The 144,179-nt window shown below is 42.1% G+C and overlaps 4 protein-coding genes across 4 annotated transcripts in view; 3 read left to right on the top strand and 1 right to left on the bottom strand.

Moving 5' to 3' along the window:
* The window catches only part of csrp1b (cysteine and glycine-rich protein 1b), a 3,814-nt gene extending 1,343 nt beyond the window's left edge, over positions 1-2,471 (bottom strand). Inside the window, exons 1-4 of the mRNA XM_083772314.1 lie at positions 2,369-2,471; positions 1,059-1,168; positions 350-518; positions 102-231 (exon numbers count right to left, since the gene is read on the bottom strand). Coding sequence (XP_083628440.1) covers positions 102-231; positions 350-518; positions 1,059-1,167 — 408 coding nt within the window. The 5' untranslated portion in view covers position 1,168; positions 2,369-2,471. The remainder of the gene's footprint in view (positions 1-101; positions 232-349; positions 519-1,058; positions 1,169-2,368) is intronic.
* Positions 2,472-33,074: 30,603 nt separating this feature from the next.
* nav1b (neuron navigator 1b) lies at positions 33,075-111,165 on the top strand (the record flags this gene model as incomplete). Its single annotated transcript, XM_083770838.1, has 31 exons — positions 33,075-33,823; positions 34,678-34,763; positions 43,118-43,861; positions 50,679-50,781; positions 54,909-55,253; positions 73,215-73,362; positions 74,664-74,970; positions 76,715-77,480; positions 77,831-78,250; positions 79,389-79,430; positions 79,531-79,700; positions 80,383-80,556; positions 81,072-81,124; positions 82,314-82,337; positions 82,789-82,866; positions 89,209-89,292; positions 90,276-90,393; positions 90,894-91,024; positions 96,685-96,863; positions 97,306-97,462; positions 98,327-98,519; positions 99,379-99,473; positions 100,076-100,171; positions 100,696-100,864; positions 105,434-105,669; positions 105,772-105,926; positions 106,030-106,101; positions 106,282-106,478; positions 106,606-106,724; positions 106,914-107,111; positions 107,490-111,165. The coding sequence occupies 31 exons, from the start codon at positions 33,075-33,077 to the stop codon at positions 107,571-107,573; spliced, it is 6,492 nt and encodes a 2,163-aa protein (XP_083626964.1). The 3' UTR covers positions 107,574-111,165.
* Positions 111,166-111,441: 276 nt separating this feature from the next.
* Positions 111,442-124,983, top strand: mybphb (myosin binding protein Hb). Its single transcript, XM_083770831.1, has 12 exons — positions 111,442-111,761; positions 116,817-116,951; positions 117,784-117,951; positions 119,709-119,797; positions 119,952-120,144; positions 120,598-120,737; positions 120,889-121,048; positions 121,388-121,524; positions 122,594-122,780; positions 123,511-123,573; positions 124,274-124,311; positions 124,451-124,983. Exons 1-10 carry the CDS (start codon positions 111,518-111,520, stop codon positions 123,549-123,551), a joined length of 1,494 nt encoding a protein of 497 aa, XP_083626957.1. The 5' UTR covers positions 111,442-111,517; the 3' UTR covers positions 123,552-123,573; positions 124,274-124,311; positions 124,451-124,983.
* Positions 111,794-116,807, top strand: LOC310862773 (uncharacterized protein). Its single transcript, XM_083770836.1, has 4 exons — positions 111,794-115,323; positions 115,578-115,646; positions 116,106-116,171; positions 116,545-116,807. The coding sequence occupies exons 1-4, from the start codon at positions 115,321-115,323 to the stop codon at positions 116,725-116,727; spliced, it is 321 nt and encodes a 106-aa protein (XP_083626962.1). The 5' UTR covers positions 111,794-115,320; the 3' UTR covers positions 116,728-116,807.
* Positions 124,984-144,179: the final 19,196 nt, after the last annotated feature.

Raw genomic sequence — 144,179 nt, 5'->3', positions numbered from 1 at the left:
ACTTATAACTAGATTGCCATAAACATTGCAGTTTATTTGGTGACTTTCGCTGCACGATGTATAACCCTGAATCATAGAAAAGGACAGAATTTATTGCCTACATTTCCACCACCGATGACCTTCTCTGCAGCGTACACTGTTTTACCACAACGCGGGCACACATCTGATCCCCCCGCTTTTTGAGCAAACTTGGAAGCATTGGGGTTACTGGTAGGACGGTGGGCCTCTTGTCTGTTAATGAAAATCACGTTTGAGGAAACAGTGTCAGTGGTTAAAAATAACATTCTCACACTGTATGTGGTATGTATCAGTATGTATTAATTAATATGGAAATATCAATCTCTCTCACACTTCGGGCTTGATTCCTAATCCTGCTCCTGTGTCCATACTCAGGCACCCCGCTCCACCACCAAATCCATAGCCCTTTGGTCCATATTTCTTGCCATAACATGATTTGCAGTAGATCTCATCCACATGCACGGCAACCGTTGTGCTGTCCAGGTTCTTTTTGCACACCACTTTCAACAAGCAGGGAGAGATAAAAGTAAGTCGTCCATTTCACTACACCGAATGCATGGTGGTACATCAACCTTTCTTTCCAAGAAATGGGACATTCTTATCAATGCCGACATTTTCAGATGTTTTACAGATTGCTACATTATTACAGACTACCAGTTTATTTTATTAGTACTCAAGACATGGACATTCCGACGGCGTGCCCGTCATTATAAGCACAGACAGACAGACAGACAGACAGATTCCTGAAATGTATACATGATGATTGGTGTACCACTGTGTGTGTGCTTATAGCTTGTTCAAATACTTTCTTTGAGTAGAGCTGGAGTCTGTGTACCTTCTTCTTCCATATAAGGAGGATGAAGCTCACGTCACATGTTTTAGTTGTCTCCAAATAAGGGAAGAGATGTCCAGAGGGAAAACCTTGGATGGTTTGTTTCTTTTGCTGGTGCCAAATACTCTAGATTCCAGAGTCATTTGTGTGCTCTCAGTGTCAATGGGATCACATACAGTAATGATGACTTCAGAGCCCACATACTTACTGCACAGGAAACAGGACTTGTGCCAACTCTTTCCCTCACACTGCACTTCCTCAGCAAAGTAGACAGTCTTCTGGCAGCAGCCACACTTGCTTCCCCCTCCTAAAGGCATTCTGTGGAGATACAGGACAGGAGAGTTGGTTGTATACAGCCACACATAAACACTGACTGTATGCATGACACATTCCATTTCAGCACTTAAGGTAGCTATGTGGATTATATTAGGATGTGCACTCCACAGATGAGGTACACTGCTCTCATTGTTTCTTTTATAGTTTAGTCCATATTAGAAGAAGAGGATATCTGGAGGACCATTTATTACCAGCTGTAAAATTCTAGTACCTGCTTGAGTTCCCCTGATAGTAACAAAGCATTATGTACTGTTCATAGATAGATTTATTTGAGTACACTCAAATAAATTACCGGTTTATGTATTTATTATTACTATTATTATCATTATCATTATTATTTTAATTTAGTCACCATTTGTTTGGGTATTACTATACATAATTATGATTTGAGTATTTATTTAGGCTATGCATTTTGTTTTCAGAGAGACTGCTTTGGTGAATTTCAGACAGCCTGCAATATCATTCAGCATCATGCCAGTTGACAGAGGGTAAACAGGAAATTCGCAGGATTTTATTCTGTAATTAAGCTACAATACTTCCCCACTCCAGAATATCACTCACATAGTGCTACGGAGGACCATGGTAATTGTCCAAAGCCATATGTTTTACAAAGTGCCTGACTGCCTGCAATAAAACATTTGACTATGAAATGGATATTTAATACTGTAGGCTGCTCTTCACCTTTAGTAGGTGCTGGTCATTTCCTGCCCAAGCACAGCTAAAGAGACTTTCTGCACACTGCACACCCATCTATTCCAAGTCCATAATAGGACATTTTCCACCTTCCTCGTCTACATCAAGTAAACCATGGGCTAAGTGCATACTACGTAGGGCTACTCACACTGACTCACATTAAATATCCAGCAACCAGAGCAAAGGTCAATTTTATCTTTAAGGGCTTTCAGTTTGTTTGTTCATACTTTGTTGTCACACTGCAGCAACGGCACTTTGACTAATAATTTAGTATAGTCTTAAAGCCATATAAACTTGTCACTGTTTCGATTTTAACTGTAAGGCCTCCAGCTTGTACTGTATGAGTCTACATTGAATTAACATTCATTCCATAATGATAAAAGCTCATGAACACTCCTCCCTCCACTCCTTGGTGAAACTGCACATTCCATAGAGATTCAGAAAAAGTACTATAGCTGTTTTTTGTTAGTTTGTTTGTTTGTTTCCTACCTGTCTCTCGATATCAGGCTGTTCCTCTCCGCCAAGTGATGTTCAGATACAACAGAGTTAAGATGATCTCACCAGAGGCTCCAGTTTGATATAGAAGAGCACCAGAGGGAAGCTGCAAGGACTGAAGGGAGGAGTCAAAGTACAGAGAGAGGGAGAGGAATTTATTGGGAGGGAATAAGCAATAGAATAGAGCAATGGCATTGGAGTTATTGATGGAGTAGTAGGAGGTGGAGGGAGGGAGGGACAGGAACCGTGCTGCATTGTGAAAACACAGAGCAGAATGTCCACAATTAAATTACATCATGTTGCAACCAATTTAAGATATAGAGTTGTAATGTGCTTGTTGTTTATGTACCTGTCACAGTCTAAATACTTCCTTAATGTCAACGAAGTGCACACCCACAACACCAGAGGGAGTTCAACAAACCATGTGCAACCCAGATTCGGCACAAACAGGGGACTAAATTAATTTCGCTCCTATCATGCCACCAAAATGCGGAACGCCCTACCAACAGTCATTAAGCCCCATTGCCTGGCGGGGCAGCGGCTCAGAACCTCTGAACAGTGCTCAGCGGGTCAATGGAGACGCAATTGGTCTCCGGTTCCAACTCTGATATTGTGGATCTTCCCCCTGGACCCCCCTGGGGTTTAAGAGGTTAAGACGTGCAAATCCCTTGACTCCTTCAAAACCGCTCTCAAAGGACACCTACAGACGAAACTGGCCCCCGTAAAATCTGAATCCCCCACCCACCCCTTTTCCCCCTCACTGAATATGTATTTTCCCCTTTTTACCTCCTCTATGATGATTTCCTGTTTTTGGCTATATAGAATCAATCAATCAATCAATCAGTCGGGTAGGACACCTACTGGTTGGCAAATGGCAAGTAGTAGCCTACTGCCTGTAGCTCATAAATAATTGCAGTATCTCAGTGAAATAGCTGCTCATGTGTGCCACCCTGTGGCTGTCCAGTAACGGTCGAGCTGAAATGGCATTTCACATGCCATCTATTTAAACTGGTAAATGGTGCATTTATCCAAATCACTTTACATAGATTGTGCATGACATTCACCTACAGGTCCTACACCGATGGCGGATGACACCATGCAATTAAGGCACCAACCTGCACATCGGGAGCAATTAGGGGTTCAGTGTCTTGTTCAAGGACACTTCAACACTAAGGTCACATTCCCACCTAATACTTCGGTAGACTCGATGCGTATGGGCGGAGAAATTGGGATTCTTGCATATTTAATTTGCTGCGGTTTGCCTTCACACTCATCCGCAGCAATTGGAAACGCAGCAGGGGGGACCATTGCCTACACAGTGAAATCTATGGTGATAAAATTATACTCATAACGTGCATGTGTCGTGCCGTCTGGGACTGGAATTGCTCGGAGTAGAATGCGGTTCTTTGATATGCATTAGGATTCGAATGAGCCTTCACACCTGCCAAACGAAGTGCACTTTCTGAAAATGCGCAGCAGAATTCGTTTTAATCGCATAGACTGATTAATCATAGACTGTAAAAAAAAAAAAAGCTGTTGATGGAAAAAAGGGCGCTGCATGTTTTCCCCACAGACTATGGGTTTCCCTCTGTTTTGCAGATGGGTTCCCAGATTGCACAAATCCATACAGCCAGGACTCGAGTCCACTATAGTTGACGTCATCACACCATATTGAGATATAGAAAACATCCAAGTTTGAATTGCCAGCAATTAATTAATTGACTGTCACAAGATTTAGCTTTTTAATTATTGTATTTTATTTATCTATTCACCTGCAGCATGTGTTGTTGTTGATTAATTGTGTTTTAATTGATATAGCCAATTGGTATTATAAATAGATTTGACTGCCATAATACTATATTTATTATTTTTAATTATTGTTTTTATTTTCCTTATTTCTTGCATGATTTATTTCTTTGTTTTGTTTGCACCATGTGGGAAGGGAACAGTCAGGTACCCAGGTGGGAAGGGTATTTACGTTTGCGTCCAGGAACTGTTTAGGTAGACGTGCAGGAGGAGGAGACATTTAGTGGTTACACCTATCTTTGAAGAGGACCAGCGGGAGCAAAGTTTGTTGTAAAGTATGCTACGTTTATAGAGTCTAAAAGTGAAAATTCCATTGCTTATTTAATTTAATTAACATTTGTTAACGGTCAGCGGACCACTTCCCTTGCCGAGTTGCACTTGCCCGGTTGTGTGCGCCGCGGCTGTCTGGTGTGGACTAACCTTGCGTCACCAGACTTTTCCACGCTTGGTTCGACTTAGCCCTGAAACACCATGATGATTATCATGACAGTCATGCAGAAACTTAGCCCTGTTTTTGGCGCTCGCTGCATTTACAAGATTTCCGTATATATAAACATTCAGATTTCAAATATAAAGTACTCACAAAGTGTCCCACGGGTGTTAGTTAGTAGCAGCGCCAGCGATTAGAATGGCTGCATCCCGCGTTGTTTAATAAAAAGCTTTTTTAACCGAGCGCCCCGGCTACTTTTTTCAAACGGGGTTCGTTTGGGAAAATACAGTTGCACACCGGGAGCGCACTCGCCTATTAGTCTGTATTGGCAGGGCGGTCAGCGTACCTATATCGAACACACCGAGTGCCACCCTCCTCCCGACCGATAGGGGCGCGTAGTTGAAAGCCAATGGCAAAATAACACCTCGGATAAAAATGCTTTTTATTAAACAACGCGGGATGCAGAAATTCTAATCGCTGGAGCTGCTACTAACTAACACCCGTGGGACAAATTGTGAGTACTTTATATTTTAAATCTGAATGTTTATATATACGGAAATCTTGTAAATTCAGCGTTCGCCAAAAACAGGGTGAAGTTTCTTCATGACTCGTATGAATACGAGAGTCATGAACCATGGCTAGGTTCGACTCATTCCGTTTAGAAACAACGAGGTATGTGTATTGAATGATTGATTGAAGTATTAACAGTTTGCAGAATTACAGTACATTTCAAGCACAACTCAATACAAAAGACTGTTAACTGTGAGTGGACGACCCAATAAAGCATTACACTTGTTTACAAGAGGGTCCACCTTGTTCAATTCATTGTTGTAACCTCCCGGTTGTAACTGTATAATCGTCATGTGTGTTGTTTGTACTTGCACGTTGTAGTATTCTGATATAAGATATGTGTAAGAGTTCTATGGACCAGAGCTAGTGTAAGAGAAGCTAAATAAACGTGTGTGAGTAAAGGAAGAATATGCATGCATTCATTGTGTTTTGCCTGGAGGGAGCTGTGCTAGCTATGGTTGATGTGGAAGGTTTTAAGGGTCAATAAGACCAGTTTGATATTAGACCAACACTCCATCTCAGCTTGATCCATTTCCCCCTAAATAATTATTTGATCACCAGGTTACTGCTGATGCAGTCAGGTTAAATGAGTCACACACACGCACAATAAAAATCTAATCATTAGATATAATAGATAATATATTAGATTCTATTCTATCGATTTGATTTGATTATATACTGTATAAAGCAGCAATATGTCGACCTCATAGTAGTAACACACACACACACACACACACACACACACACACACACACACACAGAGCATTATTGTAAATATCTCTGTTGTATTTAGTGAGAAACGGCGTCTCCTTGTGGATCCTCCGTAACTCAAGCAAGTGCTCCAATTTTGGCTCATCTCCCATTGTCTTCATAATGTGTGAAGTGGAGCCCTGGAGCACGGTGATAGCGTTAATGGCCTTAACGGCGAGCGTCAGGGACCAGTAGGCCCATGAGGGACATTTCCTGTTGGGAGGGTAAAAGAGGGCTCCTTGTGCTACGGTGCCTCGGGTAGGCGTAGGAGGTGCGCTGCCAACTGCTTGTCCATCCCGGGCATGCCCTCCAGGCCTGTGTCCTTCATGTCAGCGCAGTCAAGGATCTTGTGGGATGGGGTGAAGGTGTTGGGATTTTCCCACAACGCACTTAGTGCTGGAACAAGGCCCTTAGCCATTGGGAGGAGCTGCCACTGTCCAAGTCGTCCCAGGTCGAGTCGAGCCCTCAGCAGCCACTGCTGGAGTCTCTTCAGTAGGCCACTTTAGGCTGCAGCGAAAAGTAGCTTTCTTGAAGACGTCTATCAGCTCCGAGCAGTCCATTTGTAGGACGGGCTGGGGAGTTGGCTGAGCTGGGGGGGCAGAGGCTTCAGGTGTAGCTTCGGCCCGAGGGTCCTTGCTTCCACTGCTTTCTGGGCCTGTGGCCTGAGCTGGGCCTCGAAATGAGGTATCCATAATGGCCGCTGAGTGTCTCGGGCTTGTCTTCAGAGGAGTCCGAATCAGTCAGGAACGAGATGAAGTCGAGTTCTGCAAGCATCACTGAAGTGGCAATAATCACATTAAACCACACCCTCAAGTGTAATATTGCAATTCTACAACAGTTACCCTTAAAACTAAGAAAATCGCTGAAAGAATATTTTTTTTTAATGACAGATGTAGTCACTACGACCACAAATGTCCCAAGAAACTAGCTAGCCTAGCCACGGAGTTTGCTAGCGCTCTGGGAGAACAGAGCAGCTGAATTCTTTGTTTTGATTAGGTGGTGAATGGTGCTGGTTTAACCCACGGCTAGAAGGATTGCTTCCTCGAAATCAGATTGCTGCCTAGTCGAAACGACCTGTGGTATAATCTAAATTAACATGTAACCATAATGTTGTGTCTTCTCTCTGCAGACACAACCCACTCCACACACCTCACCTCAGGCATGGCTGACAACATCCTGGATGATGACAGCCAGAGAGAATCACCACAGGCTGCTAAGAAAATGAGACCTGACTCTTACCATGTGAGTGTGTGTACTGCGTACGTGTGTTCAGACAGCTGTTGGTGTCCTGCATTGTTGGTGTGCAAGGCACTGCAAGCTGCAGTGTGTTGACAGTTGACATACAAGCACAGCAACATTATTCACAGATGAATAGTTGTTTATTTGTCTGATTTTAAATCTTCCTCTGGATGTTGTTGCACTTCAGGAGGACAGCACCAGTGTACCTCTATCCTCACTGACGACAGAGATGTTTGAGGAACCCAGCCATCCCATCAAGGTGTTAGAAGGCCTAAACAGGCTGCGGCTCAACAGTGCCTTATGTGATGTAATTCTGTGCTGTGATGGACAGGAGTTCCCCTGCCATCGTTATGTACTGGCCTCCTTTAGCTCATACTTTGAGGTACATTTATTGGCCTGCTGTGGTAAACATTTTCAATTCTGCCTTGGCTTTCAGGTCAACCAATCATTATGCTATATCCAATTAATGAATGTATTACTTATAAATAAGAAAGGTCTACTCTACATAGACACACCAAGCCAACCATAATTGTTTTCAATCTGCACAGGCAATGTTTACATCTGACATGAGGGAGTCCACACAGGAAAGGGTGACCATTAGTGGAGTGGAACCTCAGAGTATGGGTTTGTTGGTGAACTATGCCTACACTGCAAAGGTGTCCATCTCCAACGCAAATGTACAGGTAATGTATTATCATCATAAACATCATTCTTATTGTCTCCATTTCTGTCCTACAAGGGTGCTTAAAGCCATTTTGTTCATTTGGTCTAGGCCCTGCTAGCCGCATCAGACCTGTTGGATATCACAGCTGTTAGAGAGGCCTGCTGTGACTACATGATGCGTCACATAGATATAGATAACTGTGTAGACATTTACTGCTGTGCTGACGACCACTCCTGTGACATGTTGGAAGATCACAGCATGGATTACATTCTGGAACACTTCATTGAGATCTACCATCAGGTCAGTGATTGAGGGATCATACACTAATCACATTTTTTGTCTGTTGACTTTTTTTCTCCTATTGTATTACTATTGTCACCACCACAACTGACCCAGGCCTGGATAGAAACATTCAAACAGTGAATGGATAAACATTTACAAGCTACAGTCAAGTTACTTCAGTGTAAGGCATGGGACTAGGGTCTTAAAAATATAATATATATATAATCTAAAATCTAGTCTATATTTTCCCCTACCAATAGGAAGAGTTCCTCTCTCTCTCTGTGGAAAGAGTGACAGATATTCTTGGCAGTGACCATCTCAATGTGCCCAAGGAGGACATGGTGTTTGAGGCTGCCATGTTGTGGTTGGACAGGTGTCCTACCCACAGGCAGAGCTTTGAAAAAGTCAGTCGTTTTCTTGTTTCTCTCGTCTCTTCCTATCGATATGTCTTCTATACATGCTTGGCATCTAAATATGGTGCTTGCTGGTGATATGCATGATCATTATTATGTTTTTCACTGACCGATATGCAGTTAGATTAGTAAATAATTAGTGTTCTATGCATTCTTTAAGGTGCTAGAGCAAATCCGTCTGCCTCTCATCAGCCCCTCCTACCTACACACTGTGGTTGAGTCTCTCCATGTGGTGAAAGAACAGCAGGGCTGCCAGAGGTTCATCTCTGAGGCCAAGGAACGGCCCTACTGTAACACAGCACACCCACGCAGGACCACAGGTACCCTGCTGAACTCATGGATACTGTAACACAGCACACACCCACGCAGGACCACAGGTACCCTGCTGATGCTGAACTCATGCATACTGTAACACAGCACACCCACGCAGGACCACAGGTACCCTGCTGAACTCATGCATACTGTAACACAGCACACCCACGCAGGACCACAGGTACCCTGCTGAACTCATGGATACTGTAACACAGCACACCCACGCAGGACCACAGGTACCCTGCTGAACTCATGCATACTGTAACACAGCACACCCACGCAGGACCACAGGTACCCTGCTGAACTCATGCATACTGTAACACAGCACACCCACGCAGGACCACAGGTACCCTGCTGAACTCATGCATACTTGGAATTCCTCCATATCTGCCAATACAAATATGACTTAAGTTTACTATTCAGTGTTAGTTATTGCATCATGATTTCATCATTTCAATTTCAGAATTCAACCATTTTTGTACATTTATAGATGTCATGTCTGTCACAATGCATACCAAGTTCTCCTGAACTAAGTGGCTGGTTATTTGGCAATGATAACAACAATAATATAACATAGCTACAATACCAACAGTATATTGAAGCAGAGAAATAATCAACCAAAGTTAAAGGGATATTTCACTTTAAAAAAAATGTTGGGTCGTTTTATCGTCCACTTTGGCTTACCGCAGACAGTTTTTAAATTGCTGGATTCAGTAATTAGATTATTATTATTATTATTATTATTATTATTAGTAGTAGTAATTAATTAGTCATTAACGTGATCCTTCCTATACAAATCCATTGTAACTTTTAACCAGTTTTTGGTTTTAGTGACTGATATTGTCATGCTAATAATTTTATGTGAGGAGACCACAGTGTGCGAATACTTTCTTTTCACTACTTACTACTCACCGCTCAGCACCTGCCCAAGTTTGGGTTGGATGTGCATTTCTTTGTACTTTTTTGTGTTTTTTTCACATACTTTTTTCATTTATCTTAGTTAATTATGAGCTTTATGTTACAATAAAGCTTGTTTTGATCAAAAACGCAATCTGGGAAACATTGAAGTGGACGGAGGGGAACGTTTTCACTGATGGATCATTACCTGTTTATCGATCCATTTGAAGTGGACGGAGGGGAACTTTTTCACTGATGGATCATTACCTGTTTATCGATCGGCTAGCAACCAAGAGCTATTCAGACAATGGTGATCTAACTTAATCAATAAAACCCTCAAAAAGTTGTAAAAGTTGCCCTTGGCAGTCTGCAATGGCTTTTGTATAGGATCTGATCAAATGAATATCAAATTAGCTGCTTTTGCTATTTGGGTGGTTAATGGGTGACACTCAACAAAGGTCAGAAGCATGCCTGTTTGATGATCCCTTTTCATTAAATAAATGTGATTTGGCCTTGAACTCTTCAATCTCCTTAAATCTACTGTCTCACCTGATCCTTCTCCCCTGCTTGTTGAAGTGATTGTGACGGTGGGAAGACAGGCTAAGCAAGAGTTGAAAAGAAAGACAAGGCGGCAAGATTGGTGGCAAGAAAGAAAGAGGCAGGGTCACAAAGTTGAGAGCTTTGATCCCCTGACCAGTCAGTGGAGGACTCTGGGACGTCTGCCCGTGACAATAACCAGCTATGCTGTGGTTATGTCAGGTGAGGAGGATTACCATCACTGTCAATCAACTTGTAATGTGTCCTGTGAGACAATTGGGTACAATTTTCAATTGAAGCATTTACAGTAGCAGATGCTTTTATCCAGAAAACAACTTGGATAGGTTGACGGCTATCTAAATCATGTTTTTTTTTAATTCCGGGAAGAAAAAGCAACAATGTCAAAATAATCTGCATACTGCGTAGTATAGCTATATCATACATTTCAAAATGACAAGGAGAGAGCAGTGCTTGGGGGTATTATTATTGTGATGGTTCTTTTATCAAGCCATTATAACTAGAATCACTTTTTAAAGGTGCGGTACAGTAGGTCAATTCTGAATAATTGGCAACTGTGATCATAGGTTAGCTAGCATTGCTATATTTATCTATAGTATAGTATAGTATAGTATAGTATTATTCAGTACGATCTGAAGTTTATTTGGGCTCCATACTTTTGGTGGAAGCTGGCCAAGATGGTATTAATGGACAATCCCAAACCACTAGCAAGTGATGAGCATGCACATACTGTTTGACATTAGACACACTGGAACTGTTTTGGTGATTTCTTTTTTATGAAGAAGATGGAAGATATAATGATGACATTTCAAGTTCATCGTTTGAATTCTGCTCTTCCACCATAGGTTCTTATCTGTATTTGGCCGGTGGAAGTGATGATTCAGCCCATAGAGACAGCAGTGCGATGTGGCGCTATGATGTTCAAGATGACTCCTGGTTGGAGATGGCTCCCATGAATGTGGAACGCAGTAACTTCAGTAAGATTGTCAAACTGTGAATTGAACTGTGATTTGAATTTAACCACGTTAACCCTTTTGAGCAGATCATGTGCTCAAAATGTGGAATTATAATGGAAATAAAAAGCTTTTTGAAATCTTCTTGAAAAAAGAATTGTGGGTAAAGGTATGACTATATATATATATATATATATATATATATACACATATACAATATTATACTTTACAAAATTTGCTGTATTCACAATGCTCCGAAAGGCTTCCTTTCTAGTTTCTACTGTTAAAGGAGAAATCCACACCACCCTGAATCAGCCTAAAATCCTGTCCCAACATACATGTTGGCCTTGAACTGTTCTCCATCTACCCCACCCCTCCCAGTGGCTCCTACAGTAAAATGCAGCTAGAATGGTAGAAAGCTAGTTGTCTTCATGCTAATGCAGGTATTTTATATATAAGGAGTTCCTCCATGTCTCCAGTTAACCCCTGCGGTAAAAAAAACCCTTAGGTTTCGTTTTTGGCTAGGTGGCCCAGCCTTCATCCAATCACGATCGAGCAGGGGCGGATATGAGAATATTTAATTATTGCACATATTAGTTGAACTGCAATTTCAAATTCAACCTGAATGAGAGTCTGCATATAATGCATCAAGGCAATCACTTCTAAACATCAGGTTTATTCATATTTCTTCCCTGCACAACGCAACATAGGCATGGTGATGATGGGGCGATATATGTTTGCAGTCAGTGGCCGGGGCGATAAGAAGAGTGAAGACTCAATCGATCGCTATGACTCCTACACCAACACCTGGCAGCTTATGGAGTCTGTTGGTGTGGCAGCCTATTTTGATTCTATTCGCAGAGTGGAAGTAGTGGCGCTGGATGGACTGCTCTATTTCATTGGTATGTAAATAGAACAGTTTTATGCAACCTGCTGGGTTTCATGAAGTTGTGTTTTTGTATCTAATGTAGGTCAAGCATAATTAGCAAAGACTTGGTGTGTGTGTGTGTATGTCACATGTCAGCACTCAGGTCAAACGCTGGTCAATGCCAATGTTGTTTTTATAACGTCTTAACATCCATACCCGTTGTAACCACCACCGTTAATGAAGTAGGTGCAGATTTGAGATGCATTTGCAACTTCAGTGTGTATTTTTGTTCCTAGGAGCTCCTATAAATCCAAACCTAGCCCAGGTGGCCAAGTTCAACCCTGAAACATCCGTATGGACAGAAGTCCCTCCTATGCAGATTCTACGTGAACTACCAGCTGTCTGCACTCTGAATGGAAAGATATATGCTATAGGTATCACACCTGTTTTTACTTTAGTACATGTACTGTGCAAATGTAGCAATACTGAATGTAGCAGTTTTAACAGATACTCTGTTAAAAGCAAAAGTCCTGCAATCAAAATTTTACTTGAGGAAAATAGTACAATGGTCAATGCACCATTTACCAACAGTTCTGGCATAAAAATATGCTTGCCCTACCAAACATACTCATTATGCAGAATGGCCCATTTCACTATTGAATTATTGGATTGTAATGACTAATTAGTAGTGTGTTAATGTATTCATCGCTTTAATGTTGCATCTGGTAAATAGCGACTGCCAGATGTATGTCTTGCTGCGTTTAGCCACTGCCAAGCTTTTTTTTCAAGTAGTCACCAGGGCTTACGGTATGGGCCATTTATGAAATCAATGCGGGGGGTGCATGGTGGGTGTCTGAAAATCATTTTCCGCCCCGTTTTGTTTTGTTGCTTTTTTTGTTCTTTACTACGATCGCATCCCGATCGTTGATAATCCAAGAGAGGTTCGCTTATGTCCAATAGTTAGTGACCATTGAAAATGCAATGGTGGTCGGCGCTAAAGTGGAACGATACAGGAAGGAAATATGGGCGTTCTAGAAATTTCTCTAAGAAGGAAGTGGATGGGAGGCGAGTTTTGGGACCATGTGGTTTCGTTGTTCTCGCTTCACTGGGAATCGAGTGAGGGCCTTTGGAAAAATCTTGTCCAAATTTGTCCTTGGCAGTTAATAATAATAATAACAGTATAATAATACATAATTTGTAAGTTAAACAATGCTTTGAATTAATCTATTTTTATCAGCCACTTTATCAGGGACACAGCAGTTTGCAAAAAGTACAGCGGAACGATTTAACATAAAAATCCCTGAGGGCTTGTTTCCATTGTGATCAACACAAGACATACAAGAAATCCTCAACACTAGTAGCAATACAAATATGCACAAATCATTTCAGGGAGCCATATCTGGTATCAAGCTTAGACACCAAATAGCTTGTAGATCTGTTATTTTAGAAAAAAAAATGTGGCAAAAAACGTTGAATATTCTTTCAGAGTGTTTTTAACTCAAATCTTTGCTTCTGGGGGGTCCCTGGAACAACATATTTTCAGATGTCGGTCGGCGGCCAATTACATATAATTTTTGGGGTTCTTGAAATGAATAGTCTAAATGGGTTAATAAGACCTATCCCTAGTGGGATAGATAACGCGTTCGGATGATCTTACCGGAACAAGTCGCACTGGCTTGCTAAGGCTTCTGGGAAATTGTGGCCCAATGCATTCCTAATACCTATTGCAATGGCGGCGCGCAATGGGAGCGTTCCTCCTTCGCTCTTTGTTGTTGATCGGCAATTTGGATTATTTTTCAACACGACGACAAACTATCCCACATTATAAGGCGTTTTTTCATTAAATGGAACGATGATGTCGGCGGGGTGGTTCTTCAAAGGTTAGTGAAAAACTAGGCAGTCGGATGGGGAATACGATTACGGTATTTTGTCAAACTGTTAAGAGGCTCGGATGATCGACGTGTAGCAGGACTGCCTTCAGTGCAAGCTTTGGTGAGAGAAAAGTAAGCCAGGTTCTTCACCAACATACAGCAGCCAAATGGCATGCTTAATGACCCCTTGTGGTGTGTTCTTCAATTGCTGGAGAAGGAGAACCATGTCATGTATTCTCATTTATCTGAGATAATGGAAAAACAAGATCATATTGAGAGTGACCGAAGGGTCATTTACAATTACAATCCAAAGAGGGAACAAGATATAAGACGTACCAAGCCATCAACCCAGATCTATATGTTCACCCACTATACCAGCACCAGCCTTACATTGAGGACTATTTGACGATAACCTTTACACGGTTTCGGTTGTCCGCTCATAGACTGCGTGTGGAAATGGGAAGATACCACCTGAACAGCGGTTTTGTCAATGTGAGACTGATATACAAAACGAACAGCACATACTGGTGTGTCCCCTCACACAAGATATCGGAGTGAAATATGGACACAAGGGTATTAATTTGAGCTCACTCTTTGTGGGCACTAACAGAGATACTTTGCTTATGTTACATGCCTGCCTGTCACTTGTGGAGCAATAGAAAGCTCCTGTTGTTGTAAAGGGATTTTGTATTGTATATTTTACTGTATTGTACCTTTTTTAAAGTTTTTCATTCATGGGTTTTTTATTATTGTTTGGATCCAATGTTTTATACATTTGTGTCAATAAAGTAACTAACTAACTAGCTCGTAATCGACTGGTTAGATACCCCTGTTTTAGACTAACTAACATTCACTATCTTGTTAATTCTTTATCTATAGGTGGTCGTAATTATTATAATTTAAGGCACAACATCCTTACCCATCCCTTTGTGGTCATTGAAAACACGGTGGAGTGTTTCAACCCCAAGACCAACCTGTGGACCATGTGTGCCCCCATGCAAATGCAACGCTTCGGGCATGGTGTGGGAGTGTTGGATGGAAATATCTTTGTTGTAGGAGGGCTGGATGACCACTTAAGGTAAGACACTACTACTCCATGAATGCAGTGGGAAAGGTGTGTTCTTTACCACACCAGAAATGTCTCTCATGGCTATTGGTCTCTCTTTATGTAGTCGTCAGATGACAATCGAGCGCTACTGTGAAGAGATGGACACATGGGAAACTGTGGGACAGGAGCCTGATGGTTGCCGCAATGAGAGAGGTAGGTGGTACCTACCTCTCAAGCTGAGGAATGATCATTACTACGATGATTATGTTGATGACGACAGTGATGACGATGATGATGATGAATAGGTAGGATAGATGATTATGATTTGGTTCAAACAAAACGCATTGTGTTAATGTAACGTTTGATCTCCGTTGTGTTATAATGAAGTTCCAGACGACTTCTCTCTTTGTTGACAGTTTAATCTGGTCAAATACAATACACAGACGTATCTGGTCAGCTTCTGTCTGTGTAACACACCCAATCCTCATCACGTCTATAACAGAATTAGCAACGTGACCAAGAGCATGTTTTTTTATAAACAGTTTACAGTTTTGTATGGCAAGAGAACTAATTGAAAACATGCACAAAAATCACCACTTCATGTTGGTACATTTAGCATGTTTAGAATAACCAGTATTCATCACAGTAAACATACAGACTCTTGTTGAAAATATAGTGTGCTGAGGAACACATCTTACCATGGGCATGTCTCACGTTAGACTGACACCACTCTAAACGTGGACACCAGTATTATTCAATGAGGTGCCGCCCACTAACCAATAAGAAATGTCATTACTGATTGAGCAAGTGGAACCCACTAAACTCTCTTACATTACCGTTAACACAATATTCTGCTAGTAACCATTGCTATAGTGTTTGTTTACTGTATCTCCAGCTCTTTAATAATACATTTACAGGTCGGGTTGCCATTCTTGCCAATCCTGTGTGAGTTCTCTCTCCTGATTGGATAAAATCGATACCCCGACCTGGAAATGCATTTTCTGTAAAGAGCTGGAGAGACAGGGAGACTACTGTTCTGAACAAACACTATCCATGTGATTCCAGTGTCCCATGAGCCTTTGCGTGAAATGTGGGCATCACTTCCTCTTACTCTTGGCTGTAGCCAAATATTGTTAATTTAGGAAGATAGTCCATCCTCATTGGAGCCACTAGAGGCGACATAGTACATATCCTACAAATGGTCCCCTAAGTGGGCGCTGACATCAGGCAGCAAATCTTGCGGACGACCTATGTATGGTGCTAGATACCGCGAGAGAGTGTTGCTGGGACAGAGAAATGTCGATAATGAAGTAGAATTTGTCCTGATTTGTCCTTCTGAAAAAAGCCATTTTATTATGAAAATCTTGGGAAAATTGTGTGGCTTGTACGGCATTAGTACATTAGGAAAAACTACATTAGGAAGCAAGCCCAAATAAGCAATTACACTTTAGAAACAAGCTAAAACTCACACACACACAAGCCATAAGTCACTTATAATAAGCAGACATGGATGTGTGGAGGAAGTGAAACCCACATTCACCCCAGTAAGCTCCTTGGGAAACGGGTGGATAGCAATGATTACTATAAGCTATTTAACAATTATTTTAACAAAAAAATGTCACTTACTGTACCTGAATAATTATCTACGGGCTCTATTGTGGTACGAGATTCTACTAGAATCCCTTTACAACCATCATCTTTAGTGGGTATTTGTGTCCTTGATGGAGAAATGGAATTTATATTATTGCATTAATGAGCCGTGTCTTCCCTGGCACAAGATGTGTTCTTAACTTCTTGTACAGCACTAATGTATCCTGACAGCTGCCTACTTGGGTTAACTGCTCTCAGGCTTTCACAATCAATAGATTGAATATTGTTCATTATATTCACTGTTGATTGACTGTACATAATATATGATCCATTATACCTACTGTGTAGGCTGGCTGACATAATTATATAGTCGTCCTTATACTGTAACTGTATACAGTCACACACATATTGGCCAGAAGACCTAATTAGATTATTCAGTATATCACAGCAAAGACAAATGTCTTCAAGAAATCTACAGTATATATTGACTTTATGAGAACCACACATCCACCAGTAAGTTATCACATACTCTATTCAACAGCACTCAGTATCTTTGTTTCTTTGATGTATAGATATCCAGGTTGTTCATATTCTGGTGATAGATTGTTTCTTATACTTATGCCTAAATGTTTTTATTTTTAAATTGTTTGTACACTAAGCTGTCCGAGTCAGTCCTGAGGGGTAGGTAGTCGACTCTTAAGTCTACTACGTTTGGACATTTACTTTTATATTCGAATCTCTTGGTTGTAATGTCTGCTGTGCTGCTAAACCTGAATTCCCCATTTAACTGGGATCAATAAAGACTTATCAAGGTAGTAAATGTTCTTTTCCTTTTTTTTCTTTTATGTATTCCTTTACTATAATATTTCTGCCTGCACAATGACCAGACCTTAACATCCCCAGGTTATGCTGCTGGGTAATCATTTGACATGACGATATATCTTTTGTCATGTTGTATCTCGATCTACAGTATTTCCACTAAGGGAAGGGATGCTACAGTATCATCAGGTACCACCCGGGCAGAAATGCGTTAGAGCCAGAGTCCCACCACACTACAGCAGGTAAAAGTTCATGGTAAATGAAGATAGCATAGTAGTAATATAATAGCTTTGGTGCATGGAGCAATGCATCCAGCCCCCTGCAGGACAGAGATAGGAAATGCAGGTGGCGCCACAGAAGAGTTCTTACCTTTATAGTTATAGTATTTAGCATTAGCAATACAATACATAACAATTCTGTTATTAAACTAAACGTACATTCTGTTCAGTAGGCTTTTGGCCTTGCGGCCCCCAGTCTTACCAGTTGGTTGGTACTGTACATTACTGTATGTGTGTTCTGTATTGGTATGATTATGCATTTTGATACTCTCACTAATACAGTATAAATCTGTTCCTGCATGAATAGAATGTAGGACAATGTGTAAAGAAAAAAGAAATCGCTCAGCACTGCAGAATTCAGTGCCATTTTCTCTTCCTCTTGAGTGGTTCATGCATTACCACACCACGTAGTGGAGAGACTTTATTTGCAGTCAATCAATTTCAGTGGACAGTTGAGGACATTAATCCACTTAAGCACATTGGCGCCATGTTGGTCCATACGGTAAGCCATTATCCAGTATGGATCAAATTAACCATTTTGGCATACCAGTGTTTTACTGGGATGTTTAATACGAACTTCCCATTGCAATTAGAACTGCAGACTCACTCCCAATCTTCCACTGTAAATTTGAAGACTCACAACTTCAGACTCCACCTTAGCCCGTAGCACTTCTGTTGCACTTGCCTCAACGACCTTGCAGGTTTATGCAGTAATAGTTTATTCTAACTATAAGTCCATACTTTTATTTTAAACCTAAACTTATTTTCTTATCCGGGTCAGAATCATTTGAAATGGGTTCCATCACCTATTGAAGGTCAATTTGGCGGTCCGTGTTATGAAAACATTTGAAAACCCTTTATATAGAGCACTCTACAGCCGGAATGTGATGTCTTTATCATATAAAATATGCAAGATTTGACATCCTGGTCTCCTTCGCTGCCTTATTTTGCTTAGTCATCCAGAAATGTACATAGATATGAGCGCTGCCAGCCAGGCTCGGATGACTCCTTTCGATCGAAGAGTAGCCTATAGGAGAGGTGAAACTGATAAGGAGGTTGAAGAGAAGCTAACAGCATTGGAGCAGAGTATTGCTGCTTGATCTTTATTCCTCTCTTTCTCTGCACCCTCGAGGCTCCTCACCACCATAGGAAGAGACGGGGATGAACTCAAGTAGCCTATTAATAGCCTGCCATTGGCCAACACTAGCCCTCTGTTTCTCCTCGGTGGACATCCGCCCCGGCTAGTTGTGATGTACATGTGATCGCGTTTATGAGTGAGTGAGGACAGAAGCAAGAGAGGGTGGGTGATATGGAGAGAGAGAGAGAGAGTGGGGAGAGAGAGTGGTGGATTAAATCAGGGGAAGACGAGAGGCAAGGACGAGGCTGGGCTGTAGTCCCTCCATCAGTGTACAACCGAGACGCAGCATGGTGATATATCCAGTGCAATGTTGTTGCACTTCAGTTGACTTGTAGCCTGCAGGACACCTTTGCCACTGGTAAGTGTTTCTCTTTTGCAATATGTTGTACTGTACATAGCTTTATAATTAATATTATAATAATGATATAGATTGACAAGGTCCAGCCTGTCAGGTGATGGAGATCAAGGTGGATGAGATGGCCTCATGTTTGTGTTGGCAGTGCACTTGACATGACTGTGTCTGTGTGGTAGTGCCTGTAAACAGCTTTTTATCCACTTTAACGCTGGCGCCCCTAGTTTATGCAAAATTACAATATTTACAAGGTCACAATGGATCACACCACGGCATTTTATGAGCTTATAGATAAGCTATTTTTGCTACAGTATTTGTCATTCAACAAAGTCTTATAGGGCTTAAGTAGTTAAAGGTTTCACTAGACTCCGTCACTCCCCCCATGTTTATTGTAACTAAGTCTAGTTTAGCTTGAGCTTGTCTTACTGGACCAAATTTGGAAAATAATAATTGTGTTTTATTTATGTTTAAGTTCTAATTTATATTTATGTATGTTTGCTTTGTGTGGCCCTCATATTGCCGTTTTCTCTGTTTGTTTTTGTGTGTGCCATGTGATTGTTAGCATGTCCATGCATGTGTACAGTTACTGTGTGTTTGTTTCTATGATTTGTCGAATAATCTTTAATAATTACATTTTTGCTATTAGGTTAATGAAGAGAATGGATTTGTTGCCATTATGGTATATATGTATTTTTTTCTCCAAAACTGAGTTGATTCCTCACTAGAAATAACTTCCCCAATCAATAAACAATCAATGCTTTGGATAACCTCAAAAAATAAATATAACTGTCCATCAGTGGAAACAGTTATGATTCTCTATCTTGTTGTATACTGTACCAATTCATGGTACAGTATACAACAAATGAGTTAATGGAATTTACAGCAGAGGGCTTTTGGCAGGATGTCTGTCCTGGAGCACCCCATTCTCTCATTTAAGTGCTCTGCAGGCACCGATGTCTTTATTAATGGGACTCCACCATGTGATGAATGGAGCATGACGGCTGTTCTGCAGCAAGAAGTGAGGCTGTTGTGAGCAGTGTGGAAATGCAGCTCCACAAATAAGTCAGCAGAGGTCACAAGTGGAGAAAGATTAAGTTTGTAGTGCGTTGGTGGTGGTGGTGACACACCCTGGGCTCGCTCTTTCTCTCTCCGTCTTCCCGTGTGTGTGTGAGATTCGTCTATTCTGTTGCAAAATGCAACAGTATTGTTATTAATAATAGCCAAACCAGTGTGTATCTGAGGGTAAAGTGCAAAAAGCAATAAGTTGACGGTAGTAGGGGGGTGTGGGACTCAACTCCGAGCTCTTCGTTTGAACTGCTTATACCTTCTGAGCACGCAGCATTTGTTATCTTGGCAACTTTAATTAGAATGCAAATACGTTTAGCCACATGGGAGAGTTTGTATCTCTCAGTGTCAGGCTGTGTGTCTCTTTAAAGTATCTGTACACGTGCCACATGAACTTGCTATATAAATATACATTTTTGTGCCCATCTATTCCACAACTTTGACTCTAATCCTCTCTCATCATCGCCTCAGTCATGACTCAACATTGGATTGCATTGCAGAGCTCTAATTCTCAGCGCATCCAAGTCTGTAAATCTCTCTTATGTGAACGTAGTCATCCCGCAATGTGGTTTATTCTCACAAAGAGGCAATTTGCTCAAATGAGTTAGGGGAAATGTTATATGCACATTTTGTCCCCCATGGTCTTCACACAAGCATGCCTGTTGTTTTACCGCTGTTGGCACCTGCTAGAAAAGATTGCAGTATAATTGGCTGTTTCATCACTCGCCCTTGGTTTGGACATCATTTTGGCATGAGTCAGTCTGAAATATTTCGCCCCTAGACATACGTAATGTGGGAGTTGGGGTAATCTTACACACATTTTTGGATCCCACATCAAAGATTACATAACAGTGGGGTCAGTGTACCCATGTTACTTATTGCCTGTGACATCTTCCCTAAAATGGCACCTCAGAGTTTGCTTCCTCCGGCCTAGATTCATATGAGGGAGGGAGCCTGTGCCCTTTAGGTTGGCAACCGCAAGCATGCTGTGACAAAGCAAATCAGTCCAGTTGACAGGAGCTGGCTGTCACTCAGCTCCGAGGACATATAGCTGAAACAAACCACGATGGACCAAATGACAAACAATCATGTCATGTGTCAAATTTGACATAAAAAAATCACACCCGTGTGAAGTAAGTGCTGCAAATTCGTGTGGGGGTCCCCGGGGACGCACGCGTCCAGGGTGCCGGCCCGGTTCCAGCGAGCCGTCCCGTGTCCGAAACGGTCGAGAAATGACAGTTACCGCGTGGGGGTCGCCGGAATATCCAGACCCCCAAGAACGTGCCCAGGGTGCCGGCCCGGTTCCGGCGAGTCGCCCCGTGTCCGAAACGGTCGAGAAATTACAGTTACCGTGTGGGGGTCTACTGTACTGTACTGTACTGTCACACCCGAAACCATCAAATATAGAGTTAAAGTGTGTGTGTGTGTGTGTGTGTGTGTGTGTGTGTGTGTGTGTGTGTTCAGCTAGCCAGCCAGCCAGGGACGGACCCAGAGACACACAAAGCTCTGTAATGAAGTGGTTGCACCACTTAAAAATGAAGTTCATGAGGGAACATATGCCTGAGGGAACATATTGTAGGGACTAATTTGAATGAAAAATAATTATAATAATAATAATCACACAGGTGCTGAGGGAACATAGGTAACCACGGTAAATCGAAGCACTTAACTCCAAGTGCTACAGCCGTGCAGTTGGATTGATGCCAGAGGATCCATTTGCAAGTCGGCAACAGAAAGAGAGCATAAGAAACAACCCACAAAGTAGTCACAGGCACACATCTGCAGCTGTGGAAACTGGCTAGAGCATCCCTACAGCCTACACAAGCAGAAGTGGACCAGTCGCACTTGACCAGTTGTCGGATAGCATCTGGTTGGTATGCACTGGACCACGCCAGAGCTGCAATGCAACTGGACTTTGGCTGTTTGCCAGCATTAAGGCCCCCATTGGGGATTTTGCAGCTGTCTTTTGACTCTCATAAGAAATCCCTACACACACACACACACACACTGTTTGCAGTTGTGCAAGTGCGTTGGAAGATGTTTGTTGATGGTGTAGAATAGATGGTGTACTGATGACTGCATAGCAGCCCTAACTCTAGATGTGAGGGCCAAACCTCTAGTAACGACAACTTACAAATGATTAATTTCAGTAGTCTGAGCAGAAGTGCTGCTCCAATGTGTATGCTGTGAGTGTAGGGCCCTTGCACTGAAGATATTTTGGGAATGCAATGAATAAAACCGACACTGTTCTCAGTAATGTAATGGTCAATAGTAAATTGTGATAGAGAAAAAATCCCAAAATATCCCAGAATACAATTAATTTATGTACAGTATCTACCATGAATGCTGTGTTACATACCTTTTAATATTGGTGTCATCAAACGTGCTTAAATAAGCTTTTACGATGTATATTTCACAAATAAAACCTTCCATCCACACAATGTGTTGTGCACATGTTGTTCGCAGTCATATGGCAGTCATGTGTTGTATGACTCCAAACAGAGAGAGAGGGAAAGGGGGACACACACAACGAGGCTGCAGCCTGAACTAATTCCTGGTGAAGAGTATACCATGGTCTGGTGCTGGGTGGGTGTCTGTCTGTCTGTTGCTCTGACTGGGACAGGGAGTCATGAGACCAGCATTGTCTGGGACCTTTTGACTCATACAATTGTGTGATCCTGTACCATCGCATCACTGTAGCAGTCGTCTAAAATACCGTAGCTTACACTACGGTCAACCACAACATCTAATACTGTATATCATTTTCTTTGAGATATCTATCTCTTTGTGTGATATTGTTTGGAACTTCTATGTGGAACACTTCCACATAGACATAGACACATGCTGGCATGTGACACCACACACGCAGACAGACCGTAAAGTAATTCAATATACACATGGAGTCCTATAGAATATATAGCCTGGGGAGTACCACTCGTGCTGGATGATGTCATTGGCACACTGACAGACACACACACACGCACACACACACATACACGCATGCACGTACATGCACAACTTGATGCACTTTTGAACTTTCCAAATAATTTCAAAGCCATATATGATTATGGGATAAGAAGTCAGAATAGCAACCCGTGGTAAGACAACATCTATTACAGTGGCAAAAACGAGCCTTCTGGAGGTCTGTGCTGTGCTGTTCATAATGTCCAAGGCCCTTTTAGAACAGCTAAGTAAAACCGATGCTTTCCAACTTTTCGTCACAGTTTCTCAGTGAAATGACACAGCAATTGCTCGGGTAATGACATTGTGTTGCAGTGAAATTGCACAGTAGTGCAACAGCAGAATGAAAATTACACACAACATCAGAAGTGATGCTCTTATTATTATGATAATTACAACAGTAGTGCAGCATACGGTTTAAATTATGGCAGATGTGTTCAGCTTGTACAGCATCTGTCTTTCTTTCTGTGAATGCCACGTTTCACTCTTGCTCCGAGTATTCCTAAAGTGTGTGTGTGTGTGTGTGTGTGTGTGTGTGTGTGTGTGTGTGTGTTCGTGTTCGTGTTCGTGTTCTTGCCAGTGTGGGCGTTTGGTTGGAATGTCTAGTCCACACACAGACAGATGCCTCGGCAGTAGTAGTCATGTTCTACCTTGACTAACGTAGAATGGCACACACATGTTGGTCTTGGAAAGACTGCGCCACATTGTATCCCTTAGAAGGTCATCATACACTACTGACTGACCAGAGAAAATCCGGGGTCACAGAAAAAACGTAGTTTCAGAGGTGAGCGTGAGTATGTTTTCATATATGACTTTTTGACTGTATGTGGGGTTTTATTTAAATAGTGTACTCTCTTTATGGGATGTAAAACTACTCTGTTGCTGTGAGGTGAGCATGATTTTCCACACATAATCCTTCATGGTTTCTATCATGTGATGTGGAGAGACAGCTCTGGGTTTGTTTTTTATTTTGTTGTTGTTGTTTTTAGGCCCTTATTGGTTACAACATCACTTTTAGTTTTAGCTATTACACATTATATATATATATATATATTATATATATATATATATATATATAACAGATTTCAATGGGACCTATTTATCCTGACAACACCATTGGGTGGTAAATGTATTCATACTGTAGATTGAATCTTTGCCTCCACTCTTGCAGAACCATCTCTAGCTACTCATTGACAGCCTAGTATAGAGGGTGGCTTCAGTTTGCTACTGTGTATAATAGACAAAGACATATATATTTTTGTAATCTAGTTACAGTAACCGGTTCAAGGGTAGATCTTAAAATGTAAACTTGTCCAGATGCTGGAGAACTTATATACTGTTGGCCCAGATGGGCAACCAAAGTGTTTTGGGAGAGAGTGATATTGTGCTGCAAAGCCCAATCACACCAGCATCCTGCACAATGTTTCCCAAAATGTCTGTTATCTACTGAACTACAGGTGTTGAACAGCTTATAATTGACGTAAGTGCAACAGGTCTAGATGGAGGTGCATCATTTTGTTTTTCTGGGACATTTTCACTGGTGAACATTTGCAATGTAAGATAAGGATGCTATAGGATATTGGTGTTGTGTGGTGTTATAAAGTCCTTCAAGAACAGAATTCCACATAAAGATATGACACTATTCAGTCCATGTTATTGGCATCCTGAGAGATTCTCTATAATGGAAGCATTCCACAAGCACAGCAACCGTGGTTTATTCACAGCACAGCATCATAACATGGTGAAAGTCTCGGGTTTGGTTGAAGGTTGTGATTATGGCTGTCATCACTCACTTTATACAGATACCATTCGTATTCATGAATCCATTTTTATGTCTGGGTACATAGTCAGGGATAGCTAGACTTGCTCTGACATTTTACCCACTGACTTTTATGCACCAACAAATTAAGTGAAAAGCCATGTTTTTATTGGATATGCAATACATGAGCCGACAGCTTCTGCTATTTTGGGCAGCCTTGCTGTCATTTTACTGATGCTCTGGGTGTTTTTCTCTGAGGAACTCCATGCATGTTTCCACTTTTCTTTGCCCTAATGTCACACTTAATTACTGTATTGATGGCAAACTATGGACAATCATCCACACTTTGAAGCCTCACTGTGCAGTGAACTCAGGATTCCTACAGTGCTCCTGCATAAGCTACTGAGTTCATTTTAGATAACTATGTCATTTGCAAAACAGCAGCTTGATTTCAGGGGTCCTGGGTGTTTTGTACGATCATGCCAAGATATCTCACAGCAGAATATTCCTTCTATGGTATGATTCTGCCAGCTCTGCAGTGAGATATTAGAGAGTATATATGAGGCTAGAAGATATAAACTATAATGGCACTAATTTAGACTAATTAATACGGCTACTAACATGACTTGTCACCACTGAAACATAGGCATATGGTATAAATATTTTTATAGTATACCTTATAACCAATATAAAGCCTATACTGTATACTTAGTTGACCACAGTCAGCCAGGGCTCTGTAGTAGAGCTGTTTTCAAACAGGTCACTAAAAACAGTGACGGTGAAATATTTGTGAAAGATGACTTATTTCTTGGCCATTATGAGACAGAAAAAAGTGTTTACTTACTTGCATGGCGCCATGCACTGGCACTGCACACGTGCTAACATTTGCAGACAAAGAAAAACACACACAGGCACACACAAATTCCTGAAGGGGAGTGCTATAATGTTATTATAATCTATGGCGGATGTATAGAAAGAGCTTAGGCATCATCATTTTATTTTGATGTGATTAGCAGAAATATGTTCTGGGAAATAGAAGGGCTCTATCCATGGTGTCTGTCCAGGCACCCAATAGAAACAGTATTGCGGGATCTACTGGACACGACACTGACACACTTTAGCATGACCACATCACACTGACCTTTAAGGCATGACACTTTCTATTGTACTTTGACCTACTGCTGAGGTTACCTGGCAACAGATTATAAGGACCAGATTTACAGTAATCACATCGAATGGTAACTGAGTTCCCAGTAATCAAATTACAGACACCTTTGAAAAATAAATAGATGGATCATTAAGAAGCACGTTTTATTGGGAAGGGATACTTAGAATGTGACATTAAAGACACATAAAATTTATCTGTCAGAGATAATATTAACACTAGAAACTGCAGATGTTAAATTAGATTGGAATGAATTGTTTAATTGTACTAGAGCAGTGCCCATTGGGCACTGGCCTACTTGGAACGATGCAAGTTGGAAATCCATGCCCCACCCAGTTATTATGTCTGTGTCCCTTTTATGCCCATATATGGAGTTCTTTGTCAGGCATGCCCACATATGGAGTCGATGCAGATGTCAGAACAATCATTGAGATGTCGGAACAGGCCAGCTCCATATCATCCGGATCCCGGGCAGAGGCTTTTGTGCTGGTCCTGGACAACCAGCCTATCCCACGGACTCGACACTCCCTGTGGGGGTGTGGAACGCGTGTGTGTCGAATTTGAATTTGGTTCGCGAGTTACATGGATTACAGACCTACGTACACACGGAGACTTGGTGCATTTATATATAGATAGACTAGAACAGTGCCCGTTGGGGGATGATCAGGTGTGATCAATTGGCTAATAAAGGGCGAGGTTGCGCGCCATTGTGATGTATGAACTGCATTGTGATGTCAGAACAGGCCAGCTCCATATATGGAGATCTAGGGGTGATCTGGATTTGGGCCCTGTCCGGAGCCTGGGGAGAGGCTTTTGTGCTGTTTCTGGACAACTGGCGATCCGACATACTCCCGTACAGCCCATACCTTTCCGGCCAAAAGTCATATCTTGTTGACTTAGTTGTACTGTAAATAGAGGGTATGCGTGTGACATCATCATCAAACCAGGAAGTTATGCGGGAACGCCTACTGAGTGCCAAAATAATTCTTTCTAGCCTTGACAGCTCATACATCCAAACAGAAAAGTCCAATATGATTGCATTAAACGACGTTAAACAACATTAAACTCACTTTGCCCCTCACTTTGCCTCTCGATTTGCCATTCACTTTATGCATGCACATACCCTCTATTGAACTTATGTTTATTGTTTCAAACTATATATACTGTACTGTATATCATGATCGAAACAAATAAATAGGTCTGGGACGTGCCACTGAATTTTGTTACTGATTATGAAAGTAAAGTGAAGTAAAGTAATATGTAATATGTATGCACCCTGAACATTTTGCCTGTGGACTAAAATAGCCCTTTTGTACGTCACAGTAAATCAACTCAAATAACAAAAGGTCTAGTTACAGCTTGTGGCAAATGTACAGACATTTTGACAAAGGTTTTCTCTTGTACCGTAATTGTCATGTGTTTCTCTGTGTATTGATAGCCAGATTAGGCAATGTTGTTGCTATTGGGCTATTTTAATGAGAGGAAATATTGCAATATTATTCTTCTAATACTGTTGCAGATCAATTTTCATTGAAGCTTATTCTTCACAGTCTTCTCAATAGCTAAATCAACTGAAAGAGCTGAATGTTAAAACTGCAGATAGATAAGACAGAAACCAATTTAGATGAGCATTTTTTGTTCTTTACTAGGGGATTTTCCCCTAGTAGTTAGGAATTTGCAGTATGTAATCACTAATCAGTGATGTCTCTCTCTCTCTCTCTCTGCTAGAGGCAATGAAACAACAAAGTACAGCTTTTTGAGCTGTCACAGTAAATGGATATAATGCCTGAACGGGTGTCTCCTAACATTCTGCCTTGAGCTAAGTTTAAGAAGAGTCATTGTTTATGTAGCCTACATGTGTGTGGGTGTGTGTGTGTATGTGTGTGTGTGTCGGCGCAAGACTGACCGAACGCTAGGGGGGGATATAGAGCGGCGCCGCCGAAAAATCCGCCCCCCCCCCCCACCACCCTAGGGGAGGGGGGGTCTAACCACAAAAACGTGGGGTTATGGTTAGGGTTTGGGGTCGGACTACAGAGAGGTTGTTCCAGTGACTCAATGTACATACAAAACTGCGTTTTGGCACAGTTATTATTATTATTATGAATTACCTGGCTGTGATTGGCTGTGAAATGGGAGGAGGCTCCCATTTGTCTCAAAACGTAAATTAAAAGTTTAACCACATTATCAGCAGCGCCTCGAACAGGTCAAAACTCACTGACCATCTGATCTGTAAGTTAGCCTATCCTATATAAAAGGAAAGAAAACCTGCAGCGCCTTACCTGGTGTTGACAGTTGTGCTTTCATTAGCGGCGTCGATCTCCTCCTTTCCCATAAATCCCAAAATGGTGTAATAATATAATTCCCAAAGTGGGGTCCGGGGACCCCCAGAGGTCATTGAGCGAGTTCCAGTGGGTAGCCTACAACTACATGATAGTTTGTGGCATGTCATGTGGAGTAGCACGCTCTCAGTTTTTTTAATTAACATTGATTATCAATTGGAGTCCCACAGCTAGAAATGGCATTAAAATAGGGTCCGTCCGAGCTGTATAAATCTTCTCTTATGGGGGTCCTTCTCTTCTCTTCAAATGGGGGGGTCCGCGGGCTAATACGTGTCCATTTGGGGGTCCTTGACATGAAAAGGATAAAGTAAATCCATTCTTCTACTGATATAGTCAATACACGTCTTACCAAAAGTGGTGCGTGACACCAAAAGTGGTGACCTATTGAATCCTGTCCCTGTATTATTAGAATCATTACAGTGCAAAGCACATTGGGTCACTGATGGCGGTGTAACAACTCCCAAACTTCGGAAAACAGCGGGCCAAACCATTTTGGGAATTACACAGGGGTGGATCAAATATATGCTTCAAAATATATCGCGTTTATGAACGCAGGATTTCAAAAGTATTACTCCTAAGATAACTTTGGAGCCAGGGGGGATACAGGGACCCCCCAGCCAGGGGGGACCCCCTAACTCATCTGGGGGGGACCAATGTGACGCTGGCAGGGGATTCGTCCCCTGCGTCCCCTAGGTTATTGCGCCCCTGTGTGTTTGTGTGTGTGTGTGTGTGTGTGTGTGTGTGTGTGTGTGTGTGGGAGAGGGGGGGGGGGGGGTTAGGGTATTTGTCTGTGCAATGCTTTGTCTTACTGTTGATCTTCAGTGTGTTTTGCCAATGTACATGCATTATTGTGGCTAGCCAAACCCTATACCTATTTGCAATTTGGCACCCCAGACGCCTTGATAAAAATCCTCTCTAGCTAGGGCACAGTAAATGACAGATAAGATCAGGAATCTAGGACTTGTTGCTAAATATAAAGAAATGGATCAAGGCTGTATTAAATCCAGACAATATAATAGTAATTGAGAAAACCAACATAGCCTACATGTATCTCACTGTGTTGTTAGACAAGGCGTAAATGGAGCATGGGATGAGACTGAGATTATATCAGTGCTACAAAGGAATTGAATCAAATAGTTCAGTGGTTCATGAGTGAGGGGAGGACAGAGGAGATCAGCCGGAGAATCTGAGCAGGGGCGATATTGCAGTCGCTGTACCGCCCTGTTGTGATGAAAAGAGAGCTGAGCCAGATGGGGAAACTCTCTGTCTACCGAGCAATCTTCGTTCCTACTCTCACTTATGGTCATGAAGTGTGGGTCATGACCGAAAGAACCTCCAGCAACAAGCAGCCGAAATGAGTTTTCTTCGACAGGTGGCTGGCATCTCCCTTAGAGATATGGTGAGAAGTTCAGTCACACGAGAGTCTCAGAGTAGAGTTGCTGCTTCTTCGCTTGGAAAGGAGCCAACTTAGGTGGTTCGGGCATCTGGTTAGGATGCCTCTCGGGCGTCTCCCTAGGGAGGTCCTTGACGCATGTCCCACTGGGAGGAGACCCCGGGGCAGACCAAGGCGCAGTTGGAGGAATCACTTTGACTCACTGTCCTTGGAACGCCTCAGGATCCCCCGTAAGGAAGTTACTAATGCTGCTCTGGAGAGGGAAATCTGTTACAGACCTGTAAGGGTCCATTTGGAACATCAAATGCAAGGCAAAAATTCACTCAGAGTTGTAGGATATTCACTCATGTTGTAGGATATATTCAGGTAACCATCACCACCCAAAAAGGACTTAATTACTACTGTATCCTGTAGCATTTTGGACATGAATTCATCAAAGACAAACGAATATATTTGCAACGCATGGTACAGTATTGCTGCTCAGTTGTAGACGTTATATGAGTTTGGAGATTACAAGGAGTACGTTTGAGTAAACTGATCCAGGGCAGACATGTTGTCCGTCACAAGTACATAAGTGATAAGTAACTTTGGTTTAGCTCTCTGGCTGATTATAGGCGAGTGAGGATAGTTAGTCTTGCTAGCAGGTTTGATGATGGAACAGTTGAAAAGATGGCATGTTGAAAGGGATTGAAAGTCACACTCACTGGCCCCAGGGGACAACTTGGCATGATGTCATCATCTGAGAAAGATCAAAATCACTAATGTCTGCATTCCTGACAAGAGAATGTCCCTGGGAATGTGAGTGTGCTCTTGAGCTTTTGTACTCACTTTTTGCACTTATCTTTAAGCATAAGTGTGTGTGTGTGTGTGTGTGTGTGTGTGTGTGTGTGTGTGTGTGTGTGTGTGTGTGTGTGTGTGTGTGTGTGTGTGTGTGTGTGTGTGTGTGTGTGTGTGTGTGTGTGTGTGTGTGTGCGTGTGTGTGTCCAGTATGCTGAGTGTGCATGTGTATTATTATTTGAGAATGATTATGAAAACGGTCATGAAAGAAAGGGATAGCGAAAGGGTGTGTGTGTGAGAGAGAGAGAGAGAGAGAGAGAAAGAAAGAGAGAGAGAGACACACAGAGAGAGAGAGAGAGAGAGAGAGAGAGAGAGAGACAGCAAGAGTAAGGGGAACGGAACAGATTTATTTGGAATCTGTCTTTATTCAGCTCTCTCTTTGGCATGTTTCCATCCAGCATCTGCTGACTCTCACGCTCTTACAGACAGCATGTAGGACTTAAATTGTATTACTGTAAGCTGCATTGTACAGTCTCATATAGCTGGTTTGGGCTGGTCTGTACTGTTAGCATACATTACAGACCAAATACAGTTGTCTGACTCTTTAGTCCCGTCCGTGTTTTTTCTCATCCTGAAGATGCAGTCATTCAGGTAGGATAATTTGTTCCTGTTGAGTGTGTGTGTGTGTGTGTGTGTGTGTGTGTGTGTGTGTGTGTGTGTACTACGGATTGTGATGATTTGATTGGCTGATGTATGATGATAAGAGCACCCCTCACTTCATAAAAGTGTGATTTTTGATCTATAGTATTAGTACGATATTTTACTTATTTCGTACATTGCATATCCTATATAATTCATCTCCTTGGCATTCTATTTGGGGAGGCAATAAACTATTTTATGCTAAACTGTGCCTCAGTTTATGCTTTTTTCGGATAGTTGAGATTATACTAATTATGCAATTATGCATTTGTGTGCTTGCGTGCCAGCACACGTGCACGTAGCTGGATTAATGCGTCTGTGGTAGAGAGATTGACAGAGGGAAGAAAACATTTCAACGCAGATGAAAGCAGTCAGAGTGACAAGGAGAGAGAAAATAGCCAATCGTACCACGGAAATGATTCATTGTGAGCTTGTAAATCAGCAATTTTCAGAGCACAAATCTGACAATAGGCACTAGGCAGCGGGGTATAAAGACAGAGATGTTGTCAGAGATAGAAATGTAAGGCAGACAGAGAGGTGCTTGTGTGCTCTGCAGCAGCTGCTCATTGCAAACCTCACTCACTGCATGTACTTACATGTCAGGTGGTCCTGGCATGTTCAACTTACAGTATGTGGGCAGACTGGGCACAGGACATCTGGGGCAGATGTTTTTCAGGGGGTCACTGGGTTTGTGGGTTAACGGTAATAAAGAAAGAACACAAGGTTTGTTACTTTGTACAATATACATTTCAGAGGCAAAACATGGTGTTCAGAGACATATACAAAATTATGAAGATGTCATAATGATTGTGGTATTTATTCTTGGCATTAGACATAGTGGCAAACAAAACAAACAATAAAACGTGTCCACAAAGAAAAAGCTACAGTAGCTCAGAACGTGACTGCAGTTAACTGGGGGGTTGTATTAGGTGAAAACAGACAATCCCCTCCACTACACTGGAGGAGGAGTGGCTTCTGTGTGGACAGCCACGGGGCCAGCCGGTGCTGGCACGGCCTGAAAGGACCCGTGGTCCTGCTGCGTGTGGCAAACGGTGTCAGTCTGCCACCGGCTTCCACAGCATGCTTCACACCCAATGCTGAGGACACAGAACCAGGAATACATTAGGCAGAACGGTTGGATCATATGGTGTGTTTTAAGACGCTGTGTGATGATGGGTTCTCGTTGCAGACGGGCTTAAACCATTAGATGCAGTTGGTGGAGAAGAAAAATGATAGCTTGACCTCTTTATTATTCATGGTGACAGTCGATTTGTCCATGAATGTTTAATTAAAATATGGAAGACATTTGTGCGGTCCCTTAATTCCTTTTGCGAAATTGGTCATTGCTCCAGTTCTGAGCATTGACATGGTTCCAAATACAATATCTCAAAAACTACTGGTATGGCTGGATTTGCATGGAATTTACTGATTGTGTTCATGTTCCCTCGAGGATTAACCCTGAACATTTGAGTGACCCCATGACCATTTCTGTAGTGCCACCCTTGGGCCATAATTTAAAAGTTGCATGCTATATCTCGTAACCTAAAAATCTTCAGATTTTATGACTTTAGTGCAGTGCTACTCAACCCGCGTCTTGTGGCAAGTGACAACTTTAGGATGAGTGTGATTTTTTTCTTTCACTGTCTGCACACCATGTGATTTTCCTCTCCAATTTCCAATTCCAGACACTATTCTCATCGCTGAACCATGAGTGGAGGCGTGAACATCAAGACAATGTCTCAGACCCAGACCAGCACAGGGGTCAGTTCAAGTCTACCACTGCCCCGAAGCATGATGCACCTCGCCAAGATGGACCCCAAGCAGAAACACAGCGGCCTCCCCAATCCCACGGCACAGCTTCAACACGGATCCAGATTGAGGCCTGCTTTTTCTTCATCATCTGTGTCGTCAGTTCCCAGCGAGCTCCTGAGAGGCGCGGCACTGAAGAACCACCTGTTGCAGCAGAGGACAGGGCTCTGCACTTCCAGAACCCCTGCAACACTGGAGAGGGCTAATGGGACGTGTTCGGCGTACAGCAGCCCTCAGGTGACCAAGAGAGAAGTCCCGCGTTCCAAGGACACACTGGACCTCCGCAGTGGCACGCTGGCCCAACCGGCCTTCCAAGACGTACAGGTGCGGAGAAACGGTAACAAGAACTGGACCTTTGGGAAATATCGTCAAAGGAGCGTGGACAACGCTGATGAGGAGGATGACAGGCTGTCATCAGTTGATCCTCTGTTAAGCCATAACAGGGGCAAAGTCCCACATAGTAAAAGCGGAAATGGCAACGTGATACCTGGGCTTCCTTCAACTGGACTCGGAACTGTCCATAAACAGACTGTAAATGTCTTCGACCAGGGAATGGGGACTTGTAATCCTCCGTATCTGAATGCACCGCGCAGAGGGAGTGAGCCAGGCAGAGTGAACATGGCCACTGTTGCTCCATTCAGGTTCAGGTGAGGGCAGTGTTTCTCATTTTGAAGATAGACTAAGATAATGTGCTTTGGGCATATTACATTTAGAATTTAAAACTTATTCAAGGACATCTTTTGGTTTTCAAATATCACATCTTTGCACATTCACACATCCACATACAGTATAAAAACAATACATACATTTGAAAAACAAAACAAAGAAAAAAGGAAAAGTAGGCTACATTAAACTTTATAGTCCATATACCTAATAATTTTATGAACAAATATAAGACCAATTAAAATGCATTAAAAACAATCTACTTAGTACATCCTACAACAAATATTTCCCCAGGTGTTTCTTTATTAGCTTTTTGAATGGTGATTTCTGTGTCAGGTTGGTCATTTGCAGTGGGAAAGAATTCCACCTTTTAATTTCTCTGTATATTGTGTGCATGCAAGCAGCACTACTGTGTGCATGCAGCCTTGTGTCAGTGGCAGGTCCACAGAGGTGAGAACAAAGAACAGTAACGTTTAACTGGCTAACTCTAAACACTGAGGAGGTCTGGCTGTCTAACTTTACCAACCGTATACTGGAGACGAACTGGCACCGAGCTGCAGACAGGGCTTGTAGCCTCATCAGCTGATTGCAGACGACGCTCAGGTGGGGAGGTTGTAACTGGGAGACAGGTGTGTTGAGAGGTGCTGCTTTGCGTCCCTCTGAAGGGCACAGAGCACCCACAGCACACAGATGTGAAGTCGATGGGGGGGAGAGACGTAACACATTTGGTTCCATTTGGCTGGGGACCCCCTGGAACTCCCTCAAGGACCCCTAGGGGTCCCCGGACCCCACTTTGGGAACCACTGCTGTAAAGGATGGGGTTTTGTGTTTTCCATAGCAGGCTCCAGGTTCAGGAGGACACCGCCCCCGATGATCTGAGTGACTGTTCCTCCGACTCCATGGAAGTGTGCTGCGATGACCTGGGTGAGTGAGAAGAGAACAATTAACACCTACTGTGTGATGTTGGAGAAACTCAATAATGAAACAATGTTAATTTTAAAAATGACTATTATGCATTACAAATTTCAATTACTTTGGGTTTTGCTATTTAATATGTCTAAATTATGCACTTCGTTCCGCCACTGCTGCGCTGTGAGCTTGTATATCTGCTATTTTTGAGCATTTTTGAAAAATCTTGAAAGTGAAGAGATTTATTTAGCATTTGTAGAATCGGCCTCAGGTCTTAATGGGTTACTGTAAGTCAGTGATTGAAAAGTTGAAAAGTATACTGTGCTGTGAATATCTTATGTTAGAGGACTTTTTTTAATCATATTTTTGAATGAAAATCCTAAACAAAGTTTGGTGTTATTTCACACCCTCTGTGTAACGGGAGCTTTAACACTGGACTCCCTCTGGGCTCCATGTAGAGGGGCAGTAGTTCACACGGGTGCTGCTGCCAACTCACAACAAGAGTGTCATTTCACAACACCTGTTTAGTACATCAGGACTTTCACCAGCAATTTTTCAATGGTACAGTATATATATATATATATATATTCCACGGCTGCTGTAATATTCATTCATGCACATGTGCAAGGTCACGTCTTTTTGGCAGACAAACACTACTCCCAAGCCTTAAGACTCTGTCAAGAGCACTGTCAACACCACCCGGTTTGTTATACCGAACAATACAGATGACAAATTAAAAGAAAAAACTTTGTAAATGAATGAATATAATATACATAACAAATGAAAATGCTTCCATACATTCCATGCATTCCATACATACAGAGCCTGTTTAAGTAAATTTTGGATCAAGATGGCAAACGAAAAATAGCTAAGTGTCTGCGAAAGAGTAGTCGTTATTTTCAATAGGAACAGTCAGAGACATTTGCATTTCAGTCTATGGGAAGATGGAAATTCTCTTATAAACCATACAGCCCACATTATTCTGAGTGAACACCTTCATCCTGTGATAAGACATCTATCCTGATAAGAGTGGTCTTACAAGTGCATTGATGCAGTGCCTTTATCCAAAGCGCTTTACATTGTCTAGAGAGGATGAAGATGATGTTAAAGATCCCTAGGCACTTTAGATCTTTAACATCATGCCCTGTGTTTTGCTAAATCACATTGACCCATTCACACATCGTCGGTGGAGGCATCCATTCAAGGCACCAACCTGTTAAGTGTCTTACTCAATATCACTAAAGTCAGGAGGTGCCGGGGATCAAATTGGGAACCTTACTCCAACCTTACTCCACTTACTATACTAGTTGTATTTGTGTTCATGAAGCAACACCATCACTTCGTGCATGTCTGTGATTGGTTTGTTCTTCTGGCCCAAACCTGGCAGGATGTGTATTCCACCAATTTCTCTGCAATTATAAATAAACTAATTACATACAGTAGTTGTCAAATAAAATGGCGTTCTAACTTCTAACATTATTAATTACATTTTATATTCTCCTCATTTTTATACTTTTTTGAGTGCTTGGATCACCGTCTTTTCTCCATCTTTCCTAAACCATTTAGGTTCTTGGTCTGCTGTCAGCATGCACTAGAAATATGATGCTGTTTCATTTGGCCTAGTTTGTGATATCAGCTGCGGCTGGACATACAGACACACACAAAGGGTGAATGCAAAATCTACGCCTTCCGGAGATTAAAAGAAATCATGTGAATCATGCTAAGGCCTTCTCAGTACCAGATTTCCGATACTAAACACCTATGGTAGAGTTGTATACAATATACTGTAAACACAGTAGGCCTACACATATATTTGTATCTTCAGTATGCGTTTGTGATGACATTTCTGTCAACTGTTTCTTAGAACACAAATTATTTATTATGTCAACATTTTCTGCAGGGTAGTTTCCATAGTTTGCATACACACACATGCAGAACTCGTTTGAAATTTCGATGAACTTGAATCTCAAGCATCTTGCTAATGGGTGGACTTACCACATCGGAGTGATGCCTTTGTTCTATTCACAATGTTTACATTATAGAAGTCAATGTCAAATGCATTAAGTAAAAGACTTCCAGCTTACCATGGCACCCTAGTAGTCGGGCATGTCAATATTTAATTTAGGCTATCTTTAAATGGGCGAGTACATTCAATACGACTTCTGTATCTCAGCCAATTAACCCAATAGACATAATTATCCAGTTACAATAAATCCTATATTTTGTTGACCGAAATACCCAGGGGTCTGTACTTCGCCCGCTCCTTTGTGATGCCTTGCCTATTATGGCATGCCCAGAATAGGGATGCTGGTTGAATTGGGTCATTCAATGCTTTTACAGTGCCTCTAATCAGTGTAGGCCTATAGCTTTTTGTATTCATGAACCAAGTTAATCAGAATCAATCCTTGCTGTAACTTCTATATAAAAAGTATTGTTAATTTCATTAACTGTATCTATCATTATTGTGTGTGGAGAGTACCAAAATAAAATCATGTTAACGCACCCCTCACCAACCTTAATCTGGTCGTCTCCTCACCAATCTTATGTCTAACCAATGACTAGTCTAAACTAAGTATGCACCCCGTTTTTCACATTCCACAACTCAAACACTTTTCTTTACAGTTACAAATGCGTGAAATTTGCTAATTCATACCAATTTTCTTCATGAGCAAACAACTGGAACTGAATTAAAATTCTACTTTATTTACCAGGGGCAGGTAAAGGTAAACAAAAAATATATATATCTAGGCTAATGATACAAATAAAATCATTAATATAAGATACTCTTACGTTACGTTAAAGGGACACTTTAGCAGCATTTTAGCAGTGACACTGGGCTCACTTCCTTCCTGGACTACAATTCCCATAATGCTTTGGTGCACTGGGGGAGGGCTGTCTTACTGAGACAACATGTAGTCCAGGAGGTAAGTGCATAGATATAAAAAAAAATAGATGCCTCATTGTCCGCTGCTGTTCGTTGGAGCCATGTGTGTTGAGGTGCGGAACAATTTACACTGGTGGAGGAAGTACACCGGAAGTGTGAAAGGCACGTTACGTCACGCTGTCACGCAAGTGATTACTGGCCAATCACAGCATATCTTTTCCGGGACTTCAGACCCGAACATGCGCTCTGTGATGCACACTCATGCTTCCGCGGTGCTTCGCATGGAATCTCGGGAATGTTTTGCCCTCCCTTGAGCACATACTGTACGCTCCAGAGCCGGAAAGGGCGTCTATGAGTAGTGAGCCCAGTGTCCATGACATCATGGACACTGCTAAAATCTAAAATATCTAAAACCACATGATATTACACACCAGGAAAGTGTTCTAAATCTTCTAAACGTCATTAACATATATTATTATATATTGTGAAGTGTCCCTTTAACATTCTGAAAGTTTGAGGTTATTTGTATTTACTGGGTGCCTGGCTGCCTGAGAAACACATGTCTGTGCTGAGATCATTTAAACAAATAAATGAAGGAAAGAATGATCTAATGATACAAATGATTATAAGAAAGACCTGAAGAATAGACAAGTAATATATGTATACATTATAAGATATTCCTTCATATCAAAGGGACATGACTTGATATTCTGAACTGAGTTAGTTAATTGTATGGGTGTCATCCAGTGGCGTGCACAGACGTTTTGAGGGGCAGGTGCTCAAGTGAAAAAAGGGCACCTTGTGTGCCACATGGAACCACTGGCTGCCTTTAATAGTGTGTGAAGCCCACCACACACCGGCTGCGTCCCGCGCGGCGGACTTAGCCGCCTCCATTATTTTCAATGAACCTATCGCACACCGGCTCCGTCCGCCGCGTCGCGCCGCGTCGCCTGGCGCGCCGATAGAACCCAGTTCTATTTTCCAGGCGGCACCGCGTGGCAACGCGTCGCACCGCAGACGGTCGCAGACGGTGTGTGTCGGGCTTTAGATTTATAGACTTTGGGACATTTATAGACTTTGAGGGCACGCCCTCTGGACAGTTGTAAATTTTCTATAATATAGAAAATGTACAACTATTCATTTAGCCAACTATGTATATTATACATAGTTAACCTGTAAGTGGTTTCTTAATTATCTTCATGACTGCGAGGGGCTTGAGCCGGCCTCAGGGAGAGGTGTGCGTGGCGACTGAGTGGTCATCAGATCAGGGTGGACAGATGCAGGACAGAGAGATTGATTGGTTTCATTTGAGGATCAGCTTTCAACTTGGCCTCAAAGGACAGACATGAGAGAAAAGAAAACGTTATTTTGAGGCCATAAAACATTTGAGATGTGTCTGGCTTCAACTACAACTGACTCGTATGGTGAAATATCTGCCATTTAGAAATGAAATTATGGCCAGTTCCATGACATCATCTGCAGCTTCAAAAGGTCTGGGGAAAAGTCACTAATAATCTGTGTTGTGTAATATCTTACTTTGGAAAGACTTTAAACAACCATACCGAAATCAATATTTTCGTACATACTGTAAGCATAGACCATTTTTTTGACCACTTTATTTTTTAGATTTCATATACTAAATTTAATTGTAGGCCTACTACTACTTGAGCAAGACACTGAGCCCTGACTCCTTCCAATGAGGTGGTTGCCTCCACCTTTGCTGTGTGATTTTTAAAAAGGTATTACTGTAATTGCGGACCTTTACCAGTTGAGTCTCGTACAGGTCCAGATATGCCTTCACTGTATGATGAGCGATGACCAAGTGCCAAAGAAAATGAAGAAGAAAATGGTATGCAGTAATTATATCGTAAATCATAGTTTAAGGTCTAAATAGGCCAGCCACTCGTATGGTCCTTCAATTTAAAGCACCGTTCCAACATTAGCACAAGACAATGACTTAATCACCTTGGCTCTAAACAAGAACAAGATGCACTTTCCTACAGTTCTCTGGAACATTTAATTCAATGGGAATAGACAAAAATAAAAAAGACAAAACACAGTACCATTCCGTCTTTGATAATATCCTGGATCCTCTGGCTATTTGCGTAGCCACGTTCCATCCAGGACCATGATTTCATTATAGATGTGAAGACTTTTTAGAAGCTTGATACACTATTAATGTCTTCTTTACACATATTTGACACCAGCTATGAACACATACACGTGTCCTTGTCCTTATGCTGTGACCAACTATATCAGGGGTTCTCCCCCCGTGGGTCGCCAAATTATAACTGAATGGCTGGAAAATGGAAAGTAAGAGTTTACATAGTACACATAGTACATGCATAAACTTTCCTTAATGATTCCTTGATGATCTGGTTTCAGTATTCATTTATGATATATTTTTTCTATTATTAAGTTTATTTTTGCAGCCAGTTTGTAATGGTGGTGGGTGAGGGGGACGATGTGGGGGTCACGAGACATGGCCAAAGCATTTCCGGGGTTCCCCAGCCAAAAACCCCTGAACTATATAGCCGTGTGTACACACACACACACACATACACACACACACACACACACACACACACACACACACACACACACACACACACACACACACACACACACACACACACACACTTTTATATTGCTTTGTTATTCTCAGTTTAAGGGGAGAGAACATTTTGGAAGTGTTTGTGGTGGTCTTTTATTCATTGCATCATCATTATCATCATCATGATCACAGTTCCAGCGTTGCAGTTGAGCAGCCCCATAATGATTACACACATTGTCCAGGGGAATTTACAAGACACAGCTGTGTGTAACTGGCTGTCCCTTCATGCAGCTGTGTGTGAGCGCGTGCACATATACAGTACACACAGAATAAACATAGCCAGTTGGATGGCCAGTTGGAGAGTGAGAATCAGACCCAGATGTGAATGAAACCAAAGGCAGGATAGTCCTCCACCCTTCTTCTCTCCTGAGGAAGGGTGGCCCACACCTCATTCACTAGCACAGGGTTTGGATGCGTTGCAGCGTTCAGTGCAGTAAGGACACGGATCTGCCTCATGGGCACAATGACTGATGAAGCCAGGCACTTCTGATAGGAACCAGATTTCTGAGGCTGAAAAACAAGAACTCCTGGAGATGTTCCTTTCCCCTCTGACTCAGCCTGTTTGCATGATTACAGAGATGTTTGCATAAAATCATGTTGCTTTTTTCCCCCTTGTTCGATCCTCTGGTTTCCTACATTTATATCTTATATACTTTTTATAGGTGACTCGCAACATACAAAGAACTACAGAAAAGCTTGATTGTTGTTGTTGTTGATTGTTTCAATACTCCCAGCACTAGTACATAAAACAAAGTTAAGAGCTATGAAGATGGGTTGAAGGATGTTTTTCGTTAACAACACTACTACAGAAAGTAATTTAGTCAAATGATTATGGGAGTCGATCAGGACACCATCAATGGTGTCAGCAGGGAGGCATGAGTCCTTGTGATAAGGGGGGATAAGCTGCAGCTTTGTTTCTGGCTTTTCATACTACATCAAACACTTTCAATGCCAGGTGCCTTGAGACCCAAATGAGACTGAGTTTCATATCGGCTAAGTGGACCATCTAGCATTATCAGTGACAGTGTTGTGTACAAATGTAACCACATGGACATTTGTATACACTCTCAGAGTTACGGATAAATTAATTCATGGTCTTGTTCACTCACACTATGTCCTGGATAAGGGCAATTTACAGTCTACTTAGTTGGTGAAAAACATTGCAGAGCATTATTGATTGACGGAAGCAAAACATCCCCAATGTGTTTTGTGAGCTGGATGTGGTGTAACAGATGTCATGCAGGTGATGAGAGAGATTGGTTTCCAAGGCTGCCTGCATGTTGCTCCAAACTCCAAAGCATCACAGAATACTCCTGAGAGATGTGTATGTGTGTGCGCCGTGTAAGCATGGGTGCGCGCCGTGTGTTTGTGTGTGTAGACTATCACAAAAGATATAATAATGCTCTCAGGGCGTGTCTAAAAAGGACATACTTTTCATTGTCAGAAATAACATTTCAGTATGATATTGTTTTTATGCCTGTGTGTCTGTGTGTGCCTCTTCAGCCTCTCTCTGTCTGAGCTGTAGATATAATTATTCTGAAGCATGGTTTTGGGTGTGTCGCCTTTAACATAGTCTCTTGTCTGCCCTACTGAAGTCACCCATTTGGCTGACACACTTTTATTGCTGAGGTTTTTGTCTCCATGACTCGTTTGGCGACAGCTATTTAATGGTGTACATTTTTTCCCCAGGTGAAGTTAGTGTAATAAAACCATACGATCCTCTCCCTTTCATCAGTGCAACAGGATAAAATAGATTATCAACACTGTTGCGATATTATGAAAAGGAGGCGGATAAAGCAGGCTACTATACACTGCTGATTGTGATTCTAGTCAGAGATACATCTGGATCACCCGTATGTGGCATGCAGTTGTTGCTTTGTGTAAGATTAACCACTTTCACCCTGGCATCCCAATTACACATTTGTTTGAAAAGATACCACATCTACAAGCACACAACGTGTTGCATTGCATGTTTGTGCTTGTAGATTGCCTTTTTTTTCAAGTATAATGTCGTGATCAGAAGGCAGAACCCTCATACAGTCATGTGCATGGAGCATAATTACATTACAATAATCCAAATGTGCATTACTGCTCACAACATTTCAGTACCACTAACATCAAACCATGCATCATTTGGACTGTAATGAGCATGCATGCATTGCAAGGAGAGAGGGTGGGGTTGAGGGGTTGTGGGGAGACGGAGAACAAAGGAATCAGGGGCGACCGTGTGGAAATGTGATGTGCGAGAAAGGTGATCGCTTCCCAGGTTGAAGTGGTGCACATATATTGTCATCGCGGGATTCGCACCGGTGCAATTCACACGGTCTGCAGAGACACCGTGAAGCATCTTTAAATGCAAGGAGGAGGGAGGGCGGGTTGGTGGGAGGAGGGATGGAGCGCAGGAGGGAGGCAGGAGATGGAGGGAGAAGCAGCAGAAAGCTAGCAGGGAGGGAGGGAGGGAGGAAGGAGAAGGAGGGACCATTGTTGCGTGTGCCGCTGCTGTCATTTCTGCTGCTGCGCGGTTCAGCGGCAGGCAGGCAGCAGGAGGAGGAGGAGGAGAGGGTGTGCTGCTCTAAGGGAGGAGTGTGGAAAAAACGGAGGAAGGGAGAAACGACAGGACAGGGGAAGGGAAGGAGAGAAAGGGAGCGCCGGGGCAGCACCGCAACAGCTGCAGCTGCAGCAGCCTGTCAGGAGGGAGCAGGGGGATCGCAGGAAAGGAAAGGAATCTGTCCTCAGGATTGCCATTGTTGCATTTTCTATTTTTCTATTTTATTTTTCATTCTATTGATAAGAAACAAAAGGGGGGGTCTGTGTGAGGAAGCCTCACCCCCCACCCTCCTGTTGATGCTTTTTCTAAATGGTCTCATGCAGGAGGCATGCTTCATGGGAGTAGCGTGAAAGGCAGAAAGAGAGATCTGAAGATGGAGCGGACCGATAGCACGAAGACGTACAGCCAGGCCGACGGAAAAGCAGTTGGTGTGGCGGCCAAGAGGGCCAAGCCCCTGGCACCCCAGGGTGCACAGCGCGCTGGAGAGCTGAAGGTCTACCGGGCAGGTAGCTCCGAGGGGCGACTGCCGGTGCCCTCCAACCTCCGCAAGCAGAGGTCTATGACTAACCTGGCCGTTCTCACCGACACCGAGAAGAAGATGCACCTGTACGAACCCAAGTGGTGCGACGATATGTCCAAGCCTGGAGTGGGTCAGCCAAAGGTGGGCAAGCCCAAGATGGCAGGAGGAGGGGGCGCGGGAGGAGGCGGCGCCCCGCTCTCTCGCAACCTCTCCAAGTCGGAACATTCCCTGTTCCAGGGCAAATCCAAGCCCTTCACCCCGCTGGCCGCCCCCTCTGCCCTGAGGGGGCAGAGCCGCATCCCTCGGGGGCCCTACGCTGAGGTGAAGCCGCTGAGCAAGGCACCTGAGGACGGGAAGTCTGACGACGAGATCCTCTCCAGCAAGGCCAAGGCCGGCGCTAAGAAGCAGACTGCCGGAGCTGGAGGGGAGTCGGGGTCCAAGAGCCAGGGGGAGGACGGGGGAGATAAGGGCTTCCTGAAGGTGGACCCAGAGCTGGTGGTCACCGTGCTGGGAGACCTGGAACAGCTGCTCTTCAGCCAGATGCTGGGTGAGTACAGCAGGGCAGAGCCTATATGCAGAACCTCTACCAGCCTCTAACCCTTGCGCCTGGCCGTCATGTGCCAAAGTTGAACGCAAGCTTTCTACGCTTTTCAAAGTCAGCGTAAACCCCCCCCCCCATACTCCCTATACCGCCATCCGCTAACTATTCCCACCACTAACACCTGCCTGCTGCTGCAGCCCCTCAGGTTTCCCTGAATGGAGATCAGGTGGTTTGCCTGTATGTATGAATTCCCCACCACTCCTCATCTGCCTGCAAAGCATGTTCTTAAAAGCTGCTTTTTTGATTCCTTCAATGCTGAATCAGTACAGCATTTCCATATGGTTCCGCAGTATGGTTTGTTGAATTCCAGAGATATTGTATTGGTTATATTAACAAGGATGATCGTTACTCATAGCTTTCTTTTGCTAAGGTGTGTGTGGCATGATGGCATCAATTGTGTGCAGTACGCTTGCTTCCTATACAATAACGCTGCTGTTCGATTGCATGAAGGGAAACAAAAGGAAACCCTGGGGGTTCATACTTGCACACTGATCGTCTTTCTGATCAATGTCATTTCTGCCATTTGCTGTAGCGAGTGGCCGTGACCTCGATGGTACATGCAGGGATATCCATGCGTCGTTCCAAAATACTGGAGGGCGGAAATTAACCGAAGCATATTGAATTTATTTTAGGCACATGTCAGACACATATTTAGCCTCCTCCCAGCCCCATTCATCCATAGCCATTGACAGATGGTATCCACACGATCAGCAATAAGAGAGACAGAAAGCCAAGAAAACAGTTTTCTGTCCAAAAGTGTATTTAACCAGATGAACCCTAGTCTAGTGTCCCTATTTCCAGCCAGATCTACAAGCTCACAGAGCATTGTGTTGAAATGCATTGTGAGCTTGTACTGTAGATCAGCTATTTTCAGTGAAGTGATTTGTTGTGGAGGGAAAAATACAATGAAAAATATAGGGTTTAAGTGTGTTCATTTAACTCGGAAGGTGTACAAAGATATATTCTGAGCTATAAATGGGTAAATGAACACAGAGGACTTTACTATACTGTGTATAAGTAAAATAAGTTATATCGACTAATCATGGTGGTGGTGTGATTGGGATGTGATGATAATGATGAAGACAATGAAGATTCTACTACACAAAGAGCTCTGTCATGTCTATATTACAATGTGGTCAGTGCATGTCATTATCACACTTTCAATTGAATTATTTTTTATTTGTTTGGACTAAGGCAGATAAATCAAATACGTTGCGCACAGGTCACAAGTTACTGCAATTGCTTTGTATTGGCTGTATTACACTGGCCATTTTAAATCCAATTTCTCCACAATTGTTTTCCCAGGAAGCTTGTTTCGTGGTCATTTTCCCCCTACACAATAGTGAAAATAAGTGGTCTATTTCTGGTACACCATAAAGACACATGTTATTATAGTTATAGTGTAGTGTTATATAGTGAGACTGAGAGTGGGACGGGAGAGGCTAAACCCGAGTGGAATAGTATGAGAGTGGCGACACTAGCGTTGACTCCCATTGTAATAATGGAATGCGGAAGTGCTCATTCTATCTCAATGACATACTTCCAATGTTTGGAACTATAGCCCATAGGAACCCGCTTTGCGGCGAGATCAAAACGTGTCGCCACTCTCTTACTATTCCACTCAGGGCTAAACTAACAAGCACAATACTCTAGACTCCTGACTACACTGCCTGAAACAAGGCAGTCCAATCTCAGGCTTTGGGCCTTTTTTGAGGCCTGATTCATGGTACCCGTTGTGAGCTTGTAGATCTACTATTTCTAAATATAAGTATAAATTAAGCATACACTACACTGTTGTGTGCGTCTGATAATGTGTTATTTGCTAAGGCAGATGTATGCTCTGTTCCTTAATACTAGTGTCAGCAACGCATGGCCCTTCACTTCCTAATGAAAACATTAACGGTGATCTAATCTGTTATTCATGCCTCATTAGTTTATATCACTCACGTTAGTCACACAGCTTGGGACATGGGACATTCCAACATGCATGTCACTGCATTATACTTGATTAAATGATTATGACTTTTCAGTAGAACCACAGTCAAAGTTGCTGAGAGCTCAGCGAAAGTACAGTACCACACCCATGACTGTGATAACGCAAAAAGTACTGTATGCTTCTCTTGTGGAATGCATCGATTTCCATTGAGTTTTCCCTCAAAACAATTGCTGACATTGTTTCACCAAAAAGGGAATGCCACTTAAAATATCGGCTTGATGAATTATTCATCATCAACACCCCACAGACCTTTGAGTGAAGCGCTTTTTTATTTATTTTTTAGTTTATTTAATTATAACTTTATTGATAGTACAGTAGGTAGACAGGAAATGGGGAGGGAGAGATGGGGACTGGGGAGTGACATGCAGCAAAGGCCGTCGGGAATCGGGATAGGGACTCTAACCAGGATGCATTGGAGCCTATAGGTGCCCGGACCGCTATGTCAGCGCCTGGGCCAGTAAAACGCTTTTTGTTGGTGAATGGGAAACATACAAATGTACAAATACTGTAGGAAGGATTATGTTGTTGCTCATCCATGTTTGACAAACCTGTCCATGACAGAAAACATTTACATAAATAAATGTATAACGTACTGTACGTATATTTAAACAGTACAATTGTGTTTTGAGAACTTGTTTCATTCATTTGATTTCAACAACAAAAAAAAAGGTTTTTGGGGCAAATTAGTAAATAATTTATCAAATAATAACAATGCCCCTGGTGTGTAAGGACCATAATTTCTAACTCTAAATACTTTATTTTCCTTATGTGTACAACTCTACTACTCTGTCATCGCCAGACTAATATACTGTACATTGTCAGATTCCAGGCTACAACTGTACAGGGTTCAATGGATGTCCCTCCTAAATAGATCTACTATGCATCGAATTCTGTTCATTCATAGCACGCATAATGCCACGTGCACACTCGTGTGTCTTTTATTGTACTTCAGCATAAGTCCCATCATTATAACACTTATGAAAGGATGCTTGTCCTGGATCACAGAGGATTCCTTTGTAGCTCATCATCATGCATCACTTGGTGGTCAGCTATGTTATAATAAGAGACCTGTTTATCAATTTTACAACATAGTTTTGTGCAATGTTGCATAGAATACCACATCACATAATCATCCTCTCGTCATAAGACATCAGAAGTTGGTTAGGAAACTTCCTTTAGACCTCCATAAAACAATACCTATACTTTGTTTTGGTTACTATGTTATGGACTAGATTGTCAGGAGAGTGGGGTTGAAAACCAAGCACGTAAGCCTTGTCGAGTCATGAGGCCCATAGGGCAGGAGCCTATCTCCTGTTTTTGTAGTGTGAGGCAGCTTGATGTACAAGTACACCCCCTGGACACGACGCTAGTATGTTGCAGGGACTTACCCCCAATCCAACCCTTGATGCTGAGTGCCAAGCAGGGAGGCACTGGGTATGGGGGATCGAACCCCGCCCTCCTAGTCCCAGGGTGGACACTCTAACCTCAAGGCTACTGAGCTGGCCAAGCACGTTCAATATAAATATTTGAAAGTCAATATAGTACATCATTACTAAAGTACTCTACTTCGACTTAGACAGTGACAAACCATTCCAGATTGTCCAGATGCATAAACCAAGCAAGTCAAACAATTGAAAATGGAACTGACATTCAAAATTGTAAATGCAGCTCTGCCCTCCATGCCATCAGTGCCCATTTACTTGACTGATTACCTCAAAAAGTGAGCAACTCCCACAGCCACAACACTAGCGTGATTAATAGTCTGGTGCCACCCACTTTTAGAACAAATATGGGTAAGTAAATTCACCTTCCACAGCATTGCCACTCAGGTGTGGAATGCCCTGCCCCCTTTCCTCAAAACTGAAAATGCACCTGTCACTGCAGGTCAAAAGGAGAGAAGGTGACACCTCTTTATCCCCCCCCTTCCTCTCCAATTTATTTCCATTCCAACCTGTACATAGATTGAATGTTTTTGAGATATCTCAATTGTTGTTGTCATTGTTGTTATTGTGAATGAATGCATAGGACCCGACTGAAAACAAGACCGCAAGGTCTTTCTTCGGTTCTGTCCTTTTCATCCATTTGGCTCAGTTTGACCAGGAATATCCTCTAAGGGAATATTCACGTAATAGAACAGAAGGTCACATTCTCCATAGCTTGCTGCTATAGAATGTGTACAAGTTGAATTTGGCATCAAACATTCACAATCACAACTTCCTGGAGTCTTTCTAGTGTGATCTGTCTAAAATTTGTTCAAAAGGCATTTCTCTGCTGTGCAATATCAATAACGACACTTGTGTTAGTGGGGAAGACAATTTACTGTAAGCAGAGTAGCAGACTGTACGTAATCTATTGATCAGGAAGGAAGACTCAGGAAGAAAGCTTTTTTTTACAGTGAACACAGTCTCTTAATAGATATGAAGTGTGTGCATATTTTACATGTATTTTAGAACCATTTCACCTCTACTACAGCATCACAGAAGAAGAATCCTTATGATATTGAATGCGAATAATGATGTACTACATACATCACTATTCACAGGCCTATCCTCTTTCAGGTCTGCTTCAGTATTTCACTATCTGTGTCATTCACATCACTGCAATGCAGTGCAACAAGGAACTGTCTGTCAGTCACATCGCAGTAGTCCCCTTTATTTTAACCTCATATTCCAGGCTTAAACTGAAGCTAATCCAGAGTGACTTCCGAGTGCACAATATAGCATGGATGGAGTCAGCGCTGTGGTGCACGCAAAGGCATATTCATATGACAGAATGAAGCAAAGACATTCAGAAGGAAAATATTCCAGAAAGCATTAATGGGATGAGAAAGATGAAGGAGAAGATAGACTTATACAGGGAGAAGACAATGTGAGATTTTTAGAAAGAATTTTAGATTATTTGAAGAAGTAGAATACCAGCACCCACGGATTAGTCCTTTAAGGCACTTTAATGTTTAATTCTAGCAAGGTATGCTGCACAACAACGGACGCGTTTTGGCCAACGGCCTTCGTCAGCCTTGTATCAACCCGGTAAAATGTTCAAAGAGATTTAGACAAGTCGGAGTGTGCTTCCTTCATTTAGAAGAGAAAAGAGTATAACAGCATTAATCTTCCAAACAGATGTAGATGCCTCTGTCCAAGACCACTCCCTGTTCTTGGATTGCATCATTGGCAATTGTGTTAAACTACAGACTCAGCAATGCTGTCAACTTGTTTGTCCCTCTATTAGGTTGAAATTGATCCATTGCAAAGTCAATAAGATGTGTATTGTAATTTAATATGTGGAATAGTACAAATATAGTATATACAGTACATTGCGGTATACAGAATGCTGCTGCTTTTCCTTTGCCTTGCAGAGCACTTACAGCACTTTAAAGATCATATAGCATGGTGCCAAATGACAGGGGCGGCGGTGGCTCAGGGGTAGAGTGCCTGGATGGTAACCGTAAGGTTGCCAGTTCGAACCCGGGCTCCCCCAGAGTTACTGTCGAAGTGTCCTTGAGCAAGACACTGAACCCCTAATTGCTCCCGATGTGCTAGTGCATGGTGCCTTGCATGGTTTCCGCTGCCATCGGTGTATGAACGTGTGTGTGAATGGGTGAATGTAATGCACAATCTCTGTAAAGCGCCTTGGATAAAGGCGCTATATAAATGCACCATTTACCATTTACCATTTACAGCAAAACAACCAGCTTTCCTTTTGGGCACACGCAGTTCAGCTTCTCATAAACATAAGGATTGCAGATGACTAAATGTGAAACTAAATATGAAACGGAGATGGTGTGTTACTTGATAAGATAATGGGGGAGCTATGGCAGGGGGGGAAACATGCATTATTTCCTAATTTAGTCATTATGCCAATTCAAACCCCAATGTAGTTCCAAATGCTTACCCTCACTGGCCTTGGTGAGCGTGTGTACTGTGTAGACATCTACGTGTTTCCTCTGATACAGGTCACCTTCTTCTTCGTTATACTGGACAGTTAGAAGTTTCACTGAGGGGATGTAGCACAGGGACTACCTCTTTCTCGGAGCATTATACCTGATATGCCTAAACCTAACCTTAACCTCACAAACGCTATATGCCTAACCCCAGCCTTAAGCCTAAACCTAACATCACGGAATAATAACCTCAAAACCATGCACGGCCATCATGTATAAAGCTCCGGGAATGTAGCACATGCAGAGGAACAAACTATCCTTCCCAGTTCTGCTCCCTGCTGAGCTGAGCATGCACCCTGACCTGACCAACCTGTAGGAGTCGTTAGTGCAGTGACGGAGATCCCTTCCCAACTGCCTAACTGGCTTCCCGTCTGCAAAGTGCAAACATGGTCAATTGTGTTTATTGGAGCACCCAGCCAAGCCGGACGAACCCCAGTCTCCATGGTGGTGAACAGGAACTTTAGCCCTGCGCTACCCTGAAGCCCCAGTCACATTTTATTGATTTATATATGCTCCATTGCCCCAGTGAAGCAGTGCTGCAGTGTCTTATTTGTATGCCTATTGTTGTGAACATGGTACGGATGTGAATTACTGTCAGCCAGACACCCGTCTCCTCAAACCAGAGACAAATTATTCAGACTGACAGACACACATGCATTTATGCACGTACTGTAGATGCACAATGTTTATGCGCATGTGCATGCACTCTCATCAGCAAACACACCAAAACAGAGAGAGAGAGAGAGGACATAATAGTGTGCTGTGCATTTTTCTTCTTGAAGACCTAAATGTTTTATGATCTATTGTTGTGCATGACTGACCCACAGACCCGGAATCACAGAGGAAGCGGACCGTGCAGAATGTCCTTGACCTCCGGCAGAACCTGGAGGATACGATGTCCAGTCTGCGTGGATCCCAGCTCAGCCATAGGTGAGATGCAGAACACTTGGAAATATTTGATAATAACCATATTAGTGCTTATGTTATTCGAATGAATAAAAGCCACAAGTTGAATTATGTCATGGTCTAGCGAGCCAGGGTAATCCACCCCTGCTCTAAAGTGAGCAAACAATGGATTGTAATTGGAGGGATACATAACACAATCATGTGTAAACAATTGTCAAGTGTGCTTGGAGAGATACCACATGGCTAACATCTGGCATCTACCTTTCTCAAACATCCCATATCTGTTTTCATGGCTTTATACTGTGTGTGCATCCCTCTGTGTGTAGAATCTGACTGAAATAATTTAAATAGCTTCTCATGGACATTTGCGCAAGGAGACCATACACTTAGAGTTGAATATTTTACTGTAGAACTTCTAATAGTAGCCATTACCCAGAAAAGATAGCTACATCTCTTGTGTTAATTTGAAATTCTGATCTGAAAATATATTATATTACCGGTATGTCACTTTGAAAATAAAGAGTAATTTGAGTCCTTTTGCATTGTGGAGGGGTGTCAGGCATTTACCCTAAGCTCTGCATGCTTTTATATGTAACCACTGGCATTTGTTGGAAGTCTTGCGGCAAATAACAAAAAAAGGCCCCTGAATTGGCCAAAGCAAAGCAAAGTTCTTTGTTTACCCAGGGAAGTGGACTAAGCTTGAGATGCTTGTTTACAGCCACACCCTGCTCATAGAACATTTGATGGTAGGGGTTCAATGCCTTGCTCAAGGGCACTTCAGCGGTGGTCATTTTAACGTGCCGGTCCGGGGATTCGAACTGGCGACCTTCCGTTATCAAGGCCGCTCCGCAAACCATTCGGCCACCGCTGCCCCCAAGTGTGTTTGTTGTTCTTTGAACTCTGTTCCCAATTCACCAGCACATCAACTCATCTGTATCATGGTGAAATATTCAATATAAAGATAAATAAATAACACCAAAGCTTGTAACCTCAGAATGGATATTACAGTGACTCATTCTGTATTCATGGGATGCCTTGTCCTAGCTTTCATTTTGGGCTTCTCCTATCTCCAACCAGCGGAAATGTGCATGGCTCATCTCTGCTGGGGATCGCTTTGTAGTTCTTGATGGGATTTTCGTTTGACATGAACTATAACTAATTTGACCTTGTTCAGTTTCACTGTGTTTACAGTCTGTGTGAAACAAAACAATTGATATTGGCAATAGCTAGATGAAATGTGAAGAATTGTATGACACAGTTGAAAAGAAGAGAATGATGGGTTTTCATATGTTCAGTAATTCTTGCCATCAGGTGAATTATCTGGTGAATATTGTACGTAAGTCTAGGAAAATCTTCCAGTTCCTGATTTGACCAAGGCATTTATATGAATTCTTAAACGTTTTATTTATTTAGCAATTTAGCAACAATTCAAAATGGTGTCCTCTGTCAGAAACCGTAAATGGACAGTGAGGTTCAAATTTAAGTATAATACATTGTGAGATTGTCAAATGTTTTTACAGGCTTTCACCAGTCACCAACCACACCAATCACCATCTAGAAATGGATAAAAATACTCCCATGGTCGTAGCTATTGCATTATTTACTTGCGTGGGTTGATGCATTCTGTTATGTAATCACAAGACCTAGAAGATATGCTGCCAGTCATTGCAGGGCATTTCAGAACCTGACCTACTTACAGACTTTTACTGCTGAGCCCTCTGCACAGGATCATTTTCATCTGCAATCAAAATCAATTTCTGTTTTTCACCAACATTGTAGTGAAAGAAAGGTATGAATCGTATAAACATTTCAATTGGTGATTGTAGACATACAGAGAGAGAAATAAGGAAGATAAAGATGCCCCTTTTACACAGAGATTGGTATTCTACTTGTCCTTGAGTTCTGAAATGACATCCTTCCAGCTTTAGTCCCTGAAGGGTTTCGAGATTGTACCGCTGTATCTGGGTCAGCAGCAATTAGATGACACTATATTGATTTATTTTTAAGCTAAAAGATAAATATGGGACTTGTATGTTGTATGTTATTTTAACAAGTCTGTATGGTAGTATGGAGTACAGTATAATAATATATACTCTTCCAATGGATACATTTAGAACACGTCTTTTCATTAAGTCACAACTCTGCTCAATTCTTGCTCATTTTTTTAAATGTACTATGTAAACTACAAAAATCGGGCTTTCAGGGCACGGTGGCACAGTTGGTAGTGCTGTCGCCTCACAGCTAGAAGGTCCTGGGTTCGATTCCCGCTCGGGACGCTGTGGGTGCTGGCGGCGTGTTTCCTCCTCCGCGTCATCAGTGCCCATACCCGAAGGCGGGGTTGGCGAAACGGCCTTTCTGTGTGGAGTTTGCATGTTCTCCCCGTGTCCCCTAGGGTAGGTACCCTCACAAAAAACATGCCGTAATCCTGGTCACTAAACTGCCTCCCCCTGGCCAGCCGGGGCGCCTGATGGAGGGGAAAGGAACTGGTTGGAATAACGTGTTCCTTCCACGCGCTACGTCCAACCAGGGAAACTCCCCCCTGTCAGGTGTAAAGGAGCAACTTGGACACTCAGGCATGAAGGAAGCATGAGTTCAAGTCCGTTGCTCTCCCCTTGTCCCCCATATATGGGGACTAGGTTGGTGGAGGGTGTGTAGAGCCCAGGATCACATTAGATGATTGACACAGGGGTGAAAAATGGGTTACAAAATCGTGGTATAAAAAATATAAAATAAATAAATAAATCTGGCTTTCATTTGGTATATAGATCGTGCGTGTAGGCCGTCTCTATGGAACGGTATGAAGCGAAAAGCAAAGTTCAGTCTATTTTAAACCCCATTTGCTGCTATGGGGTAATGAACTGCACGTGCAAATGGAATCGTGCACGCGGCAATGCCTGGCATACTGGCACAAATAACTTCTTTGACTATACAATTATATAAACACAGGGAAGTGGCAGGCACTCACTTCTGCTGATTCTATGACAATTACAAATTAAGAGATGCATGCATAGGAGAATAAGGAGAGATGATGCAGCCTGCACTACGCGGACATCTCCATTGAGGCGCAGTGCCCGCCGCTCTTTACCAAACTAATTTGGCATACATCGCTTTCACAAATGTGTTTGACCAAAATAGCAATTTAGGGGGAAGCGTGCCAGCACGACCATGACCACATCTCTAGGCGCAAATACCGGTGTCGGCAAAAAAGATAGCGGGTGATGCTGGACGAAAATACCATTAAGGGACAGCGGCTGAATTGCGGGCCGCGTTGCGGGTAAAGGCGGCGACGAAATTGGAGCCCTAGATGTGTAGGTGCGAGGGTGTGCATAGTGGCCCAAACTCTAGATGTGAGGGCTGCTAGTGATAATAAATCAACTCTCTCCATCAGGACAGAGGTACAAGGAGTCAACCGACATAAAACTGACAGATTGTAGCTCAAACTTCTGCCATAGCACCCATAAAATGTAATATCAGGGGCACTGGGGCAGTGTGTCACCCTGGCACATACGGTAATGTTCTTTATGGTGCGGCTGTAAGCTAAGCTGTCTAGAACAGAGTTTGTCTTTGTTTAATATGGAGACAATGACAGAGTCATTGTTTTTCAAGTCCCTATAACTCTTAAGTCTTTGCTCTCAAGTCCCGAGTCAAGTCTCTAGTCAAGACAGGCAAGTCCCAAGCCAATTCTCAAGTCAAGACTGCCAAGTCCTAAGTCAAGTCCAAATCCTAAGCATTCAAGTCCTACCAGTCACAATGCCATTTCAATTATTAATATGTAAAAATGTATAACTATCACACCAATAAACGAACACTTACGCGTTTCAGCTATGAGGCTTAATCAAAGCATTAATTGGGGCTTTAACTAACCCCCCCCACCACCCACCCACACATCCTAGGTCGCATAACATCAACGGAATCACAATGGAAATAAGCTGTAGGACATTTTCTGTTATACTTTTCTATATGATCCAGAATAGAGATATCTTTTGTTTTCCTGGTCAATAATAAAGGTCAGACAGTCAGTCAATCAATCAATCAATCAATCAATCAAGCAAGCAATCAATCAAGCAATCAGTCAATCCACTGTGGAAAGTTATTCCGAAGGAGAACAAAAGCCTAAAATATAAACGAAACCTTTCTCTCCATGCCCCTAGCTGTGTGGACAGCAGTAACGTCGGCTACGACAGCGACGAGACCAACGCCCGCAGCATGTCCAGCCTGTCCAACCGCTCCTCGCCTCTCTCCTGGCGCCACGGCCAGTCCAGTCCCCGTCTTCAAGCAGGTGATGCCCCTTCCTCCACGGGAGGAGGATACCAGGGCGGTAGGACGGGTTCGCAGTATACAGCCCACACAATGCCAGCACGCTGTCTTAGCAGCACTTCCCGCATCGAGCTCATTGAGGGACTGGATGACGTCGACCTCAAGTCCGGTTACCTGAGCGACAGCGACCTTGTAGGCAAGAGTCTGCAGGATGATGATGATGACAACCTGGCTAATGGGTAAGAGAGACTCAAGATAAATCCTTGTTTGTATGACAGTATGATCTAGAGCCAGAACGATATACAGTAGCCTACGTGTATCTGTGACGTTTTTGATCAGTATCAGCATTTGTTATAACCATCAACTTTCACGTTGGTGGCCCTATTTTGGGAATATGTCATTATCAACGCATTGTGTTGCTTGCAACACGTGAGCTTGCAGATTAGATGTTTCTGTGATAAAAAGGGTGTTCATCACTTTGTTTTGCACATAAGTTAAATAGAAACTTTAATCAAATAATGGTTAAAACATTGCTAAGATCAGTGATCTAGGACTACCAAGAGAAATGTGGTATTGGTAGGCAGAATGTATGTTAAGCCTAAAGTTTATGTCCTGTTTCAGTGTTTGCAAATATCAATAGCTAAAAAGTGGATCATGCACACACACACACACACACACACACACACACACACACACACACACACACACACACACACACACACACACACACACACACACACACACACACACACACACACACACACTTGCTTGGTACATGTCTATCAAAAAGCTTTCATCAGCAGTCTGTCTGCAGCTAAACTTCCTTGTTCTTGGTCTTTAAGGAATTCTCAAATCAGCCATGACACTATTTCTCTCCTGATCTGTTATGACTACTTCCTGAGGTGATTATGTCACCGGACACACAGACCCATGCCCAGAACGATGAGCAGTGGGATGTTTATGTGAGAAATCATAAAGTGTTCACATTTACTGTAACTCTGAGAGTTTAAACTGATGTTTACTCTGAGAAACAATAGTTTGTCTGGACTCTGGTGGCAGCGATCTGCTGGTACTTTCAGTTGTGGAAATACTGCAATGTCCCATTTACCTTCATTCTTTTCAGAGAGAGAGAGAGAGAGCAAGAGAATGAATCCAGGCCAGTTCTCTGGTGTGGTTTGAGCAGCTTTATCACTGCTGCACATGCAGTGGGATTTGTGCTCCGGCTGTCAGCCAGGAGTAGAAAGAGGTGAAGAGGGGTGGAACTGGGTTATCTTAAAATGTTTTATAATTTAGCTTGTTACCTTTTTTCTTCTTTTTTGCACACCACTTGCATTCCAGCATCCCTATTTTTGGAGAACATTCACCAAATATAGCAGATCTACAAGATCACAATGCGTCATGTTGTGTGACGCATTGTGAGGGTGTAGAGTAGAGTGAGAAAAGAGCGTATCAAGTAGGCTACGACAGGTCAGTATAGCTAAAGGAGAACGGGACAGGAGAAAGGGACAAAATGAGTTATACATTTTAAAATAGCAAATACATGTAGTGTTTGTTTGTAATTGTACTGTACTTGTAGAGGGTAGATTAGTTTTTGGAGGTAGAGAGCGAGGTGAAAATAAAGACTATATCATTGATGAAGTCACAGTTTAAAAGGGATTATTTTTCATGGGCACCATTCCTAAACACTTTAACAGTGACATCCACTTATAATCCAAATTAATCTGCCCTGTTTTCTGACCCTGCACCTCTGTATGAACCACGGTGGGACTGCTAATAAACATGATGGGGTTGGACCTGAAACTATTTAATAGTCCTGCAGGCTACAGTGATCCTAACCTGCTGACGTGGTAAAAAATAAATAAAAAGTCCCATCATGCTTGGTGAATTGCCAGTGCCACCCATGCAGACGACCTCCAGGCGCGGGTTTCAAGGTGACTGTGAGAAATCCCTATTGTGTACCACCTGTCTCCAGGTTATAATCACACCCACGCCTTTTTGCATGTAAAAGAGAAAAGGCATTGTGCTGACTGTGCAGTGTGCAGTATTAACAACAATTATAATGAGATTGAGCGTGGAGGACATTTTCCACTTGACTATAACATTCCTTAATTGTAAAAGAATGGGGAAACCCCAATGATTCTGAATCTGAATACTATGGTATTCTGGCCTATTGGTGTCATTAGAAAATATCCTTGTCATCTTATGATCTCTCAGGAATAAGGGCATGCTAGTGATAGTCTACCAATATTACAGTGCCTCATGAATATAATGGCGGCCCCTGGTGTGGATAATTGCTTAATCCACGTTTCCAAAATAGGAGCAACATCACTTGCTCTAGTTTCCTCTGTTACTTACAACATCACTTTGCATATTTGTGAATATGTTTGCATTTCCGTTGCACAGCCCTGATAATCCAGATTGGTGACAGCATGACACGCACGCACGCACACACACACACACATGCGCACACATACCGTACAGTCACACATGCACGTCGTCGCTCACACATTTTAGCTCGTTGAGAACCATCAGGCTCATCGCTTTAAAATGAAACAGGCTCCTCCTGCGTTTCCATGGAAACCGTGGAGAAATCAACTGAGCGGTCGAGGTGTAATTTCTGCACACCCCTTCTTAAACCCTCATTATTCATACATTTTCACTGGTGACACAGTGACAGGAGCCTTACTGTAAGGAGGTGTATGCCCAATGAAATGTTCTAGTAAATATCACTATATCAATATCAAAAAGCAACACAGGGCTTGCTTACCCTTATTGCACTGACACAATAAGATGATGATTATTATTTATCTTTTATGCATTACAGCCAGATAAGCAATAAGCACTGGAACATCTAACAGTAAAATAATCAGTCCTGAGTGCCTGAAATCTCCCTTGTGTGTTGTCTCAGTGGAGCAAACTCCAGACCTGCAGTACAGGGCTGGTGGTGTAATGGCTATTGATTAACTCACCAGCCAAACACTACTGGCGGCATGATGGGTCTACATGTATATGTGTGTACACACACACTGACAGTAATCACTGCTACTGTGAGCCACATCACTCATCTGGTATTACCTCAATCGCATTTCTCCTCATAGGATCCATCTATGAGCCATGAGAGAAATAGTTACTTCCCTTCCACCAATACTCAAGGACAGGGGGAAGCATGCAGTGCAGTTGACTCTATCTTACTATGAGGCTTCATTTGTGATTTTATCCAAGCCTTAGGTTCTCTGTTCCTAGAGTGCTACTGCTACAGATGAGACGTATTCAGCCGTCTGCTAGTGTGTTCTTAAAATGCAAATCCTATACATTTTGTCATGAAAACGCTACTCTCCAAATTACCTTCATGTCCATTAAATTACGGTTTATTATATTATTATTAACATGGCCCCCAATGAAATTGTGTTTCGATATTAAACTTCTACCTTCTATTGAACTTTGTAAGTGTCTTCTGGGCTTTCTCCTCTCTTTCTCTCTTAGTTATATTTGTACGGCCCTATTAAACTTGCCAGGCTTTGTGGTTAGACAGAGTGTTTGATTCCCCGGCAGAGTCACACCAAAGACTATAAAAATTGACCCATCTTCGCAACCAGCATCAAGGGCTGGATTGGGGTTAAGTCCCTGCGACATATTAGTGTCATGTCCTGGGGGTGTACTTGTACATCATGGCGGCTGGGGCATTTATTATACATCTTTAAATAATTCCTTGATATCTGTTGGTTCAGTGCTATTAATGCACAGGCATTTTCCCCATCCTCTCCTCCCATCCTCCTCCTTGCTTAGATTCGGTTTGAACTAGAAAAGTCAACTGACATTTAATGACATAAATTGAGACACAGCATGGAAGTAGCAACCGTACCTATTCATCCATGGAAAACAACATTGTCTGTCCAGCTATTGCAGTGGTTCCCAAACGTTTTAGGTCAAGACGCAAAGCAGAGATTAGACCTGGGACCTAACTCTTAGATTTGTTTTTTAAATCTTCACCCTCTTTATACCCTGAAGAAGGGATTTTGTTGTCGAAACGTTGGTCTTATAATAATTTTTGCATCGTGACTATACGAGCTGTGCGACCTCTGTGTGTCTCCCGTGGTCAGCACCTCCCCACTATTGGTCTGCGCTCCTACCTCTTTATTTGTTTTTTAAACATATACAATTATTTAATTTGTTTTATTTAAAAATATATATCCTTTGATTTATTTATTTTTATATTATAGGAAAAGAAAATGTGATTTTTATTCAAGCCGTGGCCCATAAAAATTGGTTCGTGACCCACGAATGGGTCCCGACCCACTGTTTGGGAAACAGTGCTGTCTAGTGCAGTAGTATATTAGGTCTAAAGTTGAAATGAACCCCCATTTAGCCCTGACCACCTCTAATGAATGTTGGATTTATGAACAGTGTTTCCTGCGGGCTCAGCGTTCATGCCACATAGAGGTACAGTGCAGCCATCGCTCATACAGTATTGTATTATTACAAGCCTTGTAGGTTATTTTCTGAGTCTTGGTTTATGAATAGGAGCAGTAATCACATTACATTATGGGTGTAGGTTTGATTTTTCCATACCTGGTATATAAATTATTACTGCTCTACAGTGCTACTCTGTGTTCATCGCCATTAAAGCGGTGTTGGGTCAATTATGGTCAGAATCCTAGGCTCACCCAGTTGCAGTGTAAGCAGTTTGGTTGAATCTGATGGTTGCTATAAGCTTTGGTTTTGATCACGATCACGATGGCATGTGATTGATGAGGTGAATGCTGCTCTATTGCTTTAAATAGGACATGCTCATGCAAATAGATTGATACTTTTTTCAAGAGGAGGGCGGGTAGAAACATGTATATCATTACCATCATATATACCATTTTTCTTGGCAGATATGATACTTCACTGAAAACAATTTAAACAGCTGATTTTGGGTTTTTTACTCTTTAGGAAACAAGCACATAATATTGTCATGTCATCTGTCAGTGTTTGGTTCGGCTACATTGACTAAAGCATTGTTTTCAAACCTGGAATCCCAAATAATTCAACTGTACTGTAATGCTGTATTCACCTCTTTTGCTGGGGATCCCCTGGAACCCCCTCAAAGACCCCTGGGGATCCCCTGGAACCCCCTCAAAGACCCCTGGGGATCCCCTGGAACCCCCTCAAAGACCCCTGGGGATCCCCTGGAACCCCCTCAAAGACCCGTGGGGATCCCCTGGAACCCCCTCAAAGACCCCTGGGGATCCCCAGGAACCCCCTCAAAGACCCCTGGGGATCCCCAGACCCCACGTTGAGAACCACTGGGCTGAAGAACCCTTAAAAGGGCACTTAGCTGCTTGCAACGGAGAGCTACAGTACAGTATCGATGTTGAAGTTGCCTCACAGGCATTCCATTAGAGCGGGTATAGTGCACCTTGCCTGGAAACTGTGGAATGAAGCTGACTGACTGACTGACTGACTGACTGAGTTGCATTTATTTCTCCCTCAGTAAGCCTACATGTTGTCACTGTCAGATGGTACCTTGGATGTCCAAAACTGTTACTTTAAAAAAAAGTTGAAATATGGAGATAAGAGGCTCCTGCCTGACAGCAACGATGTGCATGAGAACAGAGTAGTGTGGAGTGAAGAGCCATTCCATTAGACTCCCAGTAACACACAGGCTGCACGGTGCAGCAGCATCACGCCTCTGATCATGCGGCAACATGGATGGGGGTGTGCTACCATGGTAACCCTCCTCCACTGACCCACCTCGTGTGTGTGTGTGTGTGGTAGCTGTTGAATGTGTGTGTGTGTGTGTGTGTGTGTGTGTGTGTGTGTGTGTGTGTGTGTGTGTGCGTGCGTGCGTGCGTGCGTATGCATGTGCGCACATGCATACACGCACGCTTGTGTGTGTGTGTGTGTGCATATCTGTGTGCGTGCGGGTGTGTGCGCACATTTTTATGAGTGAGAGATGGGTGTGGAGGCTGTGTGCTAACCATTTAATTAGGCTGTATTGTGAGTAGAGTTATGGGAGAAAGATGGCTGCCATCGTAACTATTGTTATTCCCGCTTGTCCCTGCATTGCAACTAAGTGCCGGTATTTGGAATGGATATAGGATCATACAATTATTGACTATGACAGTCATGCTTTCCAGAAGCTGCTGTTCCTTCACTGAATTTGCCATGCTTTAAGTGATGTCAAAATTATTTTTTATTTAAAGACAAGATCCGGACCGCTGCTATGAGCAAATATTGTTGTTCTTTTCCAGCGCTGGTATTTCAGTCCTGTTCTTGTCCACATTTTACTGTAAAATAAGCCAGTGGCTTAGTTTGTTCCTCTGGCAATATAATTTCCATGGTAACAGTAAAAAAGCTTAGAGCAAGGAATATCCGCACTCTCTTGAGTAGTTTCTTATGAACAGCAGAGATCTATCTATTTTCTCAGTGTTTCAAACATAACAGTAACAATCACACTTGTGTGAAGTGAGGGGCACTCTTATCGTCATACATCATCATACAGTACAATCACATTCCATGCTCAGCCAATCAAATCATCACAAATGTGGGACACACAAAGCTGGGCATAGGAGGGACTAGCTACCCTCAAGAAAGCTGCATACACAGTAAAATATGAGAGTTAGAATTAACCCATTTGGGTCTATTTGTGCTCTCTCAGAGTTAAATTAATCCAGGATTTCACTGTGTGGTGGATATGCTCAAACACTGTCTGAGTCTGTATAGAGTTCCAGATATTGAAATACTTCATGGTCTCAATCATGGAAACTGTACATATCGACATGCCCGTGGCACACAAGAGAGTTTGCATGAGCAGTCATCTGATCCTAGGTCTGTGTACATATCGACATGCCCGTGGCACACAAGAGAGTTTGCATGAGCAGTCATCTGATCGTAGGTCTGTGCCTCCGGCTGTCTGCCTTCCATTTCCCTTTTCCTGCCTGAGTTGGAGCCCTATATCCTCTACAGTCGCCAACTGCTTTCCTGACCAGTGCAGCCTCACCAGGGTTCTGACCCACTTTAACCCATCTGCTCCCTGATTGGACCTGCATGGGCCTCCCTGGCCAAGGCTCCATAGGTCCTGGAGGGATTGGGGTTCAGTAGGACCACTGCTTTACTTTTTATGGGCTATGGTTCAAATGAGAAGTGACAGTTACTGTTTTCCGTTGGGGAGATTTTAGTATGTGCTCTCTCTCTCTCTCTCTTGCACACACACACACACACACACACACACACACACACACACACACACACAGATATACAGTATGTCCACACTTTTTCCCTCTACAACAAATCTCTAAAATAGCTGCTCTACAAACTCATGACACGCTACAAGGTTTCCTCCAGAATATGGATGCTATAGGGTTCAAGTGGTGTTGTTGTTGAGTATTGATTGAAGAACTTTGTTGCCGAGCTGTTACTGCAGAAAATGGACAAACACAAAAACAAACATGTGCAGTACACACACACACACAAGCGCGAGCACGAGCATCCACGGACGCAAACACGGGTCCATCACTTAAACCAAGACACCCCACATACTGGATATACTAAACACACACACACAGAAGTCATCATCACACTCGAGAGTTCCCACATCTGGCCTCAATATGGAGTTTCCCTTCCCCACTGAGAGGTTTGTCTAAAATACTGTATGACCACCCCACCAACGAGACCACCACCTCTGTCCGTGTGAATAATGGCTCCACCATTACAGTGGCCCCCTGGGGAGCATGAATCATCTCTGTATCATGTCAATGACGTGTGCTCCCTGTTTACACTGGCCTCTATGTGCTTGTCTGGGGGTGCAGTTTTCATTACACATACATACATACATACATACATACATACATACATACATACATACATACATACATACATGATACATACATACATACATTAAATATATGAAGGTATTGCGGGCAGGAATTTTACCAAAAAGCCCCCCCTTTTAAAATACATACACACATACATACCTACATACATACATTTCAGAAGTTTTAGCAGTTTTTAAGGACCCACTTTTAGGCCAGTGCACCAGAGCAAACTCTTGCCTTTTTTTAAACCCTACCCATTTTAACCAAATACATACATACATACATACATACATACATACATGTACTGTTTTAGATCATGTTCCAGTTTGATGATGATGAATGAGACTTTTACCATTTACCACTACTTGAGTGTACATAATGCAACCACACTCGCAGAGGTAATGGATACATTAACAGTGAGGATTTTACTGACACAGAATTGCCACTTCGTCTGTTATAAATGTAGCAAATGAAGACGGATTTGATTGTGTTTAGCTCATCTCAACTTTACTCAATGTAGGTCTGTCTCATTGCTGTCCTGCTTGAAGTTCTGTTTCCGACGATAGCTCATACTGGACCAGATGGGTTCTTTGTGGACACATGCAGCCTTCCGTATACTAAATAAGCCTCAGCAGGGAGGAAGACAGCAATGCACCCAGTTTTTTGCCCGGGACCCAAACTATTGAAAATAGCAGATCTACAAGCACACAAGTTGCGAGCTTGTAGATTATTATTATTTTCACTATTTCTTAATTATTTTTGTATAAAAAAATATCTTTTGAAATATATATCTTTTTTAAATGTATGAAAAGAAAATGGGAAAACAATTGGAAAACGGGCCCAGGCCGTAGCGTAACGGTCTGGGCACCGGACTGGTGATCCAGTCGCGGTGTGCCGCGGGTTCGACTCCCGGACCCGACACGGCCTTTACCGCATGTCATCCCCCCATCTCTCTCCCGTTTCCTGTCAGCCTACTATCTGTCCCTTACAAAATCAATAAAAAGGCGTAAGCCGCAAAAAAAAAAAATAATAATAATAATAATAATAATTGGAAAACAGTGTTATATTATAGATGGAGGATTTTAGTTTTCTGTGTGCTCCATGACCGCATGTTGCATCCACTGTGTTGTGGCTACAGTGGGGAGCTTCCTGTCTGAGACTGATAAAGATTGTGTGCTCATTTCTGAGCCATTTTCAGGCAGGAGGCTGGAGCAACCATATAATGGTCTTGGACACATTCACTGATGCATCTCAGACTCATTTGCTGTACTGCCACGACAGCGCTCTGCGCTGATGGTAGCACAAACCTGCTTGCTCCATGGTCAAGCTCAATTTAGATCAAAATTACTGGAAGATCCTTGATATTCTGGAGCAATGCCCTGCCAGCTTTCCTCGTGGGCAGACTTATTGATCGAATGAAATGCTTGAATGGGAATACAGTATAGGACCAAATGTCAGGGTACATTTCAGCGATGCTCTTACAGCCTACTTAAATAATTACTCATGTTGTAAGATGGGATCGGCTGCAGTGAGCAGAGTGATGACACTTCTCTCTCAACAGTGAAGGGTTGACACGCGCATGCACACACACAAACACACACACACACACACACACACACACACACACACACACACACACACACACACACACACACACACACACACACACACACACACAGGCATTGTTGAGTTATTGTGCCTCCTGCTGGAAATGTTGTGTCACAACACCACCTTAGAGAAACAAAAGATTATAAATTTAGATCAGCAATGCTTTTAGAGGAGCGTGCTTGTGGACGAAAGGTTCAGTCCCCAGACTGGTAGCAAAGATCTGGGGGAAGTGACCAGCACACATCCATCCCTTAACACCCATCATTGAAGTGCCCTTGAGAAAGCCACTGAACCCCCAACTGCTCCAGTGGCCAATAGTATACAACCGTGGGTTAAGGTAATCTGTAGGAAGGAATTTGCTGTGAATGTGTGTAACTGAGTGAGAAGCAGGGCCCGCTTGAAAAAGAGATCTTTCAATTTAAGACTTTTAAGATTTCTGTTTAAATAAAGGATAAAAAAGTATAGCTGGCGATTGGATTCTTTTTTTTATATATATTTCTTTGCGGCTTACGCTTTTTATTGGTTTTTTGAAGGGACAGACATTAGACTGACAGGAAACGGGAGAGAGATGGGGGGAGACATGCAGTAAAGGCCGTGTCGGGCCCGGGAGTCGAACCCGCTGCACACTGCGTCGGGTGCCCAGACGGTTACGCCACCGCCTGGGCTGGATAGGACTTTCTATGTCAATTGTGGGGTATAGGGTTAACCAGAATGTGCTGATTTGTGATAGATTTGTGAAATATTGCAATATAGTAGCCTACTCCCATTCTTTTCATTTAAGTGAAATTTTCATAAATGATTCAGTTCATAATGGTAGAGTAAGTGAATATTTTAAATATAGACAAAGCAAGTTCAATATTGTTCATCTGTCCAAAATTCACCATGCACCTTATTGGTCAACTCTGGGATTTTTCAGAAGAATCGTACAATGTCTGACTGTGCTTAGAGCAATGGCTGAACTTTTAACTGGTTGCAATAACAAAAGGTCAGGACATAAAGCTTCCTGTCTACTATCCTCCAGACACCACATGTTGTTGCATTCATTCAACCCTTCTTTGTGTCCATCCCCACAGACTGGGTGAATCTCTTTTTAAACGACTTGTAAATATCCTGTCCTACAGTGCAAATAACAGTAGCTATACATGTGTTTTAAAGGTAAAATCCTGTGACTATAGAATTTAGTTTTCATATCAACAAACACTACACCCTAATAAGAAATGTCGCATACACCATAACCATACATTTTCCACGGTATACATTTAGAGGTAGTTTTTACTCCGTTTCATTATTTACACAGTCACATACTGCTTTTGAGTCTCACGGTCAGTATCCAATGGGCCCCAGCTTTAGCAAACATCCAGAGGATGTTTCAGGCACATTGGTTATCAATGGAGGACAGCCTTTACTATACAAACCTGGTGCAGGGGCCGTTTAAAGGACGGCTTGTTTAGCGGATCTCTGGTTCAGTTCAGATAAACAGGGGATGTGAGGGTTGTAAAGTGCTTGTCCGTGTTGTGTACAATCTATATCACTCATCTTTCCCAAACAAGAGGTTGTTTGGCTATTAGGAGAAAGTGAGAAACCGTTTGGCTATCAGGATAGCTGAGGTTTTAGAAGTAACCAGTAGTAAATATATAAATAAAATACTGATTCACATGCTGGGTTTAAATGGAACAAATGGAAACAATCACACTCGTGTGAAGTGACTGAGGGACGCTCTTATCATCGTACATCATCATGCATCATCTCATACTGGCCAATCAGAATGCCTGTTGTTGCCACAAATTTACGTCATATTTGGCGGACATTTGACCTAATTTCTCCTTTCATTGACGATGGCAAATATGAGACGTGTGGGGACAAGATGACATACAGTTTTCCTTCATTGTCAATGGCATTTAATGTTTGTGTTGCAGACATTTTACATCATATTTCGCGGACATTTGATCTAATTTCTCCTTTCATTGTCAATGGCAAATATGAGACGTGTGGGGACAAGATTACAGAAATGTTCCCTTCATTGTCAATGGTATTTCAATGGGGGACAAAAGCTGTATAGGAGTGGCTAGTGCCCCTCAAAAAACAGAAAGGACAACTGCCACAGAGGCTGCCTACCCTCATGAGCTCATGTCTCAAGTTGAGACATCAAAAGATAAAGGCAGACACAACAATACTTTTATCTTCACAGTCTATCTGTTGATGTTTTCTTTTCATAGCGATAGCGTGTTTGTTGTCTGTCAGAAAGCAATTGTGAAAGCAACACAATTGCCATGTTCCTTAAAAAGATAGAGAATGTATATGCAATCTAATTATATTCCTTCATACAGCTGTGCTCTGGTATGTTGGGGTGGTTGATGATGGGAGTACAAGATCTTTCCATTTGAAATAATGAACATGATGCCACACAGAAACCCAGAACTTGCTCTAAGATGTGGGGACTTTCTTGACCCACGGTTTACCTTCTTGAGTGGTTGCAGCACTCTGGCCTGGTGAGATCATCACGTGAGACTGTTCCACTACCAATAAAAAGCCATGGAGGGGGGTTGGGGGTTGGTTTACCAAGGCTCCTCATGTCTCACTGGAGGTCCTCAACTCATTTTAGGATTTTGTGGTTTCCTCCTCTGTGATTCAGAGTCAGACCTTACCTTGGTCTGGATGTTTCCAGTTTGGTCCCAGAAGGCAATTCACGTGTGTAACTGTGAAAGAGAAGAACACACATAGGACTACCGTAATTTATTATATTCAGGCAATCATGTCCTTGCAGAGGTCCATTGGAACATAACAATTAGTCTAGTATAAAGAGAAAAAAAGGGGGGAAAAAGTCTACCAATTAAAGTTGCAAGAATTGATTTTCTGTTGTTACATAACTGCTCTATATTGTAGCCTAATCATTGTGATAGACTAGTGTTTGTTCAGTGCTCAGCAGCTTTTTTCCGATCTACATGTAAGCCCCACATTGTGATCTATTTTGACTAATTTAGCTGGGGACCCTGGGAGGCTGGGACCACCTAGGATTAGACTAGTATGTATTTGATCGATTTTGACGACTCTATTCTAAATCCACTCCCCCCTGTGGTGTTGGACAGACACCGCGACCTGCAACCCCGAACATGTACAAATGCAAAATATAAAGGTGCTTACCTTCTTGCCCCAAATGTCAGAGAGGCTGCCGGCGTGCTTGTGCAATGTATTAGTCGGTAGTTTTCAGTAAAGAAGTGTTTTAATCCCGTTTGTGGCCGATCCTGTCGGAAGTTCCCAATGGTCATAGATGGCGGTAGTGGGGTGAAAACCGGAATTACGCTCAACGTAAACAGGAAGTAAACGAGGAGGAGTCGAGGAGAAAATCGCGTTCGGCCACAAACGTGATTAAAACTCTTCTTTAATACAAACCGCCGACTAATGCATTGCACAATCACGCCGGCAGTCTCTGTAACATTTGGGGCAAGAAGGTAAACGCCTTTATATTTTGCATTTGTACATGTTCGGAGTTACAGGGGCTCAGCGGTGTCTCTCCAACACCACAGGGGGAAGTGGATTTAGACGTAGATTGAAAATGTCAAAATTGATCAAATACATCTACGACAGTCTAATAAACTACTGGGACCCCCTCAAGGAACCCTGGGTTCTCAGGAGCTTGTAGATGGGCTATTTATTAACTCAAGACTCCTGGGGGTCCCCGAACCTCACTTTGATAACCACTGCGTGCAGCTTCATAATATATAATAGTTCCTTTGGACTGAGAATGATGAGCAACAGCTGTTTGCCATCAGTGGAGGAGAGTAGGGGGTTTCATTTTGGGGGTGTTTCCTAGGCTAGCGGACAGACGGACCGTTTTTTTTGCAGGGAAACGGCCGTGCATGCTCGCGGAGGACAGGGAGATTTTGAATCGAGGATTAGACGCATCTTTCAGGATTTTGGAAGGTTGCGTTGCGCACGTAGCCTACTGTTTCGTGTGGATGTAAAAACTGTAGGCTACAAATGAACGGTCGTGTTTTGATCGGAAAAGTGCCACCTTTACAATCGGCGTCAAGAGCTAAAAGGACGTTACGTTTTGCGCCCAGGTAAATTTGCCTACGATTTTTTATTGTCTTATTGGTGGTGCAATTTATGATTCTGATAATTGAATCATTGTCTAGTATAAATTGTAATTATTTTAAATATTATTATGACATCACCGGGGATAACCTATTGCTGATCGATACGGCCTGATGGATGCGCAAAAACTGATATTAGCCTGCAGCGTCTGCGATTTTGATGTGGATTCAGTTCAGGATGCACCGTTTTTTCACCATGCATTTAAATTGTGCTTAACTAAGTTTAGGCTAGTTCAGTTAAGATGAACTTGATCAAATGATCAATCAAAAAAAAGTGAAACGGGTGTTGACGTCGTGTGTGCGTGTGTCACTGTGTGTGTGTGTGTGTGTGTGTGTGTGAGAGAGAGAGAGAGTATTTACAATTATACACTAACATTGGTGTAAACACATTTTAATTCTAGAATTGTGGTATTTCTATAGTCTAGCACACAGCTATCGTATTAACATGTCATTACCACTCTGCCATAGAGGCATGCGCACTCCATAGATAATTATATGTCCTTGTCCTTTAGAAGATATATAAACCATTCATCCTTATGTGCAATTCACCTTTGTATTATGTTAGGTTTGGTCTGTTTTTAGTTAGGTTTAGTCCACCTACACAGTATGCTGCAAATCTTAGAGACAAGCAGTAGGCTACTTCAATGTGATACATGCACCCAACTGTTCCAAGTTTCACTTTGGAATGCAGTCAATGCCCTGAATATATTGTAGTGATTTTAATGTTTTCCCACCCTATATGCCGCCCCATAATCTTTCAAACCAAAGCATTTTCTGAGACTTCTATTCGACTAATAGCACAAACTCACAAATCAGGCAGAACTTGGAGCTCTGCCACATAAAACAAAGTGTTAATTGCCATCCTAGTATGAAGTATGTATGTACTTGTTTGACTACACCCACTCTGTCCCTGTCTGAATTTCACCTCGGAGAAAAAGCAGTTTTGGCTTTATCAACAGCCCACATTCCCTCCTGTCTCTTTCTTATTGGTCTCGCATCCGGCTTTACTTAATCATCACTCAATATAGAGTTGATGTTATGTTACTGAAGCATGCCAAGCTCAAGCCCCAGTCAACATGCTGGATTGGACTTTATTGTATAACTTTAATAGTTTAGTTTACCACCAGAGCTGTTGAATCCCTATGCTCAAATACAAACATTTTCTTGGTCTGGCTGGTAGTATTGGTTTTTGCGGTCAGGCACATGTGACCACAAATCATTAGTTGATGGGCTACAGAGAGTGGATTTCATGCATCACTATCTAGTAGGCCTACATATTATGCACACACATACAGTAATGTAGAACATAGCAACAATGTAAAATATGTACCTGTAAGGGTACATTTTGACATAGTATAATGATCCACTATTTCACTGTTTTTCACTTTAATATTAGTTTAGTTTAGTTTAGTTTAGTTATTTCTTTGCCTAGGAGCCTAGATTACATAGGCTATGGTTAACTCTCTGGACTTTAAAGCGTGTTGTGGGGCACATACTGTACCTCCAGAACTCAATTCTGTTTTAGAATAAACCCATGTGATTAAATCCCATTTCCTCCGCTGTTTCAGAATTTTCTATGAGCCATTTTTGTCTCCCTGCATTTTTCTTACATATGCAATTCCATGTTCCTTGCCTCTGCTAATTGCAGACTATGATGCCACAAAGAGCAATTTCAGCTCGTTGAGGGGAGGCAAAGAAACAGAAGAGAACTATTCTCTTGGCCTCTGAATGACTCAGCTTCCAAGGGCTCTTTATTAATCTTTTTACCTTTTCACCGTGCCACGTTTTAGTGAGCTGACTGATTGCTATACATAGAGCATTATTTACCTTTAATCCTCCCGAAACTAAAACATATCGCCATTACGTCACCACCATCGAAAACCATTGGTTTTATACATACAGTATACATATACATAGTATATGCATAACTAGCTCTCAATGATTACGCAATAAAGATGTGGATTAAAGGACCCACACTAACGGACTGTTTCTGAGGTGTCTCAAATGTCTGGGCTTTTCCCTGAGGCTGTCAGAGCCCTGAACAAGGACATGAAGGACAAAAAAAACTAAACCTACATTCAATCTGATCTGTAACCCCACATAGTTTGGCTCATTACTTGCACTGAATTGTGAATACTGTTCTAATGCCACGGCAACATTTTGCTGCTAGCACCTGTATGAGTGAGTGACAAATTAACCCTGCTTGATTCTCTAGATTCTATCTATGGCTATGCTATGAGTGAATACTACATTTGGGCAGGTTGTGGTAGGAGACTTCACCCTTCTCACACGAGGTCTGGAGTCTGGCCAGTAGTAGCCCCGGAAACCCAGACGTTTTAATTTCCAGGGAGAAAAAAAAGGCCACAAAAAAAAGCCAGTAGTAGTTCAACGATACATTTCAACATTGATACGATACGATGTTGACGATACGATACATGGACGATATTGGTTCATTCATGGCGATATGATACAATGTGTGTGGAATGTGTGGATACTGGATAGTGCAGTTTTAAAGGAAACATTTATTATTAAAACGGTACAATACAACAACGCTATTAACCCATTTTTGGCAGGAACCCCCTTTGGTGTTAGCATTATGCTATGCTTTAGCTATTGAAAAATAGCATATCTACAAGCTCTCTGTGGCGCGCTACGAGCTTGTAGGTCTGCTATTTTTGAAAAATCTAAGAACGACTGACATAGAAACATAGCTTTTTCAGAAAACTGTCAGGATGTAGAAGACATTCTTAGAATCTGATCTCAGGTCAGAATGGATACTTCAATTTATTTTATGCAGTTACTCTATCGTTACACCCCTACTGGCCAGTGGCCAGGTACCATCTGTTCCAGGGCAACCCAGGAGTGTGGTGGGGAGTTTGCAGAGAAGCCAGGGTCAGGGGGAGTACCACAGGAGGCTGTCTGGTCCTACATGCTGCTGCCATTGGGATTTTCTCATGCTTCTCAAAGAGTGCATGCCAGTTGGCTCTTATGAACCCTGAGCTGTCATTCCCCATGCATATCATTCAGAATGATTTAGTATGCCTAGTGTAACGGGAAGCCTCATTTGACCACAATCAGAAATTGCAGTATGGTGCCGACTGCTGATAAACTGCCCACATTTTGTTTTGTTTATATTGTATCTTTAATTTAATTGCATATTGTATCAAATTCCAACATCAACCCAGGAACCCTGCCTCATTTGAATGCAGAATTAATTAAAACAAATGTAGCACTTCAGTGACCCCTTTAAAAAACATTGCTTCGAGCACTTCTTTGTACCCCCACACCCTTTGAGAAACACTAGTGTACATAGTTATTTATGTCATTATTGCAGCAAATTGACACAGAAACTATGACCCCAACGAAGAGCATGACTGAGCTGTGGACTTTACAAACTTTGATTTACCTTCCTGGTCTTGAACTTTGATCCTGCTTCACTTACAGTAGTTCCTACAGGATTTGATGGAGGAGTTAACCGTGGTTATCTGGTTTTAAATCTATATTGACAAAAATATTGGCAACTAATTCACATTTGCTATCTGTGGCATGACTTATAATGTGGAATGTTCCAAACTGTGAATATACAATACATTGATCATCAAATAAATTGCTGATTGTGTTTTCAAGTGGAGCTTATTCATTGCCTGATGGCAGGACATGGTCTGTGTCCTGGCCTTTTATGCATTATTAGCCCATTAAATCGTTAAAAGATTTGTGTCATTTTAGATTTTTGCGTTAGCTACTCACAATTAGCAAGCTCACAGCAAATCACTTCGTGCCACACTGTGAGCTTGTACATCTGCTATTTTTGAACATTTTTGAAAAATCTTGAAAGTGTGAGAACTACTAGTTTGGAAGACATTTGTAGAATTGGACCCAGGTCTTAATGGGTTAATCCCTAGCTGTGCCCTGGTGTTGCGCACCAAACACATGACAGATGCAGTACCTGCTAACACAGTGTGGCACTGTGACAGGTTGTAAGCTTCTATATCTGTTAGTTTGGTTATTGTTGCTATTTTTGGTGTGCGATATATCGTGCACAACCAAGTATAAATCATGCATAACTTGGATGAAAGCCGCTGCATGCCATGCTGGTATTACTTGCTTGATTGAGCATGTGGTCACCTCCAGAGTGATTCTCTCTGAGGACAGATGGATATGTCAAAGTCACTGCCAACTTTTGTTCACTTCAGATGAGCGGTGGTGAGGACTTCTGTTTGGATAATACAATATTGTCTTTTTGATATAACTATATTGCCAATAAATCTTGTATTTTCCACAAAAATAATTTTGAAGACTATCATAATGTTTTTACATTAATTGATTCAACTTATTTACTTTAAAATTCAGAAACTTTGATCAGTTTGAATCAAGTGAACTTCAGCAGTGTGTACTGCAGAATTCCAAAAGTGTGAGAGTGACACTACCTGGGCTAAATTAAAGATTATTGGTTCCATCTCCAGGGTGACTGTGTTCTTCTTTTGTTATCTTGAACAAAATACTATACCCTCATCTGCTCACTCATTCTTGGCCACATTGTGTTAGAGCACTGGCGATACACGTCCTATTTAAAAAATAACTACAAGCTACAACACGTTGCATTGTTGTGAAATTACATTGTCAAAAAGGGACAACAGGTTGAAAGTGATAAGATTTACAATGTTGATTTTAATGACTTGTCCCTCTTGTCTTGATTCAGTTGGGATGAGAGCAGCTCGATCAGCAGTGGTCTCAGCGATGGAGATGGTGGTTCAGACAACCTCAGCTCGGAGGAATTCAACGTCAGCTCTTCTCTCAACTCTCTCCCCACTACACCACTGGGGTCCAGACGCAACTCCTCTGTCATGGTGAGTGCACTGTATATCTATTATAATGGAAAGAACAAGATTGTCCTGTTAGCCACAACAACTGAACTGATGCATCGCTATTTTGAGCATAATAGGCAAACATCTGGCAAGAATATACGATCTGCATGCTGTTTTGCGATGTGAGCTTGTAGATTGGCTATTTTTAGCAAAGATATAATTGAGGGAAAAAAGGAGATGACCTGTGTAGACCCATAGGGGACCCCAGACAAATATATATTATTGTATATACAGTAAATGGTTAATAAATATGTGATGATTAGTTGGTTGAGGGAAAACTCAATTCAAGTCAGCAAAGTTATCTTTGTATGCTTTCTGTTGGCTGTAACAGAATTGTAACAATTGCACTGGTCAGGTACAAGTCAGTTACGTGTACAGTAAATCTTAAACTGGTAAGCTCCACTACAATAAAATAAAATCCCACCTGTGTGAAGTTAGGGGCAGGGAAGTGGAGGGGAGGGGAAGTGAGGGGTGCTCTTATCATCATACATCATCATTCTGGCCAATCACAATTTGTGTCTTCACTTTTTCCGTCTTCACTTTTGTCTTCAATGTTTGTGTTTACACAAACTCGGAAACCTGGGCATAGGAGGAGCTTGCGCCCCTCAAAAACACCAAAATATCAGCTATATAAAAGAACGGTATTCTTTTTAAGTCCTGTTTAGAGATGGAATAATAGTCTACTCTAAAAAATGATAAATGCATTCTCCTGTGCAAATTAAAGGCTGAAGCCTCATCTTTTTTATTATGTACTCCTTATCTCAGCTCATGGGTAATTATATTATTGGCTTTACAATCAAAGTATGTTTGGTGTCACATTAAGTCTGTGTCATATTGTTTGTTATTATCATTTATTGTTTTGTTCTATTAAGCATAAACCACACCAGTTGCAACTCCTCGCAACAAAACCGTTTTAAGGTCACCACACCAATGCTACTCCTTGAGTTGCAAGGAGTATCGAAGATCAATTGTAATCACTTAGCTCGTATCATGTATCTTCATGCAACTAAAATAAACTCTGGATTAGGTTTCTACCTTTTTGTGACTGCTCTTATTTTATGTATTTTGTATTTTTTAAATTGTTATCCAAGATTGTCATCCTTCCCCTCATCCCCTCACAACTGGAATGCAGACATAGAGATTGAGCAAAGATTACAGAAAGCGGAGAGATTACATCCATACAGAGTCTGCTCCTCCTCAGATAACACAGACACTGTCTGAGACCGTCCTGAGTTGTTACTCATACTCTTCTCACCCTTGTCCTCCCTGCCCGTCCCAACCAGCTTCGCACCGATGCGGAAAAGCGATCCCTGGTGGAAAGCGGACTGTCTTGGTACAGCGAGGACGGCAAGGCCGTCCACAAGCTCGACGGCGGAGTCTACGACACGGGCAGCCTCAAGACCGAGGCTCCGAGCAAATGGAGAAAGAAGCCTCCGATGCAGGGCATGGGTGAAGACACGGGGTGCAAAGGGGAGCCGAGGAAACCTCATAGCCTGGGTCAGTCGGGAAACTTCAGAAAAGGACGCAATCCTCCCGTTGGCGTGACCTCCCCCATCACCCACACCTCTCAGAGCATGCTGAAAGTTGCTGGTAAGATCGGTTAACATACTGTATTGACCATGTTCACACATGGTGTTTCCTAACCCCTGAGTATGACGTAAGAGATAAATGGCCCCTGTGTGAGTATAATTTTGCTCCCATCAGCCTATCTGACTGGACACTGCTATTTGTCTGTGACTCTGAGAAAGTCTGTCTATTCTTTCTTGTCTGTCTGCTGTTATGGCTCGCTGCTTTACTTCCCCTCAGTTTCTCACTCTCTTGGTCTCTCTCTCCCCCTGGAATCCCCCTCCTTAAGTGGGTGGGAGGGTTTATTTTTGTGATTTGCTGACCGGTTTTAGCAAGAAATGTATGTCATCCATAACCTCTGGTAAATGGAATCCAAATGCGAGCTGGTTTGTAGAGAAGCCAAGGTGGATATCTGCTCGGTATCAAATTAAATGTAGAAGCTTGCACTGTTGCCCAGATTTGATTGGTAGCACTGCACAGTATGTCGGTGGGGAAATGCAATGAACGATGCACTTAATTTAAAAGACCTGTCTTTTATTTTACTCGAGTATTAGTTTCAAATATAATAACTGAAGGCATGCTTCTCGTTTGTCTCTGAGAAAAGCTTATTTCATTGCCTGCTGCAAACCATCATCATATTTTGCTGTCGTTTAATCTGTTGTTGTAATGTTGTAATTAAGTCATAGATTTCCTCGCTGATGCAATTCAGTACAACGCCTTCAACATGTTTGTCTTTCATTTCAGCTAATATGAGTGATTAATATACAGTGTCTGATTGTATGTGTTTTGGCAGAAATCTGATGGGGAAAAAATCATGAGTGTGTTTCAGTTTGCGTGACTGCTAGGCGGGAATGATTCCAGTGACCAGTAGGGTTTGTTTGACTCATTAGTTTAAGTAAACCTTAAACCCAAAATGTATATCAAACCTGAAATGAAACCTAAATTTACCCTCTTCTTTTTTACATCAACCTCCCCATCTATGGAGTTGAGGGATATCTGCGCTGAAAACTTCACTACCAATATCAATGATAAGCACAAATAATATCCTGAATATCATAAAGATAGTGTACAATATGTTACAAGAGGGTCCCTAACCTTTCTATACCAAGGACCCCCACATGGCCATAGTCTCTGCCCCTATTTCAAAATTGCTTTAAAAAAAGAAAAAGTGTCAAGGTATTGTGAGGTTGTGAGCTTCTTTTCTTTTTTTCATTTTCCTCTCCTTTCCATCCCCCCCCCCCCCCCCCCCCCTCTGGCGCCCCCTGAGTGCCACAACCCCCACTTTGAAAAGCACTGTGTTTTCTTACAGTCCATCCAAGATTTATGTCAGTAGGTGAGTCATACAGTACAGTAGATCTCGTCATGGGCACATAAAAACATCTGAAAGTAAACACAGATGTTCCCTGCTTAGTGCTTATGTTTGTGTGTGCTGACAGTGCTCTAATAGCTTGAATGATATACAGTAGATCCTTTTATGTGTCTCCACCCAGTTAGAGAATAATGATGTGTGACCAACCTGATTTATCCATTCCAATGTGACTCACAATGCTGTCATCAGGCCACCTTCCCGCTGGCATTTTGACCTTTAGATCATCGTCTGTCAGTGCTCTCCAGGCACAACTGGACCTCAATGTGAAAAAGATACTGAAATATTGAGTGAGACTGTCGTCATTTTATACTTCTTTCTTTCTTTCTTTCTTTCTTTCTTTCTTTCTTTCTTTCTTTCTTTCTTTCTTTCTTTCTTTCTTTCTTTCTTTCTTTCTTGCAGCACCTAAAAGTGAGAAGCCACTGGACAGATCCAAGATGTCCGTCAAGTCATCGGGCCTGCAGCGTTCTCGCTCTGATGCAGGAAGGGACCACCACGGAGACTACCGCAAGCCCCCGTCAGGCTTAGTGAAGCCCAGTGTCGGAGCCTCCTTCGGCTACAAGAAGCCACCCCCGGCCACTGGCACTGCCACGGTTATGACAGCAGGGGGCACCACCATCTCCAGTGGCTCAGCCACCGTGGGCAAGATCCCCAGGTCCTCTGGCATCCCTGTGAAACCCGTGGGCGGGGGAACACCTACAGGACGCAAGAACAGCTTCGATGCCAGCAGCGAGCATGGCTTCCTCGGGCCTAATGCCCGAAACAGCCTTCAGTACCGCAGCTTGCCGCGACCGGCCAAATCGAGCCCTCTCAGCGTGATTGGCCGCCCGGCGACGTCCCGGCCCACCTGTGGCACAATTGACACCGGTCTGCTTAGCCTGAAACCCATGCCCCTTTCCTCCACGAGTCCACGGGCGAAGGAGCCTGCAACTTGCAGCAGTAAGATGGCCAACCGGAGCAGCAGCACAGGCCCTGTCAACCAGACAGACAGGGAGAAGGAGAAGGAGAGAGCCAAAGCCAAGGCTGTGGCCTCCGACATGGACTGCTGTTCTCTAAAAGGAGACAACAGCCAATCCGAGTGCACAGGAGAATCCACTCTAAAATTGCATGGTCTAAGACGGACCAGCAGTAGTAAATACCCTGAGCTGTCCTCGCCCACTACACCAAGGTCTGTCAACATTGATGTTTCTATACTGTATCGTTGACAGAAATAAATACACCAACTATACAGAACCAGAAAAGATCATGTCACAACATGTTGTTTACATTATAGCACTGATTGTTGTCACTTCAGATGAGATCTACTTTTAAACAATAATTAAAAAAAATCAAATGACGTATATACAACTGTTTATATAAGCAAGGGAAAAAGCAACTGCGTGCTTCAGTATGTATTGTATTGTGTACTCATGCCTTATGCAGTACTCTGCGAATATCTCCGAACAGCATGTGTCATGACTCACCCTTGTTTTCTGCGCCACCTGTTGACTGTTCTGTCTCCTCATGTCTAATTCATAGGATGCTCAACTGCAAGTCTCTGGGGCGTCCTCCTAGCTTCGCTCACCTAGACAAGGTCAACTCCAACAGCCTGGACTCTTGTGTGATCATCCAGGACCTACCACCCAAAGTTCCCCCTTACTCCAAGCTCCAGGACCTGGCTGGGTCTCGCGTTGGCCCTCGCCTCACTCCCAGCCCGGCCCCTGTCCTTCACATCGACTCCCCTGGGTCTTACACCAGCGAGTGTCTGAGTGGGCGCAGCTCTCCCCTGCTGTACCCCAAGCTGTCGGGCATGCACCGCAGCATGGAGTCCCTGCCACTCCAGATGAGTGTCCCGCCCTGTGGGAGGTTTGTCAGGACAGAGGCACATTACAAAGAGGAGACAAGGGGCACGGGAACCTGGGGGGCAGGGAGCAGAACATCCCTAAACCTCCCTGACAGGTGGGTCATGGCTGGAGAGTTTTGGCACTCAGTGGTGTTGACACCTGTACGTACCTGTGCCGTTCCAAAGGGAGGAACAGTGTTAATCATGTGGATTCCATTGGCTTCCCTTTCCAAATTTAAAGCCTGAGTTACTCTTAGCTGCATGCAGCAGGTGTTGCACACCGAGAATAGCCAATCTACAAGCTCACAACGCATCTCAGTGAGGGGCGATTCACACTATGGGTCCCGGGTGCGCACTTGGGACCACTTGGCAGATGTTGTGGTAGTGTGAATGATGCGTAGTTGCGTACCGTTCCCGGGAGCGGATCGCCCAACCATCCCCGGGACCACATGGGGGGCGGGTCTCTGGACCGTTGAAGGCTGGCGCAGACTGGCGCAGTATGCGCTGATCTTATTCTGCGGACTACATTGTGGCTCTTGGGCTTTGCTTGGCATATAGTCTCGGGCCGAGCTAAACAAAATAATAATGATGCTAAAGTAGAATCGATAGCAAACTAATCAAACACGACACTGGAGCACAGAACTGACTGACACAGTGAATAGCAGGCAGGCTGACAGTGAAGTAGTATAATGTCAAAGAGGCAATGCAATGCAGTGTGTCTGGATTTATTGGAGACAATGTCGCAGAGTTGATGGTCAGTGTCCGTGCGCGCCAGCCATCAAGCACACCGCCACCTGGAGGATCAAAGTGTGTTATGCAAGTGTACCCGGGTGCGCTGTTGAATCTCGGGCAATGTGAATCATGGCCAGCGGGGACCAGGCAACTGTATTCGGAAACGGTTTGAATGAAACGTACTCAGTCCGTCTCAGTGTGAATCCCCTATCAGTGTGATGTGTTGAGAGCATGTAGATCTTGTAGCTACTATAGCCGTTTGGACGGTGTCAAACAATTAACCAGGGCGAATGGATGACCAAACGCAACCGTCGGCCGTGGAGCACCCTTCCTTGACTAAAAAGGCAACATTCCCTGCGTTGACATGACGCAGACGGACGCCTGATGGCTGCAGTGGAGCTTCGGCGTAACACTGATCTTTCTACTGGTTGACCCCAGTACCTGTACTGTTTGATGAACTGTCTCTCATTATGTCTATTTATTATTCTCTCTATATTTATGGCAACTTGTCTTTTTTTACAGTTTGCAAACTGACAGGAACACCCTACCGAAGAAAGGCTTAGAGTATGTCTCAATAATAACTTCTCAATAATTACAGAATGTATCTGAAGGCTTATGCTCCATCACAATTAATGCTCTCTCTCTCTCTTCTCTCTCATGTCAGACGCTACAGCTCCAGCCTATCAGATAGTGACGGAGCAGGGAAACATGGGAGGCGTCACTCCCACAACATTGTCAGCATGACGGAGAGCGACAGCCCACCTCAGCTGCCCTCCCCCACCCGTGCTCTGCTGCACCCCTCCTCTGGCAAAGCCCCTCCTCTCACCAACGTCGGTGAGTCTCCAACTTCATCAGCTTTCCTGCCAAGTTCCAAAAAGTTCTCCTGCCATGAGCGTTTAACCTGATAAGACTGCAGAGACTCGTTAAGCTGTCAAAATACCGTTGCTTATTGGCTGTTTAAGCTTTGCAAAAGAAGGACAAAGTGCATTCCATGTCAACTCACATTAGACCAGTTAACTACTTAACTACTAAGAAACACCATGTTGACATACCATTATTAAATATAATATACACACTTTTGTGTTCTGAGGGGATATCACGTTATGCTATTAAACCAAGTGGAAAATGACTATGCCACATGTGGAGTCATTTCATTTTGGCTACAATATACTTACTATACAAAATAGAGAGGAAAGGTATAGTGTGTGTGTGTGTGTGTGTGTGTGTGTGTGTGTGTGTGGGTGTGGAGTGTCACTTAATCTATATTTATCTGTTTGAATGTTGTAGACCATCAGTGTCGTCTTACACTGTGTCATCAGAAATGGGGCGGCATGGTGTGTGTGTGTGTGTGTGTGTGTGTGTGTGTGTGTGTGTGTGTGTGTGCGCGTGTGCGTGTGCGTGTGCGTGTGCGCGACTGAGAAAGATTCAAACTTTTGGACACTGTACTTACCCATACAGTTTAATTTCTGTCACTCTCCATCACAACCTCACTCTCTCAACCTTTCTTTCATCGTAGTTGCCCCGATTTCGAGTGGCACCCACAGGATTACCCGCTCTAACAGCATAGGCCCCCCCAGCGAATCAGCTTACGACCTCTATGGTACATCTCCCCTTGGCAGCAGTATGTCGCTGGCTGACAGACCCAAGAGCATGATGCGATCTGGGTCGTTCCGTGAGCCTGGCGAAGATGGTGAGCATGCTCAGAGAAGCCCCCTTCTAGGGAGCCACGCAGCATGACCTAAAGCCTGACTTATACATAGTCACACAAAGGAGTCCCGCACTAAAAACAACGCACTGTGAGCTTGTAGATCGGCTATTTTCGGCATAGGACACTGGTGTGCAGTGAAGTATAAATCAGGCTTATTCTGTACAAAACCTGTCTTGTTTTTCTGAACAGAGAGATAAAGAGCAAGTATTAGGGATGAGTTATATAAGGGCCTAATGAGCTGAAAGAAAACTGGGTCAGCTTATTAGTCCCATTTCTAAGACTTGCTCTCCATCTTTGCTTGGATGTACTTCATCTCTTTAGTATTGTCAGCACTCTATTTGATACTAGAGTCCATCATTTCCTCTCACTGTGTCACACACACAACAATGTCGTACTGATCCTGTACATTGTGCTGTGTATATGTAGTAATAATGCATCGTACAGCAGAGAATGGGTAGCCATTAAAGTCTTCCACTTTCTCCTTTATTATTTTCCAGTGCATGGTTCTGTCCTCTCTCTGGCATCGAATGCCTCATCAACCTATTCCTCGGTGAGTACATAGTTATTTATCAACATATTCCTCGGTGAGTAGATAGTTACTTCTTGCAGACTTTGTTGCTTTTGTTGTTTATGAAATACCAAGTGTATTTATGAGCTAAACTGCTTTTTGTTCACTTTACCAAGTGATCATTTAAGATAATTTAAGTGCATTAAGGTGAAGACAAAGCATGCAAAGCACGCACGCTCGCACGTACGTACGCACGCACATACACACGCACACACACACACACACACACACACACACACACACACACACACACACACACACACACACACACACACACACACACACACACACACACACACACACACACACACACTGTCTGCACTTGCTCAATAAAGATACATGAGCAAGTGCAGACAATGTGCAGGTGTATTTTAGTCCCTAGATAGTGCCTGTTGAAATGACAATTAAATAATGAACAATCTTGATATATCTTTATTGAGCAAGTGCAGACAATGTGCAGGTGTATTTTAGTCCCTTGATATTGCCTGTTGAAATAACAATGAAATAACAATCTCGATGACAACTGTAAATACAGTTCTAACCCTGGAATACAGTTCTAATTGCAATGGACTGTAAATACTGTAGGCTACATACAATCCAACAGTTACAATTATGTTGTAATTCATTGTTTTATTTCTATTGCATGGGAATCCTTTCTTTGCTTCTTTTCTTTACTATTTTTTTCTCATTCCGTTTTTTTTTTAAATTATAATTCAATATCATTGTAACATCTGTAACAAAACTGCAAAAAAAGAAAAAGAAAGATGTCAGTCTGAAGTGTGGCTGAGACAAAAATGCAGACATAGCAGCTTCTGGGTTACTCTGTTTTTAACTTCTGGTATACAGCAGTGTTTTTAAGTTCAGGTATACAGCAGTGTTGCCTACATTTAACTCTCTTGGGTTACCATGTTTTAAGTATATTTATATTTACATTCAGTGACCTCTTAACCCTTCTTGAACTCATTCTCGCAATCATGACCTCAAATGCCCGTCATACTGTAAGCATACTGTCCTGATACCAACTCCAAGCACATAATTTAACACCTGTTATCTATCTCTAGCGTCAAACATATTTACTATGTCTAGTTAGTGCCCTTATCTGCCCCCGAAGCTCACATTGTGACCCTATTCCCCCCTACTGTTTGTTTATTTACCTTCATGCTGTCTTTAGAACGAGGAGAGGATACAAGGAGAGGTAAGGCAAACGGGCTGGTCCTCTTCTGCTCACTCTACTGTATGTCCGTTTCTCCAAAAGCATGTCTCCATTCCACCAAGTCCATCCATCCAACTGTGTTTTCACTCTGTCTTGAATGAGTTCACAGCCAGCGTCATTTCCATTAATATCATCCACAATGTCTGTCCACACACATTATAACAAATTTCATGAATAATATCAGTGCCAGTAGCAGATTTAACATTAACGATTGACCCAGATTTGACTGTAGGCCTATTAAGAATCATTCTGATCAATATGTATAAAAACATGCTGGTGCACTGTTGTGACATTTCATGGCTGTACAGTATTTCGTTATCATGGTAAAAGCCAGACATAACATCCACCATACAGTACTTGTGTGATCAGTGTCAATTTGTCTGTAAAGTACAGTCTCCACACTGCTTGGTCTTACTGTCCACTCTTTTCACAGCAAATCCGCAAATTGAGACGAGAACTGGAGTCTTCCCAGGAGAAGGTTGCCACCTTGACCACCCAGCTCAGTGCCAATGTATGTATACTAAAATCCGCCGGTATACCACCAGTTTCAGCTTACTGTAGTTCCCCCTTGTAATTGACAGTAGTACAGACAATAGATTTGTCAAAGGAATATTTTCTAGCTTCCCTTTGGCAAACCAATCTTGTAATGTCTGTGTTGGATGCATCCATTACAAGTGTTTGGTCTGAGTGAGAATGCATCATGTAAATTGTACTGCCGCTGGACAGAAGAGATTATGTTGATCCATTACTTGTAACTGAGGGAAGTGCATCCTGAATAGATTTCTGAACATTGTTGTTGAGGCATAATCTACAGACCAAAAAGAAAACAAGTGCAAGTCCATGTGTTTGTGGCACACCCCCAGGGGTTTGATTACAACCACTCCCAAGCGATTTAAGAGTGATTTATAAACATTATGCACCACGTGCAGACTTAGAGTAACTATGTCATGTTCCACATTCTATTGCGTCGGTCCACTCCTGTTCTCACTTTTCACCTTCCTTCAGCTAACGTTGTTTAGTCTATTAGTCACCATACTCCAAGTAAAGGATGATCAATATTCAACAATGAGATGTGTGATTATCGAAGAATTATGCAGGATATGGAGGCTAATTCCACATAATGTTCCACAGAATCCATTATTTTTAAATAACCATACGGCTCAGAATTATCTCTATTTGCATTGTATCAGCATTTGGATATTTGAGGATATAATTCAAAATTCTTTCAAAATTAAATGTTTTGGTATCTGTTTTGGATGTCCAATGGGCATTGAAGAAGAAAAATAATCAGAAAGAATCAGAAGAGGGTCTTGGAGTGGTAGCAGAGTTCCCTGTCCCCTATTGAATCAGTCAGTTGTCTTATTTTCACAATGTCAGACATGTTTTATGTTCTCCCAAAAGGTCCAAATTGTATTGAAATCCATTTTGGGTTTTTAAAGATATTTTTGGATTTTTCTGCCTTTATTGATAGTTTGGAAAGTAATTTGACAGGAAATGGGTAGAGAGATGGGGGGGGGGAGACACGCGGCAAAGGCCGTCGGGATCGGGAGTCGAACCCTCGACACGCCATCATCACCCAAATACACAATCACAGACTGTATACACATATATTTTGATTAAAATCTATGAAATATCAAGTATTCCCTGTGGCTATGGTATAAATTAATAATATATACTTTCAGCATGATGCGCTATGAAATAGTTATAATGATTATTGGAACCCCTGAACTACAACTCACCCATTCTTGAGATAAGGGACAAAACTTTTTTCAAACTGGATATATATTTTTTTTAAGATACATTCAAATCAAATGGATGTATTTGTAGACACAGGTCTCAACTACCAATATTGAGAAGGAACAGGTTTTTCGCATAACATTTCTTTCTAAAATGGGACATTTATGCACTTAATACCCGATTCATGTCAACTCCGTCAGACACACTAAAATACCTTTTAATTTAATTTGATAATTTCAACAATAATATAAAGTCCTCAGTTCTCTTATAATGGCTTTCAGTAATCAAGTTAAGTAATACAATTATTTTAATATTGTTTTTTTCCAATATCACACTATTATGAAATATCCAATTTCTCAAATCCGTCATTTCAACCTCTATTTTCAATATTATAACATGAAAACCATGTAAAAAAAAAAAAAAATCATCATTACGTATCATTTCAGTTGGTGTTTCAATACATATGCACAAAATATTAAACATCACATTTTCTATTTCTTTGGAAATTAACAAAAACATCACGGGACGAACATCTGACGGAGTTGACGAACATCTGACGGAGTTGACAAGTTTAACTGATTTAGGTTCTAGATCACCTAGGATCTTGATTCTGGTGACTAATCCCACATTTTCAAGGATGAGGAATACAGTGGTACTATTTATATTGGCCCTGTGACCATGGCAGCCATTTTCAAAATGGCAGCCACCTGCTGTTATCTTACAATAACTCAAGTTCTACACCACCTAGGATCTTGATTCTGATGACTAATCCTACATTTTCAATGAGGAGGAATACAGTTTTATCTATTTAGATTTATCCCGTGACAATGGCAGCCATTTAAAAAAATGGTGGACCTGCTATTATTTTACCAATTTAGTCAGGGAATAGGCCTATTATCAGAATAATGTCAAATCTGTGAATACATTTCTTACCAAGAATTTTTTCACCAATGTGTTTGTAAAGGTGTCTACTAACATATCCCACATTGGTTTCTATTGAACCACCCTAGAGGCATTTTTGACAGCTGCTGAAAGTTGGGTACCATACCAAGTGGCTATGGCAAAACTAGGGAGTCTATGGCCAAACTAGGGGTCAAACCCCTTGGGCTAAATTCGGCCATATATCCACTTGCCCAAATGTGCTGACCTCATTTTGTGATGATGGCTATGGCCGTTTTCAGCCCAAGGAGTGTTCTTCGTGCATAGCTAATGCTTGGAATGCATTCAGAATCATGAAAACTCCCTAGTTTGACATGTCACATGCTACTTAAAGCATAATGAACATTTTGCCTTATATAGGTTGTTGATGGTACCCCAACTTTCAGCAGCTGTCAAAAGGTCCCCTAGGGTGGTTGAATATAAAGCAATGTGGGATATGTTAGTAGACACCCTTCCAAACACATTGGTGAAGAAAATTCTTGATAAGGAATTTATTACCAGATTGTATTAATATCCCCTGACTAAATAACTCATCTTCTAGACCACCTAGACCCGACTTCACAAACAGAGACCCGATTGACACCTAAACAACAAGTTTGGACAGCCCCACCAATTAGTGTTACGGAAAATAGCAAGTGTCTACCCTAGGCCCAGAGGGAGACACAGAACTTAGATGCGGCTCACATGTTGCACGACTCCTCAACAAGCTGCCACCAGGGATGAGAGCTGAATTCTGCCGCACAATGCTCTGCGGCCCAGGAGCAACCAACACCCTGTTGGAGTTCTCTGAGTGGTTGAAGCATGAGTCCTAGCCATATAGCCTGTGCAAAGGCAAACACCTTGAAGACCTGCTTGAGGTGAACAGTAAGCAGTGAACAGTGAGCGAAAGACTGAAGACAGAAGATCTGCCTTCAGGACTATCAGGCAGGATGTGCAGACACTGAAGGCATCAGTGTCGTTCTGTGTCCCCAGCATGTCAACCAAAGCAATGTTACCAAATCAAAGGAGCCTTCACCTCAAGTCACCTGGGGCTGGGTGAGCAATCGTATCCTGTATCTAGCCTCACAACTAAATACAGACACTTGGCCAGACTGCCGTTTGAAAGGGTCAAACCCTTCATCCTGATTGGGGAAGACCACCCCACCTAATCACACCAACCAAACAAGTGAGGTTGGGGCCTCCAGGTGGGCCAGTAGCCATCTGCACAAGACTGGGCTGGACCCTGCAGGAAAGCAATCTCCAGCCAAGACAATGTAAGTTGACTATAACAGAGCCCCAGAACACAGAGCTCATGAGAAGGATGGAGAAACACTGGCAGGAGGCCACCAAGATACAACGCCACACTGCAGTGGCCAGTGAAGTCAAACTGTGCGTCTGTACCTGAAAGAGACAAGTCAAAGGCCAGAAAGCCCACCTCCTTTTAATGTCCTGTCAGTAGCAACTCAACCTGCACCTGAAATAAGCCCTGACCCCTCCCAGAGAAAGTTCATCCTTGAAAATGTAATGATTAGTCGCCAGAATCAAGATCCTTGGTGGTCTAAAACTTGAGTTATTGGTAAAATAACAGCAGGTTGGTGGTCACTTTGAAAAACAATGGCTGCCATGGTCACAGGACAAATCTAAATAGTACCACTGTATTCCTCATCTTTTAAAATGTATTATTAGTCGGCAGAATCAAGATCCTATGTGGTCTAAAACTTGAGTTATTGTAAAATAACAGCAGGTGGCGGCCATTTTGAAAAACAATGGCTGCCATGGTCACAGGACAAATCTAAATAGTACCAATGTATCCCTCATCCTTGAAAATGTAGTCTTAGTCACCAGAATCAAGATCCTAGGTGGTGTAGAACTTGAGTTATTGTAAAATAACATCAGGTGGCGGCAATTTTGGAAAATGGCTGCCATGGTCACCACGAGACAAATCTGTGATGGCCCTATAGCCAAAAATGTTCCTTAAGGCATGCTCTAACTGTGTGCCAAATTAGAATACGTCCCATTATTCAAAAACTATAATTGTATTGTTTTAGGAACACTTTTGTCAACTCCGTCAGATACATGTCAACTCCGTCAGACACAAAACCTGACGGAGTTGACGTCTGACGGAGTTGACAAAATGTCATTTGTTTTCATCTTAACCCTCTGTAGTACAATGTAGCCATTTTGTTTTTGCTTCATTTGTTAGCTAAACCTAACCCTAAACTTTTATAATAAACATTATTTTGGAATTCTTAACAAAGATCATAATAATGTCCTGACGGAGTTGACATGTAAAAGCTGTGACCACCCTGATATCAACATTGTTTGTTTAAAATATCAAACAATTGAATGCTTTTCAGACCAGGTGCTCCACAGTTGCAACAAATACAAACGGGACTTGGAAAAGGAGTCTTCAGGCTAAATCTGTCGACAATATTTTCTGATTAATTTAAGACTTTTAAAAAACCTGACGGAGTTGACGGGAGACGTGGGACACACATTTGATATGAGATATCTAATGGAAAATATAAATTAAAATTATTGTGTATATTGTTTGCTATGTTGTTGACAATCTACTTTAATTTAGTATGTATATTTATGTGATTGTGACAGTATTAGACACTTTTTTAGCAGTTTGAAATTATGACCACTTGCTGGGGACAGGCTAAATACAGGCGTTTTTGGGTACAGTGCCTGCTTTTAACTAATTCAGATGGCATATGAAAACAATTATAATGAAATTAATGGCATAATAATACACAACTGTATTACATTTAACTTTGCAAGTGCTTTTATTTTTAATAAATTAATTTATTTTTAACAATAATAAGGCTCTTATGTGTGGGACATGTTTTTTCCACTTTTGTCCCTCATCTCAAGAATGAGTGAACTATTATAAACGCTATTAGAGATATCCTAGTCACCTAGTGTGTGTTACAGTATGTGGTGTGTGAAATAACCAGAGCTTAGTTTCATAGTAACTAGATCTAATGTGATAACCGCAACGTCCACTGCAAATAACCAACAAATCAACAAGAGCAAATTTGTCAGATGTGTTTGTGTGTGAGCTTGAGTCAGTGTAAATCCATAATAGGACCATGAACTTGTAGGGCTGCACGATCCTGATTATCAGTTACTTTAAGTAATATTGTAATAGTGATTCTTTATATATATACTGTATATAAGGAAACATATTTTTTGCTTTTATCCATTTTAAAATACAAGACGTACATGACCACAAACAAAACGGATATAACAAAACACGAGACAATAAAATGCGAATTAATCGTTATTCTTAGTCACAGTTATTGTTCATGTTTTTTTGTGTGGAAAGGGGTGTTTTTTACTATTTTCTTAATGTGTGTTGTTCATTGTGCATATCAGCCTCTGTGATTGTATTACTCCTCTGTGAGGCTGATGGATGGAGAAGATGGGTTGCACAGTGTTCTGTTTCTATTAAACTCTGTATACTTTTTAAAAGGTACAGCATCTAACCAAATATACTTCGATTAATTGGGCAGCCCTACTTCGAACCCAGGCCTAATGCCGCTGTCCCTCTTTCCTCCTTGTACTTTTGGACTGACCGCTGCCCCCTGCTTGGCTCCCATTGATCCACGCCATTGGATGTTGGGTGTATCAGCTTGGCCAGGTTTGTTCCACTGTCACTTCCAGAACCTTCTCTCCGTCGGTACGGTGTCGCATGATTCCTTTTGACTGAAGCCCAGGCTATCAGAGATATCGAGAGACTGCCTGCAACTGACACTTCACCTCGAAGCATGTTGACCATTATCATTACAGTAAACCACACACTGACCTTGACATTCCATCACCAAAGGAAACAGAAAGATCTGTTGCAAAGCAACTGGAACAGAAGAAACATAACATAAACATCATAACATAACATCTAATGCTGCAGTCATGAAACGCATCACATTCAGTACTTAAACTCTAAACATGCTAAATTTGGTTGAAGAGGTCTGTGCCCAGGCGTCACATCGCTGTAATCCCTCACATCTGGCACTTAACCCCTTCTTTCATCTAGCTGGTCATTGCTCCCTCCCTCCCATGTCTTCCCTGCAGAAGGAGAGAGCCATTCGCTTGATCCTGAACCTGTGAGACAGCAGACCTTTCTGTTGCAGCCTGTGACTTATCTGTCTCTCTCTCTCTCTCTCTCTCTCTCTCTCTCTGTGTATCTAAAAAGGCTAACCTGGTAGCGGCATTTGAGCAGAGCCTGGCGCTGATGACAGCACGCCTACAGACACTGTCTGCCTCCTCAGAACAGAAGGTATCACACAGAAATCAGGTTTCAGTTTTATTTTATTATAATTATGTTATTTCATTTAATTGGAAAGTTAGAGCATGTTGTATTATTTTAGTATTTTATTTGGATTTATCTAAGAAACTAAAAGTCTCCCAACATACCTGTATGCGTTGTTCCATTGACCGTACCCAGCACATACATTATCCTAGCTCTTTAAAATGAATACCCCAAAACACCAATACCCTTACAGGGAATAACCTTGAAAACGGCCCAAGGAAAACTTCCAGTTGTGGACTAATTGATGGAAATAGAAGTTGGAACAGTCTTGAAAAGAAAACACAGACAGAATTTTATTCCATTATGTACTAGGTCTGATGTTTCAAGCTCACATGGTGGCCTCCCCAAATAAAAGTTACATTTGCTACAAACTGTGAGTAGCATTTGTGGCACTTTATAGGTGTAATTTAAATCACTTTGGCTCTGTGTTTAGAGGCACCTCAGTGTGCCATCCACATTTGGGATTAGATCACACTCATTATTTAGCAATCCTTTGTAAAACAGGCCCTTGATAAAACTGTAGAAGCCAATGAAGACAATTAGAGTATGACAAAGCTTAATAATAAATGCTCATCATAACTGTGAGGTTAGGACAAATCAGTAGGAGTAATAGCTGGAGTTTCTTTTTTGGAGAATGTGAAATAGCCGGACATGTGGCCTAAATAGGGAGTTGCATCATGATATAATGAATCCAGGGGCAATTTAATCTACAATCACCAAAACATAATGCGGGCTGTTATAGTGTCAGGCCGATTTGAAAATAATTGTGGCGGAGGTTCTTCCTTGGCCTATTGGAGCATGAATGCAAAGTTTCACACTGATTGGTCCAGTGAGATTAGATGTAAACTCAGTGTCTGACACACGGGGCAAAAACATAGTCTTCATCTTCTGGCCTGGCAAACATGATAACTACGTTTATTTAAACAATATTTTCACTTTCACTTCTACAGGAATCTGAGTTGTCTGAGCTGAAAGATACCATTGAGATTCTGAAGGTCAAAAACACTGAAGCGCAGGAAATCATCCAGGTGGCTTTGAGTAACCCAGAACCAGAGGTCACACCAACAGGTAGGGGTCAAACGCTGTATCATTATGTATATCATTTTTATAAGTAGGCTAAGTATAATTTTGAAAGGAAAATCGTTCCTGAGATGTGGCAAACAGGATGCCTTCTTCAGGTTATGAAGAAGGCATACCCTGAAGAAGGCATCCTGTTTGCCGAAACTTCGGTTCAATAAAAGTTTCTAGCATCGTGACTACGAGCTGTGCGGCCTCTTTTCTATTCTTTCTTTGTCCAAGCCTACTGATCCATTTGAGTTTCCCTGAACATCCACCCATTTGGTCTTGTTACCTTGACCTTGATTGTGACCTTAACATGCACATTTGTTCTCGGGTTATATTGTTCACAGACGATCTGCAATCTGCAATGGAGAAAGCGTACAGAATCTTTTTTTTCCCTTCCTAAATTGGACTAATTTGCTTCCAGCATCTTCATGAGACTGTTTTGCAGAGTGCACAGTAGCACTCCCATTCAACTTAGCTATGTATTATTTTCATCTGGCGAACAGAACTGCTGATCAACCGTCAGAACTCGTCTGAGAGCCTCTCCAGCCTCAAGAGCCTCGAGAGCACCACCAGCCACTCCAGTCTGGGTAGTCTGAAGGAGCAGGAAGCCAAGAAGAAGAAGAAGAAGAGCTGGGTGAGCGCTGAATGTTGCATGAATCTGTGCATGGTGCTGTCCCTGTGTCATAGAATGAATCTGTGCATGGTGCTGTCCCTGTGTCATATAATGCTCACAAAACAGTTCTCAGTGTTTCCATAAAGGTCAGATGCACACCAGGTGCTTGGATGATTCAGAGAGCATCAGATATGTTGTCAATAACCACCAGATATCCAAAACGGTTACTTTTCAGGAGTCTAATTCAATAGCAAAAACAGCAGGGAATACAGAAAGAGGTCCAAGGCACTCTGCTACGGTCAAGTAAAAAAGACTGTACACTCACATCTCCACAAGCAAATGCTTTGTCATTTGCATCCCTATTAGCCCGTAAACTAATCCTCCTTAATTGGAAGTCCGATAAGGCGCCTTCCTTTCAACAATGGCTGAAAGAAGTTCTATCATTCCTGCCTCTGGAAAAACTCAGGTATAAAGTAGACAGAGCGCAAAAAAACTTTGTCCTAGCTTGGAGTGCCTTTGTGGAGTTTGTTGAAGACTTTTCATTTCAGTGAACTGTAATCCGTACTGTGTCCGACTATGTCCCTGTCTTGACTATTTTTTATTTATTATTATATGTTTGTGTGTTTTGTGTGTTTACTTGCTTACATGTAATGTAATGTAATGAAAAAATGTATGAACGAAAAAGAAATGTAAAAATAAAGTTTACAAAAAAGAAAAAGCTGATCTACAAGCTCAAAACATGCTGCATCGCTTAATGACACTTTTATGTGGGAAAAAAACCCCATAAAAAGTTAAAATATGGACTGGAGATACATGGTTTCTGCCGTACAGCAACGATATAAGTGACATTGAAACCTATTATTGTTGTAGTCATTAGTCACATACTGAACGCCTTTGTGCTGACGCTCACACATACAGTAACCAGTGTTCTGCTTGACCTCTCTTTCTGTTTGTCCTTCTGCATGTGTGTACAGTATGTGATTCCCTGCTTTCCCTGTTACAATAGACTGTTAATGTATGCCTTTGATCTCTCTCCCATGCTTCCATGCTTTTTATTTCAGGTCTACGAGGTGAGTAATTTACAGAGTCCCATAAGCCCAAATCCCCTGACCACTTTTCCCTTTCCAGCTTGCAGCCCCCTTTATGAGTCGTACTAGTGAAATATTTGGAAGATAAGTCTCTTGTGATATAGAAATCTTACAGTTAATTTCCGGACTTGCTGTGGCCATATTTGATCATTGTATAGTCATGCTGATATTTTAAGTATGATTTGAATTAGCTACAGTAGATATTCCACATATTGAAATTCTTCTCTGACAGAGGAACTATAAAAGTTGATGAATTAAGTAATAATTTCAGAAGTGTTAACGTGCTGTGAAATTAGAATTCCCTGTTAGAGCGTATTTAAGTTCTCTGTTGTACACAGACAAAAACTATACTAGGTTTTGATTACTGTTGAGTACTGTTTAGTTACAATTGTTGGGTGATAATCATCTCTGGTAACAAAGCTAGAAACGGCATTAAAACAAGACTGATATATTTGTATTACAGTACATCACAGCATTTCGGGTGCGTTTTCATCTCAACCATTAATTTGTTGTTGTGGTATTATACATAAATACATACAATTCAATTCAAAGGGCTTTATTGGCATGAGAAAACATACGTTTACATTGCCAAAGCAGACAGAACAATACAACAATACAATCAAAACAAAAATGATGTACATTTAGTGTGCAGTGGGTGCATAGTCTGTCTTCTCTCGGGATACAGGTCTGCCTATGACGGCCTTTCTCGATCGCGAGACTGTGCTCACTGAGTCTGTACCTAGTTAAGATTTTTCTTTGTTTTGGGTCGGTCACGGTGCTCAGGTATTCTGCCACTGTGTATTCTCTGTTTAGGGCCAGATAGCATTCTAGTTTACTCTGCTTTTGTGTTGCTTCTTTCCAATGTGTCAGATAGTTTTCCTTTTGCTGTTTTATAATTTGGTTTAGTCCAATGGGTTTTCTATCTCGTGGCTCTGTTTGTGTTTGTGCCCGGAGTTCCAGGGCCAGCTGGCTGAGGGGGCATCTCTCTAGAGTTTCACTGTGTGTGAGTGCCTTGTTATGGAGTGCATCTAGGTCACTTTCTTTTAGGTGGTTGTAGAACTTAAGTGCTCTCTTTTTTATTTTGATTATGAGTGGGTATCGTCCTAATTCTGCCCTGCATGCATTATTTGGTGTTTTTCGCTGGGTACGGAGAATGGATTTGCAGAATTCTGTGTGTAGGGTCTCGGTTTGGTGTTTATCCCATTTTTCAAGGTCATGGTTTGCTAATGGTCCCCAGATCTCGCAACCATAGAGGGAAATTGGTTCTATCACGGAGTCCAGTATTTTAAGCCAGGTTTTAATTGGGATGTCTATTTTGATGTTTCTTTTGATGGCATAGAATGCCCTTCTTGCCTTGTCTCTCAGGTCCTTTACAGCTTGGTTGTAGTTCCCTGTGCTGCTGATGTTTAGGCCAAGGTAGGTATAGTTTTTTGTTTGTTCTAGTGGGATTGTATTTAGGAAGAATTGGTGGTTTTGGCGGCTGGGCCTTTTTTGAAATATCATGATTTTAGTCTTGGTTAGGTTCACTGTCAGGGCCCATGTCTGGGAGAATTTGTGTAGGAGATCAAGTTGCTGCTGTAGTCCTTCCTTGGTTGGGGACAGCAGCAGCAGGTCATCTGCGTAAAGTAAGCATTTGATTTCTGTGTTTGCCAAGGGGATGCCTGGAGCTGTAGACTGTTCTAACGTTTTTGCTAATTCGTTGATATATATGTTGAAGAGTGTTGGACTCAGGCTGCATCCCTGTCTAACTCCACGGCTTTGGGGGGAAAAGTCTGTGTGCTTTTCGCCTATTTTGACTGCGCATTTGTTGTTAGTGTACATTGATTTTATGATGTCATAGGTTTTCCCCCCAATGCCACTTAACAACAGTTTGTACATCAGACCCTCATGCCAAATTGAATCGAATGCTTTTTTGAAGTCGACAAAGCAGGAGAATAATTTGCTTTTGTTTTTGTTTATTTGGTTGTCAATTAGGGTGTTGAGAGTGTAAATGTGGTCTGTTGTGCGATATTTTGGTAGAAAGCCAATTTGTGATTTGCTCAGGACATTGCTTTCTGTGAGGAAATTTAGAATTCTTTGGTTGAGGATCATGCAGAGGATCTTTCCGAGGTTGCTGTTTACACAAATCCCGCGGTAGTTATTTGGGTCATATTTGTCTCCACTTTTGTGGAGTGGCGTTATCAGCCCTTGATTCCATGTGCTGGGGAAAATCCCAGAGCTGAGCACGATATTTAGGAGTTTTAATATGGCCAGTTGGAATTTGAGGTCTGTGAATGTTATCATTTCATTTAGAATTCCGTCTGCCCCACAGGCCTTCTTTGTTTTAAGTGTTTTTATTTTGTCTTGTAGTTCTTTTAGGTTGATTTGGGAATCTAGTGGTTTCTGGTAGTCTTTTATGGCTGACTCTAGGTTTTGTAGTTTATCTTTTATTTGTTTTTGTTCTTTGTTCTTCTCGATTGGGCCAAAGAGGCTAGAAAAATGGTTTACCCATATATCTCCATTTTGGATGGGTAACTCGTCCTGTTTTAGCTTATTAAGTCTGTTCCAGTTTTCCCAGAAGCTGTTTGTCTCTATGGAATCCTCAATATCTTGCAGTTGGTTTCTAACGTGTTGATCTCTTTTTTCTCTTACTGTGTTCTTGTATTGTTTCAGTGTTTCCCCATATTGGAGACATGTGTTGTGGTTGTCTGGGTCTCTGTGTTTTTGGTTTGATAGTTTCCTTAATTTTTTCCTGAGATTCTTGCAGTCATTATCGTACCATTTGTCATTCTCAACATTCTTTCTGGCTTTCTTGTTTGATACTTTTAGGTTTGCTAGTGAGGCTGTAAGTTCGAATATATAATTAAGGCCTTCTACTGCCCTGTTTACACTTTCACTGTTTTCTTCAAAGGTTTTTTCTAGGAACTGGTCCAGTTGTGATTGGACTTGTTTTTGTCTAATAGCATTTTGGAAGGCTTCTGCGCTATGTTCCTTCCATTTGTAACGTTTTCTTATATTGTGTAGTTTGTTTGGCATTTGTTCTTTGTGTCTGTGTGTTGATCTGTTTAGATAGGCTGTGGTTCTGTTGTGGTCTGACAGGGGTGTTTGCGGGCTGACTGTGAAAGCTCTGAGAGATGCCAGGTTCATGTCAGTGATAAAGTAATCTACCGTGCTGTTTCCCAGGGATGAGCTGCATGTGTATATCTGCCGAATGAGTCCCCTCGGAGTCTACCGTTAACGATGTACAGACCCAGTGAGCGACAGAGCTGTAGCAGTTGTGACCCATGTTTGTTTGTTGTTTTGTCGTGGTTGAATCTCGGGGGACATGTTGGGGAGCTGATGTTTTCCCCTCCTGGTAAGTGTTTGTTTCCCTGTGTTCACCAAACTTCTGCTTGGAAGAAGACAGGGCATTTAAATAGTTACCAGATGATTGTCAATGAGGAAGTGCCCCTATGGTGGCCTCTGAGGCTCAACTTCAACTGGCTAGTGGCTACACAGGTATAGTGCAGGAATATAGACAATGATTAATCTTTAGGGTGGTTGTGTATACAATGATATCCATAAACAGGGTAAAACTACAGTACACTCATACAGCAGCAAGAAAGAGTTTGAGCCCACATACAATACTTTACAGTTTAAAATTTGCTAGGCTACTTAGGATTTGCTTTGGGAGGCCTGATGGAGGGGAAAGGAACTGCCAGCTTGGACTCCTCATGCATAGAAGGAATCATGAGGTCAGTCCGCTGCCCCCCCCCCCCCAGGTTGGCAGAGGAAGTGTAGCGCAGTATTACATTAGATAATTGACACTGGGGGATAAAACTCTGTTGCAAAATCGTGGGATAAAAATTATATAAAAGGACAGAGAGAGAGGAGGGACATGGCTTGGATTTGAACCTGGGTCCTCATGCTCACAAGGAGCGTACAGTATATAATAATAATCTGGTCAATCTGCGCCAATCTGAGCCACCAGGCACCCAGTATACTGTTATTTTTATATGGCTTGGCTAACTGTGCACTGAGCCAAAGCCATGTGGTCTGCTTTTTCCATCTCACAGTACTCTATTCCCTGAATGGTCATTAAAAGTTAAAACCCAGGGTTTATGAGCTGCACTGTTTAATTTGTGTGTTCTCTGCTCATTGCTGACTAAGCTGAGTCAATATTGTCATTATACATGCATCCAACTGACCAGTAATTCACCATTCTGCCAGATTAGTTCAGGGTATTCCTGTCCATCCTGTTCTGCCTCAGAAAAGTGGACATAAGTTAGAGTTAGAAATGGAAGTGATTTGAGTATTTATTATTTTTACTCACTGGGTAAATTGTTAATTTATAGATTCAAACCTACAGTATAGCATGAACCAGGTGGTTACTGAAAACCAAGTGGATCAGATTGTTTGGACAATCACATGACAGCTTGGGAAAGTCACCTGTTCATGCGATCAACATCTTGCCCAACACTATCAGAGGTGTTGTTATAATGTAAACTACAAACTATAGCCATCTGGCATGCCAAGACGTTTAAAATAAATACTGATAATGATTTCAAATGTTACTTGGCCTGGGTCTGTTCGTCAGACCTTGGCTGACAGTAAACGTATTTCCTCTCTGAACAGCTACGGAGCTCCTTCAACAAAGCCTTCAATAAGAAGGGTTCCAAGCTCTCAGCCTCGTATGCTGACATCGAGGAGATAACCACCCCAGAAACCTCTGCACCCTCATCCCCCAAAGTCCACCATGATGAGGACAACCGTTCCGCAACGATAAAGTCCTCTACATCTGCATCTTCCTCCGGGTGAGATCACAGAGCACGCCCAGATGATCACTGCAACACATGGCACACATACATTTCAATGTATGTGTCTAATGACAGATACAGTAAATACTGTACATGTCCACATTGGAATTACAACCACAATTTTGATGTTGCCAAGACTCATTTCCTGTTATTCTACTTTTGGCATTTATTTAAACACATGTTATCCTTCCAAAATAGTGTGTGTGTGTGTGTGTGTGTGTGTGTGTGTGTGTGTGTGTGTGTGTGTGCGTGCGTGTGCGTGTGCGTGTGCGTGTGCGTGTGCGTGTGCGTGTGCCGCTATGTTCATTCATCTGACATTTTTTACATCGATAATACATGTCTGCAATCCGTGATTGATCACTTGGTCAGTAGTTAATGATCTTATTGTGTGATGTCATTCAAATTTCGTGACCCTTTTTCACAAACTCGACATCGGCAGACACTGCGGAGACGGTGACGTCGAGGATGACAGGATGGTATCGAACCTTCGTTCAAAACTCTGGGAGAAGGAAAGGAAACTTACGGACATCCGCTTGGAGGCCCTCAGTTCCGCCAGTCAGTTGGAACAGCTGCAGGACGCCATGACGAGCATGGAGGTAACGTGTGATCAATGTGTTAGATTAAACAGGGTGCTCCAGGGCCCCCTCCTTTTTCCCTTTACACCAAGGGCTCCATTTTCCTCACCGCTAAACCCCTTATCCCTAAACTTCTTTGCCATTTTTTTTACTATTTTGCAAAACATTTTTGAATAGTTAAAATGGCCAGTCTCACAACAAGCTCACAACGTGTCAATGTAGATTGTCTAGTTGAACTATTCAAAAATGTTTTTCAAAATAGTAAACAAAAGGCAAAGAAGTTTAGGGATAAGGGGTTTAACGGTGGCAAAAATGGAGCCCCAAATCTCTTCCTCTGAAAATAGCCATTTTGAGCTTGTAGATCCACTGTGCCACCGAGGTACTGCAGCTTGAGCGGCACTGGGCCTATGGGAGGGGAATTCGGTGCCGTCTCTATTATTTATAACTCTGTGATCCACTGTTTTCGGCCAGTGTTCACTTAATTTTGGCGAATGTTCGTTTGATAAATTAGTTGCAAAATGGTCTTGAAAGAGGATTGTGTGATGATGCTGGTACACTCTTTAACACTTTTAGCAATGATTTGCTTTTTCACATACCTAAATCGCTATTGATTTATCATTTAATTATGCTGCTGCTATCTTTACAATATGCATCTGTGAAAAGGGGCTGTTTTCTTTAGTCAATGAATATCCATTGGAATTGGTTGACTAATCAATTTGATTTGTTTATTTAATCAAAATCAATATATAACATTTTGTGTATTAATTTAGTAAAAATGTATTAAAATTATGGTCATTACATTGCAATTACACCATTTTAATTGTGTATTACAATACTTCCTGAAGTGGAGTTGACTAATTGTAATACTGCTGGTTTTGTCTGTAGATGACAGTGGAGAGCTTGAAGACTGAGAATGACAAGCTGAAGACAGGCGGCCCCTCCCCCTCTCCGGGCCCTTCTAACTCTGTCTCGCAGTCTTCAGGTCTCACAACCCTCGGGGGTTCATCACCGCGTCAATCTGTTGCCATGCACATGCCCAAAAGCTACAGCAGGGGGCTGAGTGACGGGAGCAACTCAGGTGACACTCCTCCCCAACACTGACCTAGAATTCATTGAATCCCCCACAAGGACGTCTGGGCTCCCATAAAAGTTGGGTTTGCCACATACGACAAGCCTTGTATTATTGCCTACAATCTACTTTTAGTTAGGGATTTAGTAGACGCTCCTAATCCAGGGCGATTTACATTAAGCAAGAACAACACATGGCAATACATCGAATACATATAGACAAATAGTCATAAGCAAGCTAGGAATCTAACATCCGTCTAACTATGTCTGTATATCTGTAGAATGAAACTGATTATACACTATAGAGTGCTAAGTCTACATAATATGCTTTCTAAATTACATACGTTTAGCCTTTGCATACGCCTGCAAGGTCGTCAAGGCTAGGGCAAGTGCTTAAGTGGTTAAGGTGAAGTCGGAAGAGGTAAGTTTTCAGACTACCTGTTTAGCCCAGGTCTAGTGGTAGACATACATCTTACAGTATCTCCATCAATGTCAGTGCTCAATTAGTGTCTTAATCATGGGGTCTTTCATTGATTCAAAATGAGCTTAATTAAGATTAAGTGTATTAAGAGAACCAGGGACATCCACATACGTTAAGCCCAAACCACACCGGTAGGGACTCCTTGGTACAAAACCGTTTTAAGGTCAACCACACCAATGCAACTCATTTCCTTTAGGCTATATGATGTGTAAAAGTATGTACTTCATTCTGTGCAATTCATTCTAGTGCCTACGGAGCAAAACCCAGATTAATTTAACTGTAATGTTTACACTATGAGTTAAATGAACACTGGATTTTGCTGGGTAGCTTACTTCATGACATGTGGCACTACAGGTGCTTAATCTTTGTTTTTGTTTTTTTCCGACAGATGTCTTCACAGATTCCATCAGTCTGTCCTTACAGAGAGACGACCACCGTGTCAGGGTTGTTGTCTCCATTGCCGATTTACATGTCTTCAAAGACGTAAGTATTTTCACACGTTGTGGTTAATCTCCCATGGACCCATCAGTATTTACTGTATTGCTTCCAGCAGCGCTATAATCAAATATTTGTACTGTACTTAATTTTCATGGGGTTTGACTAAAAAAAGGATAATAATTATATATATATATATATATATATATATATATATATAAATAAGAAATATATATATAATATATATTATATTTTAAACACACACATATTTTTCAAAGGAAATCCAGAAATAAAACAAACAAACAATTGAGAAATTGTCAAAATAGCAGATCAATACTGTATAAATTCACAATATTATATCACAAGGTGATGCATTGTGGACTTTGTAGATCGCCACGTTATTAATTCATAATGTAATTTTGTAAGCCTCCTGTCTGGGTCCTGGCTGAATCTTTTGGGTACCCCTACTGTACTGTACTGTACTGTACTGTACTGTACTGTGCTGTACTGTACTGTACTGTACTGTACTGTACTGTACTGTACTGTACTGTACTGTACTGTACTGTACTGTACTGTACTGTACTGTACTGTACTGTACTGTACTGTACTGTACGTTTTATTACCTATCACTCCCATTGTTCATTGGATAGGAGGTGAAACAACAGGACTTCTTCATTGGTACAGTCAGGGTGAATGGCAGGATGGATTGGTCCATGCTGGATTCAGCTGTCAGCCAGGCTTTTAAGGTGAGATAATGTCCTCAGATGACATGGTTCGCATAAGATGGTTCACCTTCATTTCTATGAACTAGATGTACACATTGTGGCAGTGTATACTGTGCAACAAAATCATTAGTGTTAATTTAACTCTTGAGATTGACACATTTAGTGATCATGTCATGCATTCAGGAATCAGAATGCGCTATTAACTTTGTTTAGTTTGAACTTGAATTACCCTGAAAAGGATCCAAAGCTTGTCGTGTAACTAATATGTGATCTAATGCAGTTTGTTGTTGTTGGACTGTCATCTCCATCCTCAATACTGTATAAGCACGACAAAGAAGAGGCCATCTAATCCCCATGGCCTGCTTCAAGGACATGCATTGGAAACAGCAGCTGTCATTAGCTACAGATACAATGGACAGTTGTTAGCAAAACCCATCCTCGTGATTGCATGTTTGATTCTGTCCTTGTAATACAAACTGATTTGATGGAATATAGCCAGGTTTATTATATTGGTACAGTGATACAGTCTCTTGTCTCTAATGTAGGTGTATATAGCCAAGGTGGACCCGACCTCCAGCCTGGGTCTGTCCACTGACTCCATCTACAGCTACAACATGGGGCACATTAAAAGGCTGTTGGGAGGAGAGGCACCAGAGAGCCAGCCATCTCGCTGCATGTCTAGAGGCCCCAGCAGCATCACTGTGGCACTGAAAGGTCTGTAGTAGTGGGGAAGTATGTTTCTCATCTATTATAACAAGTGAGAAGTTGTACCCAACACATGGCAAGAAACCCAAAGCCACAACATCTACGTCACTATTGCAACACCCACAACACCATCTTACACACTACACTCACACACACTCACACGGCAGTGACGTCACACACTTACCCTTCGCAGTGTTCGGGACCTATCTCCTCCTATCGCGCCGATCGCCAACACTGAACATCACCCGCCAAACAATGCTCATTGCACTGCCACCAAAGATGCCTCCCTTCCACACTCACGCCGCCAATGCATTTGTTTACTACAAACACTTTCGCCCCAAGCACCCACACCCCCGGAACACTAACCACTGTTGCCCTTTCACCACGCTAAATTCGCCAGGTCTATGCAAGTGATCACAAATTACATGTGAGAAAATTCATTCACAAGCCGAATGCCATTCAAATGCCATTCAACACACACTACGACTCGCTTACAATTCGCGAACCTGGCAACTACTACCCCGTCTTTTAATTGGCTACTAGCTCTCAGCCACTCCCCTGTGCTGCTCTGATCTCCGAGTCTCCCTGACAGTCCTGTCCACTGTCCGCAGGAGAAGAAAACAAGGAAGGAGAGGAATGTCGCCTCACGATTTTGCTTATTCCTTCTAAATCTCTGTATATAAAATATCGCTCACTCAGCGAATCTCTTAGTTACATCAACATTGTTCTTCGACAGTAGTTGGTTTGTGCCAAACTAATACAATTACACCGTTCGAATTGGCCATTTCGCCTGCCAGCCATACTGCAGAGTACTTTTGATTGCGCACACACACACACGCACACGCACGCCTGGAAGTCACGATCTCTCTCTCTCGGCACGCACACACACACACACACACACACACACACACACACACACAGGAATAGCCATGCAGGCTATACACGGCGGCAGTGAGACAGGACGTTATAATCTTGAGTTTCATTAAATAACTGTCTTTCTCCGCATGCGCACGTGCGCACACAACATTATTCAAGTGAAATGCGTAACGCCAATATTGGGCTAATATAGGCTACCAATATGTGGGAAGCCTACAGGGATTTACCCACGGAATTAATATATATATATAATCATCTATACCAGGGCTGCCCACACTTTTTTTTACTTGAGAGCTACTTTCAAAACGACCAGCTCACATACCCACCAAATAAAACTATCATCCCATTGCTGACAATAGTTACAAAATGTAATTGAGGAGCCTTTCATAGGCTACATACAGTGGTGTCCTGTTCGTCTGTACCAGGCTGACTTCTATAGGTTTTGAAAGGTACCTTTTCATTTTTTTATTCTTTATTCACCCAGGGAAGTAGCTGAGCACAGGTGCTCATTTTCACGCCCTGCACATCGAAACACACACACACACACACACACACACACACACACACACACACACACACACACACACACACACACACACACACACACACACACACACACACACACACACACACAAACACACACACACACACACACACACACACACACACACACACACACACACACACACACACACACACACACACACACAAAATGTCATGTCAAAGGTACATCTGGACGCCACACCTCTGGTGGGTGAGGTTTAGTCTTAAGGGGTGTGTTTCTTTCACCCACTGTGTAATACAATAAATGGACGGTAGGTGGCAGTAGTACAGAGGCCAGAGCAACTATAAGACAAACGCACATGGAATGGGAAATAGAGGGGGGGAAATGGAAATGGTAGGGTTTTTATTTTTGGTATTTGACTTTGCTACTGATGATCGTACGCAACAACAAGTATTGCATTGTGTGTTTGAGCTGACAGGCCCTTTTTGATGTCAATCAATCAAGTCATCTCAGGTCATCTCAAGCAGCAGATGCAAAAATCGTTTTTTATATTAAAATGATATATATTTTTAGGGCCATGTCATGTGGTCTACCTGCAAAGCCTTTGTGATCTATACTGGTAGATCCTGATCTACCTTTTGGGCACCGCTTAACGTCAGATCAGCGGTTTTGTCGGCCAGCGCCAAAAATGCTCCCTGACAGCATAATCGGAGCAAATACCGGGCAGTGTGTATGAGCCATAACGTGTTGACTACACTACACTAATAAGGACACATAATAATAACTAATAACCCATCCGTTTCTACATGTGGAGTCAACTCCCGCAATTTCCTTCTTCCCATAGTGCGCGGCAACGTAACTCTGGGATGAGCGGCCACATATAGCCAATGTACCATTAAGCTCATACTGAAACTCAATCAACTGAATATGTTGGTTGGTACACTGCAAGAGCTGCTTTTCGTGCGAATAAGACAAGTCATGACCCAGATAATATAAATACAGAATGTTTTTGTTGGAAGAAGCCTGCAGCTTGCATTTTGAATGTCAGCTGTTAATTTGAGAAAGTGGGGATCTGTTGACTGAACACTAGCATAGTATACTGTATGCTCCTCCACAGGAATACTTACACTGATTTATGACTGGGATTCCCTGATTACCGTAGGTGGCTATCAAGTGTTAGAATTTGAGTAAAGCGACTAGAATTCTAAACTCTTATGAGAGCAAATCCTTATCAAAGCAACTGCATTTGTGCCTGCCCGTCTCTGTTGGTGAGTAAGCACAGCTCTGTCGGCCATGCTTAAGACTGACGCTTTGTCTGCTTCTAAGGTCTTGCAAAGTTCAACATGGATGTATTTACTTTGGAAATTGCCTGGCAGTCATCTCCCTAAACCGAAACATAAACTCAGCTGACCTGATTGCGGCGTGAAATGTAACCCTGTTCACGGTATATATTTGCTTTGTTGGGAATGTATTGCTGCTGCATTGCTGCTGCATTTGCAACTCTTACTGTTTATGGTCTAATATCATACTAAAAAGAGAACCAGTATTAAAGGACCACTTCACGACTTTTCAACCTATCTTCATATAATACTCAGTCTGTGTCTCATAGGACGGCTGTGGGCAGTTTAGAAACCATCTTCCAGTGACATCATCATTAAGCAGATTTCTTTTTAAACAAGATTATTTTACAAAAATGTTTAGATTTTCATTATCGTGAGAACGATGGCTTCCATTTTCGCATTGCAACTTTTCAGGACTAGAAAGCCTGCAGTTTCTATTAGCTTGTATTCCCCATCGATGATGTCACTGGAAGACGGTTTCTGAACTCCCCACAGCCCTCCTATGAGACACAGACCAAGAGGAAAATAATTGCGCCATTTGTTCATGATTATTAGTGAGGACCTAGTATATGAAGATAGGTTGAAAAGTGGTGAAGTGGTCCTTTAAGTACATCAGGGTCACAGCCCACTGATAATAGAAGTAGCAAAAAAAGATGTAGAAATACGAGGAAATAGAAAAGGCCTGTCTTTGATCAGAGTTTCTGAGGGTAAGAAGGTGCGACTAAGGTTGCGACTCAGAGAGGAAGGGAAGGGTAATGCAGTCTTATACTGGATTCCACGGGACGATAGCACATGTACGTAGACCCCATTAGTGACTCTATACCAAAGAGGTACCATCATTGATTATGAAGACAGTGCTTGCTTGGTAGTCGACCCCTCTCCGCCTTTGCGAGGCAAGAATGCCAGCACTGACTGAACTGGGAGAGGAGCACCAGGGCAGACTTGGCTCTGGGTAACATGATCCCTGTGCAGCCTGGTGTCACAGGCAGGCCCAGCTGGTCCAGTACCCTCAGACACCCAGACCCCCGGCCTAGATGCATGTGGGTGGGGGAGGTGATATATATTACACTTGTCCTGAAGGCTGGTGGGGGATGCACCTCCTCTATGCTTGATGTGGAGCTATTTTCAGAACAGACTGTTGGAGCTCCAAGTTGTTTATGAAGGACATGCAAGGTGGTCCTTCCTGAACTAATTTCTGCCAAAGGCTCTAGCTTTTTTTAACTGTATTGTTATAGTATACGATCGTCCCACATGTGTTAAGTGTTTTTTAATGTACAAGATATCTCCGGATGATAAAAAAAGGAGGAGAGGAAGTGAAAGTTAAATTAATAAACTGTTTTAATATTCACTTCCTCTCCTCCAAGTCTATTCCTGAGCTGTTAATCTCCTGTAAGCACCCGGTTCGCCTCTGTGTTTTTCTCTGCAAGTCTTCTAGCAGCTTGCCAAAATAAATTGTTAGCCCCCCACTGTTTTTCTGTAAATATATTGGTACTGCTCCTAAGGTTTCTTGTATAGTATTGTATGTCTTTATATGTATTGATTAATTGAATACATAGGACCACAGTGCAAACAAGCCCTCAGGGCTTTTTGTGTTATTCTTTTAGCATTGTATAACTGTACTTTTTGCAAACTGTAAATAAAGTAATTAATCAATCAATTCCCAGTTGCTGAATACTTGTTCAATAGCTGATTTTAACCACTTTAAACATGATGCCTGGTCTCCTATATTTTATTTTACAAACATAAAATAAAATAATAATAATTGCTGTGCGTTACGTCGTACAACAAAGTACAAAATAAGTGGTTAATTCAACATATTTTTGAATGAATAATAATGAATCTATTCCACCTTTACAGGCTTGAAGGAGAAGTGCGTAGACAGCCTGGTATTTGAGACGCTTATCCCAAAGCCCATGATGCAACACTACATCAGCCTGCTTCTCAAGCACCGCCGCATCATTCTGTCCGGTCCCAGTGGCACAGGGAAGACCCACCTCACCTCTCGACTGGCAGAGTACCTGGTGGACCGCAGTGCACGTGAAATCACAGATGGCATCATGGTCACTTTCAATATGCACAGACAGTCATGCAAGGTTAGAAGGAACTTGAAATGTCATTGACTCATTATTATTCGCTTCTATTCATCATCATGATCTTCTTATCTTTCTCCTCATCACCTTTTTGTCTCTTAACAGGATTTGCAACTCTACCTTTCCAACCTTGCCAATCAAATAGACCGGGAAACAAGCACATCAGAAATTCCATTAATAGTTATATTGGATGACATTCATGATCCAGCCACTATCAGTGAGCTTGTCAACGGTGCACTCACCTGCAAATATCACAAATGGTGAGTTGCTTCTTTCTTGGTTGTGGGCTAAATGTAAGCATTAAAGAAAATTCCAGAAGTGCATAAAATCATACTAAGCTTGTCAATTCACTTGTTTCTTTAGCCCTTATATTATTGGGACAAGCAATCAACCGGTGAAGATGAACGCTAACCACAGCCTACATCTGAGCTTTAGGTGAGAGACGAGTCAAATGCGAAATACACTAGTTGTATGACTGAAAACTGTTACATTTATGGATCTAACATCACTCTTTGTCAGATATACTGTACAATATGCTGGTTTTCCAGTTTACATCTGTAAGGGCACACAGCTTGTAGACCCTCTATATTATTTTCCCCCTGCCTACCTGTATAGGATGGTGACCTTCTCCAACAACGTGGAGCCAGCCAATGGCTTCCTGGTGCGTTACTTGCACAGGAAGCTAATGGAAGCCGAGGATGAAAGGAGCCTGACAAATGAGGACCTGATCAGGGTGTTGGACTGGGTGCCCAAACTGTGGTACCACTTGCACACCTTCCTGGAGAAGCACAGCACATCTGACTTCCTCATTGGTACAGAAAGCTGTTATCACATGAAGAATGAGTTTCTGAGATGCACTGATTGTAAACAGAGCATGTGCATTGTTTTTGTTTTGTTAGATTAACATAGCCTACCTTATTTTTTCTCCTTTTCCTATAGGCCCTTGCTTTTTCCTTTCCTGCCCGGTCACAATAGACGATTTTCGATCCTGGTTTATTGACCTTTGGAACCATTCCATTATCCCATACCTTCAGGAAGGCGCCAAGGATGGCATCAAGGTTGGAATCCTCAGCTTTACTCTTTTGTTTTTTGTCTTTTTTACAAGGCCGTGTTGCTGGATGATAATGCCAGTTTAACATCTTGCTGTACTTATTGCTCAGGATTCGACAGGAAGTGCCAGTCTTGTTCCTTTCTCAGGAAATATTTGGTGTAAATGAGTTGTCTCTGTTATTGTGTGTTGCCCTCAGGCCCGTGGTCAGAAGGCAGTATGGGAGGACCCAGTGGAGTGGGTGAGGGGTACCCTTCCTTGGCCCTCTGCCCAGCAAGATCAGGCCAAGCTATTCCATTTGCCTCCACCCAGTGTAGCATCTGGTAGCCCTGGGCAACCCAGTGGAGAAATGCCTCACAAGCAGACACCACCCAGCTCCATGGAGTCTGATCCTCTGGTAGGAGACAAACTTAGCTTTATCCCATGTCAGTTACAGTATTGCACAGGGCTCTCAATAAATTCAAATGTGCTTTATTGGCACTAAATTCAACATTGCTTAATGCCAATGGAAAGTCAACAATCTTGGTTATAAATACAAATTTGAGATATTTGAGAACAATGACAATAAGTATATAATATATATTTCATAAAATGAGTAAATCAAGCTATAAGATAAACCTTATTGATCCCTGGTGGAAACTCCAAGTGTCATAGTGGCAATAGCCATCAACAGCAATTAACCACATATTAATCTAAGTATGTAAAACAAACGGTTTCTTTGTTATTGTACAGCGATGTCGAGTTCATTTTGGACTATGTTACTCTTATGTTTTAGATGGCGATGCTTTTGAAGCTCCAAGAGGCTGCCAACTACATTGAATCTCCTGACAAGGAAGACCCCAGCCTGCCCAGACTTTAATTGAACCATTCCCTTCTTGTATTTTAATAGCATTTAATAGCACTTCAAAATATAACATTTATTTGTTCATATTCAGAAAGAAATAATTTTTTAGTTTAAAATATCATCATCACTCCATGATGTTGCAAGTGTTAGTCATTCTAGGAATGTGTATTTCAACTCGTAAGAGGTATGAAACGTTTTCTCTATTTTTATTTGAAGACATACACATCTATACAAATATGTGCAAATCTTATTATCCCCTAGTACTCTCTCTCACACACACACACACACACACACACACACACACACACACACACACACACACACACACACACTGGTGCTAATAGATCCATACACTTAACTAATCGTCTCAGTTGTTCAGTCAGGTATTTCCTCGAACAGCACAGTACAGTCTCTGCTTTGTCCTCAACTGTACTACAGGTTCTGAAATAAATTTAGTCCAGGTTAATTTGTGTGAGTCCTTTTGGAAAAGAGTATGACAGCATAACAGGTTGAGTTAAATGTTGACATACCGTATGCAATCCTAAAATCTCACCACACCAGCAGGTGACAACTCGTTTAAATCTCGTCAAACAGACAGAATGCCTTAAAAACAAAGACTTCATTGTCATCTCTCAACTTTAGCGGTGCATTGGTGCTTTCATTAATATTACCACCACTGTGTTGTCTCAATGTGAGAGAGGAGCATGAAATAAGGAATGACTGTATAGTTGAGTAACACTTCAGGCATTCATGTATTGATCATTGGTGACCAGATGCACATTATTCCTTTAATTGCTATTGTGCATTTGATTCCTTAGTTGAATATTTTCAATTGCTGTTATACTCTTTTGCAGACACTTGACCTTTTATTTGTGATGCAAGTTCATCACTTTGTTGCTGGCAGCAAATTCATGACATCTGGAAGTTGCTCTTTTAGTGTTATTACCACTTTCTTTCAGTTTTATTATTGTTGCCATTATTGCCATAAAATTCAGGTATTAGATACGTATTACACAGGAACGACAACATAGCACACCGCCTGGTGAAAGATGCATTTTAGAAAATCCACTTTAAACATTTTGTTTTCATTACAGTTGATTTAAAAGTAATAAAATAGTCTATCCCTCAGAATTCAAAGTAGCTACTGTATATTCTATGTACATATAAACGCTACATGCCAGTTATTTTATCTACACTAGTTGCATGGTGCAAATATCTAATATGCTGAACCAAATACTGTACTTAAACTGTAATCTTGCATATTGACTGTCAAGCTAGGGATCTAAGTTCAATTGCTTTATATATGAATGTATAGATTTCACTTCGAAAACACACAACTACATAACTATGGCGGTCATCTACACTAGGTGCTTTAGAAATTAGCCTTACCACAGAGACGGACTGCAACTTAACCATCCATAACAGCCATGTGTTCATGTGGGTGAGCACAGTGACTTTGAAGCTACCTATTCCCATTTCAAGTGTCTAAAGCCACATTTCTACTCTGTAGTATTACATTGTTGCTTGTCACCCGACGCAAACTTAAATCGGGTCTCGTCGACAAGCGACACCATCGTGTGATGGAGTATAAACAAGGTTAATACAATTCACACGGCCCCGGGGGGGGGGAATGAATAATGCTAACATAATGCTAACATAACATTGGTCATCATTTAATTACTTATGGTGCTCTTTGCTTTTAAGTTGAATAAAGTTCAACAGTGTCATGAACTGTGTTTAATGTTGCATAAGGATCAGTGTAGAAGTACAGGGTAGGCTAGCGTGAGGTTAGTAGACCATAGAACTGTTAGGTGTCTTGTGAAACTGGATTGTGTGAAATTTATTTGAGAGATCTTGGTCACTTTTAAGAAGTGTACTCGTTCAAGACATTCAGTGCAGACAGTGGAGTAATGTGAGACACTGTGTAATGTATTCTCATGTTGATGTTGACGTACAGTATTCATATTTGAAATCTGGTCAGTGCATAGGAGACTGGCACACAGCAAACTAAAATACCTACAACATAGTTGCTCAAAAGGCAAGACCGATGACAACATGAAACCTCTTGTCGATGTGCTTGCTTGGTGTGTGTTTATTGTTATAAGCTAGTTATGCTGGGGTAAATGGAGACGAAAGATGATGTGTAAGTAGTAGTGGGACTGTGGTGTATGTTAGTGTTGAGTCATCTGTCAATTGTTCAGGCCTTTGCATTTAAAATGCATTAACCTCCCCCATGTGAACATAAACTGTAATGAATGTCAGGCCACTTTCTGTGTATGGTTATCACAAGACATCAAAGTAATTATTTGATAAAAGTGCAGCCAACCTAAGTTTAAAATATGTCTTCTGTCTTGGGCTTTTTGTTGCTTTATTTTTGCACTTCTTTTACATGAAGCTGTTTGACTGTCAAATACGTAACTTGAAGCCAATTAATGGCTAATTTGCTGCTTTGATCGGTCACGTGAGCAACAATTAAAGCTGATGACGACTTCCTTAGGAAAAGATGCCAAATGGCCAGTGATGACACTGGCACCACGCCAACTGATAATTATTTTATTTATTGTAAATAAATATAAAATATAAAACAACTCAGACACCCACCCCCACCTCTATTCTACCCTCATATTTGTATGCAGACAGTGGACACCATTATGTCGGCCTTCTCATCTCATTAACTGGTTGTTGTACCTGTTGCTGTGTAACTGTGATGTGTATTTGCTAACTTGTGTATCAGGACTATGCAGCAACTTCTACTGGTGTTAGCAAACAGCAAATGTCATAACTAGCAAATGCAGTACATTTTCATCAGCTCTGACTTCGAGTTCTTATTGTAGGTTGGACCAAATAGAACCTTAATGAGGGGGGCCTTCGTGGGGTTTGTATTGTGACAGGGTTTCTAGGGTGGTTTGTGAAGTTAAGCCCATATGATGTGTTTTGACTGCAGAATGACAAGGCAGGTGAATGCAGTAAAGTGTACTGTAATTGCACAAGGCCTATAGTGAATGGTCTAAAAGCAGGTACATTTTATTTTAATAAATTCCTTCTTGGAAGAAAATTTGTGTCTTTAAAATGACAGGAATAAGCACTACAGTTTGAAAACTTAAAATAAAAAGAATGGAATATTGACCAATACAGGTTGCTGAATAGTCATATTTTTTTGGCAAAGCTTGCTGTTGACAAAATTAATTTAAAACTGTAATGCGTTCTCTAATGACACTGACGTGCAAGTGTGATGGGTTTCTAAGTGTTGTAAACGCATGTAAACTTGCTTTGTGACAAAACAACAGTTTAACTATTATTATAGGGGATTATTCTAAATAAGGTTTTCCTTTTTAATACAATGGTATTTGATATTTCTTTTTCCTTTTCTAAAGAACCCTTTGTAAACCCTCATTTCTCTATTTTGTACAGGACATCATAATTGTAAAGACTGTAAATATGTCAGCATCGTGGACGCGGCAACAATCATTAATGAGTAAAAGATTAATTCAGAGACCTATATTTCTTCAGAATTAATTGGGTCCAATACAAGGAGATGGCATGCTTCTGGAGACATATTCATCCTCTCACTGTTTGTTGGAGTCAATAAAAACATGTCATTATGCTGGTGATCATGGTGTTTCTGTCACACTGCTCACACCTCAAGTCAATTCACCTATACGTATTTTATTAAGATGTCAAGTTTCTAGTGGGAATATGAATCATGGTATATGAATATATGATGATATGAATATATATGACACTCAATCATCAACACAGAGGACTAAGGACAACCACCAGACACGTATGGTCCATATTTCTGTCAAGTATCTGTTACATAGAGTTCATTAGGGGGTGGAGCCCAAACCCAGCGGCTGCTATATAAACTCTGCACTCCCAGAGGAATGATGGCATTGGATAAGGAGTGCACTTTAAGGACTTACTACTACTACTTTGGGAATTAGCTGAGAACCGCCAACATGCCAGCCAAGCCAGCGCCAATCAAGAAGAAGCCAGCGCCCAAGGAAACGCCGGCCGAGGAGCCGGCAGCCGTCCCAGAGCCTGCTGCTGAGCCTGCTCCAGTTGAAGCTCCAGCTGAGGCCGAAGCTGCACCGGCCGAGGGAGAAGCTCCCCCCGCAGAGGCAGAAGCTGCCCCCGCCGAGGCAGAGGCCGCCCCTGAGCCAGTAGTGGAGGAGGCTGCCCCTCCACCCCCACCCCCACCCGGTAATGCACGCGCTCAAAGACGCGAGCCATTACCTTGTTATTCTGCGTAAAATCTACAATGACCTAATTTGAAGGTGGATGTAGGCCTACGTTGGTGAATTTGCGTATTCCGCTTGTAAGTCTAAAGTTGTCGGTTGTTCAAGAAAGACCTCTTATGGTAAGGAGATGGTTAAAAATAGCACTTCTTGACATATTGGAGACCCTTTACGCATAATGCGCGTTTTTGAGCATTTGGATGTAGACCTACGTTGGTGAATTTGCGTATTCCGCTTGTAAGTCTAAAGTAGTCGGTTGTTCCTATGCGTTGTTCAAGACCTCTTATGGTAAGGAGATGGTTAAAAATAGCACTTCTTGACATCTTGGAGACCCTTTACGCGTTTGAGCACTCTTTGGTGGTAAGGCTAAAGGCAAAGCATGCTGGTCAACGAAATCAAACTGCATCATTTTTGCGTTGTTTGCCCAGTCTAATTAACTGAAAGGTTCTTGCGAAAAATATTTCCTGTTTCTGAGAACTCGACTTAAGTTGCTACTATGCGGTGCTTAGTGCTACTGCATGAGTATACGTTATGTCCATTGTCTGCAAAGTGGAAGTGATCTGCGCTCTGAGCTTCTTCTGAAGGGTATAGGCGTCAAACTGAATCTGATCTCCCTGGCCCAGAAGTGTCCACTCACTGAGACAGGGTAATGCTTGGTTTGCATTGCTTCTATTGATTCATCATAACGCATATTAGCAACAAAGATATCACAAATTGCTTTACTATTACAACTACAGTTTTAAGTTTAACCTTTAACATTACCCCACTCCTCCTGCTGAGTGTGCTCAGAGGAATACAGTCAATATTAATGACATATTTCTCACTTTAAGTTAAATGTATCTGTACCAAAATAAGCCAGCTGCCAGTAGTAGGAGTATATGGTAATTTAACCAAATCTTAAATCTACCAATTCTGCATATAAAATTTGACTTGACTTTATGGATTTCAGTTAACCACTTGAACCCCAGTGTGCTAATCTGGGGCGAACATTCTGCAAAAATATTTGTACAATCTCTGCTATCTTTGGTTTCAAGGGAGCGATTTAAGTGGTTAATGAGAAACAACTCTCAATCTAACATTTCCTTTGCCTCATAGCATAATTATAAATTATAATTATTGAAGAAATTAAAAAAATTACTTAGTCAAAATTAAAACAAAAACAAAAAGAACTTTTGGAAAATGTCAACACACTTGATTGTCATTTTTGTCATGATGATGTTTATCTGTCTTCATTTATATCTGCCTAACAAGCCAACACAACTCCTAACACTGTTGATTCATCCTGTCTTTTTTCTTATGTTCTCAGCCTATCAGAATGCAAAAAGAAAGAAAGAAAATAAATTGCATAATTTTTGGAAATTTAACAAGCATTCTGATAGGCTGAAGACATAGGCAATTAGGCACAATGAATGAGACGTAGTGTTAGGAGAGTAGGTAGAGTTACGGTAGAAATGTCAATTTGGCCCAATTATTTTTACATAGGGCGGCTATTATACTATGAGGCTAACGATTTTTAAAACATTGTTTTTAATCTGCTATGTTCTAACCTTTAACATTAGCTGATGCTCCTGCAACAGAGGAACCCGCGCCTGCTGCTGAAGTCCCTGTAGAGGCCCCTGCTGAGGTCCCTGCTGAGGGCTCAGTGGAGGCCCCTATTGAGGCCCCTGCTGATGGTAAACCACTAACTACAGTATAAAAGGAGACACCAGATAACCTATAACTCAGTCAACGTTAAACCACACCGTAATGCTAATAGCATAGCATAACGGGGAGCATACTTTGGTCCGACATATCATTGGTTCGAAGGAGCATTGGTCCGACTCGGGATAGGGTTGGGGGTTAGGTTTAGGTGTGCTGCCCCGTGCTCGCGGCTATGGTTAGGGTGAGGGTTTGGGGTAGGTAGTCGATCGGACCAATGGTATGTCGGACCAAAGTATAGTAACCTAGCATAACTGGTTTCTGGTAAAACGCTTTGAAGCTATGGTTGGCATGCAAGTTGCTGTAGATCCAGCATAATTATGCTATTTGCTGAAACATATCTTTGGCATTAATATCTAACATTTAAATATAGCTGAAGCTGCCCCAGCTGCAGAGGAAGCTGTCGCTGCTCCTGCTGAAGCCGAAGCCCCTGTTGCTGGTAAACCACTATGTACAATCTGAAAGGAGACAACAGATAGCCTATCCTTCAGTCTAATTCATAGTTTAAACCACCATAGTCTCACTGTGTAATGCCAATAGCAGCACTAACTGTTAAAACACTTTGAAGCTATGCTTGACATACACGTTGCTGGAAATCCAGCAACTTGTATGTCAAACATATGCTATATACATATGTATGTCAAACACATGCTATGTCAAACATATGCTATATGCAGTGGTGGAAAGAGTACTCACATTCTTTACTTAAGTATTAAAAAGTACCAATACTGCAATATAGTAAGTAAAAGTCTTGAATTCAAAATGTACTTGAGTAAAAGTACAAAAGTATTGGTATCAACATGTACTTAAACTACCCAAAGGATTGGAAATTGGAAATACTCAAGTAAAGTAAAAAATACCTCAAAATTGTACTTAAGTACAGTACTTAAGTAAATGTACTTAGTTACTTTACACCACTGGCTATATTCTGAAACATATATCCGGTCTGCTGATCGACGTTGGCATTAATATCTAACATTTAACAATAGCTGAAGCTGCCCCAGCTGCAGAGGAAGCTGCCGCTGCTCCTGCTGAACCCGAAGCCCCTGTTGCTGGTAAACCACTATCTACTCTACAGTAGACAACAGATAACCCTATCCTTCAGTCTTAATTCAACGTTAAACCACCACCATAGTCTCACTGTAAGGCTAACGGCACTGGTTCCTGTTCAAACACTTTGAAGCTCTTGCATACAGTTTGCTGGAGATCCAGCATAATGCGACATCATCTGATGTAACACATACTGCATCACGTCTGCTGATCGAACCTTGGCATTAATATCTAGCATTTAACAATAGCTGACGCTGCCCCAGCCGTAGAAGAAGCTGCCGCTGCTCCTGCTGAACCTGAAGCTCCCGTTGATGGTAAACCACTATCTACAGTACGAAAGGAGACAGATGACCTGTCCCTCCATTTAATCCACTTTTAAACCCGCCATGGTCTCACTGTAATGCTACTGTAATGGCACTAACTGGGTCCTTCCTGTTAATACACTTTGAAGCTATGGCATAATACAGTTTACTGGAGATCCATAGATGGACCTTTATTGATCCCGCTGGGGAAATTCTGTTTTCATGGCGTTACCACAGTTATGAACCACAGAACAGATACGAAAAGGTGATACAGCTAGGAGTAATAATAGTAGTGATAATGATAATAAAGAGTAAACAGGTGGATAATGTTTCAGCATGCTATATTCTGAAACGTATATCAGGTGACGTCTGCTGATCGACTTTGGCATTAATATCTAACATTTAACTATATAGCTGAAGCTGCCCCAGCTGCAGAGGTCGCTGCCGCTGCTCCTGCTGAACCTGCGCCCGCTGATGGTAAACCACTATACTGTATCAAAGGAGATACAACAAATAGTCTATATCCAGTCTAATTAAACTTTTAGACCACCGTCATCTCACTGTAATGCTAATGGAGTAATGGTACTAACTGGTTCCTGTTAAAACACTACGAAGGTATAATGGTTGGAATACGAGTTGCTGGAGATCCAGCGTATGCTACATGCTGAAACATAATATTATATCAGGTCTGCTGATCGACTTTGGCATTAATATCTAACATTTAACTGTAGCTGATGCTGCCCCAGCTGCAGACGAAGCTGTCGCACTCGCACCTGCTGAAGCTGAAGCTGAAGTTGCTGGTAAACCACTATCTACAGTATGCAAAGAAACAACAGATGACATATTGAGTTATTTAAACCACCACTGTATCAATGCAATGCTGCTAAATGCACTTGTAATGCTAATTTAATGGCACTAAGAGGTTCCTGCCAAACGCTTTGAAGCTTTGGCATACAGTTTAATGAAGACCCAGCACATCCTATATTATCTGATGCAACATATTGTTACTGTTGGGTGGAAACCTTGTTTGTCCAAAACCATTCCTTTTTTAATTTATTTTTAAAAACAGATCACAGTGCGTGGCATTGCGACTCGTGAGCTTATACGTTTCACACTTGATGAAATAGGGCATTAATATACGAAAGAAAACAAATTATTGAAGGAATATGGAGATATGAGGTTTCTGCCCAACAGCAACGATATATCAGGTCTGCTGATAGACTTTGGCTTTGGCATTAATATCTAACATTTAACTATAGCTGACGCTGCCCCCGCTGCAGAGGACGCTGCCGCAGCACCTGCTGATGGTGAAGCACCTGCTGATGGTAAACAATAACAAACATGCAGAAATGTGTTCTTGTCCACTCCTCTCTGTGCATTACCTATCTTTAGTTTTTCGAGAACAATTATTGGATATAGTCCATATAAAAAAAATAAGCCTTTCTATTTTGTCAAATGACCATGTTGTGTGCCAAAATAGTTTAAACATTCCATCAACCCCTTGAATTTATGTTGTGTTTGTCATACGACACGGTCCCTTGACAAAGTATAAATTAGCTTTACGGGTAATCACAGTCAAGCAAACAGACAGAGAGTTGTGAGATACCATTTAGATTAGATTTGACCGCTTAACATTGTGGTGCTAATTTCATGCTGCTTGCTAAGCTAATGCTGACATTAATGCCTATTTAAAAACAGCTGAAGGTGCCGAGCCAGCCGCGCCAGAAGAGCCTAAACCACCAACACCTCCACCACCACCACCCAAAGGTAAACTGTCAGACTGAGCAATCCATCATCACCGACTTCTATGGTCTTCACGCTCTTCACGTCACGTGTCGTTACTGTGTTTACGATAAACACTGGTATGACAACCCTGAATGACCTCGAACCATTTGAAGTTCTCCTTTTGTCTGTTGTTATTTTTTGCATTTCAAAATGTTTATTGTAGTATTCTGTGTTCCTTTCTGTAGAGCCTACAAGTGCCCCTGTGGAACTGTTTTTGGAGGATAAGAATGACACCTCAGTCAGTATCATCTGGAGTCAGCCGGAGGCCATTGGAGACTCTGGTCTAGATGGCTACACTATTGAAGTCTGCAAGGACGGAAGTAAGTCCATTAGCGGTTGCTCTCTCACACATGCATTATGCATTCAATTTGACCCCACATTCTCAATGTACTGGCAGCGGAATTCAACGTGTTAGATGGGTGTATTCATAGAGTGTGAAGCTATTTATTCTCTACTTCAGAAAGGGTCACAGAAGTTACAACACCAGCTGACATCTGTAGTTAAAATTTAAAATATATTTTATTTCCATTGTAAATCAGTCATATTTTTTTGATATCTCGACAGCCTCTTCACATGCTGACGTTCTTTTTAAATATACCCGTGAACGTGGTAAATGGCACTTTAATGCGGGTCACCCCTATCGGTTGCACCTGTCCCTGAAGTGTCACTCGTAGATTTATATCATAGGCTACCTAACCTCTCCCTACAAGGAAGGAGTCATTCCAAGAGAGCTGCTGTGGTCTCACCAGAGCTCCTGCTTTTAGATCCCAAGCACAAAGCTAAAGTCAGCACCAGCTAAATGTAAGCTTGAGCTAGACTTAGTTAGCCACAGACATAGTTAGCATCTTGCAATCAACTGTGTTGAAATGAAAACATTATGTGAAAAACATAAATAAAAACTATTACCACACTAATGTCCTGCTCTTACCTTGTGCTACATTCATAAATGTATGGCATTAAGGGGAATGGATTACAATTACCTGTATACTACAAACCTGCATCAGACTCAATTTCTTCATCAGCGCAAATCTGATATCCGTCTGCTACTGAAGCCAGCTTGCTCATTCAGTGTGCTTTTAGTATTGTGTTTTAATATTACAGTAACACAGCTGTGTCAATTGTTCTTCACTAACGGTACATTGTTTTCCACAGCTGAGGACTGGGTAGCAGTCAATGAGGAGCTCCAGAAGTCCACCCGCTTTGTCATCAAGAACCAGACCACTGGTGATCGCCTGAAGATCCGCGTGGTGGCTGTGAATGCTGGGGGCCGCAGCCCCCCTGTCGCCCTTCCCGAGGCCGTCCTGGTGAAGGAAGTTGCTGGTAAGAACTAAGAAGTGGTCTCACACAGAAATAGTGAGATTTACCTGTGGATGTTAAACTCGACACGCCCTTTGATGGACGCTTTTGTCCAAAGTATGTGTATATTTAGCTATATTCCAACACAGCATCAATGGCTGTAGAAATCCTCTTTCTTATGCGTGAAAGTTCCATTTTCTTGCAGTGGTGTGACTGAAAGGAGTTCCACAGTAAAATCATCAGTGTTCATTTACCAATATCATGGTTACATTTGTACACTGTCAGAGTTAAATTAACAGATTTTACAGTGGGGGTTCCATTTCCAAAACTATAGGATAGGCCAAAATGTGCATGAGTACATCTCTGCCCTTTCAACACAGGCCGCACGGTTGTTCTGACCATCTACTGACTTGAACAGTATTACATCACCAGGCCCCTGCAGAAAGGTCCTAAATAGACCGGGGTCAAAGAGCATTTGCAAATAGTTATTAGGAACGTGCACTCATGTTAGTATAATTCAGATGTGTTAGCAATGGATGTTTAACATTATGTTCTATTCATTCCTTGTGAACAAAGGCCACCCATTTAGCAAGTTAATTAGGGGGGGGGGGGATTTCATGTAAATATTTTTGTTAAGGTAAATTAGGAATGGCTGACACTACATGTGCAGCAATTTCTTATGGATAGTATATGTTAGGGTTTGTAAAGTGCAGAAGTCACTATTGAGAGAGGCCAACAAAATGTTTCCTGCAGTGGCAGTGATCATTGAAGAGTTAAAAGTTGTAGGACATTGGCCTTCTCTTGATAGTTTAAAAGCTGGAAATGTGACTTTGTCAATTTACAATTTAGGCATTTAGCAGACGCTCTTGATCCAGAGCGACTTACATTTAAGCAAAAACAAAAGCATGGCATACATTTATGCCATGTCAAGTCAGATATCATCTTTCACGTAATGGAGAGTTGAACAGGCATGGAAGGAAACATGATCCTGGCAATATCTTACTACCAATGTTCCATGTTCACCTGCCAGCCAGGACAGAAGGTGGTTCCACATAATAGAGATTCCTCATTAAATGCTATTGCAAAAGAACGGCTGGGCCACATTCTCCCGCAGCCATGGAAAAATAGCTAGGATGTGTGTGTCATTAACGCAAATGTGGTGGCTCTGTACCCACTGTAACAGTAAATAGCTGGAGAGGTGACAATCTGCTCTCCGTATCGATGGTGACAACTGATCGGCTTGCAAGCAGGTGGGGGTTGTCAGGGGAGTGGCTAGCGCAGTGCATTCCGGTGTGTTCTCTTTGCGTCGAAGGGGGTGTGGGGGAGGTTATAGTTTCTCAAGTGGTCTCGCCTAAGTTCCTTCGGACTGCCACGCATTCACTGTTAATTTTGAAACATGCCATAGACTTTACAGGCGTTTTCTTTAGACTTTTACTTTTGAGTGTCAAGTTGGGACAGAAAAATATGATCTTTATTTCAGTGTATGACGGTTGTATGTTAGTAACTTTATCTCCAAATGATATTTTATGGGTAGTCTGCCTGCAGTGGTCTAATATTAGTCCTGCTTTATTTAGAATCCTGGCGTTTCTTGCTTTGCTGAACTTAGCAGGTGGCTGTTCCCAACAATCCTCCCATGTTTCCCCTCAATGATGAATCTAGGAGTGAATTGTACATACTGTATATAATATTCTTTAATAGTACTACTAATACGTGTAACTCTCTTCATACAATCCTGTGTTCACAACTCAATATCAACGACTTGAATTTCCCATTTTCTCTAGACCGCCCCAAAGTTCGCATGCCGCGTTTCCTGAGACAGAGATACGTTGCCAATGTTGGTGCCAAGATCAACCTGACCATCCCCTTCACTGTGAGTATACACCTGAAAAGATCACCGGAATCGACTTCCTGCTATTATAAATGCATGATCAGTAATCTACTTGCTGATTACTAAAGGATTTTCAGCTAGCAACGCCATTGTGAAAGTATAAATTAGTGAGTATATATGTTCTTGTCTTTCCCAGGGCAAACCCAAACCAGTTGTCTCCTGGACTAAGGACGGTCAGCCCATTGACAAGAGGGTGCAGGTCCGTAGCACCGACACGAACAGCATCCTGTTCATCCGTACCTCTGAGAGAGCTGACTCTGGAGTCTATGAGATGAGTGTGAAAGTGGACGACTTTGAGGACAAATGTCCATTCATCCTTCAAATTGTTGGTTAGTAAAGCTACTAGGATGATTCTTTTTTTTCTGAAATTGTACTTATAATCCTTTCAAATCATTACCTGATGTTCACCATTTGGTTTCTGTACAAACACTTTGTATAGCTATTTATTGTTTTGACATATCATTATTAGTGGGTTTGTTTTCCTTTTTTTCTCCTTTTCTTTTAAAAAGTATGGAAAATAGATCTATTCTAATAGCTCACAACGTGTCGCATTGCAATGCGTTGTGAGCTTATAGATTGTATACTATGAATCACTATAGAAGTGTCAGTTGTAGCATTTTTGTTTGTTATGTTAACAAACTCATCCTACTCTCACCAGAACAAAAACATCTAGTTATAGATAGTGATAGATTTCTTTTTCTCCAGTCTTCTAGACCATTGTGATTCTAGTCACCATAGATGCTCACCATAATATGTGCTATTCAATACTTGGTTTTCCACAGAGCTGCCAGGGCCCCCTGCAACCGTGAAGATTGTTGATACTTGGGGCTTCAATGTTGCCCTGGAATGGACAGAACCCTCTGACAAGGGAAACACAGTAATCACCGGTTACACCATACAGAAGGCCGACAAAAAGACTGGAGTAAGTAGCTGCCAGCTGCCTGTCTTAGATTACAGTAAACAGTGTCCAGGTTATGTGTGATGATTTTTGGTGGTAAAATACTCATATGCATGAAACACTTAATTTATCATTCCCCCCTCCCCCCTCTCTCCATCCATCTGTCTGTCTACAGGACTGGTTCACTGTTTTGGAGCATTACCATAGACTTACTGCTACCATCTCTGACCTCATCATGGGAAACACCTACAAGTTCAGAGTGTGGGCTGAGAACAAAGTTGGAATCAGTGAGGAGGCTATTGTTACTGACACTGAAGCTAGCATTTTGAAGACAGGTATATTTCACTACTTGCTTTTGGCTTTAGTAACATCTCATTAATTTAATTGCTCATATATATTACATATTAATTCATGAATCCATTCATTGCATAGTTATAAGTCATATCTGTTGTGGGTTTTATGTCAGAACTTTTTCATTTCAACAGGTGTAACAAATCCAGTAATCTGTGAAGCATGTGAACTAACAAAATTGTTAGCTGACTAAATAGCACCCTTATCAGCTGTCCTTCCAAGTAGTGGTGAGAATGTGACTTAGGTGCTTTATGAAAGGCAGTCTCTGATGACATAAATGCTAAATTCAATTTTGCATATTTTGTGTCTGTCTCTTTCTTCAGCCATCGATTACAAGCCTCCCGTGTACACCGATGCTGATCACAGTGAGCCTCCCAAGTTCACCACCGCTCTCACTGACAGAGCCACCACTGTTGGCTACAGCACCAGGCTGTTGTGCTCTGTCAGGGGATTCCCTAAGGTACGGCAGCACATTTCTGGTTGTCCTAAATCAATGTCACTGATTAAGCATTTAACCAGATAAAGCATTTAACCAGGTACAGTTGCTCATTCCATTGATACACAGCCTGACAATACATCACCAACGTCTTGTCCTTACGTTATTTCAAATGACAAAACTTCCCCCCGGGAAGCCCCACACAGAGTTGCACCACTCACTTCACACGGGTGTGATTTTTTGTGCTGTGACACTCGAACACCAGAGGCATCAGTTACCTTGACACTGTTCGAGCCTGATGCCAGCTGGTGGCTAACCACCTTCATGATCTTGTGGCGATAGATTGTATGAAGGGCTTGGTACAGTTAACCTTACTCTACTGTTCATCCATCCCTGTCAACGTGTTTACCCCTGAGCCACAAAACGATTATATTGTATCCTGCCCTTGTTAGCCTGTGGTTTAGTCATTGCTCATTGCTTTCTACAATACGTTCGCTCTACTGTACATGCCTCTGGGTCAGACTGGCACAGAAGGCGTTTTACACTAAGGGACATGAGGTATCTTTGGTATGACTACGGATGATATTCTCTGCCTTTAAGCTCTGTGGAGGGAATAGGGTGGGAGGGTGACAGCTAGTGGAGGGTCCTTTAAGCTCTGTGTAGGGAATAGGGTGGGAGGGTGACAGCTAGTAGAGGGTCCTTTAAGCTCTGTGTAGGGAATAGGGTGGGAGGGTGACAGCTAGTCGAGGGTCAGATGTGCAAAATACCTACTACTACCTAGTACCTACTATGTGGTGGCACTGCCATTGGAACCTCCAGTGTGTTTGAGCTATCTGCTCCCAGGTGGTTGTATTATCAAGAGTAACGCTCTTTAGAAAGAACGCACTGTGAAGTTGTTTCTTTTTATTTGGATGTTTACGAGGTAATAAGACATTTTGCTATAATCATCATACTACTGGGCATGTCGGTTACATGTAGAGAAGCACTTTTTAGTCAACGTGTGAAAAAGGTCTAGGTGTGAAATTGGATGAATGTGAATTGAACGTGTTCTCTGGGTGACGTGAATCACATAAGGTCCTTCTTCTTCCTGCAGCCTAAGATTCAGTGGATAAAGAACAAGATTCCCATTTCAAATGACCCCAAGTTCAGGCAGATGTGTGTGCAGGGTATCTGCACTCTGGAGATCCGTAAGCCTGGTAACTATGATGGCGGTGTGTACGTCTGCAAGGCTGTGAACGAACACGGAGAATCCATGGTCGAGTGCAAGCTGGAGGTCAAAAGTAAGTAAAGGTTTGAACTAGAAAAGTTAGCACCACCAGGTTGTTGCCATTTCTTCTTACGCCTTGGATGGCAATTGGATGATTTGAGGCATTATGTTCCAAAAATGTGTTTTTCAAAAGTCCACCTGTTGGTGGCGCTATAACAGGCCAATTTGAAAAGGGTGGGATATATTCCTCAACCTAGTAGGAAGGTCTGTGAAAGATTCCAGGTAAATTGCACACAAAATATCGGACAGATCCGTCTTGAACACGTGTGTGTGTTTTTTTTTCACACACACACACACACACACACACACACGCACGCACGCACGCATGCACGCACACACACACACACACACACACACACACACACACACACACACACACACGGACGGAGTGCAAAACATACTCTCTCCCCATGCCTTCGTGGTGGAGAAGTTTTAAAAAATCCACAATTAACAAAAATGGCCTTACATGTTACGAAACAAATTCACGTGAGATCATTTATTTTCAGTTGTCCAAATGTTAAATATATTTGTCAAAATATCTTTCCTAGTTTGGAAATCGACTTCTCTTCTAATCTCTTCGAATAAGCTTCCTGGCCAATTTAGTATATGTATATATGATATTATATACAATATACTGTAAGCTTCTTGTAATACTACCGTACATAATTCTCCTTCACTTTGAATGTATTGTTATTTAAGTCCAAGTTCTCAATCTCATACTAGCTTGTTTTTCTCTTCAACAGAGCCTACTGGTCCAGATGCAGATGTAGAAGAGGAGTCATAAGCCAATATCGTAATTCTTACAGGTTAGGCACTGTTTTTATATACATTTTATTACTATAGTAATGTGATAGTTTTAGTCATCTTTGTCCATAAATGTCCTAATTGTTTTTACACTATATTTGACAAGTAGCTATGATCTCCCCTCCAAAGCCCACAGCCCAGTGATAGAAAGTTTTTCTTTTTCCATATGGATCTATTTGAGTCCTGAGGTGACATCTGCCTGCTCCATGTCTTGCTGTCCATACATGGAAGGCACTATACTTGGACTCGGTGGCCCCTGCCACTGAAACAGGGGCAGCAGCACCACCCATAAATTAAACATGTAAACTAATGACTCCTCATTGGTACTCAGCAGAGGGAGCTTAATCACATTTCCTCCAGTCAGCATCTGTAACCATAATTAGGGACTAGTGAGACACAGCCATTTATTGCTAGGCTCTACTGTTATAGTCTGTTGCGCTAGTCCAGCCGATTGACCCTAATTGTTTTTTTAATAATGTTCGCATGATCTGGTTCTTTAAAGTATTTTAAATGGGCTGCTGAAATATTATCACAGACCAGCAGGAAGTATTCCCTGGTCACACGCCTGTTAAAAATAGTCTTGTTGATGTTCTTTACTTAGATTTTCATCAAATTCCTCATGTGTTTATTGTTGTAAATGTTAGTCACTGCCTCCAAAGATACTTCACACCTGTCTTTTTGTTATTTTCTCACCTGCTGCAGTCCCAAATTAGGAGCAGAAGGAGCCCTTCCAGCAAAAGGCAAGTACTCCTTTAGCACCTCTAAAACTGGCCTCCCTGTAATGAAATGTTTTACAGCTTCCTGATTGTATATACTGTAATAATTATAACCTTGGTTTATTTATTTAAATTCCTTTGTGCAATCTCTGTGTCATTTTAGGCGTGTGCTGGATTCCTGAAAGAACATGTACATAGTATGGCTGGTGAACACATCAAATGGTTGTTGACTGAATTCTATCCTGAATGTTTATCAAGCTGAGCCATTTTTGTTCCTATTTATTTACTAACATACTTCCTCACAAGAAACATTACTCACACATCCATGTCCACTTTCAGCTCAGTTCCCAATAATTGTCTACTATAGAGGGTATGTGCATGCTTAAAGTGAATGGCACATCGAGTGGCAAATCGAGTGGCAAAGTGAGTTTAACATTGTTTAATGTTGTTTAATGCAATCAGATTTTCTGTTTGGATGTATGGGCTGTCAAGCAGTAAGTAGTTTTTTGCCACTCAGTAGGCGTTCCCGCATAAATTCCGGGTTTGATGATGATGTCACGCGCATACCCTCTATTACAATTGTCATGTCATGTAAGTCGTGTCCACAACTAATTATGTTGCATAAATTTACTGTTACTCATAGAACAATGTGTAACATGTAAGTGTTTGTACCAATAAATCTTTTCATTTCTGGTTTATTTTATTATTTTTTTGCTATATATTGTGTTCTGTAAATTGATCAAATTAAAGGGTATCATATTGTACAAATGTCCAACCCTTTGCAGTAACCTAATTTACTTTGTGTTCATTCATGCCTGTACAAGTCTCATGACACAGGAGAATATAGCAGAGACGAGTATTTGAATGACATACGTAGGCCTATTGCTGTGTTACAGCATCGTGTCAAATGTCAGTCTGTGACATTCCTTACCAGCTTTCTGGAGTTTGCCATATATGATACTAAAATAGGTGTTAGAAGAACATGGAGCATCTGAATTCAAATTGGTTTCTAAAACTGACATCTTATACACTGTCTGATAACACCACGCACCATTAAACTGGTGTCAAAAAGTGTATGAAAAATGATCTAGGGCCTACTATTTGACCCTGACTTGCAGTGGATCTATGAGAATGTGAACACAGTCTCTTCATCTTGCTCATACTCGGACAAGTGCAAATGTGCATAACAGTATGTTAGGACTGCCACAATAATACTACCATACTTAAATCCTGATCTTCTAATCATGCTGCCGTGAAGTTACAGGCATAGTGATATAGGCCATGGTGCCAGAGATATCTAGGTTGCTGCCAGAGATAGAGGCTCAGTTCACAAAGTGGTTGACAAAATTAGCCTCACTTCTCAAGCCTTCCCTCTAGTTATTTTAGGCCCAACTTCCAACTGCAGTACAGCACACTTTGACCTGCCCAAAAATGAAATTGTTTCAACGAGATAGCTCGGTAATATGCAGCCCTTTTCAAAAGTCAAAAGCTGTTCATATCAAGAATGAAAACATGATTTCCTTTTTCTTATTCCATGTTCAATGAAAACCTTTATAATCCAGAGATCAGTCTATACATTACAATCAATAAAGACCCAAGGCTGTTTCTAACTCGCCTACTTTCAACAGTTTATTTAGGCCATTGTGTGAATGACGTCTTTGACCATTGCACCCTCTAGTGTTACTCTCAAGTAATAACATCTATGCCATACACGCCATTTGTTCCACAGGAAATTAGTCCTCCTGTTAAAATGTTATTTTAAGTTAAAATAACATTTTAACATTTTAAAATGTATAACTATCAAGAACTAAATAAAGACTGACAAGATAGTATAGATAACAATATATCCAAGGTCAAGGTGTGTGAATGCTGATATTCCACAATAAAGTGGAATATTTGTTGAATGATCGAGTTAAATTAGGTAACTATTAGGCTATGTGGTTCTCCAGTGGACGGATCGAGTCGGAGACCACCAGCTAAATGGTGGAAAAGCAGATATAGGCCTAATGCGACTCAGCTAAATGATAGCGAGTTGGTAACCAATAATTGTTATTTGCCTAGTGTTATTCTAGTACCTTGTCTTTATTGCGTCAGCAGACTTTCATTTCATCTATTAAACGATAACAAAATATTCAAGTTTTGGGTCTGAGAGGCTAAATGACATAAAAATGTGGTCCGGCTATGCAGAATAAATACCGATAACGTACCTCGGTCCATATAGCTCTATATGCCGTTACATGATGCAACGGTTACGTTAGAGCTATGGTATGGATGGACTAATGGACCAGAGCTATCGAGTAGCGAGTAGCCTACCGATAACGATCCATCTTGAGCTTGACATGAAAAGGGTTTAAATTTAAAACCACCTGAGCAGCGCGCTCTTTAAAATCCTCCACCCACACGCTGCAATTTCTGCAAACAAAGTCAGACTGTCATGAGAGAGAGAGAGAGAGAGAGAGAGAGAGAGAGAGAGAGAGAGAGAGAGAGAGAGAGAGAGACAGACAGACAGACAGACAGACAGACAGACAGACAGACAGACAGTCAGTCAGTCAGTCAGACAGACAGACAGACAGACAGACAGACAGACACGAGCTTGTTTTGTAGTAAAAGTAGTGAAATAAACAACACGTCACAATGTAACTCTACACCTCATGGAACCTGCCCATGGGTTGTTAGGAAGTGAAAACGGCTCAGTCACAACTTTTGTGACAGTGAAAGAGAAGAGAATTTGTCTTTCATGACACACTGATTGGTCGTTTCGTTTTGTTTTACATGTAGGTGAGTTATCTGGAATCCGGGTCGATTCCCTCCTCGCATCTAGCTTATGCTATGCTAAGCATTAACGTTCGTGCGTGTGTGTGAGTGAGTGAGTGAGTGAGAGAGAGTGAGAGGGAGAATTTAACAAAAATAAAGGTGCTTGAAGTGTTGTGTGCATAGAAAATAGAATAAATATAGGCCTACAGACACAACGTTCTGTTTTGGGTGTCACAGCACCAAATCCTGTTACAACCTGAATTGCACATCTAGATTTGACTCTCAATTTATTTCAAGGCATACAATAGTCAAGTACCCACAGCATCCATTGTCGGATTTAAAACGAACTTTACGTATTTATGTACCCCTATATGTACTGTATACTAGGCTGTGTATGTTGTGGCAGGATATAATGGGCTATTGTATACTGTATACTACTAGGCTGTATATGTTGTAAACGGAAGGATGCAGTATACTGTAGCCTACTACACTATATGTTTGTCAGCTGTTGCTTGAGTTGTGACAGGGTACAGACAGTACAGTTTACACTGTACCCGCATACTGTGCAGTGTGCACATAGCCTACTGTACAGTATGTGGCCCTTCCTTGGTCAGCTCACTTTCTTTCTTTCTAGCTTACTTACTTCTACTCAAAGCTTATGGTGTCTCTCTCAACCTGCTCCACAGGTACATGAGCCACAGTGATGACCCCAGACCCCCAAGCTCAGCTTCTTCTCAGCCCTGAGTCCATTCTCTGTGGCGTCACGCCACAGGAGAATGGATGATCATGATGCTGTGAATGCTGGCATGGACCCTAGAGCCTGACCACTGTAGAATGCTATGTGCAATACTAAACAATAGTAAACATCCAAGGCTGAGTGAGAAGATGATGCCTTGTCGGTGCCATTGATACTGGGAGGAAAGTACTGGCCACAGTGGCCGGGGGATGGAGACGACTGCTCTATCTGAACTTTGACCCTGGCATCACTTACACAACTGATGAAGTGAAATGGAAGACGGCTCAAGGTAAGGAACTTTGTTTTATGCTTGCTATACTAGTGTGATTCAAGCTGGTGTACTATTGCTGTTATTTTGGGACTGAGTGGCAATGAAAGTAAACATGTTCAGTAACTGTTTCTGGCTCTGGAATTGAATGCTGATGTGAATCTAGTTTGTATGTTGTGACAGTATACCGTTGAAGGTATGTGAGTTGTAACAGGGAACATACAGTATGTGCATGGCTCTTGATCACTTCAATAATCCTATGAATTAATTTGCTATTTACTTTTGGTTCGAGCTAGATATCACAAACTGTAAAGGTTGAGAACCACTGAGCTAAATGATAGGTTAGAAAACCAGGGGCCTATTTCATGAAACTTGGATTAGTGATTAAGCCGGGATTTAACAGATATCCTGGATACATTTTCATAAAACTGGTTAATCTTGCTAGATTAATTTAGCCAGTTAGCCTGGATATGTTGAGGCTTGATTCGGTTTGCTGTGGTGCAAGTTGTTAAGAAGAAAAATAGAAAATTAATAAAAGTTAAAACGTTACAAAATTTTACCATTGTACATGTTATACAACATATTACCAAAGGTACCTACCTCCTACAGAGGACGGAGTTATGGCCAAATATCACAACGCTACAATATAATTATGCTTACAATATTAACAATTCTGTTATATTTATTATGATGATTTCATTATTAAGTCCTAAGTCCTCATAGTAAGTCTGTGGAATAGATTAGTAAAGATACTGAGATATACAGAAGGGGGTGCAACTATTAAGGATGCTAACTGCCATAATACCCCACAAAGAAGAAGGATCAGTAAATCTGACAATAGGCTATTGTCTGAATGACCAGGTCAATAGTTCTGTGGTAGTGCCACAGTTTGACACAACGTGGGAATGTTAAAGGAAAGTTAAAAGGATACAGAGAGGTGAGGCAATGCAGTACCTCTGAGTCACATGGTGGTGTTTTCTAATCATTGATAATGGACTGAGAAATGGCTGGTCGCTTCGCTACTGCGTCAAGGGTATAGGCGGCAGGCCACTGTACCTCTGATGGCAATGAAATGCTTCATCCCTCCAGGATCGAGCCTGCTTGGCATTTGCTTTAAAGGTTCTGGCGTGACTCCAAGGAGACGTAATTTGCCTAATGGTATAACTGGCAGTCACACCAATGTCCTGTTATTCTCCATCAAAATGCTTTAGCAGTGCTACTGTAAATCACCTAGCTCTAACATTGGATTTGCATATTCCTTTCTGTTCGTCTGACTCATGGTACGAAGAGTTTTTTTAAATTAAGAGCATAAGCATTTTCACAACTCGCTCGCTCTTCTTTCTGACTTGATACTATTGTTGAACTCGCCTCAATCAGCTGGGTGCTGAGATAACATTCAAATGTATTTTTTGTCGGTAGAATGGTCTGCTTCGTTATGATTAACAGTGGGTGAGGTTGAGGGTAATGCACAAATACGAGCCACTTACAGGGAATCCTTTCAGACGTCCCTTCAGAAAGCCTGCAGCGGCTGTGTGACGTAACTCTCCCCAACTGTCCACAGTGGGAACTCAAGTAATCAATTGATTTCAGATAGCAGAATGGGACTCATTAAGTCAAATTAATTAAAACCAGAACTGTGGAAAGCAGACAGGAGATTAAACGAAATCAAGAAAAGTCTCGTTGCAGTTATGTTGCCCTTTCCTGCGTACCGGTATCTATCTATAACTTTAAATAATTATGCAGTATCAAAATGAATCCTCATGAAAAATGTCGGTTGTCTTGTGTTCTTGGCTACCGCTATAGAATTAGCATATAGCTAAAATACATTGCATTATATTGCCCCTACCAGATCCTTCCACATATTGTAGGCTGATCCTTGCTAAGTTGCTAATGAGACAACAGTGAGCAGTGTTTTTCTGTGCATCTCACTCCACCTTCTGCTGGTTTACATTATTCACCAGGCGCACGCTTTAAAATGAAAGGAGAACTGGATGCCTTTTTTATTTTGCTGCTGAGTCCGCTCGAGCGTCACAGCAACCGTCTGTCGACTTGCTGGAGAAACTTGGTCTCTCGTGTGCAGCCAGCCTGCACCTACACTGCAGCAAAGCAACACCATACAGAATGGTAACACCCATCATCTCCTCTGCTCTCTTCTCTTTCCCTTCCTCGCTCAGTCTCGCATTCCTGGTAGAAGTAGAGGAGGTAGAGCACCTGTCTGGGAGACAGAAGGTTCCCGGTTCGATCCCTGGCTCCTCCTACCTGCGTATCAAGTGTCCTTGAGCAAGACACTAACTGATCCTGATGAGCAGGTTGGTGCCTTGCATCCACGACGCAGTACAAACTGCATTAACATGCAATGTATGTATGTGTGTGTGTGTGTGTGTGTGTGTGTGTGTGTGTGTGTGTGTGTGTGTGTGTGTGTGTGTGTGTGTGCGCGTGTGCGCGCGCGAGAAAACCGGTCCTCTCTCTCTCCTCTCCTCTCCTCTCCCCTCCCCCTCTCCGCTACCCACTCTGCCTCTGACACCTCACTGTACTCTGGTCCCACATAGATGTTACACTGGTGGTGGGGTGTATGTGTGTGTGGTGGAGCAGGGGGTGCAGAGGACCCAAAACCAGACGTTATGGGAGCCTCTGCATATAGTGCTGGACTTGTCAGTCTGCACCTCCCCTTTCAGCACTCATCGATTCCCACGCGCGCGCGCACGCACGCACACACGCACATATACAGTACACTACCACCACCACCTCCCTCCCTGCATGTAAATATTTCAAAGCTCAGCATTCCCCTGTCTGTAAGAAAGGAGAGAGTGAGGGAGAGAGAGAGCCTGAAAAAAGAGGAGGAACATGCAGTTCTTAATGCGCCACAGAAAATGCCCCCCCCCCCCTCCCATCCCTCCCTCCTTTGCTCAATTGATGACAAGGAAGGTTTTTATGGAGTAGCTCCTCAACCAATGACGAAACAGTGCCGGGAAAATACAGCAGTGCAACTGCAGCCGAAGTCTGATGCCTTCCGCTGGTTACCAGTGTGTTTTTGAATGATAAAGTGCGCGTCTACTCTTCTCCTCTCTACCCAATCTGATTATCTCAGCATCTCGGGTCGGGAGACAACTCTTTTTCCTGAGTGTGTGTGTGTGTGTGTGTGTGAGTGAGTGAGCGTGTGTGAGTGTGTGGTCTTTCACAAAAGAGAGAGACCCCCAAGGGGTGCAACTGGGAGCTGCCAGCAAAAATATATGCATATTTTTACTAAGATTGTACTTTTTCTTCCTCCCCTCGTCGAGAGCGTTATCTTTCTCTGTTCTATACTTCAACTCAGTTTCTTATAGGAGTCAGTTCATCTCTGTGTGAGGTAAGCAGCTTTCTTTTCCTTGCCATAGATTGTCACCAGTGATTAGCGCTTTGTTTAGCGCTCTATCAGGATGGCACAAAGGTAACAAGCCTCATTACACAGATACAGTATGTAAGTGGCAAGAGGTCTGCCACAAGACAAAAACGTTGTTGTTGTTGTTGTTGTTATTTGCCATTTCTCATTTAGTTATGCTGCAGAGCTATGGACTGGAACTTTTTCATCATTCAGGGGAGAGCAGGTCCCAGTGTGTAGCGTCATGCATTGCTGCGGCATTGTGTTACATAATAGTAGCAACTGTGCCTGAGTGTAGAACTTGAGACAGGATTGCTCTGACTGTAGTCATGGGATGAGAACATACCATTGACCGAATACAATCTATAGTAGGTCTGAAGAATAGTGGTGTATATTGATTAAACACTAAGAAAAGTATTAATGCTATTTTGAATGCCTCTTGCTCTCACAAAAAACACAAAAAGGGGGGGGGGGATCTAAATGATTATACCTTTATTATGATAGGATTGTCTTTTCACAAATGGACATCAATTGGATCCAACATTTTTCCCATGCATTTTAGTTGTGTGAGTTATGAAAAGTAGAGCACAGCCTTTTAATGCATTATTTAGATTAGGATAGCGGAATACAGTAAATGCTCTGATGGGGGTGCATGCAAGGTCAGATCTGCTGAGCTCAGCAAGAATGGAGCAGGCCTTCTGAGTCCGCAGAGCGCACTCTGTAGATTGTAATGGAATTGAGTCATCCTATTACCAGTTAAAACCAAGCTCATAGAAATGAAGTGCGTCACCACCGTTTCCCTTAAATTGCATTATATTGAAAATATTGCAATAACTTAGTGTATTTACTATTTACTATAATGACGAGTTGTTTCTGTATATAAAGACTTCTTGCCCTAGCGCATTTAAATCTTCTGCATTGTGGCAATTAAAGGTCACACATTACCTGGTTAACTGGACCTCAGTTGGTAAAATGTGGTGCATTACCTGCTTTTGCCATGCGCCTTCCTAGTAGCTACAGTAGTGCCCTATGTATCATAGTCTTATGGAAATACGCAGCAGAATGTGGGGTAGAAAGCTCTGCATGCTGGTTTCCAGGGCCATGTGTGACACTGAAGGGCAAAAGTGATGCGTAGTTTTTTGTAGTCCCCAGGGGTATTATGTGTAGACTACATGACTGGGATACTCCTCTGTACATACTGGCAAATTACTTCCTTTTGGCACAGAACAGTTCAGGGCAGAACATTGTACTGTATATACACTATATACACACATTCTACAAGAGATATGCCTTGGTGGCTTTAGTGCTGTAATGTATATTGCAGTAAACTGAAATAGACTTACTCCTACCTATTATATTAAACGGTATAAAATATATAAGGCCTATGTGATATGACACATTGTATATAAATCAGTTATTACTTTAAGTTTAGACTATTCATGTTATGTGATAATGTTGGGAGAACATTATGCAATATATGACAATATGTAAAAGAACAAGAAGACAATTATAAACTACTATAAAGGTGCAAAGTGTGGTAGCACTGACTGAGGAATCCAATGGGAACTGAATTCCATCTTACTGTTTGTTATATATTGTGACAACAGTCTGTGAAGCATGACCAAAAGCTTCACTTTTCTCTGGTGTAAAAGGTAACAAAGTTAGTACTATGACTTTGTGTTGTTTTATTGTTGATTGTTTTGCTGTTTACATTGATCTGTAAAGCACTTTGGTACGATGAGTCGTTTTTAAAATGTTCAATATAAAGAAATACATTTGACTGGATTGGATTGGACCATGCAAAAGCATACAAATTGTCAGCTTCCAAGGTAAAGTCGTCTCTCTGTAAGGTGCAATAGACCTTGATATGCTCTATGAATGGTAATGAGCTAACTCTTACATTCAAGAGATATCACATTTCATCAAGCTATTCTTCAAAGTCACAGATACATGACTTCTAAATATGAGTCATGTTGGATGTGATTTAACAGTAAGACAATAGACTGTGTCCTCTTCAGGAGACATGCCTGAAGCACATCTGCTCGATGGCTCATGAAATAGGATTTTGTAGGACCCCTGCAATCTCGTAGCCAAATTGAAGTGGAGATCCTCTATTACAGCTTGTCAAGCGTATCCATGTGTATACACAACATGCCATGTTTATGGAACCAATTTACAATCATGTGTTTTGGCGAATTGAGGTTGGTAGTGACACTGAATATATTTACTGTGTATTTCATAGTTTGACCTGGGGATAGTCAAGCTGGTCAAAATAAATCCATCAGTCATCCTCAAATACACAACTGTTCTCTGCCTGAGAAAATAATGTGTTGGTGTATAGTGGATGGAATACGAGGGGGCAGTAGGAGAATGACAGTGTTTATGCATTGCTTGGGACCTCTCCCGTCTCCTTGCCTTAAGCTCAGATAAGTCCAACTAGATACCACAGGCTTAACTGCTGTTGTAACTCATTCAACTCACTCTCGGTATGAGAACACAAATGCAGATATGTCTGGCCTACTAACCTATTGAACCGACCACCTCAGTGGTCTTGTGGTTAGAGTGTCCGCCTTGAGACTGGGAGGTCGGGGTTCGATCCTCGGCCCGGGTCATACCAAAGACAAAAGAGCAACATACTACATACTAGTGACATGTCCACGGAGTGTACTTGTGCATCATGTCCATGGGGTGTACAGTACTTGAACATCATGCTGCCGCACGCTACAGAAACAGGAGATGGGCCTCTGCAAGGCTTACTCAACCTACTGAACACCATCACTAAGCAAACAGATTGTCCTGAATATTTTCACTTCGTATATTAGTGGGGTTCTGATTAGCACTAATGTCAGCCGGTTAGATCAGTGAAAATTGTGTTAATCGCTCCAGTGAGTGTGACAGACTGACCTCTGCAGGCCCCAACGGTGGATCAATATTTTTCAGCAAATCAATTTGGAACGCTTCGGGGGCAAATTAATACATTTGATGAGTGCCGGCGTCAGCTGAAACTTTGTTCATCTGAGCATGAATTTGTGCGCTTGTGTGGATGAGTCGTGTGTGTGTGTGTGTGTGTGTGTGTGTGTGTGTGTGTGTGTGTGTGTGTGTGTGTGTGTGTGTGTGTGTGTGTGTGTGTGTGAGACTATGCGTGTGTGTGTGTGTGTGTGTGTGTGTGTGTGTGTGTGTGTGTGTGTGTGTGTGTGTGAGACTATGCGTGTGTGTATTTGATTATGTGTAAAAAAAAAAAGTTAAAAGTGTTGCACACTGTGTGTATACCGCCCCTCAATGTGTGTTTGGGGTAGATCAGACGCATGCGTTCATGCTTTGGAAAGCAATCATATTCATAGCCAATCACAATGGATTCGGGAATATAAAAAAATGAATGAATACATGTTCCAGAGATAATGTGTACTGACAAAATCAGTAGTAGTAGAACATCTAGTTTGAGTCTGAGATTAGCCGTGCAGTGTGCACACAGGCAGGCAGGCAGGCACACATGCATGGACACAGAATTGCTATGGAGGAGGATAAGATGTAAAATAAGGACGAATAGTGCTCTCTACTGGTGAGAAAGTGGTACTAGCATAGAATCCTCCATCTCTTTCCAGTCAGGCAGCATCTTTTAACAGTATATATCCATAAAAAGTGCTCCTCTGAGCACAGGTCGGGTAGGTTTTTGTGGGCTAGCAATGTTCGGAATTCAGTCATGACTATGGACAAAATGTGCTTCCTGGTGGCACTATAATAGGCCAATGTGAAAAGACTGGCATTTCTTCCTCTGCCTTTCATGGTTTCATGATTTATGAGGCATTGTGTTCAAAATGAGCCACTCACGATGGAATATGAAATATCTGACAGGTCCGTCTTGAACAAATTATATAGAGATAATGTGTACCGATTTGAGTAATGTTTGGACAACATCTGTAAGAGTTATAGCCAAAAATGTGGCTTGCTGGTGCCGATGTGAAAAATATGGACAACTGCTTACACATCGACCGGTCCAACGAACGGTGCCGGAGATTAGCTGTTAACACCCCGATCGCCCAGGACGAAGTTCACCGTCCTTTCAATTGGTAACACCCAGCGCCCTGGACGAAGATTGATCAAAAAGACGGAGGTTATTGATATCAAAACCGATCGCATCACTCCACAGCCTGGGAGCACCTGTTGTGCAACAGTCGATGTTGCGCAACAGTGGGACGTCATCTAAAATGTTCCCCCCCTGTTTAGCGGACGAGACCGAAAATCATCTCAATCATAACGTCTAATTCTAAGCAATATCTAAGCAAAATCATGTATACCACGGTACTGACACACACACACACACACACACACACACACACACACACACACACACACACACACACACACACACACACACACGCAACAATCCTACTTAACATTTATGCAGAGAAGATGTGAATCTGATCCAATGCAATGCTTACCATCTGCAAAAGCAGCACTATTAGTCTATCTCTGCTGATTCTATTCTATTGATGAAGAACTGCTGAGAAAGGCTCTTCTTAATGAAGTCGGTATGTCTCCCGCTGTCCCAATAAGAGATTTGTGAATTTACTGAAGCAGAAAATTGAAGATGTCAACTCTGACAGGCAGTCAGGCTCTGGTACTCTGTTTAGACTCCCCCCCCCCTTTAAACTAGAGTGTTTGGTATGACAATCTCACACTAATTGCTTAGAAATGTATTCCCCTCCATACATGCTACTGTATGTTGCTCTTAAGGTGAAATTACTATCTCACCAAAGGCAGGGAGAACACAGCTTCATTGACAAGATTCAGAATTGGTTTTGAGGCTAAAGGAAAAAAGGAATGTAGAAACTGTGACATAAAAGGTTCAGATAATGAATTACTGAGCTCATGTCCCAATTGTCTTACATATTTCACAGTACTACAGTAGTTTGTCATGTTGCCCCAGATCTATAGAGTGGGGCAACGCAATACCTCTTGTAGGGGTGATGAATCATCTCTCTCTCTCTCTCTCTCTCTCTCTCTCTCTCTCTCTCTCTCTCTCTCTCTCTCTCTCTCTCTCTCTCTCTCGTTTGCCCTAATTTCTCACTCTTTTTATCTGTATTGCAGTCTATATGTATCTCAGCAGTTTATCAGCTGTATGTCTATCTCATTCCTGTGATCTGTTTGCCTGCCTGCCTGCCTGCCTGTCTGTCTGCCTGCCTGCCTGCCTGCCTGCCTGCCTGCCTGTCTGTCTGTCTGTCTGTCTGTCTGTCTGTCTGTCTGTCTGTCTGTCTGTCTGTCTGTCTGTCTGTCTGTCTGTCTGTCTGTCTGTCTGTCTGTGTCTCTCTCTCTCTCACTCTGTGCATTCTTAAATGCACCAACATGCAGCTCTCCTCGGTCATGCTATTTTAGGTATCGGCAGGAGAAAAAAAGACTGTGCGTGCAACTATTTGAGTGTGTGACTGTACGACACGTGCATGTGTTCTGAAGGAATGCATTTGCGTATCCGTATATGTGCATGTTGAGGGCGCAGCGACATGTGTGTGTGTGCGTGCAGTGTGCCTGTGTTTGTGTGCATGAATGTGACGTGTGTGCGCGTGTGTTGTGATTGTGAAAAGAGCAAATGAGGAAAAAGGATTTTAGCTGGTGCACCATGGGGGGAAAGAAAAAGCCTCTGAACAAGAACCAAGTGCCTGCTTGACCTAATTTGAAGTGACCTAGAGTTGTACTCTAGACAGGACAGCTTAATGCAAGATGAGTAGAAGTGGAGATAATAGACTCCATTCAAAGGGTGCTGGAATAGAGGGGACTCTTGAACTTGTCCCCCGACTTGTCCCCCGTCCCCCGTGGCATTCTTTTTAATGTTTGGTTGTAAAAACGATTTTGTAATAACTTTTTACTTGAATCAACTGAAGATACCTTGTACAGGCTTTGGGAGTGGCATACGAACACAGTACTTTGATCAATACTACCATATACTACCCTAAGGTAGTAGTCCTTAGGGTGGTTACATTCCATTGGCTAATCTTTTATCGCAGCAGTTCACAAATCTTGCTGCTGTGTTCGCACATTGGTCATGTTTTCAAACTCACTTTAGGTGTGTATAATCTGTACAGTATGTGTCTGGGGTGGGGAGGTGGTTAGAAAGTGCAGCTTTGTTTCCACCACGTTTTGTGTGCAGTGGGTGCATCGTCTGACTTCCCTTGGGAGCGGTGTCTGTCTGAGGCGGCCTTTCTTTATTGCACGGCTGTGTACTACTCAAACTTATACATCTTGATCACATGACGCAGGACATAACTGGCTAGACTGATGACGTGGATCCACTCACATGTTCCTCCACGGTGGAGTGTATCCATGTCATCAGTCTGTCAATGCCAGGCTAAGTGTGAAGACTAGCCATGGCAATATTTTGCCATCAATAGATCTATTTTGACAATGCGCAAATTTCCATTGGTCTAGCAGCGGCAAAATAAAAAAGCATACTCTAGAATAGATTTAGAAAACGTATAGCACATTTCCTGCATGAAGGAAACACAAATTGACAATAATATCCTGTAGGCAAGAGCTTATGAAATCCTGTTACGGTGTAGTGTGTTTTAGCAGTGAGTCTAGAGGAATTCACATTTTTCCACTTTCAGTTTCAGTGCTTTTTTTGTGCTTTTATGATTGAGTTGAAAAGAAGTCAAGACAACTAGGTCTGACAATTTAGATTTCAAGCTTATCTGATCCAGTGTTTCATGTGATTGGCTCATTTCAGGCACTGTGAGGGTAATATTTGTGGGCTTCATAATTGAGAGAGCAAATTGCATGCCATGCCTTCAAGCTAATATAATTTGGGGCGAAATCACATGGGAAAATAGTCATTTGGAAAGAGGACATTGGACTGTCTGTTATGTTTGTTAATGGGCTTACCCCTGTGAGTTAGATGTTTTTGTCATTGAGTGTTTAGATATGAGTAAATATTATGCAAATGCCACAAAGACACCCATCACTGGGGCGTTCATATCGCTTGATTGATTGTCCTGATTCTCTGGAATTGCAGTTCACAGTAATTTTCCTTCATGATCTCCTTTCAAATAAGCGAAAACTAGTTCCAGTAGAAAAGCTAATCTCACTATTTCCAAATGAGTTGATCATTCATAATAATCAGTTTCCAACACTCTCAGGCAAGCTAACTGATGGAGGACTAAAACAGTGAGGACTAAACGCAACTAATATTAAAGCCTTGCCCTATTCCAATAATTATTATTTTGATTATCTCTGCCAGGCAGGCAGAGATATTGAGATTGGTTGTGTGTCTATCAGACACCACCTATTTTTGTAAGCTACCAGGCCAATCAAGATAGTAATGTATACCAGGCCAGCAGGACCAAGCACCTCGCCATAGAAGACAGGGAAGCACATAGAAAGCACCGTGATTTGAATAATTTGGGGTGGAGTTTCTTCCTTGGCCTACTGGGAGAGTGTGTTCAATGAGAGATAATGGTGTACCAATGGACCTTACTGTAAGCGCCACCCTGCTCCCGCACCTCCCCCTATACTGTATACCTAAGTAGGACACGCTTGCTGCTCCTACACTGAGGACCGTGTTATGTCAGTGTTTTTCCGAAGAGGAATAGAAGTATTCATATCAACAACATTCATACTATAATAATGCCATGGTGAAACGGTGCTGTTGTTGCAATAGTGGTACCCAGAACGTTTGGGGCATTTTCTTTTTTGAGTTGTGCAACCACTCCCTTACGGAGCTATACAGTATGTGGGTGGCTGGGTGCCTGGCTGGGTGGTTGGATGGGTATGAGCACGAAAATAGCATGGTTGTTTTTCACCACCTGTGCGCAAACTAACACACAAACACACATGCACATATTAACTGTATATATGATGATTTCGGGTGTGCCAGTACAGTCTATGCTTTCTATGGCATAGGCAGCTCCCGGCAGGATCCGCCGGGGGAAACTGTGTGCAGCTGCTGGACATGAGACTAATTAATTAGAGCGACAGAAAGAGAGAGGAGTGTGTGTGTGTGTGTGTGTGTGTGTGTGTGTGTGTGTGTGTGTGTGTGTGTGTGTGTGCGTGCGTCAATAACAAAGGTGCAGACGATCAGTAATCAGCAGAGCGTGATCGACGTTTGCGCTACTCTATGCAAAATTGAAGTGGACTCGGACCCAGACTTTTTTCTCCCTGGAAATAAAAACGTCTGGGTTTCCGAGGCTAGTACAGTATAGTGTACAATGTACAGTATAGTGACAGTACAGTACAGACACAGTAGAGGGAGCCCCACACGGTAACTCTGTCATTTCTCAACCGTTTTGGACGTGGGGCGGCTCACCAGAATCTGCCCGGCCCCCTGGGTCTGTAACTTCCGGGGACCCCCACACAGAGTTGCACCACTCACTTCACACGGGTGTGATTTTATTCCCTTTCCCGTGGGTGCGCACATGCACATGTCAATGTTTACAATATGGAGGTGGAGGCGGTGGTGGCGGTCACTCATTCACCCTCCCTGGTCCTGCTACTAAATCATACTATTAACGTCAACTTTTACTAAACAATGGTTAAATCAATCGTCTAATAAACAACAAACAACTTACCCTGGAACAAATGGTGTGCTTTGTAACTTTCTCCATGTTCAGTTGCTTGTGTGGACGGCCACATAACTTCACCCACAGCCTCCAGTCACGTCTATCCCCCTCCCACTGCGGTTCAGAAAAAAGAACGCTGCTTACCCTTTTCTGCACATTGTATCAAAAAAGTGAAGGTCCACTAATGGTCTAAACTAATTTGAATTGACCGGCAAAGAAAATCCAAGTTTAAACGGTTAAACAAGCGTTTACATCATGGTGTTTACATAGCTTGTTTAGTCAGCCGCTTCCATTTTTTCAAGGAGGTTGAAATGCTTTTCCGCCTCCCCTGGTCGAATGTGGAATTAGATTTTCCAACTGACTTCAGTTCAGTCGACATGCACACTAAGCCCCCAGTAAGGCTATCCAATGTTGAAGCTGCCACTACCTACTGGCGAAAGGTGGAACTGCAGCACTTTCATGGAGGTGGATGAACGTTCATGACGTCATGTGCGTCAGCCCAGGACCTCAAATTTGAGGCCATTGAGTTATAATTGTATTTCCGGCAGTCTTCCGGGTGCTTCAAAATGCCACTGAGCAACTTCCATTGAAATGAATAGCTTGGGGGCGGGGCTAGCGCTCCCGTTCGGTCTCTATCCTTTTATTACTCTATGATGCACAAGCACAACTTACTTGGAAGCAGCTCACTAAACAAGCTATTTAAACGCTCGTTTAACCGTTTAAACTTTGATTTTCTTTGACGTTCCTAAATTCAAATTAGTTTAGAGTTAGACCATTAGTGGACCTTCACTTTTTGGATACAATGTGCAGAAAAGGGTAAGCAGCGTTCTTTTTTCTGAACCGCAGTGGGAGGGGGCGTGACTGGAGCATACCGGTGAAGTTATGAGGCCGTCCACACAAGCAACTGAACGTGGAGAAAGTTACAAAGCACACCATTTGCTCCAGGGTAAGTTGTTTGTTATTTATTAGACGATTGATTTAACCATTGTTTTGTGACTGGCTGCAACTTGTTCCTGTTTGCGGATTACTCAGCCCTGCTGGTCTCAGACGGAGACAAACTGCAGGTTGAAAAGGCCCTCAGCTCTGAACTCGGTATAATCTGCACCTGACTCGCTGATAACAAACTATCTTTACACCTGGGGAAAAACTGAATCCATTCTCTTGGGATCAAATAGTAATCTCAACGATGGCGGGTGACAATATTATCACACGAAAAGATGTACCAGAGCCTTTGAGGTACCATAGCCCTCCAAAGGCCCTTAAAACAAGGCTCCAGACTTCCCAAAACAAACTGGTCAGGCTACTACTTGGCCTCACTCAGAGAACACACCTCACCCCTTCCCATTTTGATAGGCTGGAATGGCTTAGGGTTGACGACCGAGTACAGCAATGGGCCTGGTCTACAATATTCTCTACACCACTAAGATACCCATATAAATACTTCAACAAAGTCCACAATCTCAAGGGAGGGAGTTCAACAAACCACATGCAACCCAGATTCGGCTCAAAAAAGGGACTAAATTAATTTCACCCCTATGCCACAAAAATGTGGAACTCGCTACCAATAGCCATTAAGAAATGTGAATCCATAGACTCCTTCAAAACCGCTCTCTAAGAGCGGACAGCTGTAATTTGAAACTGGCCCCTGTAAAAAATGAAATTAAAGTCCCCCCCCCCCCTATCCATAATGTACATATGTTTCCCCTCTTTACTTTCTTTAACTGTATGATGATTTCCTTTTTTCATAAAAGTGTATACCGTATTTGTATTAAAACATCTCCCTGCACCTCTAGCTGACTGGATTCATACAGCATTCATGGTGGGCAGGAAAATCATTGTTATGGAAGTCTGAGGATTTTCCTCCAGCACATGTATGGTTCACTCAGCTTGGTATTGTGGCTGCTTTGGAGAAGTAGTCTTTTAAGATGAATAATCAGTTAGATAAATATGATTCGAAGTGGAACGTGTTCCTCAGTCATGTTGCAGGTCCTTGATGTGATCCATGGTCAGGCAATGCCCTTTTGATTGTTTACTGTCTTAGTATACATATGATACGGTTGATGATGCTGCGTGTTTGGTCGTGTAAACTAACTTAAACTTTTAATTTGATTTCTTTATTTTTATTTTTATTATCTTGTCTATCCTTGTTTTATATTATGTTTTTGTGCTCATACATAATGAGTCAATCAATCAACATATAAATCAAACAACAACTGAACACACTGACTACACAGTGTTCACACTATCACTACAAGTGATGTGTGTAACTAAGGAGTATAGTGAAGGAGAACACAGGGAGGAAACCTGGAGGAGCTGGAAGTTTGATAGAATGCATTGTAGTCTATGAGAGCTGGGTGGACAAGCGTTCATAGCCAATATCATTTAATTATTGCGACCTTTGTCAGATTGTCAGTATCCTGGTGTCAGTATTCTCTTCAGTATCCTGGTGTCGGTAGCATCCTGGTGTCAGTATCCTGGTGTCAGTATCCTGGTGTCAGTATCCTGGTCAGTATCCTGGTGTCAGTATCCTGATCAGTATCCTGGTGTCAGTATCCTGATCAGTATCCTGGTGTCAGTATCCTGGTGTCAGTATCCTGGTCAGTATCCTGGTGTCAGTATCCTGATCAGTATCCTGGTGTCAGTATCCTGGTCAGTATCCTGGTGTCAGTATCCTGATCAGTATCCTGGTGTCAGTATCCTGATCAGTATCCTGGTGTCTGTATCCTGATCAGTATCCTGGTGTCAGTATCATGGTCAGTATCCTGGTGTCTGTATCCTGATCAGTATCCTGGTGTCAGTATCATGGTCAGTATCCTGGTGTCAGTATCCTGGTGTCAGTATCCTGGTGTCAGTATCATGGTCAGTATCCTGGTGTCTGTATCATGGTCAGTATCCTGGTGTCTGTATCATGGTCAGTATCCTGGTCAGTATCCTGATCAGTATCCTGGTGTCAGTATCATGGTCAGTATCCTGGTGTCGGTATCATGGTCAGTATCCTGGTGTCTGTATCATGGTCAGTATCCTGGTGTCAGTATCATGGTCAGTATCCTGGTGTCAGTATCCTGGTCAGTATCCTGGTGTCTGTATCATGGTCAGTATCCTGGTGTCTGTATCATGGTCAGTATCCTGGTGTCAGTATCATGGTCAGTATCCTGGTGTCAGTATCATGGTCAGTATCCTGGTGTCAGTATCCTGGTGTCAGTATCATGGTCAGTATCCTGGTGTCAGTATCATGGTCAGTATCCTGGTGTCAGTATCATGGTCAGTATCCTGGTGTCAGTATCCTGGTCAGTATCCTGGTGTCTGTATCATGGTCAGTATCCTGGTGTCAGTATCATGGTCAGTATCCTGGTGTCAGTACCCTGGTGTCAGTATCCTGATCAGTATCCTGGTGTCTGTATCATGGTCAGTATCCTGGTGTCTGTATCATGGTCAGTATCCTGGTGTCAGTATCATGGTCAGTATCCTGGTGTCTGTATCATGGTCAGTATCCTGGTGTCAGTATCATGGTCAGTATCCTGGTGTCAGTATCATGGTCAGTATCCTGGTGTCAGTATCATGGTCAGTATCCTGGTGTCGGTATCATGGTCAGTATCCTGGTGTCTGTATCATGGTCAGTATCCTGGTGTCAGTATCATGGTCAGTATCCTGGTGTCAGTATCATGGTCAGTATCCTGGTGTCAGTATCATGGTCAGTATCCTGGTGTCAGTATCATGGTCAGTATCCTGGTGTCAGTATCCTGGTGTCAGTATCCTGGTCAGTATCCTGGTGTCAGTATCCTGGTTAGTATCCTGGTGTCGGTATCCTGATCAGTATCATGGTCAGTATCCTGGTGTCAGTATCCTGGTGTCAGTATCCTGGTCAGTATCATGGTCAGTATCCTGGTGTCAGTATCATGGTCAGTATCCTGGTGTCCGTAACCTGGTGTCAGTATCCTGGTGTCAGTATCCTGGTGTCAGTATCCTGGTGTCAGTATCCTGGTGTCAGTATCATGGTCAGTATCCTGGTGTCAGTATCATGGTCAGTATCCTGGTGTCAGTATCATGGTCAGTATCCTGGTGTCAGTATCATGGTCAGTATCCTGGTGTCAGTATCATGGTCAGTATCCTGGTGTCTGTATCATGGTCAGTATCCTGGTGTCAGTATCCTGGTGTCAGTATCCTGGTGTCAGTATCCTGGTGTCAGTATCATGGTCAGTATCCTGGTGTCAGTATCATGGTCAGTATCCT

This window comes from Protomyctophum parallelum (genome assembly GCF_964188405.1).
Source record: "Protomyctophum parallelum genome assembly, chromosome: 8".
Classification (NCBI taxonomy): domain Eukaryota; kingdom Metazoa; phylum Chordata; class Actinopteri; order Myctophiformes; family Myctophidae; genus Protomyctophum; species Protomyctophum parallelum.
This window is presented reverse-complemented; position numbering and strand designations above follow the sequence as displayed.

Bases quoted from the DNA above. Each gene is read 5' to 3' on its own strand.
- mybphb (XM_083770831.1), top strand. From the start codon at position 111,518: ATGCCAGCCAAGCCAGCGCCAATCAAGAAGAAGCCAGCGCCCAAGGAA. The intron at 111,762-116,816 runs GTAATGCACGCG...TCCTTTCTGTAG, and splicing joins TCCACCCCCACCCCCACCCG to AGCCTACAAGTGCCCCTGTG. The intron at 120,145-120,597 runs GTTAGTAAAGCT...GGTTTTCCACAG, and splicing joins ATTCATCCTTCAAATTGTTG to AGCTGCCAGGGCCCCCTGCA.
- LOC310862773 (XM_083770836.1), top strand. The intron at 115,647-116,105 runs GTAAACCACTAT...ATTTAACTATAG, and splicing joins AGCTGAAGCTGAAGTTGCTG to CTGACGCTGCCCCCGCTGCA. The intron at 116,172-116,544 runs GTAAACAATAAC...ATTTAAAAACAG, and splicing joins TGGTGAAGCACCTGCTGATG to CTGAAGGTGCCGAGCCAGCC.